Here is a 144,179-nt window from a genome sequence, read left to right on the forward strand (position 1 = left end):
GATAGACTTTTTGTTTCGGTTTCCATTGCATTGTTGATGGGTTGGCTCTTGATGTAGAGGCTTCGCAGGAAGTTTGACCGAGGCTCGTTGAAGGTAAAGTCGTATCGTGAGGTTGATATACTTCAGTGTTCACCTTTGCTTTACCTTTTGCCGCGATGGTTGGCGATTTCTTCTCCACATGGATTTGAAAAGCTTCATGGAGTCTTACCGTTGTCGTTGTTGAAGCTTTTGATTGTTGTCAAAATAAGATGCTCCTCCATCTTTCTGTCAGGACCAGACTCTCTTTGATGTGATGGGAGTCAATTATGTGGAAAATATCTTTATACTCCCCGGTACTCAATTTGAGTACGGCTTCTATCATGCCAAATCTAGGAATCGTCGTTTTAGAACTTGTGTACACTATCTCCTCTAGCTCGGTGATTGGCGGCTTCCCCATCATTATCCACGTATCATAAGACATTAGATTCTTTGTTGTTTATGGATCTATCACAGCTGAACATGTGATTTTGAGTCTTGTTTCTCCACATATGCTGAATTTGATCATCGTAGGAGACAGTCGATCTTCTTCCTTGTCCCTGTTCTTCTTTTGATCTTGCTTTTGCTGAACATTTGATGAACTTGGAAACTTTATCCTCTATGTACTCTCACAATCCCCCTATTGTCGGCATTGCAACGTTTTTCATGTCTTTGAGTGGAGTAGAGAACCCTGGTGGTGGATGATTTGTCATGGTCAAGGCTCACTAAAAACTCTCAAGACAGTCCTTGACAAGTCCACTTTGGCTTAGTGTAACTTATCCCTTTTTGCTCCCTGGTGAGGTCTCTAAAAAGTCAGGAATTTGTGACTTTTTGGTCTCTGGAAATTACTCTTGGGATACCCTAAAAGTTTGGATTTAGGAAACCTGTTTTGGATTGTAGTGTGTGCTATTGCCCGCAAGATTTCTCCTTGGCTATACCTTACTCAATTTGGAGTTGTCAATCAAAAGTTAGAGCACTTTTAGTGAATTGCACTTGAAACAACACTCAAAACAGTCTCATGACCAGAACACATGAACTTTGGCTTCTTGTATCTTGGTCTCCAGAAGGTATTTTTTGCTCAAACTTGAGATTTGGGATGTACTCAAGTATATCTACAAGATCACCAAGTCAGTAACCCCAACTATGCTAAAGTAGATCCATGTTCCTCTGTTAAGTTTTTTTCTCCAAATTTTGACTGTGTATAAACAAGGTCATGTGCATACTATACCAATTTCCATCAAATTCTGAGGTTGAGATACATGGATCGCGATCCATGTTCAACCACATCTGGACTTGTCATCTTAGGAGTTTGTTCCTGACTATGTCCACAAGCTAAATCTCAAATCTTTTTGGATTTGAACTTGGTTTGATAGGTCAAATGGCCAATACTAGGTCTGCATTGCGATTTTCAGTCTGACACCTGTTTTGTTCCCTTTTGACCCAGATTTGCTCAATTTTTTCCAAAACTAGACTTGGCGATATGTTTCCTTATGTGTGCACTAATGATCTGGAAAGTTTCAGGTCAAGTTATCACTATGGGTACATGGATCGTGATCCATGTTTGGAGCCCAAATTAACTTTTTTTGGTACCATCAGAATCAACATGATTAGTAGGTCCTATGGTATCATTTTTTTTGAAAATGGACCTCTGGATTGAAAGTTAGGCCAGTTCTATCACTTTGTTAGAGTACTTGGCCGTTCAAGGCTTCTGGTTTGGTTTTTGATATCCAAATTCAATTTTGAAAAGATCACTACAGTCCTTGTGATGTGCTCTAGCTATGGTGCAAGTTTGGTATCAGTCTGTGACAAAGAAACAAGGATTGCAATCCATGTATCTATGTGTCAGATTGCACTGAAACTTGGCACACAGCTTGCCCTTGGTCTCCTGATGCTAGCTATATGGTTTTTGTGTGATTTGGACACATTTAGGCCAAGCAAAAGTCAATTCACATGTCTGTTTTAGGGTTTTCACCTTGAAGTGTTTTTGACACTTTTGACCCAATTTTTGAACTTTTTTGACAAAATTTCTTTGGGGACTTTTGTTCACAATGGTCTCTGCTATAGGCTAGAAAAGTTTGTCCAAAAATTTATCAAGGGTACATGGATCTCAATCCATGTTTCACCACTTTTGGGTCTGAGCTTTTGGTGTGCTGATAGCTTATGATGTTTGTAGCTTGCTCCACAAATCTTTTTGAATTTGGATCAGTTTTGCCCTACCAAAACTGACTTCTACAATCTGCTGTGGCAGTTTTGACAATGTTTTGTTTTTGGCTTTTTTGACCACTTTTTGCAACTTTTTTGCATATAGTTCTTTTGGGAAAAGTGTTTGTCTATGTCTCAGCTACCTACTCCTCAAATCTTAGCCAAAAAATTTACAATTTTTTTTAATGAAGTACATGGATCGCGATCCATGTTTGACCTCATTTTGACATGAAACTTGGTCATCTTATAGTCCATGTTATGGTAATACTCTTCCCCAAATCTTTTTGAATTTGGACAACGTTTTCCTAATCAAAAGTGAGTTTTTCTGTCTGCCCTGCTGTTTTTGGCTAGTTTCTATATTGGCTATTTTGACCAACTTTTTTAATTTTTTGTCATTGTCCCTTTTGGGAAAGTTGTTTGAAATGATATCAGAGATGTACTTGTCAAATATCAGCCCCAAATGTCAAAAAGATACATGGATCGTGATCCATGTTTGGCATCATTTTTTCATGAATTTTGTTCTGCAGGTTCTAATTCCCTATAGAAGCCAAATCTCACCCCTTTTTGAATTTGGATACCTAACGGTCAATTTTGATGTGATTTTGAGTTTTTCTTTCAAGAAAACTTGATCAAAGCAATTCCCAAATGATGCTCAATGTCACTGATATTTTTTTTCCAAAAATGGTCTTTGGGGTACATGGATCGCGATCCATATTCCTCCACAGATTTTGGCCAAACTTTCCAGATTGCTTCTAAAGAGTCTATTGATGCCTTTGATCCACAAATTTTTGAATTTGGATCACTTTTGAGGTCTCTACCATCAAATTTTCAGAATTTCAGAGTTACGGTCATTTCGACCAAAATATGGTTTTCACCCTTTTTTCCCTCAATCTTTTAACCCAAATTTGATGGTGATAGTTTCTACAAATGTGGTGTCCGGCTATGTGTCCGGTCAGGTGGACGCCCGTTTGAGCTATCCTCAAACACTCTCAACCAAGGCAAAAGTTTCATCCATCATGTGGTGGTACTAGGCAATGGCAAAAGAGATGTGGGACGAGCTTTCCAAGCTTGATGGAGCCATCGGTAAGCATTCAAAGATCGCACTGAAAATCAAATTTTTTTTGACTTGAAATGAAGGATGGCGACTCATTGGGAAATTTATACTCTGATGTGAATTCCATAATGACTGAACTAGATTCTATAGATGCCAAGGTGGATACAGATAATGCCAAGTTTGACTCTCGTCCCCACACTCACTCATTTACCCAATGATGCTGTGAGTCCTCTTTGTTTAAGGAGGAGCAAAAGATCAAGTGGCAAAAGAGCACTACAACTTTGACATCGGCATCACCCTCTGAATAAGCCCTTGTCTCAATTGCTAAGGTAAAATGCATTTTTTGCAAGGTCATACTGAAGCAAATTGGTTAAAAAAGGACCCCTTCGAAAAAAAACATCGCGAGTATGGAAAAATTGGTCACTTTAACCATGAATGCAACATCAAAGCTGAAGCACACTTTGCAAATAAAATTACTAATGAGCAATTGTTCTAAACATCACGGTTTCCCTTTTTTTCTAGTAGCTCACATGCCAAAATAATGTAATTGCCTAATTAGAAAGGCAATACTCTTTTACATTCAATACCTCCATTTTTACCAAGGGGAGTGTTGGAGTATTAGAGCGGAGTAAGAGCAACGTCACATAGACCCGATAGAGAAATTTTAGAGGGCCTTTCAAATTGAAAAATGCAGTCTCATAGGCGTCCACCACATTAAACACGATGTACATCTTGGACGCACCTCTATCATAGAGGGTCCTTGAACCACCCTCTACATTTTGGAAGGCCTTCTAAATTGGAAATGACCTACTAGAGCAAATCAACTAGACCCTTTTACCTCCTATCAAAAGTTTTTTTTTGGTCCTCATTTGGAAGCTCCAACCGGATACCCACCTATCTACTTGCTAGGAGATCACCTATGGGAATGCACAACCTTCAAAAGGTGGACCTTCCAATTTGGAAGGCCTATGTGAAGGTGCTCTAAGGCTTGTTTGTATGAAACCACCCTTGTGAGTGAGTGGACTTGTGTGAGCCCACATCAACCTTGAAAAGGTTTTGCTAATTTTAAATAAGCTTGGTACCTCACTTTCCATGGGACTAAATGACAACTCCCAACCAGAGGGGATCGACGATGGGAGATGACAGATAATTGTGTACCGTCGGATTGTGGGTGAAGGAAGAAAACATTGCAGGGTCGGGTCTCAAACTCTCAACCTACCTGATCCAACATCGAAGCTTTACCATTGAACTAGCGCACGGGATTTGTGTTGGAAGTAAGATTTTGTTAAAAAATGTAAAAAATGAGGGCACCTTCCTATACATTTCACACTTAGATCACACACAGTTCATATGGTGCATCAGATTACACCATAAATGACAAAGCTCACATTGTGTGCCTTGGTTCACAGGTAGTTCAGCTCACTCCTAGTTCACAATTTAATCGGATGGCGAGGATTGTACTAGCCGCCACCTATCGATGTGGACCATTGATCCCTTTGGGAAGATCCGTGTCAATTAGTCCCGAGGACTCCCTTTGGCCATAAAAAGATGAGGACACGCTTACTGTAAAGTGTGAAAGTCTAATTCATTGAAGCCTTCGGCATGATTACGAGTTCAGCTATCTCTTTTTCACCCTTAACCTAATCACGGTTTCACGACATTCTCGATCGTCCAGAGTGGGAAAATGAAGCTGACAATGAGTCCACAGACAACTCAAGCGAGAACGAGGAAACCATAAAGGATGTCAGATTCTATGACTTCCCAAATCAGACTGAAAAACGTCAGAAACGCTACAGAGAAAAGAGAAAAACAAAAGGGTTTAGAAACAATCCGATGCCTAGGATAAGAGGGAAAAACCAATTCCAAATGCTAGTAAAGGCGGAAGATTGTGTCAAGGAAAATATTTCTGGAAGAATGAGAGAAAATGTAGAAACGAGCTCACGGAAAGACAAACGAAGCTCAAGAAATCGAGTTCAACCCAGTGAAACGAAAACCAAAACAGATGAAGCGGAAAAGAACATGAAAAACAAGGAAAACAAAGAGTCCAAATTAGAACGCCGAAACAAGTACAAAGAGTTAAAGAAAACTCTGAAAGAAGTTTGGATGACTGAAATTGAGAGTGGTGAGGACCAAAACGCCAATATCAAGGGAAACATGGATGTTCCCTCTCACTACGGGAAATTTACGATAGAGGATAGGAAGGTGATATTAACCCAGCCTATCAGAGAAAGAAAGGAGAACGAGTCCTATGATGGACTGGAGGACGCTAAAAAGGTTGATTTAGCAGCTCCAGGAGAAGAACCAAGACCGGTATACATAGCTACAGATTTGTCTCCGGAAGAAGAAGAGAGACTTTTGAGTCTTCTCAGAGGATACAGGGATGTGTTTGCATGGTCGTACAAGGACTTGAAAGGAGTCGATCCATCAATATGCCAACACACAATTCCTTTGAAACAAGACGCTAAGTCTAGCAGACAGAGACCATACACGTATAATGACACGTTTGCTAGCGAAACAAAGAAGAAATAGACAAGCTAATGGAAGCTGAATTCATATATGAGATTGAACACACGGACTGGGTATCTCCGATTGTGGTAGTACCTAAGAAAAACGGAAAACTCCAAGTGTGTGTCAATTTGAAGAAAGTAAATGCTGCTACAATCAGGGACAATTATCCCTTGCTGATAACTGATCATGTTTTAGAACGTGTATCGGGGAAAAGAGCATATTCCTTTATAGATGGATTTTCAAGATATAATCAGCTTCCCATTGCGCCAGAGGATTAACACAAAACATCTTTTGCAATGGAGTGGGGAATTTATGCGTATCGAGTTATGCTGTTTGGTTTAAATAATGCTCCCTCAACATTCCAAAGGCTGATGACGCATGCTTTCAAAGAGTACTTGAGGTTGTTTCTAGAAATATACATGGATGATTTGTGTGTCCACTCTCTTCTGAGAGATGAGCATCTAGAACACCTAAGAAAGGTGTTCAAGAAATGTAGGACATATCGCATCTAGAACACCTAAGAAAGGTATTCAAGAAATGTAGGACATATCGAATCTAGAACACCTAAGAAAGGTATTCAAGAAAGGTATTCAAGAAAGGTATCTCTTCTGAGAGATGAGCATCTAGAACACCTAAGAAAGGTATTCAAGAAATGTAGGACATATCGCATTTGTCTCAATCCTGAGAAGTGTGTGTTTATGGTTCGACAAGGCAAAATTGTGAGACATATTGTCTCACATAACGGGATATCCACGGATATGGAAAAAATAAAAGTAATAGTGGATATGCCTAGACCAACCAATGCGAAATAAGTGCAGAGCTTTATGGGACATTGTGGATATTATAGACGATTCATTTACATGTACGCTATAATAGGACAACCACTTTACAGGCTAATAGTGAATTTCGAATGGACAGAGAAGTGTGAGGAATCCTTCAAGAAACTGAAAGAGGCACTCATTACTGCTCCGGTCTTGAAATCACCAGATTGGGAGAAGATATTCCATGTGCATATAGATGCTTTGGTATATGCAATAGGATGCATCATGGCTCAGCTTCAAGAAGGAAACATGGATTTTCCAATCTGCTATGCTAGTCGACAGCTCAACAATCCTGGAAGGAATTACACAACAACAGAGCGAGAGGGATTAGGAATGATTTATGCTGTGAAGAAATTTCGGCATTATCTTCTAGCCAATAAGTTTGTGTTTTTCACATATCATCAAGCCTTGGTCTACCTAGTGAACAAACCATGCAATACGGGACGGATAGTGAGATGGTTCATCATCTTATTAGAAGTTGACTTCACGGTAGTAGTAAAGAAAGGAAAGACACATCTCAGAGTTGATCACCTTTCAAGGTTGACGAATGGAGAAGACCCTATAGGTGTAGATGACGACATGCCAGATGCGTACTTATTCAACATAGAAATGATACCAAAGTGGTCTCAGGATGTTGTTAGTCTATTAACCTATGGAGGAGAGTTTGATAGAAAAAAATACAACCAGAAACATGTTACTATTCAGCAATCCAAAAATCTTCAGTTGATTACAGGAAGGTTGTATCACTTAGGAACCGATAACATTTTAAGGTTATGTATCAATCCTGAAGAATATAACATATATCTGCGAGAAGCACATGTTCAAGAATGTGCATTTCATTGTTCAAGAAGGAACACGTACAGGAATCTCTTACAATTGGGAGTCTACTGGCCAGGAATGAAAGAGAGTGTCCATGAATATGTCACAGTATGTATTACATGTTCGTCAAAACCGTCAGCAGCTAAGTATTCAACATTATATCAGATAATGATCGCTCCTAAATGGATTCAATATATTGTTGAATATCTCACAAATAGAACTTTTACAGAGGGAACCTCAAAAGCGCGTCAGAGAGCTGTACAGACAGAAGCGTGAGATTACGCTTAAATAGGAAATCAACTCTATAAGAGAGGAAAGGACAACCAGCTTAGGATATGCGCATCAGAGTCAGAGTATGTGATAATCCTAGAGCAAGCTCATGGAGGAGTAGGTGGAGGCCATTTCTCAGGTGATAAGATAGCAAAAATTATCTTAGCTGCAGGAATATGGTGGCCGACATTACACATGGACGCTGAGGAATACGTAAAACGATGTGATGACTGTCAGTGGACAAAAGTACCACTGAAAAGAGATGATATGCCGCTTAGACCAATGATGGGAGCAAGAGCCTTTGCAAAATGGGGGATTGATTATGTTGGACCTATCTCACCTCCTGCATACAGGACTCATGCACAATACATCATTGTGACGACACACTATCTAACAAAGTGGGTTGAGGGAAAAGCAACTCAAAAAGCAGATGCCAAGACCACGGCACAATTTCTGTATGAATACGTCTTTGTACGATATGGATTACCAATAGAAATTGTGAGTGATCGAGGCACACACTTCATAAATGAAGTGATGGAGATCCTTCTAGACGAATTCATGGTAATATATCGCAAATCAGCTCCATATTATCCACAAGCCAATGGACAAGCTGAAGCGATGAACAAAACCATATGCACGGTCCTTACAAAGATTGTACCTGAGTCGAGAACTGATTGGGACCAGAAATTGCATTCGACATTATGGGCGTATAGGGTAGCATATAAAACATCCATTGGAACGACCCCATACAACATGGTTTTTGGTTTGAATGCTATTTTACCAATAGAATTTTTAATTCCAACACTGAGAGTAGCTAAGGAATTAGAGTGGACAGGACATGAGCTTTCAGATAGAATAGACGACCTTGAAAAGCTAGATGAGCTTTGCTTAAAAGCCGTGGCTTCAATCTACGCTCAGAAAAGGCGACAAAAAGAGTTCTTTGATATGCATGTGTGAACTAAAGAGTTTAAGATTGGGGACTTTGTCCTAGTATACACTCTAAAACAACATGCAAAAAAACTTAAAAAGCGAGGGATGGGACCTCTTGTGATTAAAGATCTATCACTAAGTGGGGCCGTCAAGCTTGCTACATTAGATGGAGAAGAAATGCCAAACTGGATTAGTGGATGCAGATTGAAGAAGTATCATTTGCCACTAACCCAAGAGATGCTTCTCAAAATACATCAAGATAAGCTGCGACTTCAGAAAAAGAAAAAGATTGTTGAGGAAGCGCAAGCGGAAGCAAAAAGAAGACTACTGCGTCAAAGACAGCGCAATGAAGGAGCCTTACGAATAAACGCAGTCAGTGTTTTTGAAATGGGTGAAGACAAAGTAGAACCCATCATCGAGGTCAAAGTGGGCACAAACCAGATTAAAGCCAGAGCACTATTGGATTCAAGAGCACAAGCTAACCTGCTTTCAGTTAGTTTGTATAAGCAATTGAAACATGACACTAAGTTGCAAACTACCAAACAGGAGTTGAAAAGTTATTCAAAACACTCAATTAAAGCAATCGGATGCACAGTACTGCATGTACAGATAAATCAATATGTGTATCCACATATGTTTTATGTGGTTGAAGAATAAGCTACGCAACATCCGTTGTTGCTAGGACAACCATGGCAAAAGCAGTACAATGCGATGATTAATTGGAGCTCTAATTCAGTTAACATCAAATATGAGAAGGAAAGTCAATTAATTCCGTTCTCCAAAGCAAACTTACAGGTGCAAGCCGAAGAATCCAATGACAAGGATAAACGACCTAAAGAGATTAAGAAGGAGCAATGGCAACCAAAAGCCACTTCTACAAAACAGGAATGCTCCTCAACGAAGAACTCTTAGAAATAGGTAAAGAAGACAGAAAATAAAAGCACAACTCAACCTTGGATAAAGACAGACTCAAAGTTGGTATGGGAAGGTTGTGCCAGAGAGAACAAAGGTGGAAAACAAAGTCTTCAACACCAGACAACAGAGTGATTTCATATAGTCAAATTCAGTGAAACGGATGTGGATTCCAAAGAAGTTGATGACAGCACAAAGCCATAGCAAGGAAATTTGGATTCCAAAGATTTGTAAGCAGAAACTCCCTTCAGTACAATCAACAGAGAATCCTAAGTACTCAAGGACAGAGACATCATAACCTAAAGTCAAGAAAATTTGGGTAGCAAAAAAATTGTGGTAAGCACAGGCAAATCGGAAGCAGATTTGGATTATCAAAAAGGATAACAATGTAAAGAAGAATCCAGATATTGATTCTACTACAAAAGTGCTACAGACAACCCAAATATTGCCCAAAAACCTGACAATCAAACAAAGAGCGACATTATTGGAAATATTGCTATTTCATCGCTCTACAATTGAATTGACCAAGCATGACCACAACAAATATAATGCTTCACCCTCAGACACTTCATAGTCGTCCGGGAGGACTCAAACTAGGAGGGGGGGAGGTATACAGGTATACAGGAACTACAAGCAATAAGGACAAAGAAAATGATATTACAAGGGCAATGTCTTACATAATTTCAAATTTTTTATGTTTGATTGCGGATATTGATAATATCTATGCCCTTATATACTTTGTTTTGCAATAATAAGAGATCAAATGATGAATTTGAGTCTCTAAGTTTGTAAATACGACTAAACATGCATGTTTTTGGAGCCAAAAAGTGGTGATCCAAGCCGAGAAACCACAAATAAGTGTATATACATATACACAAGGTTATCAGCTAATTATTGTGTAGTTTTGGAATTTTTTGGCTTTAATTTGCTATTTTCCTTTATTTTTAAGGATTTTCTTAATAAAAGTAAAAGAAAAATAAAAAAGCAGGTGAAACACATCAGAAAAAAGAAAAGAATAGATGGTGATGATCCTAATGACAAGGGCAACCCATGGTAAAAATTGGATACAATTCGAGAAAAGTTGCGAAAAGCCCGAAATGGCAGAATTTTGGCAAAGTGGACAGATTTCTCAGAAACAGGTCAAACGGAGTCCAAATTGAGAAATTTCAAATCCTAAAGTGCATTTCACAACGAGATAGGAGCACATATCAAATTTGGTAACAAGTGAGCCGGGAAGTCCAAAGTTAAGTATTTGTGACTTCACTTACAAGCTCATTTGCACTATTACCCACTTAGAGAGAGCAAAGAGCACACAGGAGCATCCGACCTTCTACAGCCTTCTACGACTGCTACGAGAGCTCAGAGGACTCTAGATATGAGAGGTAGACTCGTTGCCATATGATTTTGATGCTTACCACTAACTTTTGTCGCAAAAACTAACCAAAACAAAGAAACAAGAGAAGACGGGGAAATGGATAGAATGCTAGGTAGAGGCACAACCGCCTAACCAAACCATGCAAGAACCAATAGGTGGCTTACCCTAGTGTAGAAGATGAGTTCCTAACTCTCAAAGTACGAGAAAGACCAACTGAAAAAACCTTAAGTCAATAGAGCCTGCAAGCGGCAAACAGGAAAAAGTTATCAAAACGACACATAACTTCACAAGAAGCTTAACAACATCGAGGACAATGCAACCATGGAGTATATCCAGGTTTGGACCACCAAAAGTGGGTCGAAACAACCGATTCGGCGACAGACACACAAAGCGTCATTTTGGCATAACGGCCAAAATGGACGACCGATTGCCAGGAAACTTCACAAGCAGCTTCAAATAGCCTTCAATGACACATGTGTACAAGCAAAACCCAAGAGAAAGCCGTTTCACTTACCAATGGTGAAAAAGACGCTTTCGGGCAACCAAATGGCTAAAGGTGGAAAAGAAGGAACCAAAGTCGAGTCCAACCACATAGACGACTTCCCAACACCTCAAATGAGCTCGGAATGCAACTCTCGAGGAGAAAGATCGAGGAAAATCAACTCCAACACCAAAAGACGACTTCGGAGACTAAAATGCCTACAAAGGGGGGCTTTTAACTAAACTGATGATTTTTAAGGTTGAAAACTAGTTAGCAGGGCTTAGGGCACTAGCACAAACCATTCTTTGCACAAAAAACACTTTTTATCAAGAATAGACATCATACGCGTATGATGTCTCACAGCATGATTTTCACATAATCTTGAACACATGAATGCATAGCCTCTTTCTATATGCTAACAACATCAAATGTACAAAGTATTATGAGATTTGGAGTTGAAAAACCAATTGGAAATTAAAAAGACGCAAAGTAGGGCATAAAACCGACTTATGGCCCTAAATTTGCCAAAATAGCTCCAAACTCAATGAAACTTTGTAGGATTGTTGTTCAACACATGCACAAGCTATCTGGAACCAAAAAGTACCATTTTGGCCAAAAAGACAGCATACGCGTATGATGTCACTTTGCACATACAAAGCCAAAATTGATCATTTCTCATCATATATCCATTATATATATCAAATACATGCCACATATGAAGTTTGGTACCATTTGGTCAAGGGGATCACTCCATTAGCCCAATCAGCGGAAAATCCTCTATTTAAAGCCTAATCTTGCCAAAATTCATCATACTCAACTTCAAGTCAAGATTTGAGTACACACAGTCCTTTACTATCATATTAAGAGCCCACAGAATCAATCTCATGGAAAAATGACACAAAAGACATCATACGCGTATGATGTCTCCAGAGCCAATTTTGGTCCAAACTATATCCAAATTTCATAAAATCATTGTCTAAGCCTATATAAAGCCAAATCCAAGCTTACAATGCAAAATGGTTCAATTTTACCCAAAAAGATATCATACGTGTATGATGTCTCCCTACTTGATTTTTGCATTTTAGAGTTGCAACTACCACACAGAAGTGATCTACATGCCATTTGAGAGCAAACCATCAAGTTTCATCCAATTTGGATCACAAAATCCAATTCCCTCTCAATATCTTGCAAAGAGCCTGACCAGGACTAAAATGGCCATAACTTGACCAAATGGGACCCAAATTCAAATCCAAGCATATAGAATGGATGTATGCACTAATAGCTACAAGCACAACCAATATCAAGCCATTTTGACACAAAAGACATCATACACGTATGATGTCTCCAGCATGATTTTGCACCCAAATTGCACATTTTTCCACATGCATTGCATCCTTAGGCTAAGTCATTTGGATAGTTAAAAGCTTAATTTCGGCTTTCAGTACTGAAAAAGACGCTAACTTTTGAAATTGGAGTTACAGGATCCATGGATTCGGGGAAGTCGTCAGCAAAGAGAAAGAGACCGACACTCAAGGAAGCAATAGCAGAAGCCGAGCCATTTTCTATTCCCCCAGAGACTCTCAAGCCCACAAAGACTTGGGTAGAAGAAGCAGTGTTAGAATAATAGGGGATAAAGATATACCAAGGTACTTTCAGAGACCCACGGGGACAAACAGTGGATATCCCAATGATTCCCCAAGAACTGGTGGACTACAGCAGAACAGAGGAGATAAGCAGATACCTAGAAAGGGCAGATCTCCATAGTTTTTTCACTTCCAGACCATCAGGAGTAGACACTCAAAGAGTGTATGAGTTGGCAACCACATACAGAAAGACGGAAAGGCTACACTCACAGCCTTGGATGGGGAAAAGGTTGAAGTGGTTATCACTCCTCATCTCATTGCAGATGCTCTGAAGCTGCACAACGAAGGATGCTCAGTCAGAGAAAGACGAGAAGCCATAGAAGTGTATGGGCCAAAGAAGCAAAATGCCACCTATGAAGACATAGCAGATCCGAGAGCGGCAAAGCTTTGCCAGCTCTACAACGAGTTTTTACACATATGCAGCAAAAGGCCACAGAAGTATACCACACCACCACATGCTATTGCCACAACAATCACTTGGGCAATAAAGAGCAACATCCCGAAGGAAGTCAATTATGCTCAGTACATCCATGAGCAAGTAATTTCTTTGCAGAACGAGAAGCCAAAGTACATTGGAGGAGCCGAAGTGTTGACTAAGATAGCTTATGAAGCTATCGAAGCAAGGGACAGTGGCCAAAAGCTCCCTCGCAAAACCAATGGCTAAAAGAGATAGATGAAGATGAAGACCAGCCAGAGGTCACAAAGAGAGTGTCAACAAGGGCAAGGTGGAAACTAGAAATTGTTTCCGAGCCAGAAGAAGAGGAAGACGAGCCCCTCAAGAAGAAACCCGCTCCAAAGCAAACTAAGAGCCAAAAAACCGTCAGAATGGAGAGGCTGATTGAACAGTTTAGAGCTGAGCGAGCTTTAAAAGGAGATTTTGAGGAAAAGTGGGTACCAGACACAACAAAAGTCGGAGCCAGCTCAACAAGACCAAATATTGATCAGTACAATCAATATATCAAGGCTTATGAAGAATCAGAAGCTATCTTGGAGCAGCAACCAGTAGAGCCATACACTGAAGCAGAAGTTCAGCACCTTAAAGCTGAATTAAAAAGAGGTGACAAGGGCAAGGGCAAGGTAGAGGAGGCAAGTCCTAAAGGAAAGGAAAAGATAGTAGAGGAGATGACTACTGAAGTTGAGGTGGATGTGCTAGAAAAGCCCGAAATACAACAAGAGGAGAAGACAACGGATCCAGTTCAAGAGAAGAAAGAGAAATATGATGCTCTAATAGACACAGGATACACTCAAGAAGAGGCCCTCAAGGTTGTGTATGGCATTGCCATCGCACAAGAAGAACGGAGAGGAGGACCAAGAATAGATTAGACAGAGAGCAGAGGTTAGTACCTGAGAAGGCAAAGGATGAGTTGAAGCTAAAGGAGACTGTAGTAGAAAGAGCACTTGAGCTTGAAAATGAGGATGAAAGAGATATCCAGAAAGTGCATCAACTATTACAGCAGATCAAAGCCCGATCAAAGACAATGAGGGACAGCAAAGAAGAAGCAGAAAATGAAAGAGATGGACTAATCCTCCAACTTGCTGATGCTTCAAGAGAGGTGGCCAGTGCACAAGAAGCCGAAGAAAGAATTGAAGATGAATTGGAAGCTACAAAGGACGAGCTCATTGAGCTACGAGAAAGGATGGAGCTGCAGGAGAGAACAATCCTAAGGCTTAGATCCACACCAAGAGCTAGCAGAGTCGGAGTAGATCCAGAGCGAGAAATAGTCCCCGTTCTGGAAGATCAAGTCCGGAGCTTGCAAAGAGAATTGCGGCTAGAGCAAGTGCACAGATTGCGCATTGCGGAGGGCTACTTGACTGCAGAAGAACTACCTACATCAGAGAACCAAGCACTGAGAGCGGAGAATGAGGCCCTTCGAAAGCAGCTCCAAGATCTGCAAGACAAAATAATAAAAGATACAAAGGTTCAGTAAGAAGAAACAGGCGGGGCAGCCGTGGAGCTACCAGAGACTGGGGAAGCCACAACTATTGAAGATCCAGCCCCAGCACAAGAAGAGGCCACAACATCAAGACTTACCGACGAGGAGGAAAACAGATTGCACAAGCAGATAGAGCAGGCAACAGAGGAGAGTGCAAAGGCGGCCATGGAATGGGAAAGAAGACTCCTGTTCTCCATCGGACTTCACGAGTTGGATACTAAGGTGCTGCAAGAACAGTGGATGCAACCTATATTGCCCCTTCCTCTACTAAAGTTTGAAGTGCTGAAAACAAAGAAAAGGCTAGAAGAGGAGCAGGATGTCGCGCTATACGAAGGAGACATCACAAAAGAGGAGGAATCAAAGAAGATAGTAGACTCCCAGCCGAGTGGAGGAAAGGGTGGTTGACAAAGTACCCAACCTACCTAATCTATTTGGTGGAGGCACCCAAGGAAGTTAGAGAAGATGCAACATTCTGTCCAGTGCCATGAGTCAGGAGTTGGCAAGAGCATGGCAGAATCATAGCAAAGAAACCAAATTGGCTTAATTACCCCAAGATGCCAGGACCGAAGGTGGGAGAGAGAATAAGTAAGGCCTACATGGTGAAAACCCTAACGGGCACCATTAAGCTCTTTACTGGCTCTCCTGACCTTTCGTGTCAAATGCTCAAAAAGATTTCCAGAACATTATTGGCCTGCATTGAAGTGTTCGCGCCGGATAAAGCTACTAGCTCAACATTGTTGTCAACGGCCGACACAGTATGATCTAGCCTTGCAGCCATCTCCAAAAGTATTACACATCTTTTATCAAAGACTCATTTTTATGCCGAGCTTCCACATACAGGCCTTTGAGGAGGCATTCTACACTGGTTTCTTTACTCATGAAAGTACGATATTCGGCCCTACACTGACCATTGGAAACCTGAGATACGAGTCACATCTTCAGATGCTGAAATCGACGGGACTCCATTAAAGAAAAAACAAGGATGTCATGTCAGGGACGACATGAACGCGGAGGAGGGGAGTGTTGAGCGGAGGACTACACCTATACATTTTTGCTCACACTCGTGTTTCTGTAAACACTTATTGTAATAAATGTCTTTCCGACATTTCATTTTCATGGAGCCGATTCATTGTAATTGGAGGGACTCAATTGAGTTTCCAGCTTGTATTCCCCAAGTAGTTTCACTTGCTTATGTAATTAGATTAGAGATGTTTTCACACCTCCAAGGCTGAGGTATAAGAGCCAAATTTTTGTAAACCTAAGGACACAATTTTGAATCATTAATCAAGGTGAGTTTTTGAGCGCCGTGACTGTGTCTGAGAGAGAGTCTATCATCTTGCTATGCGAGCTACGGAGTCGCCATTGGAGAAGCGACACCGCCATTGTGTTAGCAACGGCGAGAGCTACGTACCGATACCAAGCGTGCGCGCATTCGGCTTCTACGCGAGGTGAGCTCCCACGAGCTTCTATGTGAGTTTTCTCCCTACCTGTGTGTCGGAATTGAGCATGCCATATATCTATAGAACCGCAGCGAGTAGAGCTACACATTAGTACCATCAGAGTCGAGAATCGGTCACCTGTATTTTTCGGCTTGTCTTCATACGCATTTACCACACGGAGTGGTTACAGGTTGAGATTGTATTGTAGATTCATAGGGTATTGTCCTTACCTAGTGTAGAGTCCCCCCTTTGAGTTTGAGGCTGATTTGATGACTCTAGATCATGTTTCGGATAGCATTTGTTCGTAGTACGGATTTTAGTCACTTGTGTATTTAAGAACTTAGATTTGATTTCCTTGGTAGTGATTGTCATTAGAAGGTCGAGTAGGTGATTTGACACCCACCTATTTGTTTCCATGCACCTGCGGGTCAAGCTCCATCCTCGTCTGACATTCTTGTTTGTCGGTTGAGTTCTCGCTATCATAGCCACCGCTAGCGGCATAACCGCCGAGCAGACGAACTAGGGGGACAGCTAGGCAAGAGATCACCGTGATGAGGGCTGGATGCATCAGAACTGATACTCATTTTTTTTTAGGATGGGAATGGTAAGAGCTTTTGGAGGGAGCTTGTGAGGGAGTTTTTTTAATCCTTTCACCGGAGTATTGTTTGCAAGGAAAAAGCTTTCCATGCCCTCATTGGAGAGAGCTTTTTGGAGGGAGTTTTCTTTGCTATTTCACAATCCAATTGAATTCTCAATCTAACGTAGGGGTAGGACAAGAATATACACTCCACCCTATTTGTTAGCAGCAAGCTAATATAGATACCAAAGATACCATTTTTCATAGTTCTCACTGTAAAAACACTTATTATTTTGATAAATCGGGAATATTATAACTCCTATTTTTTTAGATAAACCTTGTAATCAATGAGCCGGGGCTACAAGCTTCTAGATTGTATCAACCTGTCATTACCCATCTTTGGTAGAACTCCCAGATTATTAGTTTTGACCACCAAAAACCTTGGCTAAGGTATAAAAGCCAATTTTGGTAAGTTATTATTAAGTTTTGGATAATGAAATACACAGCATGAGCTAACGGCGCTCACTTCTCTCCTTCTCGTGCTTCCTACTCCCTCCCCCGTAGCTTTTGGCGTCGTCGACCCGCACCCTAATTTCATCATAAATAGGAATTTACACTTCAAAATCAAAAACTAAGCATAGGCAGGGTATTGGGGCATTATTGCTAAGCATTTAGATGCATTCTAGGTCAAAAATCGACTGCTGTTAATAATTGCAATTTTGGCACCTGACCTAAAGTGGGATTTGAAATTATAAGCATGTGTGCTTAGGTCTTATAAACTTGTCCTAGAAGTTTCGTTATGCTTGGATGTCATTTGATACTATAACGGATGTGATTTGTTTACCGATGAGCGATTGGCTTTTAGTGATTTCAGTCACTTGAGTGTAGCTTGAGTTAGATGCGAGTTGTTAGTTGTTTTCTGAGAGATTGACAGCCTCTTGTAGCCTCTATGGACTAGTCGAGTCAGCTTCGTCCCATGGATTGACAATTTAATCGTGGTTCTCGCTAATACTGCAATAAGCTAGGATGGTGAGGTTAGACATGCATCCCACATTTGGTGCCGCTTCCAGGGATCAAAGAGACCTGAACTAAAAAAAAACACGAGTGTCTTGTGAACTTATCCTTTAACTTCCTCTAGGATCGCCTAGAGGTCAAAACTTTCTTTTATTTACCACATAGCTTAAGATTGTCATATTTTGTTGTGTAGAGGTATCTTGGAGGTAATCGTACTTGCTGGATGCCTTTAGGACTGTAGGATTAGAGTAGGATTTTGAGGATGATTGATAGACGAGAAAAGTCTTAAGATCAATGCTCAAAAAACCATAAAAGACAAGAAAACGAGTGTTTGTGAACACTTTCCACAACCCCATTGCATGAGAAACTAGGAGTAGGGTAAGTAGGATCCGAGGTGGATTTCTATACAATGCTCTCTCTGAAAGAATCAAGTGCGAGTTGTTATTGGAAGTTGTAGAATTTCAGGTCTACGGCTAGAAATAGCACAAAAGACTCCAAACCACTCAAACCGACTGGAGAGTAAGCTTAAAAGTTGTCTGAACCAGTGGGTAAGCTCAAGGACACTTTGAGGTAAAAATTTCAAGAGTTAGCCAAAAATCGGATTATTTACTTGTCCTTGACATTTTAGGCCAAATTAAGTTTTAACTTGATTCATAGGCTTGAAATAACTCATAAAAGGACTGTGCTTGAAAAAAGTGCAAAAATTGATTCATTTCAAGCATGAAGTTAATAATCGTGATTATTTACTTTCAGCTCAAATTTGACCAAGGTTCATATCATTGACTCTTTGCATGTGTACAAACAACTTTTGTAAAGGCACAAAAGATTTGGATCACCAAACTGGCAAAAAAATGGGTAAAAACTAAAGTTTGTACTGATTTTCTGAATCTTGAGTGTAAATTGGAGAAAATTTGTCCAAACTTGTTGAAATTTGATTCATAGGCTTGTATTGATCTGATAAACATGTGTATATGCTCAGTTGACCAAAAAGATGCAAAAAGTTGCCAGTAGTAAATAATCGTGATTATTTACATCTACCCTATGTTTCAACTTTTTTGACCAAGTTGGTATACCACTAGCTTTACCATGTTGTAATAAGCCCACAAACCAAATTTGGTAAGATTTGGATCATTGGATTGAAAATTGTGACCAAATTTGCAAAGTTAGTCTGCGGACAGAAAATTGGTGACCATTTGACCAAAACTTGTCCAAACTTGATGAAACTTATCTAGAAACCTTAACTTGAGGTGCTTAACAGATGTGTGTCAAAGTTGGGACAAAAATTTACAAAAATATAGCTGGAGTAAATAATTACGATTATTTACATCTGCTTCAAAAATTGAGAAATTTGCAAATTTGAGTATACCACAAAGTCAAGCATATCAAGTAGATCCCACAAATCAATTTTGGTGAAATTTGGATCACAAAAGGGAGACTTAAGCCAGATTCTTGAAATCAGAGTCTGCAGACACAAAACAGTTGATAAACTTGAACAAATTTTATCCAAACTTGTTGAAACTTGTCCAGGGACTTTAACAGGTTGTATACTTGGCAAACCAAGCCAAAAAGTGCAAAAAACTAGCAAAAGTAAATAATCACGATTATTTACTACTGCTACAAAGAGCCATCATTTTTTACTTTCAAACTTGTACAGTGTTGAACCAACATAATACAAAGCCACCATGCAATTTTGGGTTCAATCGGATCCAAATTGGTACATGTTCACTCAGTTTCCAAGCTGCAGATTAATCCTTTGATTTTTGCCAAAGACGAATCTGAAAGTCATTTGCTGACTCCCATAGCTTGATTTGGAGTGATACACACAGACCAATCACAATAGTTAGCAAAAATTATACAGTCTTTGTGAAAGAATAACTAACTTTACCAAATTTATACAAGAATCAGGTTGTAGAAAAGGAATCGGTAGCTTGACAGGAAGTGCAATGAAGTCAAGTGGAAGAAATTGACAACAAGTCAATCCAAAGGTAAGTACTCTATCCAAAGCTTCATAAGTCTATATGAACCTTAGATCTGGTCGTGTACTAAGAAATCAAGGCATATTTGGAGAAACCTCCAGTAGAGTATCCACCGAAGAAAGCTTGAATCAAGGCAATTCATTGCACACTATTCTTTAAGAAGTCTCAGACACTTTTTCAGATTCAACATCTGAAATGTCTTCCTATTCGACTCACTCAAAAACCAAAACAACAATGTGCTATAAGCATATACTCTCTTTTTAGAAAACTAACCGCCATGGAGCTCAGGTTTACCTGGATCCTAACTAAGAGTATGCTATTCACATTGATGACCATTGTATTGAGTTTAAAGAAGAAATCAGGGCAAACAAACAAGAAAAAATGTACATGGAGAGGAACGAAACTCAGTATGTACAAGTCATAAACCCTGACGATTGGGGCATCATTGCTAAGCATTTAGATGCATTCTGGATCGAAAACGACTAGGTCAAAAATCCACTGCGGTTAATAATCGCGATTTTAAAACTTGATCTAAAGTGGGGTTTGAGACCATAAGCATGTGTGCTTAGCTCTTATAAACATATCCTAGAAGTTTCGTTATGTTTGGATGTCATTTGATGCTGTAACGGATGTGATTTGTTTGCCGATGAGCGATTGGCTTTTGGTGATTTCAGTCACTTGAGTGTAGCTTGAGTTAGATGCGAGTTGTTAGTTGTTTTCCGAGATATTGACAACCTCTTGTAGCCTCTATGCACTAGTCGAGTTAGCTTCGTCCCATGGATTGACAATTTAATCGTGGTTCTCGCTAATACTGCAATAAGCTAGGATGGTAAGGTTAGACATGCATCCCACATTTGGCGCCACTTCGGGGATCAAAGAGACCTAAACTAGGGAAAAACACGAGCGTCTTGTGAAGTTATCCTTTAACTTCCTCTAGGTTTACCTGAAGTTAAACTTTCTCTTTAAAACCGCATAGCCTGAGATTGTCGTCTTTTGCTGTGTAGAGGTAGCTTGGAAGTTATCATACTTGTTGAGTGCCTTTACGATTGTAGGATTGTAGATATAGATTAGGATTTTGAGGATAATTGGTAGACGAGACAAGTCTTAAGATCAATGCTCAAAAAAACATAAAAGACAAGAAAACGAGTGTTTGTGAACACTTTCCACAACCCCATTGCATGAGAATCTTAGAGTAGGGTAAGTAGGATCCGAGGTGGATTTCAGAACATTGCTCTCTCTGAAAGAATCATTGTGAGTTGGTATTGAAAGTTGCAGAATTTCAGGTTTACGGCTAGAAATAGCACGAAAAGACTCCAAACCACTCAATCCGACTGGAGAGTAAGATTAAAAGTTGTATGAACCAGTTGGTAAGCTCAAGGACACTTGGAGGTAAAAGTTTCAAGAGTTTGCCAAAAACTCAGATTATTTACTTTTTCTTGACATTTTAAGCCAAATTAAGTTTTGACTTGATTCATAGGCTTAAAGCAGCTCACAAAAGGACTGTCCATTGAAAATTTGCAAAAATTGGTTCATTTTAAGCCTGAAGTTAATAATCACGATTATTAACTTTTACCTCAGATTTGACCAAGGTTCATACCAATTGACTCATTATATGTGTACAAGCAACTTTTGTAAAGGCACAAAAGATTTGAATCACCAAACTAACAAAAAAATGGGTAAAAACTAAAGTTTGTACTGACTTTCTGAATCTTGAGTGTAAATTTGAAAAAAAATTGTCCAAACTTGTTGAAATTTGATTCATAGGCTTATATTGATGTGGTAAACACGTGTACATGCTCAGTTGACCAAAAAGATGCAAAAAGTTGTTAGTAGTAAATAATCGCGATTATTTACATCTATCCCATTTTTTAACTTTTTTGACCAAGTCAACATACCACTAGTTTTACCATGTTGTAATAAGCCCACAAGCCAAATTTGGTAAGATTTGGATCACTGGATTGAAAATTGTGACCAAATTTGCAAAGTTAGTCTGCGGACAGAAAATTGATGACCATTTGACCAGAAATTGTCCAAACTTGATGAAACTTGGCTAGGGACCTTAACTTGAGATGTTTAACAGATCTATGTCAAAGTTGGGACAAAAATTTATAAAAATTTAGCTGGAGTAAATAATCACGATTATTTACATCTGCTTCAAAATTTAAAAATTTTGTACACTTGAGTATACCACAAGGTCAAGCATATCAAGTAGACCCCACAAATCAATTTTGGTGAAATTTGGATCACAAAAGTGAGACTTAAGCCAGATCCTTGAAAACAGAGTCTACGGACACAAAACAATTGATAAACTTGATCAGATTTTGTTAAAACTTGTACAGGGACTTTAACAGGTTGTATACTTGCCAAATCAAGCCAAAAAGTGCAAAGAACTAGCAAAAGTAAATAATCGCAATTATTTACTATTGCTACCCAGGGACATCAGTTTTGACTTTTGAACTTGAAAAGTGTTAGACCATCATAATACAAAGCCACCAGGCAATTTTGGGTTCAATCGGATCCAAGTTGGTATATGTTCACTCAGTTTCCAGGTTGCAGATTAATCCTTTCATTTTTTGCTAAAGTCGAATCTGAAAGTCAATTGCTGACTCCCATAGCTCAACTTGAAGTGATACACATAGACCAATCACGACAGTTAGCAAAAACTCTATTGTCTTTATAGAAGAATAGCTAACTTGATCAAATTTGTACAGGAATCAGGTTGCAGACGACAAGTTGCAGACGAGGGATCGGCAATTCAGCAGAGGTTGCAATTAAGTCAAGTGGAAATTGATGACACATCAATCCAAAGGTAAGTACTCTAACCAGGGCTTCATAAGTCTATATAAACCTTAGATCTGGTCATGTACTAGGAAATCAGGGCATACTCGGAGAAACCTCCAGTAAAGTATCCACCGAAGAAAGCGTGAATCAAGGCAATTCCTTGCACACAATTCTTGAAGAAGTCTCAAACACTTTTTCAGATTCAACATCTGAAATGTCTTCTTACTCGACTCACTCGAAAACCGGAACGACAATGCGCTATAAGCATATACTCTCTTTTTATAAGACTAACCGTCATGGAGCTCTGGTTTACCTGGACCCTAACAAGGAGTATGCTATTCGCATTGATGACCATGGTATTGAGTTCGAAGAAGAGATTAGGGCAAACAAACAAGGAAAAATGTACATGGACAGAAACGGAACTCAATATGTACAAGTCGAAAACCCTTATGTGATAGACAAATGGGGGTTAGAAGTAAACACCATAATCCCATATATTTCAGCAAAAGAAGGACCACCAACTCTAGAATTTGAGGGATACGATCAAGTAGATTTGAAGCCTTTGAAACGGCTTAGTACGAAAAATCTTAGGATCTGAGTCTATTGTTGGGAGGATAGAAACGTACGTAAAAGATCTTTTGTGGACTTCACATGCCAAATCAGGATAACTAACGGCCATGAAGATCATCTATATCTTCAAGATTAAATATAAGGGATCAACAGACCTACCAACCTACCTGTTTAGGGATTGTTATAACAACAACTTTGTTATGATGACTCTTGAGGAGGTAAAACAAACCAAATACCAAGGGTATTCCATAAGGGATTGGATATTGGGACAAGGACCAGAAACAATTCCAAGAGATGAACACCGTGAGAGATCATCTGAGCGTAATGTTAAGAAACCAGAAACCACCTCATCACGAAGAAAACCGGGTGACACTAAGGCCAGTCCATGGCTACATAAGTCACTATTTCCAACAGACTAGTTTAAAGGACTCGGAACGGGACCAACTGCGAGGAGAACGGGAGTTGAACCAAACAGACGCGTCAGATCAGCTGATTTTCAAAAATGGGTCAAAAAATACAGTGGATCAGGGGATCCATACGACCACTTAGCAAGCTTTAAGCAACTGCTAAGAGAAGAACGTATATTCGATTTCCATACTCAATTCGAGGGGTTTGGAATGACATTAGAAGGAAAAGCATTGACATGGTTCCAAAACGTTCCACCAAGGTCAATCATGGATTTAAACACATTAGCTCAAGGATTTGTAGCTGCTTGTCCTAAAATGGAGATCAAACATAATACGGTAGCTCAAATCTATAGCTTTAAACAGAAACATGGTAAGTCTGTTAGGGATTGTGCAACTCAAATGAAACAATACATTGCCAGATGCCCAGGGCTAGAGATACCTGCAGAAGAAGGACTCGTATCTTTATTTCTAGAGGGGCTGCTAAACAAAGAACTTCATGCTATACTCTATAGTAAGAAGCATACAACCCTAGAAGAGTGTGTGTCAGATGTTATTGACTTAGGAGACAATTGTGATATTTTCAATGAAGAAGATGTCTCTAAGGATAACCAAAGTGAGAAAACAACAGCCAATTAACCAGCATAAGTGGGAACGGTTGTTGTAGCACCGCTTTCAGGCATAGAATATATGCTCAAAAGGATGAACGACATGATGAACAACATGCAAAAAGCACCTATGAGGGGACCAAGACAAGGGATACCTGAACAAGGACAACCAATTAGGCCACAAAAATGGTGTGCAATCAAGGGTAAATGGACCAACCACAAGACCAACGAGTGCTACTTCTTACCAAAGTATGATGGGAATGTTCAGTACGTTCCTATGAGGCCACAAGGACAACCCATGTAAAGATATCAGCTTAATATGGCCCAAGCTCAAAGACCACCGATGGGTATGGAAAGACCTCAACCCATGTTGGGTCAACAACCTCCGTATCCAGGACATAATGTAGTGCCTGTAAAGTACATACATCCATAGGGAGTCATAGAGGAACAAGCACTTGTGCCTATTACACCCTATGCTGAGCCTAGTCCATCTACAGTAATGGTAGAGGGAGATTGGTATAATTCACATCCACCACCAATGGAGGAACCTATAACTTATGCTCCACCAGAGCTCGCACTAATGTATTATGTAGCTAATCAAGGTGTCAGACCTCCCATGGTAAGACCCATGATTAAGCCAAGAATGAGAAACTGTCATAACTGTGGTGCAGATGATCATTGGAAAAATGAATGCCCAGAGCCTGACAAAAATCTCAAGCTAGTTGAAGCTTATTGCATACAATGTTGCAAAAAGGGAGGACACTTTCCGTAAGATGTCCTAAAAATCCTTTAAACAAGGGTTAAACAGTAGTAAACGTTGTCCAAGTGATACCTAATAGCTCATCTGAGAGTGAATCGATTGTTCCAATCAAGGTAATCACTAGAGCCCAGGCTAAGAAAAAGAAATATAACTCCTCTGATGATTCGAAACATACAAAAATTTCCTCTCAAAGGATCAAAGAAGCAGAAGCAAAAGATATGAGATGAGAAAACAAAAACAATGGGTTGAAACCGAGCAGAAAGCAAAAAAGCTATACTAGGAAAAGCTGAAAGAAACTGGAAGTGAAATCAAGGAAACAACCGTAAAATCTGGAGGATCCATTTTGGTTGATAAAATTTTTGAGCCTATTAACTTCAGCCTTGGAAGCCTACCAAGCAGGACTTAAAGCAGGCCAAAACATGAAAAACATATGGAAAAACTATCCTTCTCCAGATATGGAAGCAGCTAAGCTGGAAGCTTATCAAAATTTTGTAAGAATCACGCAAGAAATTCTGAAAAAACAAAAACCCAAGTTTGAAAGTATCACAAACCCTGAAGAGCTTGTGGTAAGAGACAGTAAAGAAAAACCCGATGTGGTGGTAGAACCCCACCTTGAAACAAAAGAACCAGAACTTATAGTGCTGGATAATGAAGATGCCTTAGACGGAATTCCATTCATAGAGGAAGACTGGCCATGACACTTATGGAAAAAAGTTAAAGAGATCAATAATGGGAGCTTAACTCTAAAGTCAGCTCCTATAGAGGAAGTTTGGTTGAATAACCTACCTTCTGATATGAATATGGATGTACAATCCTTGTATGGGGATTGCGGATCTGAAGCTTCAGAAATGTCAAAACCATTGACCTTGAAAACATTACCCTCTTACTTGGGAGATAACAAAGATAAATCCATAGTGTGTAAGACCACTCAAGTAAAAAGAGCTGAACAGACCCTAGAAGTAGACAACATTCATTCAATCATGTCTACACCCATCCAATGCACTCTTACCTTGGGAGAACTGTTAAAACTCATATCATATTTATGGAATGATCTACAGAAAACCCTAGAGAAGGTGGGGATAATGGGGCTAATCTCAAAAAAAATGAAAAATTTGAAAAACGAAATGGACAACAACGAGATTCAATCTGTTCCAATGAACAAAGTCGGAGAATATTACAAAGGAGAAGAAGGAAACACCACCCTTCTAGTGAAATATAATGACATTGAAACCATGGCAATACTGGATAGTGGAGCAGGCATAGCCGTCGCCACGAAAGTAGTATGGGAATCCTGGGGACAACCAGCCATTAGACAAACTCGAATGAAATTGCAATTGGCTGACGCACACATTGAGAGACCATTAGGGCTGCTTGAAAAAGTGATAGTCAATTTCTGTGGAATTGAATATCAACACACTTTTGCCATAGTAGACTTTGGGAAAAAAATCAATTATAAATCATATTGGGAAGACCTTTCATGCGACAGGTATAGCTTATCCAAGATTGGGGAAACAATTATTTGTACTTGAAGCAAGTGGGATCTATAACAAGGGTAAATCTAAAAGATCGCACTTATAGAGATGTCTTGAAAACACCTATACACGAGTTTGATTCAGTCTCTCGGCTGAAACTAAGCTTCCATCATGGTTAAACAAAGACACTCCTATTTGGATGTGTGGAACTTCAAAAAATGAGAGTTTAAAACGAGAAGAATGTATTCTAGAAAGGGATTGCACAGACGAAGCCTATGTACTTGAACCCTTTCCAGAGCATTTGTTTGAGCCATTCGAGTGGACTCAAATTTTAGCGACAATGGATGTATTTGTAAAAACGTCTATGCCTACTCAATTTTTCAATGAGGATGGCTACGACATAATTCCCATCCAAATGATTTCAACCCTCAACATTGATGATGAAGATTAGAAACCCAAGGACCTGATAAAAGCTCAACAAAACTTTTCAGACCTCTACTACGATGCAATAGATGAGTTAGATGAACATTCAACTACCTCAGAAGATTTGGGGTCAGAAAAAGAACATGTGAAAGCTAAGCTACTCTTGAAAGGAGGGGAGGAAAAAAAAAATTGACTTTCCCAACCAGAAATCAAGAAGACAAAAATGGTGTAGACGAAAAAGAGACACCAGAAATGCGAAAACACGACCTATGCCATCAGTCTTCAGTAGAGCACAATTCCTGATGCAGATAGATGTAAATGAGTGTGTCAAGGACAAAATCACTGGCAAATATCCTTCAAACAAAAATCCAAAAATGTCTAAAACATTAAGAAAAACAAGGAAGGATACTCAAGCAAACAAACAAGATAAGAAGCCAATCATGACACAAGTTGAGCGGAAAAAGAAATATCAAGAGTTGAAAAAAAAGCTCTAAAGGAGATATATACGACCGAAATGGAAACCACGGAAGAGGATGGTAATTACAAAAAGTATACTCTCCAAGATCGAAAAATCATAATAGAACAACCTATTAGGGAACTACGAAAACAGGGCGCCTATGTACCTGAACCCTTTCCAGAGCATTTGTCTGAGCCATTCGAGTAGACTCAAATTTCAGCGACAATGGATGTATTTGTAAAAACGCCTATGCCTACTCAATTTTGCAATGAGGATGGCTACGACATAATTCCCGTCCAAATGATTTTAACCCTCAACATTGATGATGAAGATGAGGAACCCAAGGACCTGATAAAAGCTCAACAAAACTTTTCAGACCTCTACTACGATACAATAGATGAGTTAGATGAACATTCAGCTACCTCAGAAGATTCGGGGTCAGAAAAAGAACATGTGAGAGCTAAGCTAATCTTGAAAGGAGGGGAGGAAATTTTTTTTGACTTTCCCAACCAGAAATCAAGAAGACAAAAATGGTATAGAGAAAAAGAGACACCAAAAATGCAAAAACACGACCTATGTCATCAGTCTTCAGTAGAGCACAATTCCTGATGCAGATAGATGCAAATGAGTGTGTCAAGGACAAAATCACTGGCAGATATCCTTCAAACAAAAATCCGAAAATGTCTAAAAAATTAAGAAAAACAAGGAAGGATACTCAAGCAAACAAACAGGATAAGAAGCCAATCATGACACGAGTTGAGCGGTAAAAGAAATATCAAGAGTTGAAAAAAAAGCTCTAGAAGAGATATATACAACCGAAATGGAAACCACGGAAGAGGATGGTAATTACAAAAGGTATACTCTCCAAGATCGAAAAATCATAATTGAACAACCTATTAGGGAACTACGAAAACAGGGCGAGTCTTATGAAGGGCCTGAAAATGCTAAAAAGATAGACCTGACTGAACCAGGAGAAGAGCCTAGACCTGCTTACATTGCAAACGACCTAACACAGAAAGAAGAAGAGCTCTTGCTGAGCTTGCTAAAAGAATACCGAGATATCTTCGCTTGTTCTTATAAGGATCTTAAGGGTGTTGATCCAAAAATCTGTCAACATACCATACCCATGAGAGATGATGCAAAACCAAGTAGACAAAGGCCATACACATATAATGAAATATTTGCCAGGAAGATAAAAGAAGAGATTGAAAAACCAAAGGAAGTCGAATTCATTTACGAAATTGAACACACAGATCGGGTGTTTCCAATTGTGGTAGTACCCAAGAAGAATGGAAAATTACGAGTGTGTGTCAATCTCAAAAAAGTGAATACAGCTACCATTAGAGACAACTTTCCTCTTCCAATCACTGAGCATGTTTTAGAACGAGTTGCAAGAAAAGAAGCTTACAGCTTCTTAGATGGCTTTTCGGGATACAATCAACTTTTGGTTGACCCAAAAGATCAGCATAAAACTGCTTTTGCAACAGAATGGGGTATTTTTGCTTATGGCTTATGCCGTTTGGGTTAACTAATACTCCAGCCACCTTTCAAATGTTGATGAGCCATGCTTTTAAAGAATATCTTAGGAAATTCTTGAAAGTATATATGGATGATCTATGCATACATTCATCAATCCAGGCTAATCATTTTGAACACCTCAAAAAGGTATTCAAAAAATGTAGACTTTATAGGATTTGCTTAAATCGTGAAAAGTGCACATTCATGGGTAGACAAGGAAAAATTCTTGGACATATAGTGTCTAAAAATGGCATAGCTATTGATATTGAAAAAATTCATGTCATTGTTGATTTGCCTAGACCAATAACAGTCAAGGGGTACAAGCCTTCATGGGGCATTGTGGATATTACAGACGGTTCATCTACATGTACGCTATAATTGCAAAATCCTTATATAGTGAAGGCTTTTCTTCACTTTGAAGCTACCTCCTTGAGGAAAAAAGAATTTTTGAAGGAAAACTTGGCTTCCTCCAAGAAATGAAAAGGAAGGGTAAAGCTACTTCCTTGAAGTTTAAAGCTTTCCTTTCCTTCTAGTTTTCCTTTTAACACAAGTAGGTCTTACACATTTTGAAAAGGAAATAACGAGGCGAATCTTGAGAGATCATGGATCTCGTTGCATAACAAAATCATTTTATAATGAATTTAAAGATTGCTAAACATCATTTGGTCGCAACAAAACTGTTTCTTGCTTGCGACAAAGGCCGTGCATTAGGAGGGTATGCCATGCAGAATTTCGTCACAGCAATCCTGAGAGAGAGAGAGAGAGAGAGAGAGAGAGAGAGAGAGAGAGAGAGAGAGAGAGAGAGAGGAAGGGGGGGGAGGGGGCGGGGGACGGGGGGGGACAAACCTGTGTGCATAGAAAGAAGGGGGGGGGGGGGATCACGACAAGATTGAACCTGACAAAGCTGCATGCAGAGGGTTAATGGAGAGACTGCCTCATGCATCGTATGCAACGGAGGAGGCGGTTGCCTTGTGTTGAGAGGGTGGAGAATCTTTGTGAAGGCGTCAACGGGGCGATAAGGGAATCTTTTACGAATGATTTTATTTAAAGTAGCGCCAGTAGTAGCCAGTAGTAGACTATCTTTCCTTGTTATACACAACAAGGGCCAATAGCTTTGTGGTAAAGTGTTGGCCTCTTACCCTCATGGGGTTGGGTTCAATCCCCTTCATGCAAGGGTTAAGCGGGCCTTCCTATGCGTGCAGCCAACGGCGCCAACGAAAGCCTTTGGAGCCTCGGTGCCGTCGAGTTGTTGGTCGAGTTTGCCTTGGTCGCCCGCCTTGGAGGGAGCAGGAAATTGTGCTTGCCTTCTTTTCGCTGCACGGCGGTAACATCGCTGTCTGCGGAACATTGGAGAGAAGCAGGGCGTTGCACGCACATGCAAGCCGCTTTCAGCCTCCTCCCAAAAATAGCTCGCATATCAGTGAAAGGGCGGTGGTAATGTGTGTGCTAGTCTCCACCCAACCGTGCTATCTTATAGCCTCCCCCTAGCGTACACATTGTACGGCCGTGCCGGTGGCCTTGCCTATAGGACCCATGTCCTTACACTGAACAACATCAGCTCGCTAGAGATAAGCAACAAAAAGAAATGGAAGAGATGGGTGAGCTGCTTACCAAACTGTCAGATGCGTACAAAGCCAAGGATGTTCAACTGACGGAAGTTACAAATGAACTTCTCACTACCACCCTATCAGCTCAAAAATCCAGGTACAGTTAGATGTAGCCAATGCTTCTCTACAATACTCAGAACAAAGAATCAATGATTAGGCAATATTCTTGCGGCAAATACGAGAAAATCCAGCCGTCGCCTCGATCAAAGGTACAAACGAGGTCTACAAGGAACTAGAAAAGAAAAATAAAGACCTTGAGCTAGAGTTGAAGTTAGAGAAATCTCAGCGTAGAGACCTGGCCTTGATGCGAGTCCAAAGAGAAGACGAGCTGCTAAAGGAGATAGCTGAACTAAAAAGAGTCAACCAGCTACTGAGAGAGGGAAGGCCAGAAACGCAAGAAGAGACAGGCACTTCGGAGCAGCCTCAGATAAAAATCCCCTCATTATCATTTGCTGAAATGGAGACACGGTCCACAGTAGAGCTGAGTAGCGAGGAAGAGTTTCAAGTACCCATTACAGAAAAAGACACAGTGCCCATGGTCTAGCTTTCAAAGGCTGAAGAAGATGCACTAAAAGAAAAAGTTACACAAGAGGTAGATGAGCAGTGGAATGCAGCAATGGATTGGGAGCTGAGAGTACTTCATTCTGTCAATGTCACACAACTCACTCCCAATCAAATAAATGCGCAATAGCACCAACAGTCCCTGCCCTACCCTCTGATAAAAGTTGAGTTACTACAGGTAAAAGAAAGACTTTACACAGACATGCAAGTCTAGGGCGCAGATAAAGACCACCCAAAGTGGAGGTTAAGCTGGCTAAACAAAAACCCAAGATACTTGATTCTGTTCACGAGAGCACCTGCGGCCCTGCAAAAAGATCTGACTTTTTGTCTTGTACCAAGAGTAAGGACCTGGATAGCACATGAGGCACTACTCAAGAAGTGGCCAACTTGGCTAAACTACCCCAGATTGCCTGCTCTAGAAAATGGACCAGCGATTGAAGAATACATGGTGAAAATCCTAAAGGGCGCCATGTCATTCTTTGAAAGTCTACCAAATTTGTCATGTGCTATGCTATATAAAATCTGCCGAATGCTGCTCACCTGCATCGACGTGTTCAATGAGCCAGACCAAGCAGGCGCCCCTTGGACGTCATTCCTCTAGGGTAACAAAGGTTTGTGCTACGATCTTATTAGCCAACCTTTCGAAGAAGTCCTCTATGGCTTCTACGTCAGAAGCATGTTTCTACCTTCTCACAATATGCTGGCGTTCAAGGAAGAGTTCTACACGGGATTCTTCACTTGGCGAACAAAGATATTTGCGCCAGTGTGATCAGCAATCTGACCTCAAGGTTTGTAGGCTACTCAGCAGTGGAGCTCAAGAACAGAGTCACTATGCAGTTCTTGCAAGACCCAATAAAGAAAGAAAAATCAGATCCCAAAAGGCACTGAATGCGCTCAAAGACCGCCTCGTCAGCTGCCAGGCCGAAGACTACTTCAACCCATAAAGCTATGTCAAGGGACGACACAAGCGAGGAGGGGGGGAATGTTAGCAGCAAGCTAACACAGATACCATTTTTTGAAGTTCTCATTGTAAAACACTTATTATTTTGATAAATCGAGAATATTGTAACTCCTATTTTCTCGAATAAACTCTGTAATTAATGAGCCGGGGCTACAAGCTTCCAGATTGTATCAACTTGTCATTACCCATCTTTGGTAGAACTCCCAGATTAATAGTTTTGACCACCAAAAACCTTGGCTAAGGTATAAAAGCCAATTTCTGTGAGTTATTATGAAGTTTTGGATAATGAAATACACAGCGTGAGCTAACGGCGCTCACTCCTCTCCTTCTCGCGCTTCCTACTCCCTCTCTGGTTGTCACATTGCAGTCGCGTTTGTTGCATTGCAACCGCAAGTAAGAGCTCTACGCATTGGCATAAACACATCACAGTATTTTGTAGCATTTGGCATCACCCACCCACGGCCTAATTTCATCATGACTAGGAATTTACACTTTCAAATCAAAAACTAAGCATAGGCGGGGTATTGGGGTATCATTGCTAACCATTTATATGCATTCTGGGTCAAAAACAACTAGGTCAAAAATCCATTGCTGTTAATAATTGCGATTTTGGAACTTGACCATAAGCATGTGTGCTTAGGTTTTATAAACATGTCCTAGAAGTTTCATTATGTTTGGATGTCATTTGATGTTGTAACGGATGTCATTTGTTTGTCGATGAGCGATTGGCTTTTGGTGATTTCAGTCACTTGAGTGTAGCTTGAGTTAGATGCAAGTTGTTAGTTGTTTTCCGAGAGATTGACAACCTCTTGCAACCTCTATGCACTAGTCGAGTTAGCTTCATCCCATGGATTGACAGTTTAATCGTGGTTCTCGCTAATACTGCAATAAGATAGGATGGTGAGGTTAGACATGCGTCCCACAATTACCCTCTTACTTGGGAGATAACGAAGATGAATCCATAGTGTGTAAGACCACTTAAGTAAAAAGATCTGAATAGACCCTAGAAGCAGACAACATTCATTCGATCATGTCTACACCCATCCAATGTACTCTTACTTTGGGAGAACTGTTAAAACTCGGACCATATTTATGGAATGATCTACAGAAAACCCTAGAGAAGGTGGGGATAATGGGGCTAATCTCAAAAAAATTTGAAAATTTGAAAAACGAAATGGACAACAAAGAGATTCTATCTGTTCCAATGAGCAAAGTCGGAGAATATTACGAAGGGGGAGAAGGAAACACAACCCTTCCAGTGAAATATAAGGACATTCAAACCATGGAAATACTGGATAATGGAGCAGGCATAGCCATAGCCACGAAAGAAGTATAGGAATTTTGGGGATAACCAGTCATTCGACAAACTCGAATGAAATTGTATTGGCTGACAGACACATTGAAAGACCATTAGGGTTGCTTGAAAAAGTGATAGTCAATTTCTCTGGGATTGAATATCAACACACTTTTGCCATAGTAGACTTTGGGAAAAACTCAATTACGAAATCATATTGGGAAGACCTTTCATGCGATAGGTACAACTTATCCAAGATTGGAAAAATAATTATCTGTACTTGAAGCAAGTGGGATCTATAACAAGGGTTAATTTAAAAGATCACACTTATAGAGATGTCTTGAAAACACCCATACAAGAGTTTAATTCAGTCTTTTCGGCTGAAACTAAGCTTCCATCCTAGTTAAACAAAGACACTCCTATTTGGATGTGTGGAACTTCAGAAAATGGGAGCTTAAAACGAGCAGAATGTATCTTAGAAAGGGATTGCACGGACGAAGCCTATGTGACTGAACCCTTTTTAGAGCATTTGTTTGAGCCATTTGAGTGGACTCAAATTTTAGCGACAATGGATGTATGCGTGAATATGTCTAGGCCTACTCAATTTTGCAATGAGGATGGCTACGACATAATTCCCATCCAAATGATTTCAACCCTCTACATTGAAGATGAAAATGAGGAAACCAAGGACTTGATGAAAGCTCAACAAGTCTTTTCAGACCTCTACTATGATGCAACAGATGAGTTAGATGAATACTCAGCTACCTCTGAAGATTCGCAGTCAGAAAAAGAACATGTGACAGCGAAGCTACTCTTGAAAGGAGGGGAGGAAAAGTTTTTACAAGAAGACAAAAATGGTATAGACGAAAAAGAAACACCAGAAATGTGAAAACAAGACCTATGCCATCAGTCTCCAGTAGAACACAATTCCTGATGCAGATAGATGCGCATGATTGTGTCAAGGACAAATATCACTGGCAGATATCCTTCAAATGAAAATCCAAAAATGTCAAAAACATTGAGAAAAACAAGGAAGGATACTCAAGCAAAGAAAAACATACACGACAAGGTACCAACCATGACACGAGTTGAGCGAAAAAAGAAATATCAAGAGTTGAAAAAAGCTCTAAAGAAGATATATACGACCGAAATGGAAACCACAGGAGAGGATGGTAAGGCTGTAATGAGTGTTCCATCTTATTACAAAAAATATACTCTCCAAGATCGAAAAATCATTGTCGAACAACCTGTTAGGGAATTACGAAAACAGGGCAAGTCCTACGAAGGGCCCGAGAACGCAAAAAAGATAGACTTGGCTAAACAAAGGAAAGAACCTAAGCCTACCTACATTGCGAATGACCTAACAGAAGATGAAGAAGAGCTTTTACTAAGCTTACTAAAAGAATACCCAGATATCTTTGCTTGGTCTTACAAGGATCTCAAGGGTGTTGATCCAGAAATCTATCAACATACCATACCCATGAGAGATGATGCGAAACCAAGTAGACAAAGGCCATACACATATAATGAAACATTTGCCAGGAAAATCAAAGAAGAGATTGAGAAACTAAAGGAAGCCGAATTCATTTACGAAATTGAACACACAGATTCGGTGTCTCCAATTGTGGTAGTACCCAAGAAGAATGGAAAATTACAAGTGTGTGTCAATCTCAAAAAGTGAATGTAGCTACCATTAGAGACAACTTTCCTCTTCCAATCACTGAGCATGTGTTAGAACGCAGGAAAAGAAGCTTACAGTTTCTTAGATGGCTTTTCGGGATACAATCAACTTTTGGTTGACCCAAAAGATCAACATAAAACTGCTTTTGCAACGGAATGGGGTATTTTTGCCTATCGGGTTATGCCCCTTGGGTTAACTAATGCTCCTGCCACCTTTCAAATATTGATGAGCCATGATTTTAAAGAATATCTAAGTAAATTCTTGGAAGTATATATGGATGATCTATGCGTACATTCATCAATCCGGGCTGATCATTTTGAACACCTCAAAAAGGTATTCGAAAAATGTAGACTTTATAGGATTTGCCTACATCCTGAAAAGTGCACATTCATGGGTAGACAAGGAAAAATTCTTGGACATATAGTGTCTAAAAATGGCATAGCTACTGATATTGAAAAAATTCATGTCATTGCTGATTTGCCTAGACCAACAATAGTCAAGGGGGTTCAAGCCTTCATGGGGCATTGTGGATATTACAGACGGCTCATTTACATGTACGCTATAATTGCAAAACCCACATCTATGAAACTTAATTATCTACCTCACTCTCAATGCTTTTGCTATGTGGGACCAAATGCTATTATGTACATAGTGTGATATATGCGAAAATAGATGCCACGGTTGCAGCTCTGTATATACCTTGCGGGGACAGCGAGGCCCTCGACGTGGCACTATAGCATGCTTTTTCACATAAATATATGCCTATTTTTCTTTAGAAGTGTACAAATGTCACATGTATCGAAGTGGCACGCTCGTTTTGCCTAGAAAGTCCAATGCGGGCGATCTCGGCCAAAAATAGCAGGTTTCATGCGCGGGCTGAAGAGATGCATCCAGAGTGCTTGGCAAGTGGTACAATGAGGTTCAAGATGAAATTTAAGCTCAATGGGATTTTTTCACAATTTTAGGGATTTTTCCCAGCTCGTTTGGGCTTTTTACGGGCAAAAAATGGCATTTTTGGGCTAAAAATGAGCAAAAACGATCATAAAATGGTAAAAAATGGCTCAAAATTCCACATCACTCATAGTGCCGTGACTATGAGAAGTGAGGGAGCATTTTAGAAGATGAATATTAACACTATAAGCTTCTCTATGAGGGGATACAAAGCATGCACCTAAGGTATGCTAGTGCAGTCCCTGCTGTTCCAACCCTATATTCGAGGCTGTGAGGCCACCAATTAGGGTTTCCCCTCTTCAAATAACTACTTGGGAATGAATTATGAGTTTCTAAAGCTTCCATGAAATGGCTACGATGGAGAATTGAAGCATTTGTGTAGGGTTTTTATCAGGGCGAAAGAGCACTGCAACTATGTAATTGGCAGTGAGGCTACACCAAATTATCACACACACAAGAGTTTTGAGTTGATCTTGGTTCTTTTTCAAAGAGAATCTTTCATGGCTGGAGTTTTGTTCTTTTTGAGTGTGTTTTTAACCTCATATCTTCTACGACTTGCTTGATTTTGCTGCGAACTCTCACAGTCAAAGGCTCGGCGCTTTCCTAGCTGCACTCCGCACTTCTTGATATCGTGGAACTAATACCTCGATGGTTAGAAATAATGGTACCATTGATGACCATAGCTCAAGTGGATTCATAAATACCACTTCCTATTACAATCGAATTAATTGAGCAATTGGCTATGTATCAACTACTAGCTAGTAGGCTATACAAAAGAAATCGAGATGGAATATTGCTTTTATGCATTAATCCTGAAGAGAAAAACCAATGCTTAAGTCAAGCACATATTACCATAGTAGGACTTCACTTTGCGGAAGACCAAAGTATGCGATGAATTTTGAGACTTGGAGTATTTTGCCGACTATGAGGATTGATGTTCACTCTTTTGTAAAGGATTGTCCTCAATGTCAAAAACAAACACCCATACCTCATGTAACATTGTTTCAAATGTCGCATGTTCCTAAGTGGAGTAACTATCTAGTTACTTACTTATGAAGCCGAACATTTCCTGAGGATATGAGTAAACACCATCAAAGAGCAATTGAAACTGAAGCAAGAGACTATGCTCTTATTGGAAACCAATTGTATCGGAGAGGTAAGGATCAACATTTGCGTCTTTGTGCAAATGAAGATGAATATATTCCAATTATGGAACAAGCACATGCTGGAGTACTGGAGGTCACTTTTCTAGTGAAACCACCGCAAGAGCAATCTTGATGGTAGGCATATGGTGGCCAACACTTTTTGCAGATGCCAAAGAATATATTCCAAGGTGTGATGCTTGTCAATGAGCAAAAATGCCAACACGTGTAGATAGCATGCCCTTAAGACCAATCATGGGTGCTAGAGCTTTCACAAAGTGGGGTATAGATTTTGTTGGGCCAATACAGCCACCTGTTTATAGAACCCAAGCTCAATATATCATTGTAGCTACGGACTATTTGACCAAGTGGGCCGAGGCTAAAGCAACTCAAAAGAATGATGCCAGAACCACTGTCACATTCTTATATCAGTATGTATTCACGAGATATGGACTACCAATAGAAATTGTCAGTGATCGGTAATCAAGTATTTGCTTAATGAGTTTATGGTCATCCATAATAAATCAGCTCTCTATCACCCACAAGCAAACAGACAAGCTGAGCATACGAACAAAATTCTTAGCTCGGTATTGACTAAAGTGGTTAGTTCAGGAAGGACATACTGGGAATTGAATCTCCATGCTGCTCTATGGGCGTATCAAGTTTCATTCAAAACAGCTCTAAATGCTACACCCTTTAACCTTGTTTATGGTCTTGATGCCATACTGCCAATAGAATTTCTATTGCCGACATTAAGGGTAGCTAAAATTTTTGAGTGGACTCAACATGAATTGTCAGAAAGACTAGAAGATTTAGAAAAGCTAGATGAGCAAAGGCTAACTGTCGTAGCTCACATCTATGCACAAAAGCGGAAACAAAAACCAGTTTTTGATTCCCATCCAATCACAAAAATCTTCAAGAAAGGGGACTTAGTTTTAATTTATTCCCTTAAGCAACACATTCCCAAGTTTAAGAAAAAGGGAAACGGACCGTTTATCATTGAAGATGTGTCTACAAGCGGAGCAGTTAAGCTATCCACCCTAGATGGTGACCAATGGCTAATTGGATTAGTGGACGTTGTTTAAAGAAATGCAATTTGCCGCTAACCAATGAATTTCTAGAAAGAATGCATGCAGCCAAGCAAAGGAGGATTAAACCACAGCAGGTTATTGATGAAGCCCAAGAGGAAACTCAGCTTCGGGTACTCAAACGAAAAGCTGCTCTCAAGAATCAACAGATACCGATTCCCATCAACATTCTGGAAATAGATGACCGACAATGGGAATTGCCGAAAGATGTCGTATCAACAGATGATGAATGGTTAGAGGGAATGGACATGCGCATCAAAGTACAGCTCAACAATCATAGCACAAATGCTTTGGTCGACATAGGAGCTAGAGTAAATGCAGTCAGTTATTCCACGTACAAGAAAGAAACAAGTCAAGCATTGACAATAGGAATAGCGACAATAAAAGGATACAACAAGAACCCAACACCAACATTGGGAGTAGTCAACTTGAACGTGATAGTACATGGATGTTCATGTCCTCATCAGTTTGTATGCTTACCAGATGAACACATGAATGAGACGACGATTCTTGAAATTCCCTGGATGCGGACATACAAGGCAATAGCAGTTTGGGATACAAGTCAGCTCAAGCTATCACCTAAAGGGGGCAACTCATTGTTCCAATTGCACCAAGCAAGGAGGAATGGAAAGGAAGCAATCAACATACCAAACCACGAAGTAATCAATCTTCTCCATTCTCTCGACAAGCAAATGCTACAAGTAGCATGCAAGGAGTCAGGAAAATTTGGGTACCAAAAGCACAGCTTAAGGACAAGCCGATTCAAATCTGGGTGCCCAAAACATCAACGATAAAACCAAAGAAGGTTCCAAGGGTCAAAACACAGAGACGAGCATCTCCGAGCAAGGAACCTAACACGAAATGGGTTTGGAAGGAAAAAGAGCACTTATCTACTCCGCAAACGGGAAAACCAATCGAGCAATGGAGAGTTAAGTCTCAGAAGACTCCACCACACCATTCCACACCAAGCACACCAACCTACCAATGGCGAGAAAAATCTCGACAACAGTCAAAACTACGACCAACAGATCAAGCAATTAGCATGTTGAAGCATCCTGATGGTACAATCAAACAGAGAGCACACAAGCTACAAGATTTTCTCTTTGAAAGACAGCATCAGAAAGCCTCGACATCAGAAACCCTTGAGTTAATTACTCAAGACCCAGCTCTTGCACAACATATTGGTTTGAACTGCATTGATCTTCAAAGCATGGTAGAACCAACCACGGCTATGCATAAGACATGATTGTTCAACCCATGCACACAGTCGTCCCGGAGTACACCATCTAGGAGGGGTGGAAGGGCACTAAGTAATTAAGGGCAATGTTTGAAGAGGGAGGAAAAAGTTCGATGTTAATGTGTGATTTCTTGCAAAATTACCTAATAATGCCCTTATAGTTCATCATCAAGGGGAAATTCACTGATAATATCTTCCCGAAGAGTGTAAATAGTGTATATACTATCTGAAAATCATAAAAAAATAGTCATTTTTTGTTATTTTTCATAAATTTTCTTGATAATGAGACTTAAAAATGGAGAAATCCAACAAAAAACAATAAAGTTGTGTTTTTCAATGGATTTTCTTAATTATTGGATTTTCACTTTGTTTTTTTAGCGCATTTTGTTATTCTCTTTGATTTTTTTAATAAATAGGTCAAAAATTAATAATAAATAGCAAAAGAGCTCAGATGGAAAAATGAAAGACACGATGGTGATCAGAAAGACAAGGCGAACAAGCACAAAAATTTTCAATGGAATCGGAAGATGAAAGTGGGAAACCTAAATTAGGCGGTCAAACCTACTTTTGCAGAATTCTTGCAGAATGAGCTATAGGAATCCGATCGGGGAAATGTTTGAGTCTAACATAGATTTCACGGCCTAGTAGGACTAATGGGGGAATCTGGGGAAAAATGGTTCGGGAAGTCCGGGTATAGATATCCCAAGTAGACTAAAACCACCTCATTTCCACTTGTTACCTTTGCAGAGAGAGCTTTTCGCCCTCTTTTGCGCGTACTTTCCGGAGTCTACAGTTGTCCGTTTTCAGCGCCGTGTCACATGAGACATGAGGGGTAAGTTCTTTACTCATCAATGATCCATTTTGTACGGCCAGTAGCTAGTGTAAACCCCTATAAAAAATCCTAGAATCCGAGCAGTGTACGAAGACCTACGACCAAAAACTGACCATAGCGGCTTGTCAGCTCCACCAAATCGGATGAGATTTGAATTGTAGCATGCCCTAACATAATAGAATTTTTCTATATCATCAGTTGACCATTCGGCAGGGGTCGAGGGGGTCCCTAGTAGAAAAGCTAGGTTTTTAGCAGATGCGATTCTGACTCCATAGACAGCTTGTTTATATACAATGTATATGATTGCTTTCGTGAAATCAATCAAGCAAAGCCCTTCAAAAGCTAAAAACGGCTCGAAGGCTACAAAGCGTCAAATTCGACATACGACGTCAAACTGACTCCAAATGAGCCAAAATTGGATGAGTTGCTTCACAACTATGTTGCGGACAAGTCCAAAGCTTCAAAAGCGACTGACCAACTCAACAGGCAGTGTAGTTATAGAAATCAGAGATTTCATAGTCGACAAAGCATAAAGTGGTGCCGGTAAGACCAAACTTTACCAAACTCAATTTAGGACTTGTTTTAGGTGTATAGAATGTGTTTAGGTCAAAATTTTTAAGTTTTGCAAGAAAAATTTGACTGCTATAAATAATCGCGATTATTTACTTTTGCACAATTTTTGCTTGGAAATTGTATCATCACCTCACCTATCATTTGTACACACCTATTACATGCCAAAAATCAAGTATGAGCCAAGATGATCACATATAACTTGGAAAATTGCCAAAAAATGCAAGGAAGTCTTTGCAAGCCAAATTCTGAGTTATGGACCACTTTTTTTTATCCAAATCACCTCATATCACATGCACAAGGTCTATACAATGCTTAGAACCAACTTGTACCAAAAAATGTTCATTTTGGTAAAAAAGTTAATAATCGCGATTATTTACTTTCATGCCAAAATGGGAGAATTTTGTTATTTTTGCCATCATACATCCAAAGTACATGATGTGTTAAGCCCACTAGCCAAGTTTGAACCAATTTGGAGCTTAAAATCGCACTCTAGGGAGATGGCATAGACACTCCACACAACCAATCATCCTCTTATAGGCCCTGCCCATCTTTAGGAGCCCCCATGCATGCCATCCATGTGGCATTTTGTCATTGGCCTTGCCCTATACCATAGACTTTAGCCTATCCTAGGACCCTTCTCCTTACACTCGCTGATCATCTACCCTATGACTGGTGGCCATTTTTGGGGTAAAGGCGGTGTGTCTGTAAGCATGGTTGGACGCATCAAAGATGTTTGGCCACCCATCACTTGTACATTATTCTTTACTATATAGAAAAATAAGAGGATCTCTCACACACTGTGGTCATGAGTTGCTCCACCCACATCATGTGTTCGCCTTCAAGTGGGAGATTATTGGGGTTAAGACGGTGTGCCCCTTACCCCGGTCGGACACGCCAGAGGCGTCCGACTGCCCATCACTTGTACACACCTTATTCTTTACTAGATAGAAGAATAAGGGGCTCTCTCTCACACATTGTGTTGAGCTCCTCCACCCACATCTTGTGTTCTCTCTCTCTCTCTCTCTCTCTCTCTCTCTCTCTCTCTCTCTCTCTCTCTCTCTCTCTCTCTCTCTCCACATACGCACCGCATTTGTGCACTAACAGTTGGTATCGAAGCGCATGGCCATCACGGGGAGCATGGCGGTGTCGAGAGCTTCGAGAAGATAGCTTGCTCGTTCTCAGCAGTGGAGCGATCAAGTAATCTTGAAATCTTTTTGAGAACGCAATGAAATCTCATGTCTTAGCTGAGAGTGATGTATGCTCTTGTGGAAGCCTAGAAGAGAATGTGTAAGAGAGTGTGTAGGTGAAGGTGCTGCCCTAAAAGTTGTGTGTGCCATCACACTATTTTCAAATGCATTTTTCTCCTTGTGGATTGCAGATCTGAAAAATTTGGTCGTAGACTATAGTGATTGAGGTTTACTCCCACTTTGCCATATCTTTCGTTGATAGATTTTGGTCAGTTTATAATGGTCAAGAGCTTCTCCCACTTCGGTATCTTTGATGTTGTTTATGGTTGAGATTTGATAGAGATATTGCTCATCTTGCAGGGGAGATTTTGTTTGATTTTCCCTAGATTTCTTACCATACTTTTTGCTTGATTGCCATACACTTTTTTGATGCATTTGTAATCATTAATTTGAGGCGGTGATTCTCTCTTGTTGTGGTTGACTTTGCTCCCACATTGACAAAAATATGGTTGTTTTTGGACACAGATTGGTGTTGTTTTATCCACTCTCATAAGAGAGATTTTTATATATGCTTGTAGTGGCTATAGATAGACTTTCTAATCGACGAATATTCTGATCATGAGTCTACTGCATACAATTTATAAATAATCATTGGTTACATGTGGCAGTTGCGACTTGCATCAATGTGAAGATTGCAGAGCATAGTGTGGTTACACTACTATGGAAGATTTTATGCATTGATGTGCTTGAGCACTACAAGTGCCGGTGAGCTTGTTTGAGAGTGTTTTCTCCCCGCAAGGAGCTCCTTTCATCCCAAATTTGTTGCACTCCTCTTTAGCATTGGTTTATGCACATTGCCCTTGTGCATGCTATAGAGCCATAACTTCATTTATGACAATTGATATGCGTGATAGTTTTGAGTCCACTATGACGACTCATGTGAGACAACGGTCTCGTTCATGTCAACACTTGAGATGCTGGCATTGTGGTGATACAAGTCACATTAGACAACATTGATTTAGATGCATGAGGCAATGGTGCAGATGTATGTGAGATGCAAATACACCTTTGACACACGTTAGAGAGGTAGTTGTAGTGGTGGTATATGCTAATGATGGTGGTGTCATGCTTGCCTCGAGTATACCTCTTGCAGACATGTGGATAGAACACTTTCTCCACAATGGTTACTAGATGAAAATACTGCTTTTCATGTCACACCATGTCATGAGTGGTTAAATAATTTTTCTAGTGGGAGATCTGGTTGTGTGCAACTTGTTGATGGCTCAACGTGTGACATAAAGGGTGATGTATGTTTGACATTACCCATCGGTGCATTATACACACCTTGTCATGTGCGATATGTTCCTAAGTTGAGACATAGTTTGATCTCAGTGAGACAGTTGAGAGATAATGGATGCTAGGTATTGCTTAGAGAGCACTTCTTCCAGATGTGTTGTGGTTTGCTAATCATTGCAAGAGGAGCCAAAATTGGCTTGGTCTATCCTACGCATGTATTTGAGGTTGAGACGACATAGTCTCACTGTACATTTCAATCATGTTAGCGAGATACTAGACACATATCTTTCATGGATGAGCTCCAAAGTGTTGTGCATGAAATGTCTATAGATGCAGAGTTAGAGCGGCTATGCTCTAGCGAGGCACAACAAATGGATCCTCTTAGGACAGAGATGCCTCCTACCACAGAGATAAGCGATGTGGAGTAATTTGACATGCTCATGTTGGAGGTTGATATGATGATACTAGGACATGTGGATATAGTCCCTATGGACAATGAGGGAGTGATGACTACCTTGGAGTCAAGATTGTTGCATCCATGTGTGACTGGTTGTGATGGTGATGCAATGAGCATTAAGATACCTATTGTGGATAGATTGGGAGAGGTCACTGCACATGGCATTGATGCAATTGGTATAGATATGGTGGTAGAGACTACACACTTATCATCAACCTTCAGGACTCTTATGTATGACCTCTTAGTGTCAAGACCCGAGATAGCAGCTACACTAGGAGCGTTTGCAGTTGGGATTGTCAATCAAGCAATGATTGAAACTAGCATGATGCATCATGGAGTAGTGCAAGTCATTACATTATACATGCAGGGTATGCAGGATTGTCAATCAAGCAATGATTGAAACTAGCATGATGCATCATGGAGTAGTGCAAGTCATTACATTATACATGCAGGGTATGCATGTTGATTCTAACAGGGATATACACTTTCACACATTGCTAGAGCCTATACGGCGGCATGCATCAACTTCGAGAGAGCCATTGGACATAGGTTGAGACGATTTTCCTCCCTATACCTCTTGTACATATTGCTAGGACCTATAGTAGTACCACTTATCGGCACATTTTCCTTTAAGTGGGAGATTGTTGGGGTAAAGGCGGTGTGCCTCTTACCCCGGTCGAATGTGTCAGAGATGTTCGGCCGCCCATCACTTGTACACACCTTATTCTGTACTAGATAGAAGAATAAGGAGCTCTGTCACACAGTGTGGTGAGTTTCTCCACCCACATCTTGTGTTCTCTCTCTCTCTCTCCTTCTCCCTCTCCACATGCGCACCGCATTTACACACTCACAACCATGGCATCTCATGGATGATCAAGTAGGAGATATAATGAGAGCTAACAAGATGGATGTAGTGTCAATAGAACATTAGCGATAAGAGTATGAGATGTTGAATCTATTCTAAAAGGACCAACAAACATTCACAGTATTTCTATGCCATGCAATGTTGCTTCTCAATGAAACCAACAAGAAAGTGAGCCAATTAGTTGGGGTTCATATCAATCACAATAATGAGAAAGTAACCAAGGAATATGGAGGAATATTTTAAACAAAGATATTCAATAAAATCAATCAAAAATAAAGTAGATATAAATACTAATTTTCAATCAAAAGTGAAACAAATTGAGCTACCTTTAAACTTCATTGATGTTTGAGTGAGAAATACAAAAGAATCATAAAAAAATATTGTCTAATTTATCATCCTCTATGAGATCTAGTACACAAAAACCATATATCTCAATATGAACTTCCTCATCCTCATCATTGAGCTCCATCTCGGCATCTCTGTCTTCATCTAGTTTTGCTTCAAGTCCCAATTGTGTCTACTCATGGTCTTTGACCTCACCAAGGGTAGTTACCTCAACCTAAATATCTTCACCAACATCATCCTAATGTTGTATGCCCTACTTCTTTGCAACAGGTTCTTCTGCTACACCCAAGTCTTCATGTACTTATCTACTTTGTGGAGCTACTTGGACAACAAATAGCTAGCACGGTTTTGTCAAGTCCTAATCCTTCTCTATTTATGTTGAATCTATAACAAAACCCACTTTTCCTCATGTTGTATTCCCTACTTCTTTGCAACAAATTCTTCCGCTACACCCAATTCTTCATCTACTTATCTACTTTGTGGAGCCACTTGGACAACAAATAGCTAGCACAATTTTGTCAAGTCCTAATCCTTCTCTATCCATGAAGAATCTAGGACAAACCCACTTTTCTTCATGTTGTATTCCCTACTTCTTTGCAACAGGTTCTTTTGCTACACCCAATTCTTCATCTACTTATCTACTTTGTGGAGCTACTTAGACAGCATAGCACAGTTTTGTCAAGTCCTAATCCTTTTCTATACATGTTGAATCTAGGAAACCCACTTGCTCATAGTGTTGTGGAAGCACCAATGTTTCATCATGGCACACCTTCTTGGGGCTCACTTGGATGGAAGCAATTCTTATTTCTTTTCAGGATTGCATTGGGGCTCATGGGATGCACTTTTTAGAAATCCTAGATATCATGTGCGATTAGAGGCTAATGAAAAAAAACCCTCTACACAGATTTTGACTTGGAATAAAATGATCCATATTTCTTCACAAAAATTTAGCTATTTTTCAAAATTGGATTAATTAAAATTACCCTCTTATAGATGTGGGCTTAGAACTCTCAAGACCTATTACTCACCCTCCTTTCAAGGGCACATGATACACCTACATGTTTACAGGTGGATCCCCCATGCATTCACGCCCCTAGTAACAATCTTAAAACACACCACATGCCTATATAGGTACAACCACATCACGTATGACTTGAATGGCAAAAAAATGGGCCTCACTCTCTGATCCTAGGAGATATTTGAGCCACCACTAGACACGAGGCAAAATTCCAACATACCCTTAACATAAAAGTTACTAAGTATAAATGGTTCCCAAAAGATTGAGTATGCATCGGACCATAAACTTCACTATGGACAAGCTTCAACATTTAAAATCCCATTCATTGTGTAAAGTCATCCCTTCCACAAAATTACCATCTAAGTGGTCCCAAGTCTCATGATTGGCACAATTTTTGTAAATTTTTCCTACCAAATGCAATAAAGGATTGTGTCATTGAGGAAATTAGGGCCAGAATCTACAAAGTTAGCTCTTTGATATATTGGATCTTTCCAAAAGAGATCAAGAAACATAGTATACAAGTAGCATGCCTGAATGCTATAGAGGTAGTTTGTATGAAAAAAAAGTACAAACATGTTACAATTGGCCAAATGTGCTTGCTCATATGTGGTAATTGAAACATGTTACAATTGGCCAAATGTGCTTGCTCATATGTCCTAGAAATTGTAATTTCAATTACAATTTCTAGGACCATCCACAATAGGAAAATGTTCTTCTTGGAGATGTTCATGAAGACTTTGAAGGGATTTGTTAGTTGATTTGCTTGTAAGGAAGTATAGAAAAGGTATTGCTCATGCAAGAGTTGCTTGTATTTAGCTATGAGCTCTTAGGTTCATGCAATCCAAAGGTGGCTTGCCTATGGCCTTGGTAGAATTCAATACATATGTATTCTCCCTATCAAGTGTGTTCAAGACAAGACCTCATTCAGAAACCTTTAACTTGTAGCTTTTTAATTAAAGCAACGAGAAATCATCACACCTTGTTTCTATGCATTTATGTATTGCCCCTTTGATGGGTACCATTTTGTATGTCAAAAAGGTGTTAAAAATGAGGCGTCAGAACCCCCTTTGTTGAGCTCATGTGCTATGTCCACAAATCTACAATTGGATCCCCCATTGTTGAGCTCATGTGCTATGTCCATAAATCTACAAGTGGATCCCCCCCCCCCCCCCCCCCCCCCCCCCCCCCCACACACACGACTATGGTCTCTTGATACCAACTTGAGAGTTTGGGGGAGGAGCTACAATGACATGGTGGCATGAATGGATGACATAATGCATTGAAAAGCCATGATTTTTTTTTTCCCAAGCCCAAAGGCCATGTAGAAGTGTATTGAGATAGGAAAAGCAACAAGAACTGGTAGATCTTATATATTACAAGTGAAATTGACATTTTTTCCCCCAAACCCAAAGGCCATGTAGAAGTGTATTGAGATATATGAATAGGAAAGCAACAATAACTGGTAGATCTTATATATTACAAGTGAAATTGACTCACTAGAAATCAACAATAACTGGTAGATCTTATATATTACAAGTGAAATTGACTCACTATGGATGGTCAATGTGTCAATCGAACAAAACTTGTGCAAAAGCCCTATTTTTGCCTTCTATCCTACGAATTGAAAGGGATTAGACACTACCCCAATAAAAAGAAAACGAATCCGGAGGTAAGGTCTTCCTTATAAAAAGCCTTATCTCTTTAGTATACCAGTACTCGTGAGGCTATTGGGTAAACCTGAGCCTAAGGTTTGAGAGTAAACCTAAGCTCCAATCATAGTAGCCCCATAGAAGCACCAAGTTATGGGAAATCCTAAACACTTTAGTTGTGAGAAAACCTAAAACTCACAGTTTATGAGTATAGTAAAAGCTCATGGTTAGGAGTAAACCTAAAACTCTAAATCATGAGAGTGGTGAGTTTATTTTGAGGGGGCATATGATGATTATTATGCCAGGTTTGGCTGAAGGGGGTGGTTGTTGGGGTCAGCCTAACTTGAGCAGTCACTAGTATGTGAACACCTTGTAATGCTTATTAAAGCCAAAAACAGTCTCTTCTTTTGTGTGCACTTGTGTGCTTCTTTGCTGCTCTCTTCTGTGTGACTATGTCAATTAAGGAAACATTGGCTTCTCCCTCACCTTTTGCTATTAACATATGACTCTCCATTTGCGCCTAATTTGACTTTATTTCAAAGTCAGGTTCGAAGAAGGTTATTACTGCAGGCATGATTCTATCGCAGTTTCCAAGGCCTCTCTCTCTATCTCTCTCTATCTCTCTCTCTCTCTGGGGAGGTTCCCACAACCTCAAAGGCATCAAAGCCATCTCTGCTTAGAGATCATCACACGATCACTTGAGAAATGTGGCCTTCCACCTTAAGGGGTTGCTCTATTATATAGAAACTTGAAGGCCAAAAGCTACAACCTTAAAGACACTTTTCTTCCACATCAAGGAGTTTTTTCAATCTAGCATCATCACTCAAGTCACATACATCAATTTTGAGGTTCCCAAAGAAGATAAAATAGCACTTCTCTTGAGCCCATTAGCTCCATCATTTGACCACATTGTTACATTTTTTGAAGAGAGGACCCTGCACCAATCTTACAAAATGTTGTAAGCTCATTGCATGAGGAAGAGAGAGAGCAACTAAAGAAGTCAGGTTCAAATGAAGGAGCTTTAGTTGCATCTTTGCCAACATCATTAGTTCCATCATTTGGTTTGATCAATAAAAAGAAGTGTTACAAGTGTGGCAAGCTTGGACACTTCTCCAAATGTTTGTACAAAAACAAAGTTTTTATGCATGACATCAAAATGGACATCCACCATCCAAGTGTCAAAGTAGAGGTAGCAATAAGTTTAAGAAGAAAGGACAAGTCAATCTTGCAGAGTTAGAAGAAGACAAAGACAAGGAGAAAGTGGGGAGCAATCTCTATGTTTATACAATGCAAAGTGATTATAGTGACAATAACGTACTGTATATTCCAAAGGTACAAGTCCTTAGGACCTTCCTCTTGAAGATATTTACAAACGCATCCATAAGGTTTTTGCACACACCTCGCTGCCAAAGCCCAGGAAAAAGGTTTTAGAAATGTACATGATAACGCTAAAGACAAAATATGGATTTCTTACTTGGATTGTTAAGTGTGGTTTCAAAAACTCAAGAGGGTATGCATATGGTTGAGCACACTTAGCTTGTTAACTTAGTCCTAGGTGATTCATTGTCCCAAGGGATATCTTTAGTTATGTGATTTTTAGCCTCCCATGTCACCGAAAAGTGTCAAAGATATAATCACTACTACCACAAATGTCATTTTCTTCCTCTTCCTCACGTCACTTTTCATTCACGACTCTTCAAATTTTCCTTCCTTCACCTCTCACTTTCTACATTAATCTAGTATATATTAGTGTTATGTGTGATTAGGACGATAACTAATCTAATAGAATTTGATATTAAAGATCAATTCACTAATTTGCAAATTTTTCTTACTTTGTTACAATGGGAGTACCATTGTAGAGAGAGTGCCACAATTCTTGTGTCAGTACCTTGTAACCGTCTTTGCTCACTTCTTATCTTTCTTTTGAATCGTGCAAATGTGATAAAAATGTTTTTTTTTAATGAAACTATTCTCTCTCTCACACACATACACATAGGGGTTAGCCAATGCTAAACTTTCCTCATATGGAAGACAATAATACACCCCCCCCCCCCCCCCCCCCCCCCACACACACACACACACACACACGTTGAAGATATGTGGTTGCATGCAAGAATTCAACTTGAAACTGTAAATTGACGATGAGATTGTGAGCAAAGAGTTAGTGGAAAACATGAAGTAATAGAATAATCGAAATCATAGCTACACTTCAAGGAGAAACAATTAAAAAATGTGTTTTCTTGCTTTATTTTTGTTCTCTCCTCAATCACTTTGATCACTAATACATTTTGATATCCCCACCCGTAGCACTTCAGTTTTTTCATGCATTGTGGCCACCTATTTGGTAGAATCACACAATCCCTACACACCCACATATGCAAGCACACATACCAACACTTACATGCTAGCACGCATGCACACACTCACACCCCCCCCCATCTACCCACCCAAGTGCTTAGTTGTTCCTCTGATTTAATATGCCATGTGAAAGGAAGCATAAAAGTTTGAAGAGCTTTTCCCCACCACCATGGCCGCTCTTATGAGCATCAGCGTCGGCATCGTCATCTTCTTGCACAAATGAGAAGAAGATGATTCTTTGCTTTGTGTGCAGGCCTCAGTCTTCTTGTTTCGATGTCTTGGTTTTCTAACAGATTCTCAGCCTCTTTGAAGGCCTCTGAAGGTGGCGATGGAGACCAGGAAGATGAACACGCTCCCCATGGCAAAGGTGTGAAAGAAGACCTCTCAGAGCTTACGAAAACTTTCACGCGGCAGCTATGGGGGGTTGCCTCTTTCCTGGCTCCCCCTCCTACGACGGATTCTGCTCTACAGGACGTAGATCCTTCCCTTCTGTCCCCTTCGGATCATCATATCCAATCTGGTCTGCAGATCAATTCAGTTTTGCAATCTGGTGAAATCTCTTTGTCAAATGAGCTTGTGGATGTTGATTTTCAAGCATCCAGAGATCCTGCAGAGCAGTTACAGGAAGAAGCTTTGGAGGGCCCTCAAATTTCAAGGGGACTGCAGATCACCCTTGGTGGTGACAATATATCCCATCTAACATCCGATCATGGTTTGACAGGTGTTGGTAAGGATCTTGCTGAGCTAAAGGGGAGTGTTGCTACTGGGTTTTCTAAAATACTGAAGGTGGTCAGGGAAGAAATCGATCGCAATGAACATACTAAACTGAAAAGTTCTCACAATGATGATGACGAGGATGAGGATAATGATGATGAGGCTGATGACGGGTCAAAGGGATTTGTGCAAGGTGGAAAAATTCCTGTGCTAAATTCTCTATTCAAACCTTTTTTAAGTGGAATTCTTCACAATGATGAAGACAAGATGCCCAAAGAAATCAGCACTGATGATGATCAGGGTGATGAGGATGAAGAAGATTTTGAAGACGATCCATTTGACGAGCGTGGACATCAAAAGTCCCGGCCTGCTGGGGCTCTCAATTTTCAAAGCGTTTTTGGTGAAAGGCTTGGTGGTGTCTCCAAACTTGCATCCAGTTTATTTCCTGTTAACTTGGATTCTGACGATGAACAAAGTGCGGCTGAGACAAATCCAAATTTTGAAGCAGTTGGTGTCACAGAGGAGGTGTTGGCATTTGCAAGAAACATCTCCATGCATCCAGAAACCTGGCTTGACTTTCCATTATTCACAGACGATGAAGAAGATGACGGTAAAAATTTTATCTTTTTGAGCCTACAGTTGTTTATTCTGTTTATCTTTCCGTCATCATGTAGTCATGTATATCTTCAAATGAAAGCTAGAGCCCCCCCCTCCCCCTCCAAACAAAACAAAAAAAAAACAAAGCCCCAATCTGCTCTGTACAGTTTCTGCTTAGTTTTTCAAGTTAGAGCACGAAAAAAGGTACTGAAACTGATAAACGAAGGGCTCCGATGGGCTAATGAAGCACTTGAATTGGTGTGATTGCATTTTCAGTGAACATTCACCCGTTTTCTCGGCAAGAGTTCTGCAATGGGGTGTTGAAACTTAGACTGGAGTGCTCTGTATGTTTTTAGAATTCCCTGTTCCTACTTCTTCCATGAGAATGAAGTAGCAGAGGCTGCCTTTGCACTGTATGATGGTCGATGCTATCCCTACAATATACCATCAGAAAGTAGAATCTTTTCTTGAGGTTTATTTGTAGAAGTCAAAGTGGGCAGTTGAAGATGCATAAAGTCATAAACTGGCTATGAGCCACCTGCACTAACATATGGGAAGCCATCAATTAAGAAACTATCTCCCAAAGAGGGAGAAAGAGGGCGACTTGGACCCCCTTAAAAATGCTGGGATGAGAGAGAGAGAGAGAGAGAGAGAGAGAGAGAGAGAGAGAGAGAGAGAGAGAGAGTGGGGCCACGTTACTTGGCCTCAGTTCAGCAGCATGGCACACTAGTCGTTGGTAGAGCAGTTTATGTTTCTATTCGGATTCGGGAATCTATCATTGGTTTTATGTCAGTCTACGCACCCACTACCCCTCGGGAGAGGGCTACTTTTTGGTCCTCCTTGGCTGCTGCTCTACCTGCTGTAGACTCTTGGGTTGTTGGAGGTGACTTCAACAACATTGAGAGCGACTCTGATTGGCGAGCCACCACACCTCCCGTTCTATCATCCATTTCTCCCGATGAGCAGCCAGCTTGGGATCGATTTCTTCTAGCTATTCAAGGTGTTGACACCTGGCACATGTCCTCTTTTGGTCATCACCCTGCTACTCTTCATTACTCTTGGGGGTTTCAGCGACAGCAAGGGAGATTATTAGAGCGACTTGACCGTTTTTACATTGGCCCTTGGGCAGCAGCTCTAGGCAGATTTACTACTATATGGAGAGGAACCAGCCTCTTAGATCATTTTCCCACATCATTATTTATCTCCTTCACTAGATCCTCTGCTCAGAGACGAGGCTGCCGCATCCCTGACAGTGTTCTCACCACTCAAGTATTGCAGCAGCAGATTCATGACTTGTGGTCCACGGATGCTTCTTATTGTGGACCCCCTGGAGAGTTTCTTGCTCATTGCATTTCTCAATCTAGTATTTACTGCCGTGATCAGACTGCTATCATTCATCGTCAGTTGAGAGTACGCGAGTCTGATCTTCACATCCCTCTTGGTTCCACTCAGCGCTTGCTTGAGGAGTGGCCTCAGGATGCTTATCTCGTTGCTAGACAGACAGAGCTCACAGAAGAGATTCGTCGCGTACAGGAGGCTAGGTCTGAGTTCACGCATCATGCTTCAGTGTCTCATTGGATAGCTAAAGCTGATCGAATGAATAAAGACTTCTTCGCGGCGCATAAAGAACGCCCTCCTGGCACCACTCTGCGGACTTTGTGCGATGCTCAAGGGACACTACATATGCATCCTGATGTTATTCTTGATATGTCTGTAGATTATTTTGAGACAATGTTCACTGCTGATGTATGCCCTCCTGAGGTTTTACTTGCCCGTGAGCAAATCTGGCAGCACACTCGACATCGTTGTACAGACACTATGGCAGAGATCTTGTTGGCGCCGTTCACACTTACAGAGCTCCATGCTGCTATAGAGAGTCTTGATCCATCCTCCTGTCCAGGCGAGGATGGCCTCACTAGAGCCTTCTTTTTGACATATTGGGATGTATTGCATATACCATTGCTTCGCGGTTGTCAGGACATCTTTGCATCAGGATATATGCATCCGGCTCTTTGTTTAGGTCTCATACCTCTTATTCCGAAGGGGGGTGACACCACTCAGCTCCGACAATGGAGACCTATTACCCTACTCCCTTCGGTCTATAAGATATTAGCGTTACTGATCAGCCATCGCTTATGGCTGTTCTTACGAGATATTATTCATACTTCTCAGACAGGCTTCGTTATGGATCGATGCATCCTGGATAATATCTTCACTTTTTATGAGGCAGTAGAGTGGGCAAGATCATCTTCTGAACCTCTCGCTTTTTTCATCCTAGACTTCGAGAAAGCATACGATCGTGTTGACTGGGACTTTCTCGAAGGATCTTTAGCCAGGATGGGTTTCCCTTTGAGATGGATTTCAGGTATTTCCGCTCTCTTTAGAATTGCCAACAGCGCTATTACTATTGGTGGCCGTGTCAGTCGCAGTTTTGAGCTTTCTCGATCTGTCCGTTAGGGATGTCCTTTAGCATCATATCTGTATCTGTTTGTGGGAGAGACTATGTCTGACTTTCTTTGTGCTCAGAGTCATGCATTTTGGGGATTGACCATGCCAGTACCTACAGCTCCAGACCTTATCGATCAAGAGTTTGGTGATGACACTATGCTCATGTTGCGCTATTTGCTACCTGCTCTTGATGCAATGCGGGAGGCCCTATAGGTTTTTTGCATTGCCAGTGGTGCACGCATTAACTGGCATAAATCCTTTGGGTTATTGGTTGGCAGTGATGACATACCTACTTGGGGGGTAGCTGATGGTTTCACATGGCTACAGCAGGGTCAGACTTGCAGATACCTGGGCTTCCAGGTTGGATTTGATGTTTCCTCGCAGCAGCAGTTTGCACCCGTACTACAGTCTATTCGTAGGAAGCTATGCCATTGGTCTTCACGTCATCTGTCGTTGGCTGGCCGTGCATTGGTCGCCAACCAAGTCATTCTGGCTACAGTATGGTATACGTCTTCTTGTTGGATGTTACATTCTGGTGTGATAGCTCAGCTCCGTCGACTAGTAAGGAACTTTTTATGAGTGGCACAGATGGGACTATTGATACTCGTGCTAGAGTTCCTTGGTCCACGATCATTCGTCCTAGGTCAGAGGGAGGCCTTGGCATCATTGATCTAGAGTTACAGAGCCGCGCACTTCTTACCAAGCTTATTGTTCGGGGTCTTTTTCCCGGCCAAGAACCTTGGAAGATGCTTCTTCAGGCTGCTCTTTGCACACTGACTCCACGACTCGGCACTAGAGACGGTCATACTTGGCATTCAGGGTATCGTTTTCTCTTTACGGAGGCTCCCTTGTCCACTTCCACCCTCTCACCCTTTCTCCGATCGCTCCTTCAGATTTGGGTTTCCATGAGACGGACTATCGTACGCTCACCTCCCTCATGTCGTGAGGAGATTGAGCGCCAACCTCTCATTTGGAATGCTACAGTTCTTGATTCTTCGGTTAATCCACCTCGTCAGCTTGGAGAGAGGACTCACATTGATTGGGCTGCTTGGGACTCTGGCCTTGCTGCCTCTATGCAGTTGTTTTATGAGACACGTATGCTGGATGCAGATTTTGTGGCAGAACATTATGACATTGGTCGCGGGGTGCCAGACAGACTTCTTGAGATCGATTCTGCCGTTCCTTCACAGTGGGATGCAGTCATGCGCGGCACGGTTCAGATGCCCCCTCATTGTGGCTGGGAAGGCCTCTTTGACCAGAGCACTCTCTTATTAGTTCGTTTGGACACCATGCTATTCACAATTGATACTGACAACTCTCAGGGGATTCATGCTAGATTGACATATGCTGCCACTTCTCCACTACTTATCTCCTCCAGCGCTTGATGGGAGGCCATACAAGTAGTTGGCTCACGCGGGAAGCGTCGTCGTGTTGACCCCCGTTTTGCTTCCGCTGATGCTGCACTTTGGAGGCTTTGGGTGTGGGAGGGCCGTGCCCTATCGTAGCTTTATTGGGACCCAGGAGAGTGGCATTGGCCTCACTCAGATCCCACAGTTGCACCTGTATCCTTCTTTGAGTACACTGTCAAGATTGGAAGATTAGCTTTGATGAGACAGCAACCACAGCAGCCCACTTGTATGCGTTTCTGGTTACATTCAGTCCTCTCTCATGCCTATCTGCAGCAGTTTTGGTTCGCGATCTGGGATTTACATGTTGCTCGTCGTATTTCCTTTTTCATGTGGATGATTGCTCATGCGGGACTACCAGTTGGGACTTGGCTAGCTACTATGGGTCATGATCCGTTATGTACTCGCTGTCCTTTGCGCCAACTTGAGTCACCTGCCCACTGTCTTTGGTCATGCTCAGCTTCCCATGTAGTGTGGCTTGCAGTTTGCTCTCTTCTCAGCAGATCAGGTGTTCAACATGGATTTCTTACTTGGGGATCTGTCTCATGGTTGATGTCGATGCCCGGCCCGCATCTTTTCTACGAGGGCTCAGCCACAGATCCAGCCTTCATGCTTACCTCGACTGGTTATCGACGAGGGACTTTGGCTATGCTACCACAGATTGCTTGGCAGGGAGATACGCAGACACGTGATGCAGTTTTCTCTGTCATCACTAGTATTACATTGGAATATTTGGAGAGCTCGTTGTCTTCACATTCTTAGTGCGGCTCCACAGCTCCTTCAGGATATCCTCACTGCCATTTGGCTGGACACCATTCACACCCTGATTTGGCAGTGGGATTCATCCTTCGGTACATCTAGAGCAGCCGAGGCTCGTCGATTTGCCTTCCTTTGGCGTTGGGCATGATCCCCACTCTTCTTCACACTGACAGGTGGTCAGATTACTTGGCATTATGCCCCTCCTCAGTGGTTTCTCCTCCACTCCTCACACCGACCACCATGAGATTGTTCTAGTCCAGTAGTCACTATAGTGGCTCTCCTCCTTTCATTCAGCTTGTACACCCCACGTGATAGGCTATTTTGACATCCGTTGGGATTATTTTGTACTCAATAATATACCGCCCTCACTTTTTCCAAAAAAAGAGAGAGAGAGAGAGAGAGAGAGAGAGAGAGAGAGAGAGAATGAAATGAGAGAAGGCCAAAATGACCTATGAGGCCAATCCGTTACAAAAAAAAAGAGATACTAAAATGAATCTAGTAGTGCTACTTGTCACAAAGTGATGACGTGGCGGACAGCAGAAACCCTAATTTCTGCCAGAAACCCTAAAATTCTTGCAAACCCTAATTTTTGCCAAAAACCCTAAATTCCGGAAATCGCGGAGGCGGATTATTAATTAATTAATTTTTTTTTTTTTTTTGGAAAATGATGAGCGACGCGAATTTTGCTTTTGCTTTTTTTTTTATAAAAAAAAAAGAGAAAAGACTCTCTAAGAGAGAGAGAGAACTGATGCTTTTGATTTTGAAAGCTTTTGGGGCTCTGCTTTTGGGCATCCCTTGTAACCTTTAAATTAGTGGTGAGGGCCTCACTTCTCAGAGCATCTGGACGCAGAGTCTGAGAGTGAAACCCTAACCGCTCTCTTGTACTTTGATGATTGATTAATACAAAAAGAAATACCGAAAGGGGCGCCAGTCTTTGGGGCCAATATCTCTAGGCACGGAACTCCGCCGGGCCAGTGCAAAACTATTGTGATCTGTGAATTGTTTTGAAGTGGTTATTTGGTGCTGTCGCGGTTGATTCTTGACTTGGAGTGTCCAAGTTTGTTACAGTGGTATCAGAGCACGGCCGATTTCTCTTCTACGGGAAATCCGATCCCCGATTTTTTTTTTTCCGCGGCACCTATGGCTTCAGGCAATGATCAGTCGACTCCCTCTGCATCTGGAGATGCGGGCTGGGATCACAACGAAGATTCAGACAGAGAGTATGGCCCGCCTCGGCCTACTCAGGCGGAGCAAACAGAGATGGAGCGTCGTCAATTGATTGGCGATGCAACAAAGATGATGCTCAATTTTGCCAAGGACCCGAAGATGGTAAAATATATGAACCAGACCTCTTTGAAAGAGGTACAGATGGAGTGGCAGAGAACCACAACACCACTCCCGAAACCCGCTCTCAAGAAACCTTCTACCTCCAAGAAATATACGGAGAAGGAACTGGAGAACGTGGTTGATGCACGGATTGCTCAGCTTTTCGACGTGCAAAAGAAAGTCAAAAAGCACGGCAAAAAGCACGGCAAAAAGCAGAACAAAGGTACTGACTTCCCGGGATATTTGGGTCGTCAGTCGACATTCGACAAAGCAAAGAAACGGAAGAAGCGTGTTCGATTTGAAGGAGTACCCAGTTCTTCTTCTTCTTCTTCTGACAGTTCTTCTAGCTCCTCGGATTAGAGCGAAGAAGACAGAAAAAAAGCAAAAAGCGAAGCAAGACACAAAGCTTCGGAACGGGCAAGAAAAAGGCAAAGAAGGCTACATCTCGCCCAGAGACTGACAGTTCTACTGAGGACTCGTCTACAGACAGCTCAGATTCCGATGACGGAAAGTTTTATGCGAACAAGAAGAATTTTTACAAAGCCAACCAGTATGACTTTCTCGAAGATAACAGCAAGAAAGTCCGAGAGTTTAAGGAAGGTGGCCACTCGATCAAGTTTGATACTTTTCAGGATACTCAGATGCTTCGAAGGCTTTGTCTCTTATACAGCAGTTTGACATCGCTTTCGCGGGAGGACGCTATTCAGAGCACTCCAAGATTCGGAGAGCTGCCTCTTACTCTGAGGGGAATGCTCGTACTTGGTGGTCCACGCTTCTATTAAGCAAGACTGTGCCAGTTACATGGCTGAAATTCAAGAGGCTTTTTATTTCTTCTTGGTTGACTCAAGAGTTTGAGCGAGATATACGAGCTACTTGGAACCATCTCCGGATGACCAAGAGCGATACAGTGAATTCTTATTGTGAAAGATTCTGGAGCTCTTTTCTACCCGCCTCTTCATTCAAGAAGATCTCATTCAGAGAACAGATTGAGCGGTTTACCTTGGGTCTACCTACAGAGATCCGAGATCACTGCTTGGAACAGAAGTCAGCTTCTATTCAGGAGTTGTTGAGTCATGCGAAGCGGGACTTTGCCATTCACTCTGGCAGTTTGACCTACCCCACAGACGAGGTCACGACACAACGAACCGGACAGACTTCTGGGAATGAAAGTAGAAAAAGAAAGAGCAACCCAGAGAAAAAGGATGCACGACCTAGACTTACTCCTCAGGAGCGGACTCGCTACATCAGGGAGGGGAAGTGCTTTGGATGCGGGGAAACTGGACATATCTCCGCGAAGTGCCCTAAAAAGGCACAGAAAGAACAGAATGATAAAGACGACGACAGGCCTAAGAGTTTGAGAGCAGCTGAGGAATGTGGCAGAAAAGGCAGATAGAAAAGCAGATTTGGTACCACATGGCATGGGACCTGCACCGAATCTAATGAATGAAAGTACAAACTTTGCCGCTTTCGAGGCAAAGTGAAGGATCAGGAAGCTCTTTTGAAGGAGCCAAGGCCAACTTCTTTTCACTTGGAATTGGCGGCTCTCTTTGGAACTGCGCCCGACAGACTGACGCCACAGGCGGAGGTAGTTCGACTGGCACCCGGATGGGATGTTGCCATTACACCGAGCATTGGCAAACTTCGTTTGCAATGACAGGGGTGTTCAGGGCACGTGAGTGACGTTCTACTCGGGATCCCTTGGTACCACAAGAACTACGCCGTGGTTGACTACCGGGCCGAGAAAGCGACTTTGATAAATGAAGGGCTTAGAGATTGTACTTGATGAACTTCAGTTTTCTTACTCATTCTTTTGGGAGAACTGAACCATGGATAAAAGTTGAATATGTTTTGACCTGAAGAAAAGAACGCCAAGATTTTTTTTCTCCACGCTCATGTCGATTGCTTTTGAGAGGGCCTGAAGATCATACCATTGATCTGATATCTGGAAGCACGCCACCGAATCGGCCACCTTATCGTGTGAGCCGAGTACAGAATGAAAAGATTATGAACTCAGTGAAAGACCTCTTGGAAAAGGGTCTTGTCCAGCTTAGTACTTCACCGTATTGCTCTCCAGTGTTGTTGGTTTTGAAGAAAGACAGATCTTGGAGAATGTGCATCGATTATAGCACTCTCAACGAAATCACCATCAAGAACAGATTTCCGATTCCTAGGATCGATGATATACTCGACAGGTTACAGGGATCCTCGTGCTTTAGCAGGATTGACTTGAAGAGTGGATATCATCAGATCAGGATAGCGCCAGGAGATGTCTACAAGACAGCTTTTCGGACGACTTTTGGGTTATTTGAGTTTTTGGTGATGCCTTTTGGCTTAACCAATGCTCCTGCGACATTTAACCGGATGATGGCCAGGATTTTTCGAGAGTACAGGCTATTTGTTGGCACTTTCTTTGACGACATCATTGTTTTCTCGAAGAATGAGGCAGAACACAGAGATCATCTGCTTCAAGTCTTTTAGGCATTACGAGATCACACGCTAGTGATTAATGCAAAGAAAAGTGAATTTTTTCCTACCATGGATACACTTTTTGGGACACATTGTGTCAGCAACACAACAGGAGTGCAAATGGACCCGGCCAAGATAGAGACTATCCGTGATTGGCCCGATTTGAGGAATGTCCATGAAGTTAGAAGCTTCTTGGGACTATGTTCATACTACAGGCGGTTCATACGAAAGTTTGCAGAGGTTGCTTCCCCTTTGCATATCTTGACACAGAAAGGAGTACCTTTTTCGTGGGGACCCACAGAGGTGACTGCCTTTCAGACATTGAAAGAGAAATTGACTACGGGACCTATTTTGACTTTGCCGGACTTGCAGAAGTCATTCGAAGTATATTGTGATGCTTGTGGTCGTAGTCTGGGTGCGGTCTTGATGCAAGAAGGCCATGTCATAGCTTACGAGAGCCGTTTGTTCTCTAGGCCGGAGATGACAGCACAGATTTATGAGAAAGAGCTTTTGGCGGTTATCCATGCTCTTACTCAATGGCGGCATTACCTACTCGGAGCGGATTTTATTGTCTTTACAGACCATCAGAGTTTGCGCTACTTCTTGTCACAGAAGCAGCTTTCGGAAAAGCAGATGCGGTGGGCGAACATCTTGTCACAGTTTCACTTCCAGATTGTCCATGTGCAGGGACAGAAGAATGTGGTGGCAGATGCTTTGTCTCGGAAACCGTTGGTTCTGGCTATTTCCGCGATACATCATAGGAACTTCGAGGATATGGTCGATCAGTGTGCCACAGATACAGATTTTGCAGATATTTTCACACGGATACGGGATGGGGAGACATTAGCTGGATACTCCCTTCGAGAAGGCTACTTGATGAAAAAGACTATGTTGTGCGTTACACAGCCGTTGAGGGAAAAGGTTATGACTGATTGCCACTGTCCACCTTTTACGGGTCACCGCAGCATTGCTACCACCATGAAAGGGGTAGAGAGAGATTTCTTTTGGCGGAGACTGAAGAAGGATGTGGAAGAGTTTGTGCGCAGTTGCTTGGTATGCTAGAAGGTCAAGTTTGACAGGCATAAGGCACAGGGATTCTTACAGCCTTTACCCATACCCACCCACCCGCCCCTGGGAAAATATTGAAATGGATTTCATTTTTTTTGATCTCCCGAGAATACAGAATGATCACGATGATTTTCCGATTACATGGCACGTCTGAGACGATTCTCTCCGACATAGTCCCGAGATTTATGAGTTGGTTTTGGAAGGCAATTTGGGAGAACATTGGCACGTAGTTGCAGTTCTCGTCATCGTTCCACTTGCAGACTGACGGGCAATTTGAGATTGCCAATTCAGTGATTTTAGATTTATTGAAGTCTTGTATCTCGGAATAGAAGACTCAATGGGAAAAGAACCTATCTTTGGTGGAATTTGCCTACAATTGCACGATACACTCTTCGACGGGGAAGACGCCATGTGAGATTGTTGAAACTGCTGCGAAGGTTCCATCCTTCCTGAGCACGAAAGATTAGAAATTTGAAGCGGATGAATATTCGCGAGATTTGGATACGGCTTTTGCCAAGGTTCGCGAGACTTTACAGAAGTCTCAAGAACGACAGAAAAAGGAAGCGGATCGCCATCGTCGCGACTTGAAATTGAAGGAGGATGATTGGGTGCTCTTACGTTTTGAGAAGGCACGCCTACGAAAGAACAAGGGAAAGGAGAGGCTTTTTCCAAAGCTTAGTATGCGATACTACGGCCCTTTCCAGATTACTGAAAAGATAAATGAAGTCTCCTTCCGACTGAAACTGCCAGATACTTGGAGGATTCACAATGCATTGCATGTGAGTCTCTTGAACCCTGTTAAGGGTGATGTGCCTGATGATGGGGAGCCTGATGAGCAACCCGAAGTGGAAGAAAACGAGGAGATCCTTGTTCCTGAACAGATTTTGGCACATAATGATACGAAGAAAGGTAAAGTCCGAAGGCGGTTCTTGGTTAAGTTCAAGAACTTTCCTGCATTTGATGCGAAGTGGATGGAGGAGGAGGACCTAGCAGATACTCCTCGGATTGTGAAACTTTACCTCGATGTTTTGGTTTAGCATAGTCTACTCCAAACGGAACCCAGAAACTCAGCTTGGCCGAAGATCTGGTGCAGTGGGATGCACAAGAGGGGAGTCGCTCCACTCCTTTGTCAACAGATGCCTCGATTTTGATACTAAAGTCACTGATGTCTCTTTGAGCTTCAGGGATACTGAGAGCTGACAGTATTCTGCTGGATGACTTTATGAAATGGAATTCCTGATTATGATACTGATTTGTTCTTGACTTCTTGTGAGTGCAGGAACTGATAGCCGAAATGACTGCAGCATTTTGGTCTGATTGATCTCGAATAGACATGGTTGCAATAGGGGTTAGTCAATCGGACATCGATGAGGTCCCGATTGGACCTAGATGTGATTGCTAGCTACATTGCCGATAAATCATGGTCTAAGATCCGAATGAATGTTGAATGTCATGTGATGTCCTGTGATGTCTGGTGATGTCCTGTGATGTCGTGTGATGTGACTGTCGATTTTGTACATGTGCTAGATGTGTGTTCCTAGTACGTAGGTACTAACAGTCAGTGTCTGCTAAGACGGTTTATGGCTTTTGTCGGTTTTGCAGGCGTAATCGCGGTCGATTACAATGCTTTCAAGAGGGGGGTATGTCACAAAGTGATGACGTGGCGGACAGCAGAAACCCTAATTTCTGCCAGAAACCCTAAAATTCCTGCAAACCCTAATTTTTGCCAAAAACCCTAAATTCCGGAAATCGCGGAGGCGGATTATTAATTTTTTTTTTTTTTTTTTTTTTTTTTTTGGAAAATGATGAGCGACGCGAATTTTGCTTTTGCTTTTTTAAAAAAAAAAAAAAAGAGAAAAGACTCTCTAAGAGAGAGAGAGAACTGATGCTTTTGATTTTAAAAGCTTTTGGGGCTCTGCTTTTGGGCATCCCTTGTAACCTTTAAATTAGTGGTGAGGGCCTCACTTCTCAGAGCATCTGGACGCAGAGTCTGAGAGTGAAACCCTAACCGCTCTCTTGTACTTTGATGATTGATTAATACAAAAAGAAATACCGAAAGGGGCGCCAGTCTTTGGGGCCAATATCTCTAGGCACGGAACTCCGCCGGGCCAGTGCAAAACTATTGTGATATGTGAATTGTTTTGAAGTGGTTATTTGGTGCTGTCGCGGTTGATTCTTGACTTGGAGTGTCCAAGTTTGTTACACTACTAGCTGGTAGCTTGTGGGGTATGTAACCATTGACTGATACACTGGGTGCCCAATACAAGAGGGTGATATAATGGGTGATGAATCCATCCTCATTTGTACTTTGGATGTTAAGATAGTATGGCTCAAATCCTCTGCTGTAGTCTCCGTCAACGCTGTGAAGCTCCTCTCTTCAGTCTTGGGTGTCTCGATCTTCCTAGCCTCAACGCTCAGTGAATGGGGGTACCGGGTGTGAGTATGAACTGAACTTTGCAGTGGTGGCTGCTCTTATGTGTTTAGTGTCCGGTGTGACCAATGGCACACTGTAACCTATGAGATAAATGTGTATCCATATAGCTGGGTCGAGTCGCAAACCCATCGCATGTGAGTTGGAGGAGATGCTCTCTATAGAAGCCATCTTTGTGCCCAACTTCTGTGTCAACTATATCCAAGTCCAATAATCAATTGGGTCAGGTCCTTGCGAATGTGTAGTAATTTTTGCCCGTGTAAGATGATGCATCAAGGGAGTACTCGAAGGGGAGGCAAGCTATCCATGCTGAAGCCATGCATCTGAACCATGCTGACATCTGTCCATGCCAGCACGGTGTCCCCCTGTAAAGCTAACTGCCTGGAGGACTCAAGGGCTAATTTGGCATATCAGTCTCTGGTTGAAACCGGCCCGTTCAATCCAAAAAGGGCTGTAGACCTTTGACATAAACCTTATTTGCTTTCACCCATTTAATTTGTCGCCCACTTTACCTATACTTTCAAGACACAACAAAGGGGAGAGGGATACAGGCTGCTAGATTGCACCTGTATGAGTAGACCGACACCAGATTGGCCCCTAACTTAGGCGCCCTTTTCGGTATTTCTTTATTGTTTAAAAGAGGGAATAAACGCTGTGGTTCCCTACAAGCTGCCCCGCACAAACTTGGCTGAATTTCAACTGTTCCGGCCCGATTTCGGCAGCATAACTGTACTAGGACCCTTCATAGTTAGTATTCCCACGCATTGAATGACTTTCCCGAGGCATATGGGCACTTTGCAAAACCTGGCGAGAATCTGCAGCACGCTGAATTCTCTGTTTTCAGCCCCGAAAATGCGCCAGATCACTTGTATAGCGGTCCCCTCGCGTCCCCGAACCTCCTGGGGGTATTAGGGACCGTTTAGGGTCAAAACCCTAAACCTGCAAAAATACACAGCAGGCTGTAATTTACTGTTTCGGGCTCCGTTTCGCGTGCCGGTCGCATCTGTAGCAAGTCCTCGAGCTCCCGCACCTGTAGGGCTACTTGCCCTTTGAATCGGATGAGATTTCTGGCGTGAAATCTCTCCGAATTCACCTGTACCTGCGGGGGATTAGCCGCTAGCTAATCCAGTACCTGTGCAAGAGGCTCTTGCCTCGGCAATCGCGCATGAACCCACACAACTGTACATTGGTCAACTGAAAAGCCCACTAGAGGGGCATAACATACTGCCATAGAGGAGAGAGAGGGCAGTGCGTAGCGTGCAGGGCATCACTCCTGGCACCGCATTGTACATAGGAGGGAAAGGAAGCACTCCATAGCTCTTAACCTGTGACAGAATCTGAAAATGAGCCCTCCTCCTCCTAAATTCAGCGCCACTTCTTGTTGCATGAGGAAAGTGCACCAGAAGGTGCCACTTGGCACATTTACAAGCATTTTCCTGTTTCGGGGTTGTCGCCTAAAAATCTCCCAACCAGTTGCCCAGTTGACTTCACGGCAGAGTAAGAAAATGTTCCCCTTGTCATTCCGGAGGTAATGACGCAAACACATTTTCAGGTTCCAAAATAGCAGTTCCCTAAATTTTAGGAGATGCTGCCATTGTATCTTTCTAGGTCATCTGACCCCCTTTGTACACTGTAGCCACACCCAAAACTGAAATGTAGCCTCTGTAGCAAAGGATTCCACTTTGGCTAGTCAATGACCTCACTTTGGCTAACCATAGTCTTTGTCTAACCTTAGTGCTCTCTTGGCCTCAGGCCTGGACTCCCTCTGGACAGTTCCACACTAGCTATGCAATGCAGGGCAGTTAGATTTCTCGAGGGGTGTTTCCAAGAAGTGAAAGTAAATCAATAATAAGAAAGAAATCAGCAAAAAGGATAGATAGTAGTCACACGCTGGTGACATACCCCCCTCTTGAAATCTCAAACGTCCTCGTTTGCATCTATGTCGTACATACTCCTAGTCAACACTGATGTATTCAACACCTGTCGACACATGTACGACACATACATGCTCATTGTCAACCCTGGTGTATTCAACACCTCGTCGACACATGTATTGCCTGCGTGTGAACCCTGTCCCAATGACATAGTGGTAGCTTCGCACTCTGCCATTGCTTTGAGTCATTAACTTTCCAATGACAAAATGGTAGCTTCACATTTTGCCACTGTCTTTTTAGTACACGTTGGATCCAGTAACACTTTCGAGCATACCCAAACCGGCAGTTTAAGAATGCAGTTACACATGTACCCTTTAATAGAAGCAATTACTGTATCCTTGACAAACTGACAAGAAATACTCACTTCTATAGCACTAACCACACTTTTGGACATTCCGTAAGAGCAATTGCTAAACTGACAATCTGTATAGCTCTAACATTCATGTAACAGGTATTTTATTTGAGCTCACTTTAAATACCATGTACATCATTTGTTTCAGAAGCCATTGTCACACTAACAATCCATGTAGCTTTGAAACTCAAGGGGTCAAGGTAGGTTGCAAATCGAAGGCTTCCAGGTAAAGTGATAACACAGTTGGTGACTCTGCAAGTTCACCTTCTTCCATCCACTTAGCATCCATTGGTGGATAGTTTCTGAACTTTACCAAGTAACGCCTAACAACCTTGCCTTTCACTTTCCTTTCTTTATGTGCCAAAATCTGTTCGGGGACCAAGATCTCGTCAAGTTCCTGGACTTCCGGCTGATCTTCAGCTGGCATATCTTCTGACACATCACCCACATAGGGTCTGAGAAGACTCACATGAAACGCATTGTGAATCTTCCAACTGTCAGGCAATTTCAGCCTATATGCAACATCATTGATTATGTCGCACACTTGAAAAGGCCCATAGTAACGCATGCTGAGCTTTGGAAACAGTCTTTCCTTGCCCTTCATCTAATTTAACCTTGCCTTTTCAAAGCGTAAAAGCACCCAATCACCAAGTGAATATACCACTTCACGACGGTGACGATCAGCTGCTTTCTTTTGCTTTGCCTGAGTCTTTTCTAAGGCCACTTTGACCTTCTTGTACATTTCATCCATGTCTTGAACATACTTATCTGCTTCAAATATCTTGTCCTTTGTATGGAGTATGGGAGGAACTTTCTTGCTACCTTCAACTATCTCAAAATGTGCCTTGCCAGTTGATGAATGCACTGTATTATTGTATGCATACTCCACCAATGGCAAATACTGCTCCCACTTTCCTTTATGCTCTGACACATAGCACTTCAGCAGATCTAGGACAGTAGAATTTGCCTCTTCTGACTGCCCATCTGTTTGAGGATGAAATGACGAAGAGAATTTGAGCGTTGTGCCCATATTCTCAAACAAGCCTCTCCAGAATAAACTTGTCATGCGTGGATCACGGTCGCTAACAATCGACTGTGGCATGCCATGATACTTGAAAATATTGCTCATAAACAAGCGTGCCATCTGATCTGGCTTTATCTTCTTCCTGACAGGAATAAAATGAGCCTGTTTGCTGAATCTGCAAATGATGGTCCAAATACCATCGTTTCTTGTCTGCATTCTCGGAAGATCAAAGATAAAATCCATAGCAATACTTTCCCATGGTTTATCTGGAATAGGTAGTGGTTGCAATAACCCTGGTGCCTTTTGCCTGTCAAACTTGACCTTCTGGCAAATTAGGCATTCTCGCACAAAGGCATCCACATCTCTTTTCAATGTAGGCCAATAGAAGAGTGTCTCAACCGCTTTAAATGTAGCATCGATACCACGATGCCCTGCATACGGTGGGACATGACTCTCTTCCATAACTTTGCGTCGCAATGGCTTTGTGACACACAATCTGCCATGCATCATCATGAACCCATCTTTGAGAAGATAGTGTTCATGACGTTGTCCATCCATTAGCTGCTCGAAGACTTTTGCAAAATCTTCATCATTTGCATACTGTTCTCTCATATCATCAAGTTCATGATGATAAGGAATTGACACAGCTGAAATTTGTGGCTTCCTTGAAAAGGCATCAACCACAACGTTCTTCTTGCCTTCCACATGCACAATCTGAAAATGGAACATGGACAAGATATTTGTCCATCGCATATGCTTCTCAGATAACTTTGTCTCTGTCAAGAAGTATCGCAAGGTCTGATGGTCCGTTTGGACAACGAAATCTGCACCTAGCAGGTAGTGTTTCCAACTTAAGAGCGCATGAATCACAGTCAGTAACTCTTTCTCATAGACCTGCATGGTCATCTCTGGCCCTTGCAAAATTCTGCTCTCATAGGCTACTACCTTGCCATGTTGCATTAGCACTGCACCAATGCTACTACCACAGGCATCACACTGGACCACAAATGACTTCCTAAGATCTGGCAACACAATGATTGGATCTGAAGTCATCTTTTCCTTTAAGAGATTAAAAGCTGAAATCTCTTTCTGTGTCCATCTAAAGGTGACTGCCTTCTTTTGAAGAGCATGTAAAGGTGAAGCAATCTCAGCGAAATTTCGGATAAACCTTCTGTAATAGGAGCATAGTCCCAAGAAACTTCGGACATCGTGCATCGTCTTCAAATCTGGCCATGACTTGATCGCTTCAACTCTAGCAGGATCCATTCTTACACCATCCTTTGAGACAATGTGTCCCAGAAAGTGAATCTCTTCCAGAAAAAATTCACTTTTCTTTGCATTGATGAGCAACCTATGACTGCGTAGCTCTTTGAACACAATGGCCAAGTGATGCCTATGCTCCTCTTCATTCTTTGAGTAGACTATCATGTCATCAAAGAATGTACCAACAAACTGCTGGTGTGGATGGAAAATTCTGTCCATCATTCTATTGAACGTAGCAGAAGCATTTGTGAGACCAAAGGGCATTACTAAAAATTCGTAAAGGCCAAACGTTGTTCTAAAAGCAGTCTTGTGCACATCCTCTGATTTAATGCGGATCTGATGGTACCCACTCTTTAGATCTATCCTGCTAAACATAGCTGCTCCTTCTAATTTGTCCAGAATATCATCAATTCTAGGTATAGGGAACCTATTCTTGATGGTATTCTTGTTCAGTGCACGGTAGTCGATGCACATACGCCATGAGCCATCCTTTTTCTACACCAACAACACTGGAGAACAGAATGGAGGTGAACAGGGCTGAATCAGCCCCTTTTCTAACAGCTCCTGTACTTGGCCCATTATCTCTTTCTGCTGAGTTGCACTAACCCTGTACGGAGGCTTATTTGGTGGGCTACTGCCTGGCACCAAATCTATCGCATGGTCCTCGCGTCTCTCTGGCGGTAATTGAGACGGTAATGAATTGGAAAAACAGTCACTATACTGTTGTAAAAACATTGACCTTTCTTTATCTAGCACAGATAAATTTGATTCATCACAATCCGACACTTCACGTGCAAAAACCAAGTATGCAGAAAGATGCTTTTTCATTACAGAAGTAATAGCAGAAGCTGATACAATGGGAATAGACTCCCCTTTAAGCTTTACATCCAGAATGTGAGTCTTTCCCCTGCTCTGTACAATGATCTTTTTGTTGTAGGCATCCATGATTCCCTGTACACGAAATAACCAAGGAATACCTAACAACACATCACATCCGTCCAGTGGCATGATGTAAAATTCTTCAGCATCTACATAGGACTGAATATGTAGGCGCAACTTTCCAATGATGGGTGTCACAGCCTCTGTATGGCCAGGACATGCCAAACCTGCCTCTGCTGTATACCCTATCTCTTCAGGTCTGATTCCCAACTTTGAAGCCAATTCTGGGGAAATGAAATTGGCTTTGGCACCTGGATCAAAGAAGATAAGCACTGTTTGATCCCTGACCTTTCCCCATGCTCTGCAAAGCTCCCTTGCATCTGGGTTTGGCTCGTCGCCCACCATATCTGGCACTAGACCAGCCATGGGCTTCTTTCCTTTCCTGTCCTCCTTGTCTTCAGAATCAGCTGGCCTTTTCTTTGTAGGACAATTGTAAGCAATGTGGCCAGGCTGCTCACAGATGAAGCATTTGTTCTCTGACCTCAGGACCTTCTTTTGCTCTTCCGACTTGCGAGGAAAACGTCTTTTCCATTTCTTCGCTGGTCCCTTTTTTGATTCAGCCGTAGCTTTGTCTTTCCCTGCGTTGGCTGGCTCCTGAGTCACTTTCGGAGCCTCCTTGGGAACATACTTCTTCACTGAATTTTTCTTGGCTGATCCTTCCTTGACGCCAGTATTGAATTCACAATCTTCTCCCTTGAGCAAACCATTGCCAGTGTTTGCTACCTCGATGAGCTGCGTCAAAGTAGTGACTTTGGTCTTCGTGCAGTATTTTCTCAATCGTTTGGGTAGGCCACAACAGTATTTTTCAATCTGTTCTGTCAATGGCACAAACCTATAGGAAGTTACTGGAAGTAGAGCTTTCCAAAACTTCCGATTGTAATCATCCAGATTCTTGCAAGTGGCAGCATTAAGCTGGTGCCATTCTGTCATGACATCTGCTTCGAAATCATCAGATAACCATGCTGCTGCAAAAATCTGCTTGAAATAAATTCATGTGGACGGAGCTTGCCCTTGCAGCAATAAAGTTGTCCACCATTGTCCCGCATTCCTTGTCAAGAAAGTGGCTGCCTTGCGGACCTTTGAAGCCTCTGTAAAGTTTCCCCCTGCATAGGCCTTGTCAAACTGCTGGAGGAATGAGAGAGCCTTCTTCCTGTCATCAAACCCTGTAAAGGTCGTGAAAGTCACACCTTTGCCACCTTCTTTGTATGGAGTTGGCCTCTCCAGCGGCGTGAAATTGTCATATGGAAGTGACTGAAACATGGGAACACTGTTAGGGTTCATTTGTGTTCCCTGACCGCAATTAAGTTGACCTGGAAATGCCATATTTGGCTGTTGATTTGTAATTCCAGCCATACCAAAATTTGTTTGTGGCATCCCAAATTGGCTCTGAGTGCTTTGAAACCCTGGTAGCATGCCCGTGACACCATACATGGGGTTAGGCATCATCGTTTGAGCACCCCCGAACACTGTTCCTGGCGTATAAAACTGATTTCCAGGTGCATGACCAGCCATGCTTTGGAATACCGATCCACCTCCAAAATAGCCAGGGTGTACTGAAGGTGGTGGGAAGACTTGTTGCATAGCCTGTAGGTTGCTTCCCTGCCCATTAGAACCAGCTATAGGCTGCTGAAAAGTGGCTGGCTGAACTGGTACAGCTTGAAAGACTTGCATCTCAGCCACCTGTTCTTGCACCTTAGGCACAGGTTGTGGAGACTGCATGTTCTCCGTCAAGTGTACAGGTGTTTCCATTGACTCTGCAGTATGAATCACCTGTGCTCGAGCCTTAACAGGCTTTTGAATATGATCCGGTGACCCAACTTACTGAGACAGAACAGGAGGTTGCAGAAAGGCTAAAAACCTCGGATTCTGCATTACTTGTGTGAACATATTCACAACAGTAGCCAACTGGGTCCTGAATATATCATCATCCGTCTGTGGTGGTCTTGAGGACTCACCCACTTCATGTGTCTCTTGACCCTGTGAAGAGGAAACCTCTTTAGTCACATCATCTGGTCTGTCAGCCATAATTGCAATTCCCTGTGTCTGGTCTATGATCCCGTGTGTCTTCAAGTCCAAACTGACCAAGGCTCACCTCTATGGGAAAAAGTGATTTAATCCCGTCGATGGGACCATGAAACCGGCTTGTTCAATCCAAAAAGGGCGGTAGACCTTTGACTTAAACCTTATTTGCTTTCACCCATTTAATTTGTCGCCCACTTTACGTGTACTTTCAAGACACAACAAAGGGGAGAGGGATACAGGCTGCTAGATTGCACCTGTATGAGTAGACCGACACCAGATTGGCCCCTAACTTAGGCGCCCCTTTCGGTATTTCTTTATTGTTTAAAAGAGGGAATAAAGACTGTGGTTCCCTACAAGCTGCCCCGCACAAACTTGGCTGAATTTCAACTGTTCCGGCCCGATTTCGGCAGCATAACTGTACTAGGATCCTTCATAGTCAGTATTCCCACGCATTGAATGACTTTCCCGACGCATATGGGCACTTTGCAAAACCTGGCGAGAATCTGCAGCACGCTGAATTCTCTGTTTTCAGCCCCGAAAATGCGCGAGATCACCTGTACAGCGGTCCACTCGCGTTCCCGAACCTCCTGGGGGTATTAGGGACCGTTTAGGGCCAAAACCCTAAACCTGCAAAAATACACAGCAGGTGTAATTTATTGTTTCGGGCTCCGTTTCGCGTGCCGGTCGCATCCGTAGTAAGTCCTCGAGCTCTCGCACCTGTAGGGCTACTTGCCCTTTGAATCGGATGAGATTTCTGGCGTGAAACCTCTCCGAATTCACATGTACCTGCGGGGGATTAGCCGCTAGCTAATCCAGTACCTGTGCAAGAGGCTCTTGCCTCGGCAATTGCGCATGAGCCCACACAACTGTACATTGGTCAAATGAAAAGCCCACTAGAGGGGCATAACATACTACCATAGAGGAGAGAGGGCAGTGCGTAGCGTGCAGGGCATCACTCCTGGCACCGCACTGTACATAGGAGGGAAAGGAAGCACTCCATAGCTCTTAACCTATGACAGAATCTGAAAATGAGCCCTCCTCCTCCTAAATTCAGCGCCACTTCTTGTTGCATGAGGAAAGTGCACCAGAAGGTGCCACTTGGCGCATTTACAAGCATTGTCCCGTTTCGGGGTTGCCGCCTAAAAATCTCCCAACCAGTTGCCCGGTTGACTTCACGGCAGAGTAAGAAAATGTTCCCCTTGTCATTCCGGAGGTAATGACGCAAACACATTTTCAGGTTCCAAAATAGCAGTTCCCTAAATTTTAGGAGATGCTGCCATTGTATCTTTCTAGGTCATCTAACCCCCTTTGTACACTGCAGCCACACCCAAAACTGAAATGTAGCCTTTGTAGCAAAGGATTCCACTTTGGCTAGTCAATGACCCCACTTTGGCTAACCATAGTCTTTGTCCAACCTTAGTACTCTCTTGCCCTCAGGCCTGGACTCCCTCTGGACAGTTCCACACTAGCTATGCAATGCAGGGCAGTTAGATTTCCCGAGGGGTGTTTCCAAGAAGTGAAAGTAAATCAATAATAAGAAAGAAATCAGCAAAAAGGATAGATAGTAGTCACACGTTGGTGACACTGGTAGTATCCCATGTAAGATTGGTGGTAGAGCCAAAAGTGGCATGCCGCACTCAGATGCAACCTACATGCAATGTAGTGGGTGGCCAGCCTGTAAGACATACTAGCCATACAAGTATGCCCTAGACCAAGGGAAAGATAAGTCTGTATGGTTGTATTGGGGTCCCTGAGGATGTTCGGGTTAGCCTGACCTCATGGAACATTACAAATGAAAACATGTGTACATGGACTCGAAGCTCAAGGTCGTTTGTAGGAGTCAGAGGATGAGTGAGGTCGATGGGAGAATATTGCCAGGTATTCCGGCCTTTGGACTATATAAAGAACGTAGTGGTGCATATCTACCTGTTAAAGTTTAGGCATCTCAACTCTCAAGTGAACTACCCAATGTGATCCCATTATTTAGTTTGGCCTTTAGGTATTTATTTTACTTATTTGTCAATGTAACAGACTTGGACACTCCAAGTCAAGAATCAATCACCACAACACCAAATAACCACTTCAAAGCAATTCACAGATCACAGTAGATTTGCACTGGCCCGGCGGAGTTCCATGCCTAGAGATATTGACCCCAAAGACTGGCGCCCCTTTCGGTATTTCTTTATGTTTTAAAATCAATGTCAGAGTACAAAGAGTGGTTAGGGTTTCAGTCTCAGACTATGCGGCCAGATGCTCTGAGAAGTGAGCCCTAATCTGTGTATTAAAAGGTTACAAGGGATGCCCAAAAGCAGAGCCCCAAAAGCTTTCAGTTCAAAAGCAGTTTCTCTCTCTCTCTCTCTCTCTCTCTCTCTCTCTCTCTCTCTCTCTCTCTCTCTCTCTCTCTCTCTCGCTCTCTCTCTCTCAAGAGAGCAAGGAAAATAAAGCAAATTCTCTCTCTCCCTCTCTCCACTTTCTCTTGCGTAGCAAAAAGCTGCCAATTTGCGTCGCTAGAAAGGGGAAAAAGCATCTCCGTGATTTCCGGAAATCCGTACACTGCTACCATGTGGCATTGCCACCTGCTTTTAGGGTTTCCAGCCACTTTAGGGTTTCAGCCAGCAGTTAATGTTAGGGTTTCTGCAAAATTAGGGTTTCTGGCAGAATTTAGGGTTTGCAAGAAATTAGGGTTTCTGGCAGAAATTAGGGTTTCTGCTGTCGGTAGCCACGTCATCACTTTGTGACATACCCCCCTCTTGAAAGCATTGTAATCGACCGCGATTACGCCTGCAAAACCGATAGAAGCCATAAACCATCTTAGCAGACATTGACTGTTAGTACCTACGTACTAGGAACACACATCTAGCACATGTACCAAATCAACAGTCACATCTCACGACATTCGATAAATCATGGTCTAAGATCCGAATGAATGTTGGATGTCCTGTGATATACATCCAAAGCACTTCCCCTCCTTGATGAATCGAGCTCGCTCCTGAAGAGTAAGCTTGGGTCGTGCATCCTTTTTCTCTGGGTTGCTCTTTTTCTTTCTACTTTCATTCCCAGAAGTCTGTTCGGCTCGTTGTGTCATGGCCTCATCTGTGGGGTAGGTCAGACTGCCAGAGTGAATGGCAAAGCCCTGCTTCGCATGACTCATCAACTCCTGAATAGAAGCTGACTTCTGTTCCAAGTAGTGATCTCGGATCTCTGTAGGTAGACCCAAGGTAAACCGCTCAATCTGTTCTCTGAACGAGATCTTCTTGAATGAAGAGGCGGGTAGAAAAGAGCTCCAGAATCTCTCACAGTAAGCATCGATTGTATCTTTCTTGGTCATCCGAAGATGGTTCCAAGCAGCTCGTATATCTCGTTCATACTCTTGTGTCAACCAAGAAGAAATAAGAAGTTTCGTAAATTTCAGCCATTTAACTGGCGCAGTCTTGTTTAGAAGAAGCGTTGACCACCAAGTGCGAGCATTCCCCTTAAAGTAAGAGGCCGCTCTCCGAATCTTGGAGTGCTCTGAGTAGCGTCCTCCCACGAAAGCAATGTCAAACTGTTGTATAAAAGACAAAGCCTTCGAAGCATCTGAGTATCCTGAAAAGGTATCAAACTTGATCGAGTGGCCACCTTCCTTAAACTCTCGGAGTTTCTTGCTTTTATCTTCGAGAAAGTTATACTGGTTGGCTTTATAAAAATTCTTCTTGTTCGCATAAAAGTTTCCGTCATCGGAATCTGAGCTGTCTATAGACGAGTCCTCAGTAGAACTGTCAGTCTCTGGGCGAGATTTAGCCTTCTTTGCCTTTTTCTTGCCCTTTCCGAAGCTTTGTTTCTTGCTTCGCCTTTTACCTTTTATGTCTTCTTCGCTCGAATCCGAAGAGCTAGAAGAAGTGTCAGAAGAAGAAGAAGAAGAAGAAGAAGAACTGTGTACTCCTTCAAAGTGAACACTCTTCTTCAGTTTCTTTGCTTTGTCAAAAGTCGACTGACGACCCAAATAACCCGGGAAGTCAATGCCTTTCTTCTGCTTTTTGCTGTGCTTTTTGGCTTTCATTTGCGCGTCAAAAAGCTGAGCAATCCATGCATCAACCACCTCTTCTAGTTCCTTCTCTGTATACTGTTTGTGATCAGAAGTTTTCTTGAGAGCGGGTTTCAGGGGTGGGGTAGTGGTTTTCTGCCACTGCGCATGCACTTCCTGAAAAGAAGTCTCGCTCATATATTTTTTGCCAATTTTGGATCCTTCGCAAAACTGAGCATCATCTTTGTTCCATTGCCGATCAATTGACAACGCTTCATCTCTCTTTGCTCCGCCTGAGTAGGCCGAGGCGGGCCATACTCTCTGTCGGAATCTTCGTTGTGATCCCTGCCCACATCTCCAGATGCAGAGGGAGTCGACTGATCCTTGCGTGAAGCCATAGGTGCCGTGGAAAAAAAATTGGGGATCGGATTTCCCGTAAAAGAGAAATCGGGCGTGCTCTGATACCACTGTAACAGACTTGGACACTCCAAGTCAAGAATCAATCACCACAACACCAAATAACCACTTCAAAACAATTCACAGATCACAGTAGATTTGCACTGGCCTGGCGGAGTTCCGTGCCTAGAGATATTGGCCCCAAAGACTGGCGCCCCTTTCGGTATTTCTAATGTCAGAGTACAAAGAGTGGTTAGGGTTTCACTCTCAGACTCTGCGTCCAGATGCTCTGAGAAGTGAGCCCTAATCTGTGTATTTAAAGGTTACAAGGGATGCCCAAAAGCAGAGCCCCAAAAGCTTTCAGTTCAAAAGCAGTTTCTCTCTCTCTGTCTCTCTCTCTCTCTGTCTCTCTCTCTCTCTCTCAAGAGAGCAAGGAAAATAAAGCAAATTCTCTCTCTCCCTCTCTTGCGTAGCAAAAAGCTGCCAATTTGCGTCGCTAGAAAGGGGGAAAAGCATCTCCGTGATTTTCGAAAATCCGTACAGTGTTGCCATGTGGCATTGCCGCCTGCGTTTAGGATTTCCAGCCACTTTAGGGTTTCAACCAATAGTTAGGGTTAGGGTTTTCAAAAATTAGGTTTTTTGCAAAATTAGGGGTTTTGGCAGAATTTAGGGTTTGCAAGAAATTAGGGTTTCTGCTGTCGGTAGCCACGTCATCACTTTGTGACAGTCAAAGTCTTGGGTAGGGCAATTTACTTGGATTGCCATATAAGCAACCCCTTGCCTCCATTGTATACATATTTTTTTAGTTATTCATTGCCAAGGCTGATTGGTTCAGGAGACTCTCTCTCTCTCTCTCTCTCTTTGTTTTTTCGCTTCCGCATTGTCGACTTTGACATGGTATCAGAGCTTATGGCTTGAAGCCCTTGGCGTGGAGGAGCAACCCGGAGAAGAGGAGCGGAAGAAGAAGCGACAACGTTTTAAAACGCTGCCCCCCCCCCCCCAAGCCCGCCTCCCTCGCTTGCCGGCAATCCACAGGCTCCTATTCCCCACCTGCGTTTTGAGACGCTGCGCCCTGCCCCCCTTCCTGCGTGTTTTGAAAGGCCATCACTGGAGCAGCCATCCCCCCCCCTCCCCCTGACGCCATTGCTGCACCCCAACCCGTCGGTGTTTTGAAACGCTATGGCAGCATTTGGTGACGCAGCTTGCCTCTGCGCGTTTGAAACGTCGGCAACAACGTCCAAATCCCCTCTTGACAGCGCTTGCGACTCCTCTCAGGACCACCCGCGTTTCAAAATGTAGCTGCCGACAGGTGTTTTCCTCTCCTTGGCCTCTTTCCTTGCAACGTTTTAAACGCCTGACCCTTTGGAGCTCTTTGGCAACGACACTTTTCTCCCACCATTACACATGTACCAGATTGTGCAATCATAAGTAGACCACTCTCGCCGACGAGAGTGGGGCCTTTGGAGGAGGGTTTTACGTCGTCTCTGGTGTCGTATCTCTCTTCTCTCTCTATCTCTCAGTCTCATACACTTGCACGCACAGTGTCCATTCACCTTGTTTGTGATCATAGCATTCTCTCATTAAGAACGGAAGGCTCTCCCTTCCATAAGAACAAAAGGAACCTTGAGCACGGTTCGGAGCACTCATCTTGAGCAAAGCGCAAACATTTATTCCGCTGCACCTGACAGACTAGTTTGGAGTTTTGGACTCCAAAGAGGGAAAGCGGATTTTGCAGAGCAGCTTGGGAATTGCAGAGGAGTGGAAAAGCGGATTGCACCGAGTGCGGAGCGGCTTGGGGAAATTTTTATCGGCCTTGATGGAATTTTTAGCCATTACTATGCACAGTTTATTGTGGAGCTTTGGATTTGTTCGAGGCCTACCACAGGGCAAACGTGCGAAGCGGCTATTGGTGACATAATTTCGGATTTCAGTGAGGGATAGCAGATTGTGCGGAGCCCATTGCGTGTGGAGTTCCCTTTGAGGTGGAGTTGAAGCAGCTTGGATCTTTTTCGGTTTGGTTTGTACAGCCATTTTTTGGAGTGCGAGAAGGTACCCGATTACCAGATCTTGCAACTTTAATATGTCCCTACCTTGCTCGAGGCGCGGCGACATCGACCAAAGACAACCAAAAGCTATGGATAACCGATCGTCCACCATCCATTTAGCGGCCTATGCACTGGCATAGTCCTCAAGGAACCCTTTAATTTGTTTGGCTCGAGTTGTGAAGTCAAAAGCAAATGGAGGAGTTCGCTAGAGGACAACGGCAAAGGTGAGTTGGACAAGGATGGCAGTACCAGTACTCAGTTAGCTGCCTCGGTATCCGAGAGGTACGACCACAGTCATGAATGTGATTCAACGCTTTGTCTGGCTCGAGAGTTTGAAGCCAAAGGCAAAAGCAAGAACTCACAGATAGACAAGGACAAAGGCAAGCTGGACAGAGATTACGGTAATAAAGATTTGACAGAGGAGATCAGCATGGCACTTGTGGCGGTGGCCACAGTGGCCTTGACGTCAGATTTCTAGTCAAATGACAGGTGTCACCACTAGCTTCAGCCAAAGAGAGGCTTGTGAGTGGCAGAGAGGGGCAACCACATGCTCCCTGTAAATGATTTGGACCCTTGTGTTGGAGTTCAAGTTCTTGGTGTTTGGACCCGTAGGTCGGAGTTCAATGCACATGCATCTGGCAGGGAACCAATCAGACGTCTAAAACACTATGGATGGGCTAGCCAATTCATTGTTTTTGGTCAGATTATGGACAAGATGTGTTCCAGCAGTTCATTATCTTGGAGTGTTATATTTTGGAAGTGATGTGTTCAGAGTTCACGAATGGGGATTATTGGTGTAGTATAGTCTACAATTCAAAGTTTCTACAAAGGCAACCGATGCTGAAGATGACATTACTTTCAGGTACAAAGTTGAGGAGAGCAACACCGAGGTGTATCCAGTAGTCCAAGGCCTTCTATTGGGGTGTCCATGTGTAACAAACTTGGACACTCCAAGTCAAGAATCTACCGTGATAACCACTTCAAAACAGTTCACAGTTCACAATTTATCCGACATTGGCCTGGCGGAGTTCCGTGCCTAGAGATATTGGCCCCAAAGACTGGCGCCCCTTTTGGTATTTCTTTTTTGTATTAATCTGAGTTCAGAGTACAAGAGTGCGGGCAGGCGCTCACACTTAGACTCTGTGTCTAGATGCTCTGAGTTGTGAGACATTCTGCCAGCTTATTTAAAGAGTACAAGGGATGCCAAAAGTAGAGCCCCAAAAGCTTCTTTTAAAAGCTGAAAAATCAAAATAAAGCAAAAGCTCTTTTTCTCTCTTTCTCCTATGCTTTATTAAAATAAAGCAAGAACTTCTCTCTCTCTCTGGCTGCATTGCATAGAAAAAGCAATGACCAAAAGCTGGCGCAAAAAGCAAGAAAATCTGCCGCAGCCTGTTGCTTTCGCAAATTCCGCCGCAAATCATGGGGTGCGGTCTTAACGCAAGAAGGCCATGTCATTGCTTACGAGAGCCGATTGTTCTCAAGGCCCGAATTGACAGCACAGATTTATGAGAAAGAGCTTTTGGCGGTTATCCATGCTTTTACTTAGAGGCGGCACTACCTACTCGGAGCGGATTTTACTGTCTTTACAGACCATCAGAGTTTATGCTACTTCTTGTCACAAAAGCAGCTATCGGAAAAGCAGATGCGGTGGGCGAACATCTTGTCACAGTTTCACTTCCAGATTGTCCATGTTCAGGGACAAAAGAATTTTGTGGCAGATGCTTTGTCTCGGAAGCTGTTGGTTCTGGCTATTTCCGCGATACACCATAGGAGCTTTGAGGATATGGTCGATCAGTATGCCACGAATACAGATTTTGCAGACGTTTTCACACGGATACAGGATGGGGAGACAATAGTGGGATATTCCATTCAAGATGGCTACTTGATGAGGAAAACCATGTGGTGCGTTACACAGCCGTTGAGGGAAAAAGTTATGACCGAATGCCACTGTCCGCCTTTTACGGGTCACCATTGTATTGCTACCACCATGAAAGGGGTAGAGAGATACTTCTTTTGGTCGAGACTCAAGAAGGATGTGGAAGAGTTTGTGCGCAGGTGCTTGGTATGCCAGAAGGTCAAGTTTGATAGGCATAAAGCACAGGGATTGTTACAGCCTTTGCCCATACCCACTTGTCCTTGGGAAAGTATTGCAATGGATTTCATTTTTGATCTCCCGAGAACAGAGAGTGGTCACGATGGTATCTAAACTGTTATTGACAGATTTAGCAAACAGGCTCATTTCATTCGAGTGAAGAAAACAGTCAAGCCGGATCACTTAGCGAGGCTGTTTGTGGCCCAGATTTTCAAATTACATGGCATGCCTGAGACGATTGTCTCAGACAGGGACCCTAGATTCACAAGTTTGTTTTGGAAGACAATTTGGGAGAACATTGGCACGCGGTTGCAATTCTCGTCATCTTTCCACCTGCAGACTAACGGACAATCTGAGATTGCCAATTCAATGGTTTTAGATTTATTGAAGTCTTATATCTCGGATCAGAAGACAATGGAAAAAGTACCTACCTTTGGTGGAATTTGCCTACAATAACACGATACACTCTTCGACGGGGAAGGCGCCTTTTGAGATTGTTGAAGGTGCTGTGAAGGTTCCACCCTTCCTAAGCACGAAAGATAAGATTTTTGAAGCGGATGAATACACGTGCGACTTAGATACGGCTTTTGCCAAAGTCCGCGAGGCTTTGCAAAAATCTCAAGAACGGCAGCGGATCCCCATCGTCGCGATTTGAAATTGAAGGAGGATGATAGGGTGCTCTTATGTTTTGAGAAGGCACGCCTAAGAAAGATGAAGGGAAAGGAGAGGCTTTTTTCAAAGCTTAGTATGCGATACTACGGACCTTTCCAGTCTCCGAAAAGATCAATGATGTCTCCTTCTGATTGAAACTGCTTGACACTTGGAGGATTCACAATGCATTTTATGTGAGTCTCTTGAAACCTTTCAAAGGTGTTGTGCTTGATGATGGGGAGCCCGATGAGCAACTCGAAGTGGAGGAAAACGAGGAGAATCCTTGTTCCTAAACAGATTTTGGCACATAAGGACACAAAGAATAAGGGTAAAGTAAGAAGGCGGTTCTTGGTTAAATTCAAGAACTATCCTGCATTGGATACGAAGTGGATGGAGGAGGAGGACCTAGTAGATACTCCTCAGATTGTGAACCTTCACCTTGAAGCTTTTGGTTTAGCATAGTCTATTCCAAATGGAACCCAGAATTTAGCTTGGCCACAGATCTGGTGCAGTGGGATGCACAAGAGGAGAGTTACTCCGCTCCTTTGTCAACAGATGCCTCGAATTTTTGAATACTAGAGTCACTGATGTCTCTTTGAGCTTCAGGGATACTGAGAGCTGACAGTATTCTGCTATATGACTTTATGAAATGGAATTCCGGAATATGAAACCGATTTGTTCTTGACTTGTTTTTAAGTGCAAAAACTGAACGATCTCGAATAGATATGGTTGCAATAGGGGTTAGTCAATCGGACATCTATGAGGTCCCGACTGGATATAGATGCGATTGCTAGCTACATTGCCGATAAGTCATGGTCTAAGATCCGAATGAATGTTGAATGTCATGTTTCCTGTGATGTCTAGTGATGTCCTGTGATGTCATGTGATGTGACTATCGATTGGTACATGTGCTAGATGTGTGTTCCTAGTGCGTAGGTACTAACAATCAATGTCTGCTAAGGCAGTTTATGGCTTCTGTCTGTTTTGCAGGCGTAATCGAGGGCGATTACAATGCTTTCAAGAGGGGGGTATGCCACAAACTAGTGATGTGGCGTGCCACAACACACACATACACTCTCTGCTGGAATGACGTGGCTGCCCTGTACATTTTTCCCTCTTGGCAAATGGATCCCCAGAGAAGCCTGGCAAATGGCAACGTGGCTGGCTACCGGAATTTGCGGCGGTTTTCACACATGCTGACATGTGGTAGAGTCCCACGATTTACAACGCAGCTTTTGGGGTTGGACTCAGCGGCAGTTTCTGCTTTTTATGCTACGCAAAGTTTGTTGTTTTTTCTATGCAAATTGAAGGAGAGAGAGTGAGAACTCTTTTGCTTTATTTTAAAAAAGCATAAGAGAGAGAAAGAAAGAGCCTCTGCTTTGTTTTATGAGGGCTTTATTTTTCAAAAGCTTTTGGATTTTCAACTTTTGACTCTAATAGCTGTTGAGCTCTGCTTTTGGCATCCCTTGTACTCTTTAAATAAGCAGGCAAGGCCTCACACAACTTAGAGCATCTGGACGCAGAGTCTGAGTGTGAGCGCCTGTCCGCACTCTTGTACTTTGAACTCAGATTAATACAAAAAGAAATACCGAAAGGGGCGCTAGTCTTTGGGGCCATTATCTCTAGGCACTGAACTCCGCCGGGCCAGTGTCGAATAAATTGTGAACTGCGAACTGTTTTGAAGTGGTTATTTGGTGTTGTCGCGGTAGATTCTTGACTTAGAGTGTCCAAGTCTGTTACACAGCACCTTCATTCACAGTGTTTTTCACTTTGTTTGTGATGATTTGCACTCTCTCACTAAAGGAACGGAAGGCTCTCCCTCTCGTAAGTAACAGGAACCCTTGAGCACAGTTTGGAGCACTCATCTTGAGCAAAGTTCAACATTCACTTCCGCTGCACCTTTCATTGGTATCAGAGCTCTGGCAGTGTTATGTATCACTCAAGAAAAGAACCGCAAGAATTTTTTTTGCTTGTTGCGGTTGCATGTAACCCAAGTCACTTGGGCGTGTCGATTCCTAATCGTGTTTTTGAAGAGTGATAGGAAACCCAAGAAAGAAGGGCTCGTCCGGCCTCCCCTCGTTCCTCTTTTCACTCATTGAGAGCGAACCGTGCACTTAGCGGCCGGCCAATCGACGTGAGGTGGGAAAAAGCAACCTTGGTGTGAGCGCAAGGCCGCCAAGGGGTGCGCCCGCAGGGAAGAGTCGAGCTCGGGTAAGAGAAAAGCCTTCTCTAACACAGATTGCAAGCTAAAGAACATCAAGAACCCAAGAAGCACAAGACCCCAAGTTCCTCGTGAACTTAAGTACCCAAGATCTCAATGTATGGTTATCACCCGAAGCGGAGCATGGAGGTGGTGAAGAAGAATTTTCCCCACCAGAGGTTGTTCCGATCCTCCTCCTTCCCCATCTATGCCACGGTTTGTACCAAATCCTATTGAGGCTTTGGTCAAGTCGATGATGGACATGATGCTACAACAAGAGGTGCAACGCGCCACCTTTGATTGCTAGCGTTAGTTAGCGCGCTTGGCGGCCGAAGAAAGAAGGGTCGCCTTGGAGCGTGAGTGTGAGCAAGTGCGCATGGCAGCCGAAGAAAGACGAGCGGACTTGGAATTACAACATGGGCACAAAGAGACCAACGCATGCAAGAATTGGTCCTACAGGTTCTCACCTCGAAGTCCGAGCCACTCAAGGACGTGGACGAATCATCAAGTAGCACAAGTCGAGAAGCTGTCATAATAATCAATATCTAATTCTCCTAAATGATTTTCTCATGTTAAACTGATCATTTAATATGGGGAAGTGCCAGGGGAGAAAAAGCTAGAATATTGGTTAAGCTAGCAGACCCGCCACAGTAGGGATCCAAAGGAGGGAAAATAGGGATCCAAAGGGGGGGCCATCTGCAAAAGAGCCATGTGCAAGAATGGACTAAAAAGACCCTAAGGTTCAGCCCATTAAGACTTCCAAAATGCTAAGGTTCCAAAATTCAAAGGTTGTGTCCAAAGGTCAACCTTAAAGGAATTGGATGCTTTGTGTGTGACCAAAAAAGTCTTTGCATATCCCTACATGGGAGGGTGCGAGCCTTTCTTCTAGGGGATGAGAGAGAGAGCCACACACACACACACAATCTCCCTTTACACAAAGGGAATGAGGGACACATATCAGCTCCCTAGGCCAGATGCCCACAAGGTGTACCCAATTCCTATTGGATGGCCTTGGAGGTGGACCAATGAGAATTAGGCTAGAGTAAATCTAGTTTAATTAATTTAAAAACACTTAATAAAAGAACCAATGAGAATTAAGTCTTCTAGAAGACTATTGGACAGTCTCCCAAGGGGTCCAATGAGCATTCAGGAGCCCAATGGCTTGCCTGATTCCTATTGGCCAGGAGGCAAAGGGGTCCAATGAGAGTTTAGTTTAATTATTAAATTACCTAAAGCTCTCACAAAAGGGGAAAGGGGGACACATGTCAATAGGCTATCACTTATGCTGCTTAATAATCATTGGCTTGACTTGGGGAGGGCCAATGGGGAGATAGCAAGAGGGCTCGCCCAAGAGAGAGAGGGGGCTGATTTTTGCAAGGCATTATCACACACACTCACACAATCTCATGTGTGAAGAAAGAGAAGACTATCTCTTCCCAAGCTTTAATGGAGAGCTCATCACCTACTCCAAGCTTGTGAAATAGAAGCCTACATCAACACACTCTTGGCATGTGGATGCAAATCCAACCAAGAGCCAAGCTTCAATGCATGCTCATCTCCTCTACCAAGCTAATTACTAAGCTAAGCTATGCTAATATGAGTGATTATGTGAGGAGATGTACATCTTTCTCGTAAGATACTCCTTCCTCTCAATCTACTCTCATACCCTGCTAGCTCTCACCATCTTCGAAGGTGTGAGGTCTTCGGTCTGAGAACGGGGATAACTAAAGTTGTGTTTGCTAAGTGTTTTGCTTAGTGCATGAAGCTTTCATCTTCATTGCACTAGCTAGTCTTGAAGGAACACAAAGAATTGTATTGTACAATGTCTCTCTTGATGGGAGAAACCATAATACAAAGCCTTTTGGAGGGGGGACCGGCTCCATGCAAATCCGGTCCTCAAATGTTGTCAATAGCTTAATTTCTCTCTCTTTTGAAAGTATTGTTGATGCTATCTAACTAGGTGTTATGCTTTTTGTTGCTCTCTACACCCAAGCACTCTTGTAATTCTCATTAAGAATCTATTCTAATGAAATGCCCACTATGTTCATGCTAATTTCCGCTACACATAAGTTTTTAGACCATTAAATGTTACATTGGTATCAGAGCACAATGTTTCTCTTTTCTTGCTCAAGAAGGGAGGTCCTCAAGCTAGCTATAAATGGTTGGTATTATTAATTGCCTGTGAGTAAGTAGAATAGGGATTTTTCAGCCTTGCAGTGCGCCTGCCTTTGTGCAGTTAACGGGGCATCACCGTCGAGAGCTATGGTCTTAATAGTGGAGTCCTACGGGGCTTGCCTACGGCTTAACCACTATTGAGCTATTAGAAGCTTGACAGGAGCCGGTGCTATTTTGGTGTTGAAAGACTCTCTCTTCTATTTCTTGCAATTAATGGTATTCGAGCGGCGGGTACTGTAGCTTGAGTGCTTTTTCTAAAAGGGTAAAGAGAAGTAGGAACTAGGGCTTGAAGTGTCAAAGTACACCTAAAAAGTTTACACCTAAAAGTTGTTAGAATGGCTGACAATAGTAAAGAGAGTGAAATTAATGTTGATAACTTTGATGTTGCTAATGAGCAAGCTACTAATGATGCTCTGATGCTTGTTAACTATCTTGTTTCTAGGCTTCAACAAGCCATGGGCAATCCATCTCTCCAAAGCGAAGTGCAACGGCAGCTCCGTGCTCACGGGATTCTCCAAGCTCATCACCATGACGAGAGAACACCTAGGAAGCCTCCTTGTGAGACTCCCAAAAGAGGTCTCTCTCCGATTCTGGAAGAAGAAGAGAATCCGTACGAAGGGCTCAAGAATTTACTTCTTGATGATGCATCTCCTTCCGAAAGGAGAACTCAAGAGCCTCCACCGAAGGAACGAGAAAGAAGTGAGTCTCCTGCCACCTCGGCGGAGATGGCTCCACGAAGACGGCGGGCTAAACGCTCTCCATCACCACCAAAGCGGAGAAGACCATCACACTCTTCCCCACACCATAATTCAAAGCGGGATGATAAAAAGCAAGAGAAGAAAAAGGCAAGAAAGAGGACATCCTCTTCTCCATCTTCTTCATTCTCTTCCTCTTATGAAAGTGATGGTAAAGACGACGAAGATCAAGACAAGAAAAAGGCGAGAAAGTGGTCACCCTTTTCTCCACCTTCTTCAAATTCTTCACCTTCTGAAGAAAGTGATGGTGCAACTTTTGAACCATCAAAAAGAAGAGGCCATAGGAAATCCTATGCTGCATGGAAGAGGTCATCCAAGCTGAAGAAGTTCAAAGAGGGAGGGAAGGGCATCTCTTTCCTTACCTATGATGGCACCTTTGGTGCTACGGACAAAGTCTTGGCCTTTATCCAGCAATTCGATGCGGCGTTTGGAGATGAGGGCTTCACGGAGTCCTCTAAGCTACGCCATGTAGCTATGCACTTTCAAAAGTCCGCCAGGCAATGGTGGTTTAGCCTATGAGCCAACGGTGAAGCTCCACGAACATGGAAAGCTTTAAGAGCTTCCATTATGAAGTAGTTTTTGGCCACCGATGCCAAAGACAAAGTACTCACCGAATGGCGAAGCTTAAAGCTCTCTCCCTATGAATCCATCCACAAATATGTAGACAAGTTTTGGGACCTACAACTCAAAGCCACTGTCTTCAAAAAGTTGGATTTTGGAGAGCAAAAGCAACAATTTTGTGCGGGCTTAACCGAAGAAATGGCGGAGTATGTCAACTCCCAAAGGCCATGTACCATATCGGCGGTAATACACCATACTATGGTGGCTTCTCCCACGGAAAACAAGGGTTCCAATGAGCCTAAGTGGAAGGACAATGTCCAAAAGTCTCCTAAGGGCAACTCCAACAAAGCTAAAGAGAAGGGAGTTTACAAAGGTAAGAACAAACTCTCTCCTGAAGAGCTTGAGCGTTATCGCAAGTATAACCGGTGTTTCAAGTGCGGCGAACAAGGGCATGCGTACCGCGCTTGTCCCCAAAAGAACAACCGCCAAGATCCTCCTAGAGCTTCCTTGGTTGAAATCTAAGAGGAGGAGACTCACCAAACTCATCACAAAGGATCTCCTCTATGCCATGCTTGGGGAAAGGTAAGAGAACATGATGCTTTTATTCTCTTTGACCCTGGTTCTACTCACAGTTTTATATCTATAGAGTTGGCCACCAAGCTAGGCATACAATCCTACGAGATGGGAGATGTCCTACCCGCAGACAGTGCCTTTAAGGGGCAAGAAGCTTCAGTCACTCCCTTAATCGGGAAATTGAGGCTTCATGTCCAAGGCTATGTGGACAAAGAGGACTTCTTTATCTCTCCTCTCAAGCATGAGGATGTAATCCTAGGGGCACCATCGTTTGACCGCCTGGCTGCCAATGTTAAATTTCTTGAAAGGAGAATCTCCTTTGAGTTCAGGGAAAAAGACATGTATATAGATGCTAAGGAAATGGGTAACACTATCTCCATTGTACATACACCAGCTTTCAACAAGTCAATAAAGAGCTCTATTTCCGTGTACATGATTTTTGTTAAAGATTCTCAAAATGAACCTAATGCTTTAGCAAAAGAAAATAAAAGCAACCAAAAGGAATTTGAGTTATCCAATTTTCTCAAGGGGTTTCAAGATGTTTTTATTGACGACATCCCTTGTGAGCTACCTCCTAAACGAGGTAATGATGACCATGCAATTGAACTTCTTCTAGGAAGTTCACCGCCTAACAAACCTCCTTATAGAGTTTCTCAAGCTCAACAAGAGGAGATTATGCGTCAAGTGCATGAGTTAGTTGAGAAGGGCATGGTTAGGCCTAGCTCATCTCCATTTTGCTCACCTGTGCTATTAGTGCAAAAGAAAGACGGCACATATCGTATGTGTGTCAACTATAGAGCACTAAATAGGATCACTATCAAGAATAGGTTTCCCGTTCCACGGGTAGAAGACCTATTTGATAAGCTACAAGGATCGACCTAAAAAGTGGCTATCATCAAATAAGGATAGTTGATCAAGACATTGTAAAGACCGCATTTCGCACCACATTTGGTCTTTACGAATACATTGTCATGCCTTTTGGCTTGACCAATGCACCAGCCACATTCAACCGCTTGATGGAGAAGCTGTTCAGGCCTCATCGAACCTTCACTGGAGTGTTTGATGATATTATCATCTACTCTAATTCATTAGACGAACACAAGCAACACCTCCAGGTAATATTTCAAGTTTTAAAAGAGAATAAACTTTATGTTAATCGAAAGAAAAGTGAATTTTTCTTGCAAGAGATTTAGTATTTAGGTCACATTATCTCTCAAGATGGCATCCAAATGGATCCATCAAAGTTAGAGGTAATAAAAGGATGGCCTAAACCAAGGAATCTTCATGAACTAAGAAGCTTTATAGGTATGCGTGCATACTATAGACGCTTCATAGAAAAGTTCTCACAAATAGCGGGACCATTACATGACCTAACAAAGAAAAGCGTTAGGTATACATGGTCTGCTAAGGAGAACAATGCTTTCGAAAAGCTTCTCTCTCAACCTGTGCTTACACTACCGGATCTCTCAAAACCATTTGAGGTCCAAAACCAATGTAACATTTAATGGTCTAAAAACTTATGTGTAGCGGAAATTAGCATGAACATAGTGGGCATTTCATTAGAATAGATTTCTAATGAGAATTACAAGAGTGCTTGGGTGTAGAGAGCAACAAAAAGCATAACACCTAGTTAGATAGCATCAACAATACTTTCAAAAGAGAGAGAAATTAAGCTATTGACAACAGTTGAGGACCGGATTTGCATGGAGCCGGTCCCCCCTCCAATAGGCTTTGTATTATGGTTTCTCCCATCAAGAGAGACATTGTACAATACAATTCTTTGTGTTCCTTCAAGACTAGCTAGTGCAATGAAGATGAAAGCTTCATGCACTGAGCAAAACACTTAGCAAACACAACTTTAATTATCCGCGTTCTCATACCCAAGACCTCACACACCTTCGAAGATGGTGAGAGCTAGCAGGGTATGAGAGTAGATTGAGAGGAAGAAGGAGTATCTTACGAGAAAGATGTACATCTCCTCACATAATCACTCATATTAGCATAGCTTAGCTTAGTAATTAGCATGGTAGAGGAGATGAGCATGCATTGAAGCTTGGCTCTTGGTTGGATTTGCATCCACATGCCAAGAGTGTCGATGTAGGCTTCTATCTCACAAGCTTGGAGGAGGTGATGAGCTCTCCATTAAAGCTTGGGAAGAGATAGTCTTCTCTTTCTTCACACATGAGATTGCGTGAGTGTGTGTGTGATAATGCCTTGCAAAAATCAGCCCCCTCTCTCTCTTGGGCGAGCCCTCTTGCTATTTGCTCTTGCTTTTTCCCCATTGGACCTCCCCAAGTCAAGCCAATGGCTATTAAGCAACATAAGTGATAGCCTTTTGACATGTGTCCCCCTTTCCTCTTTTGTGAGAGCTTAATCAATTAAACTTAATTGATTTAAATGAATTAAATCCCCATTGGATCTTTCCCCATTCTGACCAATAGGAATTAAGTAGCCCATTGGGCTGCTCAATTCCTATTGAACCCCTTCATGGGCTGTCCAATAATCATCCAGGAGACTTAATTTTCATTAGTTCTTTTTATTAAGTGTTTTAAAATTAATTAGGCTAAATTTACTCTAGCTTAATTCTCATTGGTCCACTTCAAGGGTCATCCAATAAGAATTGAGCACAGTTTGGGAGCAATTAGCTTAGGCATCTGACATGTTTCCTTCATTTCCTTTGTGTAAAGGGGGCTTGTGTGTGTGTGTGTGTGGCTTTCTCTCTCATCCCCTACTTGCTAGGCTCGCCCCCTCCTATGTAGGGATATGCAAGACTTTTTTGGTCACACACAAAGCATCCAAATCCTTAAGGTTGACCTTGGGACATAACCTTTGAATTTTGGAACCTTAGCATTTTGGAAGTCTTAATGGGCTGAACCTTAGGGTCTTTTTAGCCCATTGTTTCACATGGCTCTTTTGCAGATGGCCCCCTCTTTGGATCCCTATTTTCCCTCCTTTGGATCCCTACTGTGGCCGGTCTGCTAGCTTAACCAATATTCTAGCTTTGTCTCCCCTGGCACTTCAAAATATTAAATGATCAGTTTAACATGAGAAAATCATTTAGGAGAATTAGATATTGATTATTATAACATTACCTCTCTCTTGAAATCATAGTCGTCCTCGACTATGGTGTAGAGAAGATAAAGCATATTCATGAGTCCTTTTCTTAGCGGGTAGAGGATCCCTATGTTACCCTACGACATCATTCCACAATGGATGACTAGTCCATTTGGCACTTGAGAGCCTGAGGCTGCCGCAAGCATGTTTGCACATTAGTCCTATCAATCTTCCATAGTAGAGTGACAAGCTCTACTTGGTGTTTGGGAGACGTCGTTTCCGCAAACTTGATCTAAGCATGCATACTACTTCATTTTTGTGCACAATAAAGAAAAAGAGAGTCTTATAAGACAAAAACTTTGTTCATTTTTGACATTTTGTACATTTGCTTACTCTTGGGAATCATTGTAAGCATTGACAAGATTTAGGTTATCCTTTAATTGTATGCCTTGCATCCATCTAGCATCTTCAAAAGGATAATTCTTAAACTTAATAAGATATCGTTGGATAGTCTTACCGCCTCTTAGTACCTTGTCTTCATGTCGGAGAATGGACTCGGGCTGCAGCAGCTCCTCTTGGTCCTCGATCTCCGGTGGGTCTTCAATAGTTGGTTCTTGAGGTGGCTCTCCTTTGTAAGGCTTTAATAGGCTCACATGGAAAGCATTGTGTATGAGCCAATGATTAGGCAACTTGAGTTGATAGGCCATCTCATTGATTGGCCTAACAATCTGGAAGGGACCATAGTACCTTTTTGCTAGTTTAGCATAGTACTTTTGGTGGCCCGTAGGATTCTTGCCCGTCGTGTGCCTTAATCGAGCCTTGGGAAACTTTAACAAGACCCAATCGTTTTCTTTAAAGGCTTGGGCTCTTCTGTGCTTGTCAACAGCAGCCTTTTGCCTTTGCTATGAGATAGAGATAGCATCCTTAATATTTTGAAAAGATTCTTGTAGGTCTCGGCTATACTCATCTGCAACGAAGATCTTCCCATGTACTTCAAGTAGGAATTGATCTTCCCTCAATTACCTCGAAAGGTGCTTTTCCCGTGGAAGTATGTACAGTGTTATTGTAAGCATACTTCACTAAGGGTAAGTACTTCTCCCATTGGGATCTTTGATCTACTTCCGTTACATAGGCTTTTAGTAGATCGAGAATGGTTAGGTTAGCTATTTCACTTTGGCCATCCGTTTGTGGATGATAGGTCGAAGAGAAGTTTAGCCTTGTCCCTAAATTCTCAAAGAGACCCTTCCAGAAATTACTGGTCATTCTAGGATCTCTATCCGACACTATCATTAAGATACTCCTTCCTCTCAATCTACTCTCATACCCTGCTAGCTCTCACCATCTTCGAAGGTGTGTGAGGTCTTGGGTATGAGAACGCGGATAATTAAAGTTGTGTTTGCTAAGTGTTTTGCTTAGTGCATGAAGCTTTCATCTTCATTGCACTAGCTAGTCTTGAAGGAACACAAAGAATTGTATTGTACAATGTCTCTCTTGATGGGAGAAACCATAATACTGAGATGGGGATGTCTGCCTCCTCTACGAGCACATCCAAAGTTGGGTCAAAACCATGTCTCCACCGGAGAAAGTGGGCGCGTGATGATCGGATGGCCAGTGGACTCATAGCTATGACCTTGGAGGCCATCTCGGAAGTCTCAAACTCGATCTGGTAGTACCCCCGTCCGAGAATCTGGACATCCAAGATCTTTCCCACCTCTGCGAGAAGGCAGGCCTGGAGAAGGTCTCGCAGCTCTCCTCTACTAGGATGGGTGTCGAGAACCTTGCAGATGACAGAAGTCGCCCGCAAGCGCTCTACCTCTGCGGCAAGGCTCGCTTGCTCTGTCGGTGAAAGAGCAAGTCAAATGGTGGGCTCAGCGGAGACGGGCGACCAGATTTGTGTGCAATCTCAGATGGTCCCCATGTGAAAGAAGCCTCTTTCTGCGTCAAAAAATGTAGAGGAGAAGCAATTTCTGTAAATCTTCAAATGAGCAGCCGATAATAAGAACACAAACCTAAAAAGCTTTGAGTCTCAAGAACATCCTTTAAATCTGGCCAATCTCAAATGGTCTCAACCTTGGCCAGGTCCATTTTGACACCCTCCGCAGAGACAATGTGTCCCAAAAAGTGGATGTCTGGTAACAAAAACTTGCTCTTCTTCCCATTAACCACCAACTGATGTTGAAAAACGTGTAATAGATGGTGTCGATGCTCTGCCTCATTCTTGGAGATACAATGATGTCATCGAAGAAAGTGCCCATAAATGACCTACACTCTCAAAAAATCATGTCCATCATTCCGTTGAACGTTGCAGGAGCATTTGTGAGACCAAAAGGCATCACCAAATACTGGTACAATCCAAAGGACGTCTTGATGATGGCCACTTTTCAGGTCCATTCTACTAAAATATGTTGTAGCCTGTCAAGTATATCATCGATCCTAGGTATTGGAAACCTGATCTTGATGGTGATTTTGTTGAGAGCACTGTAGTCAATGCACATTCTCCAAGATCCATCTTTCTTTAAAACCAGCAGCACTGTCGAACAATAAGGCGATGTATTGGGTTGAATGAGACCCTTCTCTAAGAGTTCTCTCATTGTCTCATAATTTCCTCTTTTTGGGCTCTGCTTACTTTGTAAGGTGGCCGGTTTGGTGTCTTACTGTCGGGAATCAAATCAATGGTGTGATCTTCGGGACGCTGAGGAGGCAACTCTCTTGGTAAGCCTTTAGAGAAACAATTAGCTTGAGCTTGCAAAAAGTCTTGTCGTTCCTTCTCGAGGTCAGACAAATTTGACATTTTCTTGTCATCTATCTCATGTAAGAAGATCGAGTAAACAAATAGATTGGATTTCATCAATGTGGAAATGGCCGAAGCTGATACAAGTGGGATAGTCTCGCCCTTTAACTTTACATCAATAACTGTATCTCTACCCTTTTCATTCTTCAAGGTTGCTTCTCTCGCCCAGTAGTCGACCACCACATCGTTCTTATGTCACAGGCTTGGGCACCCCAAGTCAAGAATCCGGCACGACACACAGGGGAATCACTTAAAATACTTTACAACTTTAAAATTTGAGCTGACACGGCCCGACGTAGTTCTGTGCCCAGAGGTGTTGGCCTCAAAACTTGACGCCCCTTTTGGTATTTCTTTATTATATTAATGCTTGAGCAAAGTACAATACACGAGGGGTCCTCAGTTCTTAGACTCTGTGTCCAGATGCTCTGAAGAGTGAGGGCCCTTGGGCCTATTTATTCTTACAAGGGATGGCCCAAAAGCAGAGCCCCAAAAGCTTCTAACTCAAAAGCAAGAAGTCCCAAAAGAAAATGGGTCCAAAATTGGCCAGAAAAAGCAGTTAGCGCAATTTGCAGAAATCTGTACAGGCTGCCACGTCAGCACGTGTCAGTGCAAATCGCGGAAGTCCAAACTGTCTGCCACATCAACATGTCCGTACAGTCTGCTTGGTGGTCATGCCACGTCATCTGTTTGCGACATACCCCCTCTTGAAAGAATTGTAATCGCCCTCGATTATGCCTGCAAAATCAGACATAAACCATAAACGAGTTCAGTAGATACTGACTCTAAGTTCCGACACACTAGACAACACAAATCTAGCACTTGTACAAAGACGACAGTCACATCACATCACATCGCATTTAAATCATATCACATAGAGTCTAGGATCATGATTCCTGGCAACGTATTTAGCAATCGCATCTAGATCCGCACCAGACCTCACCGATGTCGGATTAGCTAATCCCATGTTGTGATCATGTCCAGGGAGTTTGTTCTGATCTAGGATAAGGATTCCTGGCAACGTATTTAGTAATCACACCTAGATCCATCTCGGATCTCACTGATGTTGGATTAACTAATCCCATGTTGCGATCAAATCCATAGATTTCTCGAGACCGAAATGCTGCAGTCATTTGGTCAATCATTCCATCTGCACTCAAGCACTTTCATGTGCGAGTAATCATTTCCGGGGATCCCAATCCACCAATCACACACGGAGTTCATACTGAACAGAGTGGTTCAATCATTCAGTTCTAGCTGTGTGGCCATCTCATCCTGCAGGAACTCTTGATGCGCTTACAACAGTCCCATAGAATCATTCATGATTCTTATCGTTATTGTGTTCATTCTGGAGCTGTGTCACAAACTGGTGACGTGGCTACCCAGTCCACACACACACCCGCCCTGCATTGATGACGTGGCATGCGTCGTACGGACACCTTTGCAGATTGCGCCGGAAAACGTAGAAGCTGTACGAACATGCTGACGTTGCAGATTGCGTACGGGAAAAAAAAGCAGCTATACAGCAGCCGTGTCGTCTCTCTCTCTCTCTCTCTCTCTCTCTCTCTCTCTCTCTCTCCCCCTTCGTTGTGTTAAGTTCTGTTTCTCTTTTCAAGTGAAGCAAAGTGTGTTTGTGCGGAGTACTAGATCTGAGCTAAGTCATTAAACACTTCCGTTGCACTTGACAAGAACTCTAGCCTCGGAGTTGGCACTGGTGGTGTAGCCGTCTTCTTCAGAACTGACTTCAGAGGTGAGCGGATGGCGGTACGCCATCGAGAATGTATCTCGTCAAGTGGATGCTTGACCAAAAATTTCGCATAGTGAGGATCCTTGGAATATTGAAGCATCTGCTTGGCACAAGCATCAACTTGCTGTTGACGTTGCATGTTTATTTGTTCCCACTCAGTAGGTGGGGAGACACCCCCGTACTCTTCAGAATCTTTCGGAGATGGTCGATGTCCGTTAGAATCTTCGTTACTCTCTCCCGAGCCCGGTGCCACAATTTCCTCCCGACGGGATTCGTCGATTGAATCCATGTTTGCTGCGAGTAAAGGGATCGGATCCTTTGTAGAAGAAGAATCGGTTGAGCTCTGATACCACAATAATAGACTTGGACACTCCAAGTCGGAAATCTACAACAACACATGAGAAAATTGAAAGAATTGAACAAAACTGAGAGAGAGAGAGAGAGAGAGAGAGAGAGAGAGAGAGAGAGAGAGAGAGAGAGAGAGAGAGAGAGAGAGAGAGAGATGACATGTCATGGCGAAGTTCCGCGCCTGGAGACCCCAAAGACTAGCACCCCTTTCGGGATTTCTTTATTATTAGTCCTTCCAAAGTACAATGTCCGAGGGTCCTCGTCTCGATAGTGCTCCCAAGCTAATCTGCCTGAGACTGAGGCCTTGGTAGTTAATTTATAGGCCCTAGGCCTTTTAAAAGCAGTCTACATGAAAAGCTTCAAGTCTAAAAGCATCTGGGCCCAAAGGCTAGGGCTAGGGGCTGGCAACGCAATTTGCAGAAATCCGTACGGCCTGCCACATCAGCAGCGTAAAACACAAAAATTCGTATAGTTGCCACATCACCAACTCGATTCACGGGTGTCCGTACAGCCCTCCACACAAATCTTTTATCCCCTTCGTGTTCCCTGGGCCCCGTCGGACAGGGTCCCATAAGTTGGTAGAAATTGAACTTTTTAAAAATTGGGCCACTCGGCAAGACTTGAAAGCTGGTAAATCTTCTTTTGCATCTTTCACTAGGGATTTGACCCCTCTCTGTCCGAAGTCCGCCGTCCTTTAGGTCATGCCACTTATCACTTTATGATAGTATCAGCATTTGTGCAAGTAATCAAAGCAAGTACTTGCTCTGGCAACAGAGCAAGGGGGCCCTTGAGGATGGTTGGGACCCGACATGCAGTGTCATCTCCTCTGTGTGTGTGTGTGTGTTCCTTCAGTTTCTCTCTTCAAGTGAAGTAAAGTAATCTTGTGCATGTGAAGTATTAGATCTAAGTTCACATCCTCAAACCCTTCCGCTGCACCTGGCATTGGTATTAGAGCTTTGAATGTGGTTTGGCTTGGTGAACTCAAGGGAAGAATCAAGAACCCAAGAAGAACTAAGAACCCAAAAAACCTCTCTCAGATTTTTTTTAATCGCTATATCAAAGAAGTTTTGTGTCTCTGCACTGGACTAATACTTACTACCTACAGATATTAGCCTCTCCCACGCTTAGTCCATCGCGCATCGGGCGTGCTCCCATCTTCATCGCTATGCCTTGGATACCTTTAAGGCATAACCTCCTCATCATGAACGGAGATTGGCATCAGATTAGATACACGAAGATGGAGATCTTGAGTACCAAGATCTACTTGCCTTGTATGTGGATATTCGGATTCACATGTTGCGTGCATCCACTTCTGCCCACATGGAACCATTGGAAATACGTGCGAGGATCCTACCTTTCATCTTCACCCGCAATGTTTTCTCGAAGGACTATTCAGGTGGTAGCACTTGCTCGCAAGGCAGCGTCAGCATTAAGGCTGATATTTTGCGACAACTTGGTTGGTCGGTGTTTACATCGCAACAGTACAACATCCGTAGTATCCGCAGGTTTGGAGGAGTTTTCATTGGTTTATGCATCCACAAGCATCAAAAGCTATCATCAAAAGTACAAAAAGAATCCACAAAAAGAAGTTTAGTAGTAGTATCTCACCTTTAACGAGGGGGGTCTCTTGTGTGCATTGTACTTGAGCTACATGGACAAGCTCCTGCTATAGGTCAGCATTAGTCTTATTAAGTATAGCTAAGGATCTAGCTTGGCACTTTGTTAGCCTCTAGAAGGACGTGTATGATCAGTCAGGTTATAGTGGCATACTCTTACTTGCACAATACATTCACTTAAGCATAAGGCATATCAATAGTCACTCAAGTCATTTATTAATAAGTGACTTTGACATGACATTTATAAAAAGTAGGTAGGGCAAATGGCTAAAAAGCTATAAAAGAGTAACTTTGCCTTCAATTTTAGACATCAACTTGTAGAAGATGGCCGAGGGGCCTAAAAACCTAACCTAAAGACTGAAGGGGTTAGGATTAGAAATCCTAAGCCTACCAACTTGCAGATTCCGGTCGAGGAGTGTAAACCATAAAAGCCAAAGCAGAACCCCCAAATTTGCATGGAGTTCATGATGTGACAAACTGTACGGACCTGTCCGCGTTTTGCGGAATCAGCTGATGACATGGCAGCGCTGTACGGACAACCCTATGGGCAGCAACTTTTAGACCAGATGCTTTTGGTTGGGTTGCTTTTGGGGGCCAAAGGCCTTTAAATACTTCAGCCAGGGGCTCTCTGTAGCATTCCATTGTGCAAGAAGCAGAGGAGCAACCCGCAGTTGTAACTTGTTGAAGAAATATAAGGAAATACTGAAAAGGGTGCTAGGGTTTGGGGCCAGTGATGTCTAGGAGTGGAACTCTGCTACTCTGTTTCTCTCGCGTGGATTCTCTCTCTCTCTCTCTCTCTCTCTCTCTCTCTCAGTTCAGCTGTTTTGAGGGGCTAAAAGTCTGTTCCAGTCTGTTCTTTCAGTTGGCACGTGGTGCCTTTCCGTTACACTAAACGAGTTTCTTGCCAAGTGGGGGGTAGAGAGCCCTTGCTTGCAAGCTTCAGTCAGGGAGAGGATTCTCCCAAGTTCCATCAAGATCAAGGTTGAGGACGGAGTGTGGGTATCAATCCCCACCTTTTGGTTCATGTGCCTGTACTCCTCTCTCTCTCTCTCTCTCTCTCTCTCTCTCTCACACACACACACACACACACACACACACACACACACACACACATCCAACCCATAGGGGTCAAAGAACACAACACTTTAAATAAGAAAAAAGCAAGTAACTCAGCAACCATGCAAGATCTTGGATTCATGTTAGTTTGATAACTGATTCTTGTCTCACATTTATCATCCGGTGTGTGTGACCTCATATTATTGTAGAACGCTTGATGTAGGTAGATTGCTTAATTGTGTGATATGTTAGCTCCTCAACGAGGGTGGGTCCATATAGCACTACACTTCATCATTTGTGGTATACTAGTTCTGTATGATTTATGATTCCTTTGACATAATGACTTGTGACACTATGCAGAAGACATGAAGAAGGGTTAAGGAAAGACCAAGGTTTTGTTGCTTTAAGATGCATTGGGTTATGGACATATGTTAAGAATTCTGAGTAATCATTCTAGGTATGTGAAAAGCCAATCATAAAGCGGGAAACTTTGAACTAAAGCTGGAATTTATGGGAAGGCAATGAAGTGGAACAGAAGGGTCAAGCACTGTCCTTATCTTAATATACACATAATGCGTATTATCTTTGCAGATGGCACACTCTTATGCAGCAGTTCTTTTTATTTGATGATTCCAAACTTGAGTTGCCTTTATTATCGTCAAGCTCTAATGTTCTATCTGTTGCAGATTTTGAGATGTCTGATGCTCAAAAAGAGCATGTTCTTGGGGTAGAGCATGCTTCTCCAAGGCTTGCTGCTTTAAGAATTGAGCTGTGCCCAGATTACATGAGCGAAGGCCGTTTTTGGAAAATATATTTTGTTTTACTTCATTCTCGTCTGAGCAAGAAAGATGCCGTGCTTTTGTCAACTCCTCAGGTGCCTCTCCTCTCCATCATTTTCCTTTGTCAAACTATTTTCTTGTGGTGTAACATGTGGACAGTTTATGGCAGATTATGGAGGCACGGGCGCTTCTACTTAATAATCTGCAGAAGAAAGAGTTTCAGGGAAATACACCCGACGATGGTGAGCATCGTAAGCTCGACAAGAGGGATTCCTCAGGATCTGCACAATCTTTCAAAATTGTGTCCCTGCAATCAGCCACGGAGGTTCCGGCCAATGATTTTGACCAGCCAGAAAACCTTGGTGCTAGTCAGGGTCGACCTCAGACAGCTGGTGATATCATGGGTGATACGTCAGAAGAGGTTCAGAATAAGAATGTTTTGGCAAGCACCGTAAAGCTGGCTGCATTGAATTATGAGGAAGAGGAAGCAGATGCGGACAGGTGGCTTCACGAGGAGTCCTCGCCCCATTTAGGTTCTTCGGCCACTGTGGGGCTGACAAATGAAGATGATGTTTCGTTCAGTGACTTGGAAGAAGATGATGACGCCCTGATATCAAAGGGCGTCGGGACCTCCAACTTGAAAGGAACGCGAGGTTGGGTTGAGCTCGACAAAGACCATGAAGAACAAGAGTTCAAGCCAAGCAAAGATAAGCTTGATGGTGAGAAGTATGGGCCGGCAGGCAAAATGCAGGACCGGCGTGAATCAAATGATTGGTTGACAGTTGAGGAAGATGATTCAGATTTTGCGTAGACTGCAAGACTTGTTTATCATGGCTTTCTTTCAAGTGTTTCCATATGAAACTATTTGATGACACACATTTACAACATGATACTGTGAATACCAGTTTGTACATGTACGTATAGTACTTCCAAGTTTTTCCCTTGCATTAATTCAAGGTTGCCTTTGTCTTTACCAATTGTGTCCTTCACTTAATAATGGGCCGTAGCTGGGAAAAGTGTGTCTAAGCTCACAATCGTGCCGCTTGGAAATCTGATATTACCGATTAGGAGCAAGAAGAAAAGGAAATATTTGCCAAGAGAAAGCAAAATAGTGTGAAAATGAGCAAAAAGCTAAAATATTCACTTTGAAAAAGCGAATAAAGGAATTGTGTAGGGCTAGCATGCTGATTTTTCTCACCGGTTCCCATGAAAAAATTACCCTTGTTTTGACATGTAATTGTATTTTTCCAGCTTGAAGATGAGTCAACATGGACTTAAATGTGAGGCACAAATGAACATGAAATAATAAGGCCAATAAATCCATCATTTGAGGAGCTATCCTTGCACGTGAGCCAGAATTTCTCATTTTGGGTGTTTTGAACTGGTTAAATAGCTTGCTTACCCAGATATTGTCTTAATGCTAGATTTCTTAATGCAGTATGTTGACTCCACTTTGAAAGTGCCATGATGAAAAGAGCTCGGAGTGCTTGTGTATAGGAAATTCATGTATATCACGCGCGTTCAAAGGCTATTAATCACCCTGCCTCAAGGATAGGATGCCTTACTATCATGTGTTCTTTTTTCAAAGAGCAAATCTTTAACTAAATTAGAAAGAATCTCTGTGTGTGTGTGTGTGTGTGTGCGCAAGCAACTTGCAGCTCTTCGTACATTTAGGAGGTGACAAATCATATTGATCTTGGATCATTCCTTCGATGCCCGGGCACTGACTTCAAAAAACATACCATTGAGACACAAGAAGATTTAGAAATTTTCTCATGTAGGAAAACGTAATCTTTTCCAGTGTTTTTCATACAATGAATAACATCATGAGCTTCTGTGAGGGAGGCACCGCATACCTAGCTAGGTACGATCGGGCGGGCGGTCCCCTGTCCCCAATCGTACCTAGCTAGGTATGCGGTGCCTCCCTCACAGAAGTTCATGATGTTGAGGTAAGTCACATGGGAATTATTGTGAGAATTTGTCCAACACTTCTTGTGCGAGGACCTAAGTGAATGCGAAATTTGTTTAGACAGCTTGCATCTTGAGTTGTGACCGAAAGTACAAGAACCCATGAGATGTAGGAGAGAGAGAGAGAGAGAGAGAGAGAGAGAGAGAGAGAGTAGGAGCATGAGGAGAAATATGAACCTTGCATGGGCCTTGTAAGGAATCTTAATTTTTAGGGATTAAGGCTAATGGTGTGTAGGGTTAAGGAGACAAGGGCATTCAAGAAGATAGTTTTGAGTAGGCTTTTCTAGCCTTTTTTTTAGACACATGTAGGATGTGGACCTAAGAGGTCACCTTCTCTCTCTAGCTTTTTGAAAGTGAAGGGAGTAAAGAGGTGGCCACATCATCAAAAACGTGGATCACTAAGAGCCAAAATTGGACTTAAAAAAAAAGAAGTTATTTTTACTTATTTTTGACTTAAAACTCCTCTCCAACATATATCCATATCAAAAAAGTATTTTTGGACATTTTTTTAAACTTACAAGCACTAAAAGTCCAATTTTTTAAAAAAAAACTCCCAAAAAAAAAAAAACCTTTCTTCTCTCTTCCTCCTCTCTCCTTTCTCCCTCTCCTCTCCCTCCCTGCCCCCTTCTCTCCTCTTCCTCCCCTCTCTCTCCCTCTCCCCCACTGTCCCCTTCTCTCCCATGTTCCTCCCTCTCCCTCCCTGCCCCCTTCTCTCCTCCTTCTCCACTCTCTCTCTCTCTCTCTCCCACTACCCCCTTGTCTCCTCCCATGTTCCTCTCTCTCCCCCCCCCCTTTCTCTTTTCATCCTTTGCTTCCTTATGCAACAACTACCATGGTGTTCAAGGACATCACAAAACGTATGTATACATATTTGCTTGTTCGCAACGTTTGCACCGAGGGTCACATGTGAGGGTGAGCAAAGGTCATCCCAAGAACGTCGTACCATCGGTGAGATGAATGTTGATGGTTCTTCAATATTTTGCCAATACCATCACATATTTGAATAAAACACCCCTTTATGCAAGGTAACAATATACTTCTTACTTTTGATTGTGTTTTTCTTATCATAAACTTTGAAATCTAAGGTGTTGCCTCTACTTGTTTTGTAGTGCTTGGCACAAAGGTTGCTTTTATGCACAAATAGTGAAAGGTTGCAGGTTAGAGAGGCCAAGTGTCACCACTTTTTCTCTAAAACAGTCTTCTTTGTTACATCTTGCAGGTAGGTGCTTCAAATCCATGCTTATTAGGGGTGGTTATCTCATCCTAATGTATATTTTAGGATTGTTTATTCCTAGTTAGATAGAAATACTTGCAAATTTGTACAACATATACTTAACAAGTGTCTTCATTATATAGCTTGCAAATGTTGAATTCATACATGTTTTTGTTACAAGGTGACCTCTTACTATGCTAGTTGAGTGGCGTTGTTTGCAAGAATGGCTCAAGGAACTGGCATAACATGAAGCTTTTACGGTGGCACAAAGCTCTCCTCAGCGGTAATGTGGCTCCCACTACACCAAAAATCATTATGCTACCATGGAGAGATCCCTAGTAGGACAATGCAAAAACTTTTCATTAGCAGCAACACACCCTTTCCTAACATGAGGACACTCCTACCAAAGATATTTTTATGTGATAGGTCACCCCAGGAGCATACCATGTCATGGAATGGATGTAAGAACTATGACCGCACTACTCCTTGGAAGTTGTTCACATATGTATGTTTATCAAAGTTAATGAGAAGAAATTTGGACTTTTTTGTTTGTTGATGTGTAAGAGTACTCTAGGTCTACCATATTTTAGATTGTTTGATAAGTTAAATAAAATTTGTAGTCATTTAAAGTGTAAGTTTGTTTTTGTTTGGTAAGATTGTATATGAGAAAACATAATAAAGTATAAGAGATCTTGACGGAATAAACCTCGATTAGATTTCTACCTTGCACTTGTGACACCAGACCTCTCCTTGAACCCTTTGATTTCTATCATTGTGGGAAGTCCAAGGGTGATCTATTTTCAAATTTTTAGCAATAACTTTTTTAAAAAAGAAATTTTGGTTATTTTAAAGTTTGTACACAGTTTAGGAGTTCATTCTGATTGTTTTCCTTCAGTTTCAATTTTTGATCGAGGGCACTCCTTGGAAGCCACTTTTGAAGGTGTTAGGGTGAGATTTTGAGAAAGTTTTGTATGTAGGAAATGCAGTCTGTAACACAATAAAAAACATTGGTTCTCTGAGTATTTTCAGATTCCATGGTTTTAATGCTCGTTCGAGCCCGTAGATTAAGGAAAAAGTAAGAAATGTCTGTTTTATATCATTTTTTAAGAAATTGCCAACTTGCACGTTGATTTTTGGAGAATCCAAGTAGGATATGATTTTTTTGCATCACACGATGGTCGAAGAGCGCGACAAGATGAACAAATTTATGTGAGACAAGCCTAGACAGATTCGGAGCCAATTGAACACTAGAAGCTCTTGAAAACAACCTAAAAGTTCAACACTTCAAAAAAAAAAAAAAAAACTGACCACTTGAATTATGGCCATGCATAAAAAAAAATCTTATACTTATCATTTTAGGGCCCCAGGGACCCTCAACATGAGGGGCTACAAGAGCGCGCAAATTGGCCATCCAAAAATTTTAGATGGCCAATTTGCGCGCCCTTGTGGCCCCTCATGTTGAGGGTCCCTGTGGCCCTAAAATGACAAGTACATGCTTTTTTTAATACATAGCCATGAGATAGAATTGGGCAATTTAATGTATTCATAGCAAACTCCCCCCCCCAATGTCTATGTATTAAAAAAAGCTTGTACTTGTCATTTTAGGGCCCCAGGGACCCTCAACAAGAGGGGCCACAAGGGCGCACAAACTGGCCATCCAAAATTTGACCCTAAAATGACAAGTATATGCTTTTTTTAATGCATGGCCATGAGATAGAACTGGGCAGTTTAATGTGTTCATAGCAAACTCCCCCCCCCAATGGAAAATAGGTAAACATTGTATCATGCCATGCATTAACAAAAAGCTTGTACTTGTCATTTTAGGGCCCCAGGGACCCTCAACAAGAGGGGCCACAAGGGCGCACAAACTGGCCATCCAAAATTTGACCCTAAAATGACAAGTATATGCTTTTTCTAATGCATGGCCATGAGATAGAACTGGGCAGTTTAATGTGTTCATAGCAAACTCCCCCCCCCCAATGGAAAATAGCTAAACATTGTATCATGCCATGCATTAACAAAAAGCTTGTACTTGTCATTTTAGGGCCCCAGGGACCCTCAACAAGAGGGGTCACAAGGGCGCGCAAACTGGCCATCCAAAAAATACAAGAGGGGCCACAAGGGCGCGCAAACTGGCCATCCAAAATTTTTTGGATGGCGAGTTTGCGCGCCCTTGTGGCCCCTCTTGTTGAGGGTCCCTGGGGCACTAAAATGACAAGTACATGCTTTTTTTAATGCATGGCCATGAGATAGAACTGGGCAGTTTAATGTGTTCATAGCAAGCCCCCCCCCCCAAATGGCAGATACCTAAACCTTGTATCATGCTTATCAACCATTTTTTACTTCCTTGTGTCCATCCCTTGTTCTTGGAAATATCTTGGCCCCTATTTGTCCCTGGATGGCCATTCTGCGCGCTGTTGTGGTCCCTCTTGTTGAGGGTCCCTGGGGCTTCAAAATGACAAATAGGGGCTTTGTTTTAATCTATGGCCATGAGATAGAGGTGTAGTGTTTGATGTCCGGAGTATTCACTATGTAAAATTTTCCTATATCATGTGCGTTCACCACAATGGATTGAAAGTAGCCCTTATAGGCCTTACCTATATGTTTTTGTAACTTTAGAAGAATATAAACTCCCTTCTGTTGAACACATGTGCTATGTTACATATACTTTAGTGAACTCCCAAAGTCAAAGGCCTCACAAATTTTGTGCACTCAGAACATTTAGCACTAGAAATCAACCAACCAAGGAGCCAATTTTTACTTCCTTGTGTTCACCTCGTGTTCTTGGGAATGTTTTGGTTAAGCCATTTCTTTGGTATTTGAAACCACATGTGACCCCTATTGTTATAGTATCCAACCAAAGGTTTCTTGATTAGCAGTTATATAAGTTCGAGTAATACATATCTTCTATGTTAACAATGCATGTATCTATAATTTATGTTTACACTTTCTCTATCCAAATGAGCTACATAGTAAAAATCAAATCCGCAATTCAACAATTAAGTTCACAAGGTGATAGCTATTGGTATGATCTTTAGCAATACCAAATAAATAGCTACCAATAGCGAATGAATAGGGATATTTAAGAAGGTTTGATACCAAAAACTTGTCAACACTACTCAAAAAGGTGGAAACTCAAAGGCTTTATAATATATATATGATGAAACAAGAATCAATAATAAGTCTCCCCTATATATCTACACCTCCATCTCAAGTTGTCATTTCTCTAAGTCAAGCTTGGCATAGGCATAGTATGGAAACAATAACATTTTGGAAAGCAAAATTTAGCTTTATCAACTTTTGAAATGTTGCTATTGATATATATTCAACATCCCCAAATGAGGACATCTTGACAAAGGTTATGATCCACTTAATAAGAATAACCAATAGTGATTAAACTGAAATCAAAATATTGCATGAATTTCTTCATGGTGGAATGATTCAGACTTGAAACTTCAAACATCTTACAGGCAAATCAGAATATCCATAAAAATCAACAATATTTCTCAAATCTGTATGATACTCTCACTCAGTGCGACACCATTTAACAAAAAGAAATATTTATATTGCATTTATAGAGGAATCCAGCCTCATAAAAATAATTACAAATGGAGACAATGTTGTTGCTGTTAGGCTTCTCTTGCAAGTATTTGTCTTTCTCATCTAGAGATTCATATACACGAGTATTTGTGTGTCCATGACGCTAGGGAAGATAGTAGTACTATAGGGATGGCTTTTCTAAGAGCTCCTAGAGAGTACCTATTGGTTCAAGATTCTACAAAAATCCTACTATTCTTATTAAAATCTTTTAACACGGTAGTGAAAGGTTCCTCACGGAACAAAAATAGGGTGATTTCCATCTTTGCACATGGTTGCTTGCTCATGTCCTCTCAAAACAAGTTGACTCTGTAAGTAAACAACAGATTATGTGAGCACAAAGTTATAAAGTACAAAATGATATCATTCTAATAATCTAATGACAACTATACAAAGAATAAATGATAAGAAAAATCTTTGATGACTCTCCATAGATAACACAACTTACTTACATTGTGAGACTCAATCACATGCTACAAAACTACAGATGGCGCACCAAAGCCATCAACAAAATAGCACCACTCAATGTTATGAGGTGTGAAGCCTAAACATTGAAAGCCATAAAGAGGTTAATTCCCTCCAGCATGATAAACTTAAAGATGGAGATGATCTTAAGCTCTGAATGTAAGCTACAAGGGTAGTTTTCTCACCATTCTATCTTTATGTTGGAGATGAATCCTTGCAATGCCCATGCACTATTCGCACCTCCTGTTCTTGTGGTATGCAAGTCATGTGAGTTGATGCTTTTTCCACCTTCGGGAGTAGAGGTTTCCATGTAGTACGAGTGAATGAAAGTGAAGGAGGAGAATCTTTTTTTCATGCTGTAATGGAGGTGAGAGAAGGGAGAGGAGCTAGCTTGGTGTGGAACTATGTGGTGGGCAAGGGGAGAGATGGGGGAGAATCTTGCTTGGTGCTACAATGGAGATGGGAGAAAGCTAGTAGAGAGGTAATGCTGGACTATAGGGGTGCATGTGGTTGTTGCAGCCATGGAGAGCTTGGAAAAGGGTTTGTAGAGAGAGAAAATCACTTTTTAGCTATAAAATAGGTTTGGAAGGACTTTGGAGGGTGGAAAATGATGTTTTGAATTTTTTTTGAAAAAATTTAATTTTTTGGAATTTTTTAGTGCACGTTTTTGACTTTTGGAGGTCAAAAATACTTTTTTGACCATGAAATAGGTTAGGGGACCTTTTAAGGAGGGAAAACTTGAAATTTGAAATTTTTTGAAAATTTGAAATTTTTAGTGTATTTTTAAATCCGGGCCAAAAAGTGGGGGGAAAAAGGTCAAAGTGGTCCCCCCCCCCCCCTCCCTCCCTTTCCCCTAGCCACCTCCCTTACCTTCTCACTAGGTAAGAGGCCATTAAGAGGTGTAAGGCTACCTTGTCCCCCTACTTTTTTGAGGGTATAGAGTGTGTCCACCACCCTCTTCCTATTGGTTGGCCTCTAATTAACCGTAATCCCAAAGGGCCCCTAGAGGGTTCATATTTTTCCTAATGCATCTCCTCTTCATCTTCCTCGTTTGGTGTATCATTCTGTTCAGTCTCTTTTTCGAGTACAACTCTCATCATGAAGTACGAAACCACATCATATCCATCTTTGTCACAAAACTTCATTGTGGCACCATCTTCGATCGCACAAACATCTAGGGTTGCTAGAATGTGTGTCCATTCTAATGTTTCAAGTGCATCCTCTGGAAAGGGTTCACCTATATAAGTTTCTTCTTCAATTGCCCTTTCTAAAACACATTCTTCGCGCTTCAGACTTCCACAATTCGAAGCTCCACACATCCATAACTCTTTGGGTTTGCCTAACCAAGCTGGAAACTCTGATCCTGCCAAAGTAGCTGAATCAAACTCTTCAACTGGTATTCTGTTCACATCCTTGTAGCTATGGTCTTTTAGGTTCACACGAGTAGTGTTTCCATATGTCTCAAGTATATGTAGTCGTAACCCCAATCCTGGACCATTTTCAACTGTCTCATGAATGGTCTTCCAAGTATGATATCATAGTTATTCTCTTTGCCAAAGTCAACAATAGCAAAAGTATGCTCGTACTCAATTTCGCAAGAAGTCACTACGACTTTCTCTAATAGTCCCAAAGGTCTCTCCATATGTCCGTCCACTAGTTGGAGTTTCAACCTCGTTTTTCTTATCGCCGATTTTTCCCATTTTTTCCAGATTTCTTTCGTAGCAATGGCTACCCCAGCCCCGCTGTCAAGTATTGCCATCGTGTTAACTCCCTGGAATTCAACTGGTAAGGTTGTATTCCCCTCTTCGCCTTCGCAATACTCTCCGACCTTGTTCAAAGGTACATGCTTAGCGTTTTTTGTGGCTTACTTAGTTCTCGTATGCCCTCTTACAGTTTTGTAGTTGGGTCTTTTATCCCAAATTTCTCCAAGCATTTTCCTATAGTTGTCCACATGTTTGGTTTGAAGGGGATCGGGGAGCACCACAGACGGAGAGTGAGAGAGAGAGAAGGAGACACACACACAGATATGGGTGGGGAGACTCAAAGAGTGAGCAGCCCCCTATACACTTATCCTATGTATAAGGTATACAAGTCAGTGGGCGCCCAGACTCTGGGCGGCCGGGCAAGGCACATACGCCTATACCCCAACAACCTCCCACTTAAAGGCGACTGTGCCTTTAAGCAAGGGAACCTAGTCTAAAGACTACAAAAGGCGAGAGAAAATCGCTCTCAACCGATGCCCACTGGCTGGCTGTGATCGTGTGCATCCGGCTGTCCTGCTCCCGTGTAAGTCCATACACCACCAGACGTACCGCACACGTACTGCAAGTATGTACGCAATACCTGCATATCTCCCTCGTGCACTATGCCATCATCAGTCAACAAACGACTGACAACCCCAACTGCAAATGCTCCCATTGCAGCTGCGATATCTGGTCTCAAGATCAACATCTCATACATGAGACCACCGAATGCCGATGCAATGCTAGCGGGCCCTGTTAGCTCTACAGAGCATGCATCAACATATATATCCCTGGCAATAGGCATCTCTGACTGACAAGGCGTGTCAGCCACATGCATCTCCTGACTGTCCACAAAAGACGCATCAACCTGTCGTGCAACCTCAGAGCAAACCAGCTGCTCTAGGTGTCTGCTGGAAGACATATCCTGCACAACTATATCCCCATGCTCACTTTCGAGCATAGAAAGGAATGATTGCATAATCGCTGACGTCTCAGCCTCCTCTACAATCATCCACTGCAAACATGACCACTCAATCTGCTGTGACTCACTAGAGCTCTCATGTTCTAACTCCATATGCATAGACTCTTACACAACGTCCTCCTGTCGTGACTCACTAGAGCAAGACCGCTCTACCTGTCTATCATGCATAGAAGTATCTCGCACAACTGACTCTCTGCTTTGCTCAGCCACTAGCAAAGCATGCATGTCTGACTCTGTCACCTCTCTGTGTGACTGCTCAAGTCGTGCCCCAACTGTGTGCACAACGAGCTCACTACTCTGCACTCCATGCAAAGCATCCTGCAACCCACAAGCAAAAGAGACTCGCCTGCTCTCTCGCTCTCTACCTGGCTGCGTGATCACAGAGACAACACCGTCTCTCGCGTGATCCACATGCAATGGGTAACCTGTACCACTGCTGGCACCTCTCGCAATCACTAGTGAACCCAAATGCATCACAAAATCTCGCTCTCGTAGCGAAATCTGACATCCACAATCTCTAAGCTGACCAATCGAGATCAAACTCACTGTCAAATCTGGTACATAGCGCACATGTCGTAACAAGTAAGATGCACCACTCGGTAATGACAGTCTCACATCTCCTGCACCTGCTATCACATGCACCGATCCATCGGTCAAACGTACACTGCCAAGCATCCCGCTAGAATAGCTACAAAACCATGCACGATGCGGCGTGACATGAAACATAGCATCTGCGTCTAGCAACCACTGCGAAGGGAGTGCACTATCCACATGTATAGCATCTCGTGCATAGCTCGAGGTAAAAGTGACATCCCCGTCACTAGTATACTCCGACACTGCATGTGCCTCAACTGTCAAAGCAACCGAGTCCATGGCATCACTACATACATCTCTGAGACTGCCATGTCTCCTACGATGTCGCATACGACGAAAACAACGCCGTCTAATGTGTCCAGAATGACCACAATACCAACATGTCACCTGTCGGCGTGCTCGTGAATGTACATGTCTCACACGAGTCCGTGATGACTCAGATCTATCATACATATCATGTAATCTGCGCCAAAGTGCTCTCGAAGTAGTCTCATACATAACAAGGGCATATACAGATTCTGCAAGGTGCAAAGAGAGTGTAGATAGTGCCATCTCCTCTAGCTCTTGCCACTGATCGTTAGACATGTTTGAAGGTCTACCTGCATCACCACTCAATGGTCGATGCAACCCTCGCTGTGTCAATGCATCAAGCATACACTCTCTCCATGCCGCAAAGTCTGACCCATCAAACATGCGCATCTATGAGAGGTCACAATCTGATCGATCACCTGTCTCTGCCATGAGCACAATGTAGCAAACTAGAAAGCAAAACCACCTCACCAACAACACCTGGAAACTGTCTACAAATATGGCCAGAAACACAATGTAAAACCTGTGAGACACACTCCAAAATAGAGCTCCCGCAATGTCAATACAAGCCTCACATGCTCTAGTATCACACTGCAATCTGTGAGCTAATCACCAAGCCCACACTGTGCGGTATCGATGCATACACACGCACAAATCTCCCACCTGCAGAGAACACCGCACGTAAATGCTGAGTGCAACCCGCAATCTCTACCTAGATCGCATAAATGATACGCATAAAACTCCTGGGAAAATTTCGCCAGAGTTTCGTCAGTAAAACGGCCACAAAACCAGTAACAAAACTGACTGCACGCTCAAAACCATGAGCAACCAAAGCGCATCAAACCTTACTCCAAATGCATGCACCAATCTACACACTTTGCATACATCATTGCAAACACCTGCAAATCTAGTACACAAATATCTGCTCTACTTGTGACTGCCAAAAAACATGCTCGAGGCATACATTGTCGAACTCAAAATGCAATCACATTAGTCTCCCTGAGCATCAAACCACATAAGGCATACATCGTATCCTCCCACCTGTGAGGAAACTTGCAGCAAATATCACTCTCACATCTGAGAGCAAACCATGTGTGGAATCCTCGACACACAATAAACAACTGCTGCTGCAGAAAATTCAGCGTTCAGAATTTTAAAATTCTGATATGACGAGTGCGTCCGGAGCGTGCCAAAACCCCAAGGTAGACTCCTGGATCACATGTATCCGAGTCCGGGTGTGAAAGCTATGCCAAAAACCTCCATTTCGACCCAAAAACACGGCATAAATTGCCAAAAGAGGGCTGAAAAATGCAGCTCCTCAACCGTAGCTCGAATGAGGTTTCTGATGGCTCGAATGGCTTCGAAAGGGGGGTAAAATGGCAGGATACCTGCTGGAAACGCTCTTGGAAAGCTGAATTTGCCGATACCGAAGTCGAAACCCTGTTTGCACTCTTGAAAGTGCGCGCGCGCGGACACGATTTCGGGAATGAAACTGGCTCTCCGCTGTCGTCGTGACTGTGCACACACGCGCTCCCTCCGCACCTACGCTCTGATACCAATTGAAGGGGATCGGGGAGCACCACAGACGGAGAGTGAGAGAGAGAGAAGGAGACACACACACAGATATGGGTGGGGAGACTCAAAGAGTGAGCAGCCCCCTATACACTTATGCTATGTATAAGGTATACAAGTCAGTGGGCGCCCAGACTCTCGGCGGCCGGGCAAGGCACAGACGCCTATACCCCAACATGGTCGTAGTCTCAAAAGCTCAGCTAGGGTGATAGTGCATGTCACTGGTGTTGACAAAATCTCTATCAATCCTTGTGAGTCCATAACTTTTTCTGAAGAGATTCCTCGTGAGGGAAGAGCTCTAATTTTAGATTTTGCTTCGTATTCTCCTAAGTATGAAGGTAAGGTATTCAGCGAATGAGGTTTACTCTCTACTGTTCTAACAGAGCCTCCATCTTCCCAGTAAGAATGTAGATCTAAGTCCACTTGAGATCCTGCCTCAAATTCCTCTATGGGAGGATTCCTGATGTCCTTTTCCCCATTAGTCTGATTAGCTTGACAACTCAGTTCGTTTGCAAAGTTTACCTCTCTCACTTGTTTCCAAAACTCATTGTAATCCTCATCTCTTCCGTAATACCTCTGTATCACAGGATGAAAACTCTCTATTTCTTGATCTGTTGTATTCATCACTATACGTTCATCCCCGTACATTTTTTTAGGCTTTTGTGCACTGTTAGGCTTTTCAACTACCCATGAGAGGATAGTCTCTTGATGAATTGGGTTTTCTGCTCCATAATTCATTGGTTCTCTAGGTGGTTCTAACAAGGCTTGTGCAGTCTCGATCATTCTCTGACACATTTCGAGTCTCTGCTTTTTCAATTCCGCGTTTGGATGTCAACCACCGTTGTCCTTGTGTTTGGTTGCTCTTTAATCTCGGTTCGTAAGCTCTCATCAGTGCATCCAATGGTTCGTGTACTTTGTCGACTAACACTGATCCCTCTGAGCTCACACTCGTTGTCTCTTTGATGCTCTTTAGTTTTGACTTTTCAGAGTCTATTTCCCGTATTCCGTTTTGACTCTCAAGTTTCTCTAATCTGTCTTTTGTTTGTTTTAATTCCTCAGCTAGAATCGCGTCTTGCTGTTCTTTTTTCAGTTTCATGCGTGCTTTCCTAGCTTTCCATGTGTTTCTATGGCTTCGTCGTCCTTGACTAGCCAATTCAGTCTCTGACATTCCATTCTCTGGTTCTCTAGTGGTTTTCTTCGCTTGAGCTCTAGTAGCAACTCGTGTTGGTATCAGAGTTTCATTTTCAGACCCACTGCTAGTAGGAATCAACTCTAGCATGTTCAATGTCGTCTTTTGCACTTTGTTGGGATTCTTTGAACAATCCTCAATGAAGTGAGTGACATCACACTCTGTGCAATATGCATTTATTCTAATGATCTCTATGTGTGGACAAACATTCATCAAACTGTCACCTCCACACTTATAACAGGGTCCCAATGCAGGTCTTTGTGCCCCTTGATTTGCCCTTTGTGGATAAGCTGGTCTTTGGCCTGACAACCCTCCATAAGCTATGAACATAAGTGTTCTTGCATCCAAGCTATACCTCTCTTCATCTGAGGTGAGTGCGGCTGTTGGTGGTCCAACATTTCCCATCATGCTCCAAGGTTCTGGTTGTTTTGGTTCTTGAGGTGGGTAATACACAGTAGGAGCCATGAGTGCACCGGAATCTTTGTAATAAGTTTGAACAGGCACTAAAGCTTGTTCTTCCTGATTCTCTAGGGTGGGTGCATATCTAATGCCTAATGGTCTCGCTCCTGGTAAAGGTGGTTGTTGCCCCAATACCGGCTGTGGTCTTTCTATCCCCATAGGTCCTGGTACGTTTCCCGTTGGGTATCGAGGTACTGGATGTACCTGAGGTGGTGCTATTTGAGCTGGAGGCGCATACTGACGCTCCTTCACATAACCCTTGTTGTAATAGCACTCCTCTGTTGAGTGATTCGTCCATTTTTGTTCAATTGCACACCATTTCGTTAGTTTTGGCATTGGTTTAGGGTATGGTGCTAATCTACTTATAGCATCCTCTATCATTTGTTCCAGGTTCGGCACTATGGTTGTTTGGACATTCTTCTTAGTGGTGGTCTCGCTAGCTATGGATGATGAGCTACTGGATGCGACATCAGTATCCATTGTCACCTCTCTATAAACCGCACAGTTATCCACTAAGTACAATGCTTCTCTGGTCACTTGCTCAAAACTTGTACAAGATTTCAGGTGCAAGTCTTTCTTGAGAGTGTCATTTCTTAGCCCTTCTATAAAGAGGACATATAGTCTATCATCTTGTGGTCGTTCCCGTACTGGACATCTCTCTCTGTATTGTTTGAAGTGAAGCGAAGCTTCCTTCACCTTTTCTTGCTCCTTCTGTTTGAAAGCATATATTTGGGATACCGTGTTGTGTTTGATCCCTCTTTTCAAAAATTCCTCGGCAAACTCTCGCAGCAAATGGTCAATGTCATGGAAACCTCCCCCATTCAGTGGTTGAAACCATGTCAATGCCGTCCCTTCTAAAGTAAGACCAAATCCTTCGTATTGTGTGTGGAAATCTATTATCTGCTTAGCTCTTAAGACTTGCTTAAAGAGTGAGACATGTGCATATGGATCCCGTGATCCGCTATACTTCTTTGGCATACACTTGGCCACTTGAGATGTTCCATGCGTCTATTGTCTGCCACCAATCTCATTGCTCCTGTATCCCGACCAAAAATTTCTCTTGCGTCATGGACTTCATGGGCTGCTCTAGTTGGCTCCCTTGCCACGAATCTACTACTAGGAGGCAAATGTGATGGTGCTGCTGCAAACATCGGACCTACCGTAGTATATGTAGGGAATGGAATTGCACTACCTCGATTCGTAGCCATTGACTCTCTAGAATGTAATGTTCCCATTAGGTTTGGCATAGAATACTAAGGTTGACTGAAAGAATGAGCCACATGAGTTCTTCCTATTCCACTTGTTGCTATAAGGTCTGGCACTACATTTGTAGGTGCTGGTCTTTGTGAGCTAGGAGTGACATAATACTGATGGAGTGGTCCCCCAAAGTATGTGTATCCTTCCAACTCATTTTTATCCATTGTCGAGTATTGCCTTCTATACTTGTCGTATGCGACAATTTTCGTTTCTGATCCCTTTGTATAGGTGAAGACATAAAGTCTTTTCCGCTCTGTCAACTCATCGACGTAGGGTTCCTCGCATCTATAATAGAGATCTTTCTCTCCATTATTATACTTGTATAACCCCACGTAGACGTTGTTTGTGTTGATTCTCAAAGTTTCATTTTCTCGCATTAATCTCACATTAGGGAAGCTCATTGCTGGTGCTTTCTCCGCAGGTTCCTCATCTACTTTGGCTTTCGTGCCTATCAATCCCCACTTGTCCACAATGTTAGGATTCAGGACTACCAAGTACATGATACCTTCATCATCTAGGTACCTATCTCCGCTATAGCTCACAGGCACTAAATCCTTGAACTCACTTGGTCTATCTTCTATTTTCACACAGTAGCGGTCCATACCATCTTTGTAGATCTTGGCACCTTGCTTGTTGTCATGCTGATACTTGATGAACAATAGCTTCATTGTGGCCGAAGGGTTTGATGGTCTTGCTGCCATGTTTTCTCTTTCGTTTAGGTTTAAATGTCCCAAGTGTTCCGTGAAATACTCGTAAGATCTCTCTGAAGAAGTATCGAAAATACTTTCTTCAGGGATCGGCTCTAACGATCGTACTACACCTTGGTTTACACTCTCCTCGATTGATATAACACTCGCTTGTTCTCTTTGTCTCGGTTGGTTATTCTGAAGATATCTACCGGATCTCAAATTCGTCAATCCCCCTAGAGGAATCTAACTTTTCAGTCTCGACAGTTTGTTTATCCCAATTCTCTGTGATCAAAAGTGATCCAAATTGAATGATACTTGGTCAAATGTTTTGTTTTGTCAGTTGGAAGACTTCTGTTATCTCAAGTGAAAATTTTGTAGTAGATTTGCTCAAAAAGACATTATACGCGTATGATGTCTTTTTTCACAGATTTTGGATATTTTTGCTTTGCTCACTCCCAGTAGCACCCTTATACTCTGTCCACTCACAAAATTCAATTTGAACTCTGTTTGTGCAAGTTATGGCTAGATTAGGCTTTTCTTGGCAATTTCCCGATTTTTGACTTACTTGAGGTTAAATGTGATTCAAATGGCATGAAACTTGAAATACAAGCTCTAGACAACTAGTACAAAGGATATGTGTTAGCAAAATATCAAAATATGTCCAGAATTAGGTTAGAGACATTATACGCGTATGATGTCTTTTTGCTCAATTTTGATCAAGATTGAATATTTAAGCTTTTCACAGTGTTTGTAACAATGTTGTCAAGTCAAATTTGAAAAATCACTTCAGCAAGTGCCAAAAGACATTATACGCGTATGATGTCTTTTGTCCCAGATTTTGCCGGTCTTCAATTTTAAGCCTTCTCAAGTGTTTATCTTTGAGTTTCAAGTGTTTTATCAAGTCTGAATGCAAAAATAAGCTCTGAATCAAATTTTCCTATTCTTTGCATTTTTTACACTCTTGACTTGGTATTTTGAGTTTCTAGAAGTGTTAAAGCCCTTGTTTTATGTTGATCTTAGAGTAAAACCCCCCTTTTGAACACTCTGGTAATGTTAAATTTTTTGTTTTGGTCTCTGTTTAGCCCCTAAGACATCATACGCGTATGATGTCTAAAGTTGCAGAATTCCAGTTTTTCGACACAGAACTCTTCCAAGAGCTCTCCTAAGTGCTCAGCAACACTCAGTCTCACAGAAAATTTCTCTGAACTTTGTTTATGCAAGTTTCACTACCAAATCAACAGTTTAGTGATCTAACATGCAAACAAACACATCAAGCAAATAAATCACTGATTAATAGCTCTAGATCAGGATCAAATCAAGTCCTACCTAAGCTACTTCTAATCATAAAATGGGTTTTTGCAATTGTGAGTATAAGGAGATTCACTGCCACACACGGACTAGTAAATACCTCAATCTCAACAACCACTCAACACCAACAAAAATCAATCTAATCTAGACTAAAAAACTGTCAAACACGAAAGACTCAGGAATACCACAAGTTTCCTAGTACCTCTCAAAGATCCTCGGAGTCCACCACTCCTAGACCTTTCTAACTAAAATATATAAAGTAACAAAACAAATCACCTCGTAGGATTAGTCTAAGGTCACCTACTTAGGGCTCTCGTCCTCGGCAACGGCGCCAAATGTTGTGGCGGTTACGTCACTAGCGGTGACTATGATAGCGAGAACTCAACCGACAAACAAGAATGTCAGACGAAGACGGAGCTTGACCCGCAGGTGCATGGAAACAAATAGGTGGGTGTCAAATCACCTACTCGACCTTCTAATGACAATCACTACCAAGGAAATCAAATCTAAGTTCTCAAATACACAAGTGACTGAAATGCGTACTACAAACAAATGCTATCCAAAACATGATCTAGAGTCATTGAATCAGCCTCAAACTCAAAGGGGAGTCTCTACACTAGGTAAGGACAATACCCTATGAATCTACAATACAATCTCAACCTGTAACCACTCCGTGCGGTAAATGCATATGAAAACATGCCGAAAAATAAAGGTAACTTAATCTAGACTCCGATGGTACTAATGTGTAGCTCTAATCGCTACAGTTCTATAGATATATGGCACACTCAATTCCGACACACAGGTAGGGAGAAAACTCACATAGAAGCTCGTGGAAGCTCACCTCCCGTAGAAGCCGAATGCGCGCACGCTTGGCATCGGTGCGTAGCTCTTGCCGTTGCTAACACAATGGCAGTGTCGCTTCTCTAATGGCGACTCCGTAGCTCGCGTAGCAAGAGGATAGACTCTCTCTCTCTCTCTCTCTCTCTCTCTCTCTCTCTCTCTCTCTCTCTCTCTCTCTCACACTCTCTCAGACACAATCATGGCGCTCAAAAACTCACCTTGATTAATGATTCAAAATTGTGTCCTTAGGTTTACAAAAATTGGCTCTTATACCTTAGCCTTGGTGGTGTGAAAACATCTCTAATCTAATTACATAAGCAGGTGCAACTACTTGGGGAATACAAGCTGGAAACTCAATTGAGTCTCGCTAATTACAATGAATCGGCTCCATGAAAAAAATGAAATGTCGGAAATACATTTATTACAATAAGTGTTTACAAAAACATGAGTGTGAGCAAAAATGTATAGGTGTGGTCCTCCGCTCAACACTTACCTTCTCTTGCACCCCTCGGTTCCGACAATTGATCAGATTCAGGCCTAGCTGGGGCAAGACAATGCCATAAAGATTGACAAAATTTTTCCTACCTTTTTCCTTTGAAAAACAAGGTGAGGGATTCTTCATCCCTCACTTAGTTTGGTTACAATTTTTGGCTTTTATCTTTCTTGAAAAAGGGAGAGAGAGAGAATGTGGTAAAGTAGCAACTATTGAGACTCTGATGACATCAATCCCCCTGCTTATATGGAACTTGCTGAGATTGCTTCCTCATTTCAAGTTTCTTTTTTCTCATTGGATATACTTATTAACTGAATATTTAGCTTGAAGTTAAAAGGGCTCTGCCATGTTGCCTAAACACATAGGTCCTTCTCATATGTGCTTTTGGTTTTTGTCGTGGGTGATATACTGGTCATGTATTCATACATTAGTGGGGTGCTAGTTTTCTTTGACTTGCAAAATGTCTTACCTTCAGCCTGTTGTGCTGATTACAAGATTATTGATTGGCTTTTGTTTATTAGATATCTGGCGTAGATCTGGTCTTTTTTAATGTTGGTAACCATATTCATACATACATATTCTACCATAACTATTCTTGGTTGTGGTGCTGCCATAAATTGTTGGTAACCTTATACATACATACATATTCTGGTAGGATTGAAAGCTATTAAGTGCTCCAATCCTATTTCATGAGGAAAAGTCTGGCATCGGCAATGTTTCTGGCTTACTAGTTGTTATGTCTTGGTTTGTCACAAAGAGGATTGAGTTACACTTTTTGGTCTTTTGGTGATTGTTGATCATCCATACAAGGGTATAAATGGGAAGACAGTATACCGAGATAAGGGAAGTTAAGTTGGTTTTTGACTTTTAAATACTGGGTTTATTCATTTGTTTATTGGAAGGTATGGCAAGATCTACTATATGGCAATGCTTATTCTGGTATTTCTGAGTTGAACTTGGGTTTTCACTAGTGATAATCCTAGATGATCGTGGCTTTGTTAACTATCATGCTGACTTGGCAAAATCTTTCACTACTATTGAGGCAAGCTTTTCCATGCATGGGAACCCCCCATATATTTTTTGCCTTTTTACCAAAATATTTCCTATTATATAAGTTACTTTTGATTTTTTCTTCCTTTTTCACAAACGTTTTAGCCTTTATTAAATAAATAAGACTTATGCTAATCAATCAAGATGTAGCATAAATAAGTAAGCTTTCTTTGTTGATCTCTCTTTTGACCTTAAATATTAAATATATATATTCTAAATTACATTATATATTTTAGTATTTTCTTATATATTTGTCATGTATATATATTATTCCACCCTACCAAATATTTTATTCACTAGTTTTCATTTTCAAACCTCAACCCCACTTTCAAATTTCAATAATACCTCCATCTAGATGATTGCCAATCTTTTCAAAACTCTAGGTCATGTTTTCATACACGTGAAGGAGCTTACACTTGAAGGCAAGAGAGAAGTCCACTCAAAGGGGACCACCAAAAGACCTTTGCAGCCACAAATAATACATTATTTGGCTGAATTTTTTAAGTAGAGAAGAACCCCGAATCTGAAGAAGCGTTCAACCTGAAAGATGTAGCTCGTGATCTCAACTTTTAGCTCAATTTTTTTCAGAATTTTTGGAGTTATGAACACGGAGATATGATTTTTGTAGTGGACCTCAGTTTTCTCGTGTAATGGTGACACAGGCCATCCCCAATTTTCTTCCCTCTAGAATGGCTATGGTTCTACAAGTCTTCAAGCATGATTACAAGAGACAAGGCTCTTTTAATGAGGTCTTGGCAAGTCTAGAGTGATTCTATCACCATTTTTGGAGGATCCATTCTCATCAACAACTATCCACCTTTGACAATCTCTCTTGTAAATTTCTTACCTCTCTCTTCTCTCCCTAATAAGCTTATGTCTAGCCAAAGCTAGACTATTGTAAATATCTCCTATCCTCTACATCCTACCCACATTCTCTCATCTTCTCTCTCTATTGACTCTGATATTTTAAATAATGAGGAGACAAGATGGGAGCCACAGTCACATGCACCCCATTTTACTAGTCACCAAAGTGGGACACTCACCTCAAATAGAAATATTGCTAAATCCTCCCCTCCTTCCCTATATAAAGAGGCCATGAGAGCTCACTTAAAGACACACACACACACACACATACACACACAGCTATCCATACACACTCTTGTGCTACATGCTTGTAGCATGAACCCTAATCACATAATCACAACACCATCATCATCACCATCACCATGCACAAAAGATGAGCACCACACCTCCACACCACTTGTAATTAAGGGTTGAAGGCACAATTTCAAGAAGAAGAAGGATGGACACACTCATGATATTCCTCGCCATCAACTCCCATCTCTCCATTATGCCTCCTACGATCTTGTCCCCTTCTCATTTTCCTGCCATACGCTACCTATTGTATTCATCTTTTGCAAGCAATCAACACACTCCATCTTGGTGCCATACTTTGTGTCGCTTTGGATACATCTCATTGTGAGTATGGTATATGCTTGTTCCTTGACTTTTTTTTCTGCTTATGTAAAGGTGTGCGGATTCGCCACCATACACACACACACACACACTCTCTCTCTCTCCCTCTCATATTCCTATCATCTTGCTACTTCCATCTTGAGGTGTGCGGATTCGCCACCTCTTGTATGATAAGTGAGCATACTCACAAGTTTCCCCCTACCTCATTATCTTCCTTACTAACATGCACAAGTAGCAAGCCCATTCTCACTCATTCACCACTCCTCTCACTTTATTCTCCGACCACCCCATTCCACATTTGGGCGTGGATCTTGAAATTGTTTTCCATGGCATGCTTCATTGTGTATATGTATGCGTCCTAACCGCATATCTTGCTAGGTGGTGCCCCTATTGTGTATCCCCCATGATGAGGCCATTGTGCATAGTCTTGGTGTAGAGGCCACCGGGTCTATTTTTCACTTCCGCCTCTCATTTGGTGCCCCCACGGAGGAGGGCTCTTGACCTTCAGTTTACAAGGCTGACATGTTTACTTTTCTTCATGGACGAGTGGCTTCTTGAATTCTCTAATTGGACCACTGAAGAGGAGGAGCTTCAAGCAGGTTTGACGCAAGTCATCAAGACACTCTTGCCAGGGTGTTGTATTGTTAGCATAGAAGAAGTGGTAAGACCCTCTTTCCCTACTCAGATTGTTTACATTTCTCATCATCCCCGCAAGCGTAAAAGCAAGGCACAAGCTGCATCATGCTCACATTGTAGCCAAAAACCGCACCTTCGACATGAGTGCAACCCAAAGTGAAGAAAAGGCCATCATTTTCTCCCTCAACATCCGCACAGGCGTTCTCACAACGGTAGGCTTTCAAGTAGCACCAGGCTTCTCTACATCTACGTCCCCATCTTTTCCACCTATTCCACCTACATCCAAAACAAGCCTTCACAACTTGAGGAAGCTACTACGAACGCGTGGTCCCTCCCTCTCCCTTGCACCAAAAGATTCAAGGGTTTTCCAGCGCCGACAATCACACCGTCTCCAAAACAAAAGGGTAAATCCTCCAAAGTCTTTCTATACCTCACTCTCATCTCATGAGCCAGGAACTAGAAACAGCAGCATGGATTCTACGTCGTCTATCGAGTGAAGTGGCGGAGCTTGTCATTGACAAGGCCTTTGACACAGGTTTTGCTTGGCGGAAAGACAAGACCCTCCACCTTCAAGGGGTGTTGCTTGTGAATCAAGGCTATGATGACGACTTTACAGCTTGCTATGTATCCATCCAACTTGGATTAATACAAGTGGTAAGACTCACCACCTACCTCATCACACCTGTGTATACGCTAGATGGCACTCTATCTTGTAGGAAAGTGAAGTTGCTCAAAGAGAGAGAGTTCAAGCTTTTCCAAGAGCTTGCTAGAGGGGCAGTCCTAGAGCTAGAAGACGAAGACAACCTTGTCCTGTGGTACTATAAATTTGACCTCGACTACCAAGAGCTCTACACCTCCGACTATAACTTTCCACCACAAAGGAGAGAGCCTTTTCGAATTATCATGTGATGGACCCAGTGTATCAGCCTTTTGCAAGGAACCAAACTTATGCACCACAACGAATTTAATCAATCAAAGTAATCTTGGACCGCAAGATTTTTTATCAGCAGATCATTACAACCATGTTTGGTAGAGAACGACTGCAAGAGATAAACACCTCTTCTCTACCCTTTATCCTTCCTATGATTAATCATGAAGTGTCTTTTGATGTAGTTATTTTCATCCTTGTATAGTATGTTTTCCATCTACCGAGCACCCATGTATTGAATCTTTATTTATAAAAAAGAAAGAAAGATTTCTAAGTCGAGTTAATTTTCTCACTCTCACAATGGCAAGTGTAGCATTTCCAACCTTTACTGGTAAGGTGGGTGAGGATGCTGCAGACTTTCTAGACAACTTGGAAATAGCATGTGTCATCTCTGCGAGAGATGATGATGCTTCGCGCTTGTGCATCTTACCACTTCTAATGAAGGTGGAGGCAAGATCATGGTACAATGCCTTGGCACAAGCAACCAAGGAACGGTGGGACTTATTAAGAGCAGCCTTTGTCAAGCGTTTTGGAGAGGGCACAACATCAGAGAAGCTATGGCAATTGTTGACAGAGTTGAAGCAGGGCAGTATGCTGGAATACACATCATATGAGTCAAAGTTTGTAGATTTATGGGGGCGATGGGTTGCATCGCTAAGAGAGGATGAGGGGGCACCTGATTTCCTAAAGAAGGATCGGTTTGTGGCTGGGTTATGGCCAACTCTTAAAGAGAAGGTGAAGGGAAGGTTTCCTGCTACGTATGAGCTAGCTGTTGAAGTGGCGCCTACAAGCCAGGAATATCGATGAAGAGGAAGCCGTTAGGACCCGACCACCACTAGAACCACCTACAACAGCCACCCAGAGGATTCAACCACAAGAACCAATTGAAGATCAGCAAGACCTGCTCAATCGAATCACCAATCAACTTGAGAATCTCTCAGTCCATTTGATACAACAAGGGCATGCACACAATCGCAACCAAGAGCAAGGAAGAGGACAACGAAGGCAAAACCAAGAATACCACTGCTACAATTGTGGGGAGGATGGTCATGGCATGTACTACTGTCCACACCCAAGGAGGCAGAATTTCAACAGAGGAGCCAGGCAAAACCAGGTTTCACCACTGAGAGCAAGACCACCACCACCGAGGACACCACAACAAGCACCACCCGTGCAAATCCTACAACCACCACCACCACCACAACCTCTCATTCCACCCTTACCCCCACCACTAGTTGGCAATCAAACAGTAAGCGTCATCAGTTTTGAAGGTAAAAGAAAGGAGAAAGTGGAGGAGGATATCAAGGGAGTAGCAAAAGGTAAGACCAAGTTTAAAGGAGTAGATGCCATAGGGGTAAAACGCGCTAGGCATGGTGAATCTTCCCAAAAGGAAGAAAAGATGAAGACTAAAAGAGAATCTAGCAAAAAGCCATCCAAGTCACGACGTAAAATTGACATTGTAGATTTCTCTTTGGGTGAATGTTCTAAACCATATGATTTGGTTCAAGATGTTTCTGTGCAGGGCCCAAAAATCACCTGGCCCCAATTACTCCACCTAGCACCTAGGGTGAGGAGACAATGGACAAAGATGGTTAGCACGAGACGACCAAAGCCAAAGATAGCTGGGGCTATCTCTAGGAGGAATCTAGATGACATACTACCAGTGATGAATGCTTACATCAAAGGGCAACACATCTCCAATATCTACATCGATGGTGGCGCACAAATATGCGTCATGAGTGAAAAAATGATGCACCGTTTGGGTTTAGAGGTGAGTCGGCCGGCACCATGCCGAACCAAAATGGCGAATAATGTAAAAGTTCAATGTGTTGGTGTCATAAATGCAGTTAGGATAAAGGCATTCAACACCGAGGTAGATGTGGACATCTTTGTCATGCCACACAAAGGGGAGGGCTATCCTATCATTCTAGGGAGGCCTTGGCTTATGGCTAAGAGAGCTAAGCAGGACTGGGACACCGTTATAATCTAGATGAAGGATGCAAAAGGGAGGCCAATACTTTCCGACATGAAGAAAGGTCGGCAATGCGACATGGATCTAGAAACCTCTATGGATAAGTTTTCTAGTGGTGACTCTTCAACCACTTTAGAGGAGGAGTCAACAGGGAGTGAAGGAAGTGATAGCTCCATTGAGGTAATGGGCCTCACATTCAACCACAACAAGGTGGACCCTTCAAATTTGCAACCACAGGTGAAAGTGGTGAAGACACTTCAACTACCCCTATGGCACGAGATTGGTGGAAGACGACCAAAAGTTATATTGGCAAGTCCTTTCTAGAGAAAGACTCATGCAGAGAAATGCAATTGAGGTCTACTGGAACTTTAGGTTTTCCTTTCTAATTGTGAACATTGTGTGTAACATTAATTTGGGAAGCTCTTTAAGTTGGGTTGCGACAAGAGTGGAAGGATTGACATCAACAACCAGTGGAATCAATGTAGGACACACCCATCGAGGAAGAATGGTTTTGCATACTAGTGGTAACATGGAGTCATTTTTCAAAATGTGGTTTGCAGTTTATCTTTTGTACATGGTGGGCTCTCTTGTGCAACAGGCATCAACCATGCAATCTATCCATGTGGGCAACAGGTGTTTATCAATTTGGCATCAAGAAGGACAACAAGCAAGATATGAGGATTATGGCTTCTTACTCCCTTTAGGCTATGTGTCTGGACGAGGAAGCCATGCATGGTGCCGCTTTGGAATACTTTCAAGGACTGATCAAGTTCTTTCCATACCTTCTATCATTTATGCAAGAGTTAATTCTTGTGTAGCTTGTGGACTCAAGAATCATTATAAGTGTGATCTTATGAAGAAGGCATTATTGCATACAATGGATTTACGCTTAGTGTGGGACCCAGGTGGACATCGAAAAGAACTTTGGGGAGCCTCATGCTTCCAAGGGATCCATTATTCCCTACAAGGATCTACCAGCGACCAAGGAGAAATCCTACTCTATTTCAACATGCTCCAGAAGAAGAGCTAGAGGCATGAATACCTCTAGCCTTAGGGGGAGGGCTAATGAGGCAAGCTTTTCCATGCATGGGAACCCCCCATATATTTTTGCCTTTTTACCAAAATATTTCCTATTATATAAGTTACTTTTGATTTTTTCTTCCTTTTTCACAAACGTTTTAGCCTTTATTAAATAAATAAGACTTATGCTAATCAATCAAGATGTAGCATAAATAAGTAAGCTTTCTTTGTTGATCTCTCTTTTGACCTTAAATATTAAATATATATATTCTAAATTACATTATATATTTTAGTATTTTCTAATATATTTTTCATGTATATATATTATTCCACCCTACCAAATATTTTATTCACTAGTTTTCATTTTAAAACCTCAACCCCACTTTCAAATTTCAATAATACCTCCATCTAGATGATTGCCAATCTTTTCAAAACTCTAGGTCATGTTTTCATACACATGAAGGAGCTTACACTTGAAGGCAAGAGAGAAGTCCACTCAAAGGGGACCACCAAAAGACCTTTGCAGCCACAAATAATACATTATTTGGCTGAATTTTTTAAGTAGAGAAGAACCCCTAATCTGAAGAAGCGTTCAACATGAAAGATGTAGCTCGTGATCTTAACTTTTAGCTCAATTTTTTTCAGAATATTTGGAGTTATGAACACGGAGATATGATTTTTGTAGTGGACCTCAGTTTTCTCGTGTAATGGTGACACAGGCCATCCCCAATTTTCTTCCCTCTAGAATGGCTATGGTTCTACAAGTCTTCAAGCATGATTACAAGAGACAAGGCTCTTTTAATGAGGTCTTGGCAAGTCTAGAGTGATTCTATCACCATTTTTGGAGGATCCATTCTCATCAACAACTATCCACCTTTGACAATCTCTCTTGTAAATTTCTTACCTCTCTCTTCTCTCCCTAATAAGCTCATGTCTAGCCAAAGCTAGACTATTGTAAATATCTCCTATCCTCTACATCCTACCCACATTCTCTCATCTTCTCTCTCTATTGACTCTGATATTTTAAATAATGAGGAGACAAGATGGGAGCCACAGTCACATGAACCCCATTTTCCTAGTCACCAAAGTGGGACACGCACCTCAAATAGAAATATTGCTAAATCCTCCCCTCCTTCCCTATATAAGGAGGCCATGAGAGCTCACTTAAACACACACACACACACACACACACACACACACACACACACACACACACCTATCCATACACACTCTTGTGCTACATGCTTGTAGCATGAACCCTAATCACAACACCATCATCATCACCATCACCATGCACAAAAGATGAGCACCACACCTCCACTCCACTTGTAATTAAGGGTTGAAGGCACAATTTCAAGAAGAAGAAGGGTGGACACACTCATGATATTCCTCGCCATCAACTCCCATCTCTCCATTATGCCTCCTATGATCTTGTCCCCTCTTCTCTTCTCATTTTCCTGCCATACGCTACCTATTGTATTCATGTTTTGCAAGCAATCAACACACTCCATCTTAGTGCCATACTTTGTGTCTCTTTGGATACATCTCATTGTGAGTATGGTATATGCTTGTTCCTTGCCTTTTTTTTTCTGCTTATGTAAAGGTGTGTGGATTCGCCACCATACACACACACACACACACACACACACACTCTCTCTCTCCCTCTCATATTCCTATCATCTTGCTACTTCCATCTTGAGGTGTGCGGATTTTCCACCTCTTGTATGATAAGTGAGCATACTCGCAAGTTTCCCCCTACCTCATCATCTTCCTTACTAACATGCACAAGTAGCAAGCCCATTCTCACTCATTCACCACTCCTCTCACCTTATTCTCCGACCACCCCATTCCACATTTGGGCGTGGATCTTGAAATTGTTTTCCATGGCATGATTCATTGTGTATATGTATGCGTCCTAACCGCATATCTTGCTAGGTGGTGCCCCTATTGTGTATCCCCCATGATGAGGCCATTGTGCATAGTCTTGGTGTAGAGGCCACCGGGTCTATTTTTCACTTCCGCCTCTCATTAGTGTGCTGAATTTTGCTTGCTTCATGTGTAAGGTTCTTGACTCAAGTGATGCTGGCTCTTGACACACACTATAATGTTTTTCTTTACTGGCTTTCAATCATCTTCTGGCATGATAGTTTTGATCAAGCATGTTGAACCTTGGAGGAATTCCATTATGGATTTTTGTAAATATGGTTTTTGATGGTTCTTGACAATCGAGCTTGCTGGATTAAGCTGACCCTAATTTGTTTTGGTCTCTATTTCTTGCTCCTAGGATTCAATAATCCTGGTTTATTAAATTTGGAATACTCTCTCTTATGGAGTAGGTTTTGGTTCCACTATTTGAAGGGATTGACTTTGATCCATACAAACATGATTGTAGTTACAATACTAACCTTATGTAATCACTTTGAAGTTGTACCTATAGGTTTTGGTTTAGCTTAGGGATGTTTCGATAAGCTGGAACTCTTTTGATACAATAAATAGTTACTTTAAAAGCTAGATCATATGGGTGCTACTGTGAGATTGTGGTTTTGACAGGGATACTTTAACTCGAAAAAATTGGAAATTGCCTGGGATTTTTTCAAAAAGAATGTGTGAACTACTTAGAGTTTGCAAGTGTTTCCTTGGACACTTTAATCTGGAAAGAAATGGAATTACTTAAGTTTTACTTTTATACTTTTAAGTACTATTTAGGAAGATAGCTAATTTAATAATATTTAAGCTGGACATATGTAAAAATTGATAGGCTCTTTGAAGCCTGTTATACATAGCCAAGTCTAACAAATCTGTTGTCTTAACTATATGGATGCAAGTGAGAATTCTATCTTGACTTAAAAAGGTTTAGCATGATGCAATTCGACTCTGAAGACCCTTGATGACTCAATCGGGATGACCTCAATAGTTTTGCTACTTTTGTATAAAATCATTAGAATGATACCTCATTCTTATTATGTTGTACATTAATGAATCAAAAACTAAGTCATTTTTGTACAAATCCTTGCCTAGTCATCTAAAGCCAGTCGTCTTTTGAACGTCATATGATTTTTTGTATATGTATTTAATTTAATACGACAACACACACAAGGTTGACATGTGACTTTCACCACATCAACTTGGTTAAGCTCATTGTGAGTATCAGATGGCCATTCAGCAGGGGCCGAGGGGGTCCCCAATAGAAAAGTTAGGTTTTTGGCAAATGCCAGAATTCCGACCTGACTCCACAGATGGCTTGCTTATGAGGTCCATATAGAATGTATATGATTGGTTTGGTGAAATCCATCTAGCAAAGCCCTCGAAAAGTAGAAAACGGCTCGAAGGTTCAAAGCGTCAAATTCGACATAGGAGGCCAAACTGACTACAAATGAGCCAGAATTGGACAGGTTGCTTCACGACTATGTTGCGGACAAGTCCAAAGCCTCAAAGTTGACCGACCAACCCAACAGGTCACAAAAAGCGGTGATTTTAGAGTCGACAGAGCACAAAGTGATGCCGGTATGACCAAACTTGACCAAATTCAATTTAGGACTTGTATTAGGTGTATTGAACATGTCTAGGTCAATATTGTAGGTTTTGCAAAGTTTTTGTCACTGTTGTAAATAATCGTGATTATTTACTTTTGCATCAGTTTTGCTTGGAAATTGTCAAATCATATCACCTATCATGTGTAGACACCTATTACATGCCAAAAATCAAGTATGAGCCAAAATGACCACCCATTACATGTAAAATTGTCAAAAAACGCAAAGAAGTCTTTGCAAGCCAAAATTTGGGCTATGGACAACATTTCTTGATCCAAATCACTTCATATCTCATACCCAAGGTCTATACAATGCCTATAACCAATTGGTACCAAAAAATGTCAATTTTGGAAGAAAAGTTAATAATCGTAATTATTTACTTTTTGGTCAAAATTGAGGAATTTTGATATTTTGCCATCATATATCCAAAGTACATGATGTGTTAAGCCCATTAGCCAATTTTGAATCAATTTGGAGCTCAAAATCTCAAATTTTTTATATCTACTGTTTGAGAGACCTAAAGCCAAAATCTGGTACCATTTTCAACCTATGCATCCAAATGAGCCCATAATTGACTCAGAGCATGTATTTGGTATATACTTCAAGCCTATAAAGCCAAGTTTGCAAAAAGTTGAAAATTTTCCTCAGCTGTAAATAATCGCGATTATTTACTTTGATTGCAAATTTTTGTTTTGACCACACAGTTTTGTTCCTCGCATGTTTTTATGCATCTTTGCTTGTTCAAAAATTGATCTGAAGCAAAGTGCACCAAAAAGTCAGGATTTCTGTCTAAAAGGAAATTTTTCAGAGAAAATTCTGACAAATCTGCTAACTTTGCACCCTATTCACTGAACAGGAGCCATGCAAGCAGCGGAGAACGCTAAAAAGAAGCTCAACCAAAAAGAGAAACTACAGGAACTGCCCGCGTATCAACTAGACCCCGAGTCAGTCAAAGCAGCAAAGGCATCCTACCTCTCTAGAGAACGGCTGGAAGAGCACCATACTATAATTTTCACTGGCAGGTTCAAAAGTGAAGAGGGGCATCAGGTGGAGTTGCAACTCCTGCCCAAAGAAGTCTATGATGTAGCTGCCAAACCAGAAACCAAAGAAGCTAACCGCGGGCTGGGGCTCAGGGATTTCTATGAACAAGAGCCTTGCGGGGTGGATTTTCAGAAGGCTTAAGAGCTTCTATACACAATCAAAGAAGACGAAACCACGCAGATATCCCCGACACCCAAGGGAACAAGGTCAAAGAAATGATCACTAAAGAGATAGTGGCAGAGGCACTCAGACTGCCCATAGAAGGAATGACCATGCGAGCAAGAGACAGAAAAACCGTAGGCACATTTACAAAAGAGACAGCTGCAACTACATTCGCAGACCTCATTCGCAAACAAGTGGAAGAGCCAGCCCGTTTGTACCATCAACACTTCCATTTCTTGGCAAAAAGGCCACCAAGGTACACTACACCAAATCACGCCGTGGCCACCACATTCACTCAGGTTCTCAAGTCAACAACAAGGAAACCCGTGGACCATGCGCAGTATGTCTTGACAACCTTGAAGGGCACCAAGAAGGAGGGAAAAATCACGTACTTGGGTGCACCAGAGGTCTTGACTAGAATAGCAATCATGCCATCGGCATGGCCGACAACCTAATGCCTGCTCCAGATCAGAATACATGGATATTGGAAACACAACCCTCTCCAAGAGCTACAAGGTCAGGTAAAAGATCATATAAATCTGATGAAGAGTCATTTGATAGCTCGCCGGAATGGCACAACAATGAAAGTTCTGACAACGAAGAAAAGAGAGCTTGGAGAGAAGAGATGAAGAGAAAAGCTGTGGCTGCACACCAAGAAGAGCCAGCTCAAAAACAAGCGTGCTTTGAAAGAGATAAACAGGCGTACGAGCGAACAAGGGAAGGACCCAGAAAAATGGGTACCTGCAGGACTTAAAGGCCCTCGAACAAAGCATCAAACAAGAAAAGAGGTGGATGATCCAACAGAGCATTTAGAAAGAATGTACCAAGAGGCTGAAGCTCTAAAGCTGAAGGAGGCAGAAGAAGCTACTAAGAAAGCCAAGGACGCGGAAGACCAAAGGCAAGCCAAGGAAACGGCTAGACAAGAACAAAGTTATGGATCTCCTTGACCAACCTCACCGCATACAGAACAACAAGACCATCCCATGCCTAGCCTACCACCATCATCGGCTGGCAAAGACACCAATGAAGAAGCAGAGCCTGAGAAAGACAAAGATTTTGAGTCCACCAAACAAACAAAATCCGCAAAAGAAGCTGACCAGCACGACATACAAAAAGAAAAAGAGGCCGAGCTGGAATAGGAGAAGGCCGAAGAAGATACTCACAAACCAGAAGAGAAAAAGGCAAGTGGATCTGAACAAGAGTCTGATAAAGAAGCAGATGCGGAAAAAGAGTCTACCACTGCACATGAGACAAAACCTGAGCCAGAGAAGGAAGAAAGGCCAGCACCTAAAGAGACAACAAGGTCTGATCCAACACCATCTACTTCCACTCAACCAGAAACTGCCGAGGCATCAAAGCCTCAGGATACCCAAGAAGAAGACCGACCATCTACCTCTAGACAAGAACCACCAGCAGTTACGATGCAGCAAGAAGCCACACATGAGGCTGCATGCACATCCCAACTGGCAAGACAGGAGGAGTGGCAATCAAACGACGAGGTAATCATCCAAGTTAATGAATATGCACGGCAAATGCAGGAAAAGACGGAGAGACTCCATTCAACAGCATTAAACCGCAACACAAAGGCCAAGGAACTTGAGATGGTGATCGACGCTCTCCAAGGACAGTTAGAAGACAGAATGACTGTCATCACTGATCTTCAAAGGCACGTACAAGAGCTGAAGGCAGAAGCGGAAGAGCATCATTAGCCATAGATAGGCAACAAAAAGAAATGGAGGAGTTAGGTGATCCACTCACCAAATTGTCTGACGCCTGCAAAGCAAAAGACGAGCAGCTAACAGAAGTTACGAATGAACTTCTTACAACATCTCTGTCAGCTCAAAAAATTCAGGTGCAATTAGATGTTGCCAATGCTTCTCTATAGTATTCTGAACAGCATCTCTGTCAGCTCAAAAAATTCAGGTGCAATTAGATGTTGCGAATGCTTCTCTGCAGTATTCTGAATAGAGGATCAATGATCAGGCCATTTTCTTACAGCAAATTAGAGAAAATCCAGTCGTGGCCTCGATCAAAGGAACTGACAAAGTGTACAAGGCACTCGAGAAGAAAAATAAAGACCTTGAATTGGAATTAAAGCTAGAATAATCATATCGTAGGGACCTGGCACTGATGCGGGTTCAAAGAGAGGAGGAGCTTCTAAAGGAGATAACAGAACTAAAGCGAATTAATCAACTCCTCAGAGATGGGAAACCAGACACGTAGGAAGAGGCAGGCACTTCAGAGCCGCCACAGATAGACATACCCTCGGTCTTGTTTGCTGAGTTTGAGACACAGTCCACAGCAGAGCCGAGTGGTGATGAAGATTTCAGATTAACATCACGGATGAAGACACAGTGCCAATGGTCTAGTTGTCAAAAGTTGAAGAAGACGTACTGAAGGAGAAGATCACCCTAGAGGTGGATGAGCAGTGTAAAGACGCAATGGATTGGGAGTTGAGAGTTTTACACTCTGTCAACATCACTCGCCTCACTCCCAATCAGATCAACGCTCAATGGCACCAACAATCCCTGCCGTACCCTCTCATCAAAGTGGAACTATTACAGGTGAAAGAAAGGCTATACAAAGATATGCAAGAAGATGGTGCAGATAAAGACCACCCAAAGTGGAGGTTAAGCTGGTTGAACAAGAATCCAAGATACCTGATTCTGTTCACAAGAGCACCTGCAGCCCTTCAAAGAGATCCAACCTTCTGTCTTGTACCCAGAGTAAGGACATGGCAAGCTCATGAAGCACTGCAAAAGAAGAGGCCAACTTGGCTTAACTTCCCCAGGCTGCCAGCTCCAGAGAGAGGACAAGCAATAGAGGAATACATGGTGAAAACCCTAATGGGCGCCATGTATTTCTTCAAGAGTCTGCCAGATCTCTCCTGTGCCATGTTATGTAAGATCTGCAGAATGTTGCTAACATGTATACAAGTTTTTAATGAGCCAGAGCAAACAGGAGCCCCATGGCTATCATTTTTGAAAGGAAACAAAGGCTTATGCTACGATCTGAGTGGGAAACCTTTAGAAGAAGTCCTTTACGGATTCTATGCCAGATGTATGTTCTTGCCATCGAATAATATGATGGCCTTTAAAGAAGCATTCTACACTGGATTCTTCAGTGGATTCTTCACCTGGCAAACGAAGATACTTGCATCGGTGATCAGCAACCTAACATCCAGGTTTGTAGGCTACTCAGTGGTGGAGCTAAATAATAAAGTAACAATGCAATTTTGCAAGTGCCCGACAAAGAAAGAAGAATCAGATACCAGAAAGCACTGGACGTGCTTAAAGACTGCCTCGCCAGCCGTCAACCCGAAGACTATTTTAGCCCATAAAGCTGTGTCAAGGGACGACACAGGCAAGGAGGGGGGGAATGTTAGCAGCAAGCTAACACGGACGCCATTTTTTGGAGTTCTCTCTGTAAAAAATTTAATATTTTCATAAATCGGGAATATTGTAACTCCTATTTTCTTGGATAGACTCTGTCATTAATGAGCTGGGGCTACAAGCTTCTATATTGTATCAGCCAGTCATTACCTAACTTTGGTAGAACTCCAGATTATTAGTTTTGACCACCCAAAACCTTGGCTAAGGTATAAAATCCAATTTTTGTAAGTTTTATATAAGTTTTTGGATAAGAAATACACAGCGTGAGCTAACGGTGCTCACTTCTCTCCTTCTCGCGCTTCCTACTCCCTCTCTAGTTGTCACATTGCGATTGCGTTTGTTGCATTGCAATCGTAGGTAAGAGCTCTAGGCATTGATGTAAGCCATTCACAATATTTCGTAGCTTTTGGCATCGCCGCGACCCGCGGCCTAATTTCATCATAACTAGGAATTTATACTTTTAAATCAAAAACTAAGCATAGGTGGGATATTGGGGCATCATTGCTAAGAATTTAGATGCATTCTGGGTCGAAAATGACTAGGTCAAAAATCCACTATTGTTAATAGTCGCGATTTTGGAACTTGACCTAAAGTGGGGTTTGAGACCATAAGCATGTGTGCTTAGGTCTTATAAACTTGTCCCAGAAGTTTGTTATGTTTGGATGTCATTTGATGCTGTAACGGATGTGATTTGTTTGCCGATGAGCGATTGGATTTTGGTGATTTCAGTCACTTGAGTGTAGCCTGAGTTAGATGCGAGTTGTTAGTTGTTTTTCAAGAGATTGACAACCTCTTGTAGCCTCTATGCACTAGTCGAGTCAGCTTCGTCCCATGGTTTGACAAATTAATCGTGGTTCTTTCTAATACTGCAATAAGATAGAATGGTTAGGTTAGACATGCGTCCCACAGAGGCCTTTGTTGTAGTTTAGAGCAAAGTTGTGAGTTTGGGCAGTTGCTCTTGTATGAGAACCTCCCAAGGGGTTGGTACTTTTAATGAGGCTGATTTGTTGCTATCTTTAGACCCAAAAGAAGTGGAAGAATTGATCAAGTGCATGAAGGCCCCATCTTTTTATGGTGAGGACAAAGGCCACAACAAGGATACAATTGATTTATTTCTTAATAAATGGGGACACATCTATTGTTTACGTTGCACTTGTGCCGTATTCAAGGCACTACAAATTTATATTTCCAAGGCGTGCAAGTGGTGGATGATGTAAAAACCATAGAATGTCTTAAGAGATCCCATAAGACATGGACCACATTTGTGAAAGCATTCCCTAATGGGTTTGTTCCTACCAATGGGAAGGACTAGAGATTGTTGCAAGGGGAAATTAAGGAAGGGAAAGTAAAAAATAGTGCACATGGTGCATCTTCTTTCTCTTGACGCTTCTCTAAAGTATACCAATGAGGAAGTATTAATACATAATAGTTTTCCAAATGTGTTCTATTTGTTTCTATGTGGTAGGTGGCTTTTGGACTACATGACCTCATGAGAACACATGACAATATCAAAGGGCACACGGTGATTATCTTGGTAGGAACAATGCCTCTCACAACTTCCTTAGCTATAAGCTAGTTAAGAAGTTAAGGCCGCCAAGGTAGAGCTAATTAGTAGAAATGAAGTTGAAGTTTGAAATACCCAAGTTAAAAATTTCCCCCTTGAGGTGCAAGGGCAAAACATGAGTTTAGATTTCCAAGCTAAGAACATGAATAGCACAGATGTGGTCCTCAGTCGGGAATGGTTAAATGGGTTTAGTCCAACATTACGTAGTCCAACATTACACCATAGCTACAAGCATAATACTTTAGTGTTTCAAGACAATGATTTGCATGTGTTGCTAATGGATAAAATAACATCCCTCCCTCTTCACTTATTTATACGAATGAAGTTTCCTAGCTTTATTATGATATTGAAATAGACCCCATTTTCCAAAATTGAAATAAACCAAGTTTGAGTATGATATCAAAATGGTCAAATTTGATGATGCAAAAGCATAGAGTTAGAGAGCGAATGCACAAAAGAGAGCAAGATAGAGAGATAAAGAGAGTTTTCCAAACCAACCAACTTGGCAATGAATTAGATGATTATACAATGGGGCCTTAGGTGTACATATATACTAACCATCAAGAATTTCCCTACCCAAAATCATGTTAAATAAGTAAATTAAATACCTAAAAGACAAAATAATAACTAGGATTGCATTGGGCATTCACTTGAGATGCATAAACTTTAACACCCTTTGTAAAAGTCATATTGGACATATGTAAGAAGACCAAGTCAATGAAGGAGCTACCATGAGCACCCTAACAATAACTAACATCTAGATGTGCATCCACCTACTTCTCACTCGAAAAAAATGTCATCTTGGGCAGCAATTGCCTCATAGAAAGTTGAACTATAGAACACAAAACATCCAAGAATCCCCATTTGTGAATTGTGAACACATCACGTCCAGTATTTTGAAGGAATTTGGAACATATCCTATCCTTAATCTGGCCAACAAAAAATGAATTGTTTGCAACACATACATAGTGTTTTATGAATTTCATGTTCGCTCCTTGCTAGATGTAATGTGCCTTGAACTCTGACACCTGGGTCCAAACCAAGTATTCGGAGCTTCAATTGCCTCTCTCTAGCTAAAGCATGTTGTAGCAACCTCCACCGAACTAGAAACAAAGATCCAAGGCCAATGTGGCCGCTACCGCATGAGCCATGTTGATGTTGGGGGTGTGCGGTCTATCCATAGTAGAGAAATGCTTGTGCATCATTGTTGCTTCTATCAAAAATTTCTAGATCATACATAATCTGCAATGTTGATTTCCAATGGGCAAATTGATATGCATTATGGTGGTTAGGGGAAAGAGGTGAGAAGTTGGTGCAAAGGCCTTGTGGGATTGTCCATCTTTTATCGCTAGATTCCACAATCTTGATGGAGTAGCTGAAGGCCTCAATAGCCTTGGACTCCACCCAAGTGGGGCTCTGCACCTTCACTATGCATACCTCACATGACATGCACTATTGCCTACTAACAACAACTTCAACTCCACGCCGCTCAGCCACAAGATATTGGTTGGTTGTTTGGAGGATTTCAAAACGACAACTGTCTGAAGCAAAAAATGTATTTGTCTAACTGACATACTTGTTGAGTGTTTCAAAATGCCATGGATAGAATCAGTGTAGGGTTAGGGTTGTGACTGAAGAGGTCGTTGGAGGTAGGGTAGCGAGAGCACCATTCGGTGGTGCTCCACAATAGGTTGGAAAACCACAATCTTCAAGGCTTGACCAATGTAGCATCTCAAAATGCAAATGTCAGTGGTAGTTGACTTCAAAACAATGCTTCAAGATGTTGACATGAGGGAACTAGAGAATTATGAAACGATGAGACAAGATTGATTGTTGCCATTGCTCCACCTTGAGGCCTTCCTCTTGACGCTTCCCACTGGTTGCTCCTTGCCATCATTAAAAACCACCACTTCTCTGCTTTGTGCTCTCTCTTTAGATCATGGGGCCAATGGCTTTGTTACCATGTCAAATCTATGATGCAAACCCCAAGAGTTATGGAGAGAATGTACAAGAGAGTGAGTTTGCTAAGCCAACCAACTTGGTAATGAATTAGATGATTAAGCAATGGGGGCTAAGGTGCACTTATATACTAATCTTCAAGAATTTTGATACCCAAAATCATGTCAATTAAGTAACATAAACATGTAAAAGTTAAAATAATAACTAAGATCACTATAAGACCTAGTAGCTGTGTAATGAAGATTCTCTGCCCAACCCCCCATTATATAGCCCTTGGCTACTAAATAGAATCTCCCTGTCCGCCTTTAGCAACCGGCCCTTGGCCCGCCGAGTCCTACTCGCCTGGGTTTGCCCTTGGCATGACATTACTCCCCCCCTTAAAGAAGCATTTTTGTCCTTGAAAACACAAGTGGTAATATCTTTATAAGAACACTGATGTTTACTTTATTGGTGTTACATGGGCCAGTTGTCCTGATCACCGATAATTGGTGCAATAAGGAGGTTCAATGAAACCAAGAGCAACATCTTGATTTTCTTGTCCTTTTGCAACCACTTGTATCGAAATGGTAACTCAATTTATAACTCACTTCAGTACTTTAAAGGAGTAACCACAACTAAAAGGTGTCTAAGGACATAACCAGTTTTTAAAAGTTTTGAAGAGACTGGAAAAATGCAAGAAAACCTTGGTGCAACTGTCCATGAAGTTGTGAGCCGGATTTCCAACTCGCGTGAGTATCTTGAAAAGCTCATAGCTACTGAGGGACAGAATAGGGAGTGTCCTCATGTCATACTTTGGAACATTTTGGAACACACAGAGCTACATGTTCACCCCTAATAAAGGTTACATGCCAACATGCTTTGTCAGCACACCTACTAAGTCCTTGACTTATGAAACTATGGAATCGATATCCAACCCCACCACAACAGGTGTTCAAAGTTGAAAACCTAAGCAAATTCTAGAATAGGGAGAGAATCACCCATTCAGAATGCTTTCTACTAACGTATGCCCTTGGTAGATCCTTTAGCACTAGAAAAATACTTGTAAGCTACCCATTCAATGCGGGATGAATAGCAATAGTAAGAGTGAGGTACTTTCCCCCAACCACTTACAAACATTCTTCCACGATTGACGATAAACTATGACTCAACCATTGAGTATCCAGCCATATACTTGATATGGAAGGAAGACAACCAACTAGGTTGAAAGCGGGTTGGAGTGGAGTAAGCTCATAGAGTATAGACTATCCAACCACAGACACCCATCCTGAGCCATTACCTTGTATGGTAGGGTGTAAATAAATCTGCTTGAAAAGTTGCACTTGAAGTGCAAAAACTTGCAGAAATAAGAAAGTCCATGAATTGGCATGCCGCTCCGAACAAATTTGTGTTAAACACTAGGGCCCATAACACCTAGTGTGCATGCATTTAACAAAAACAAATCTGGACCGCAATTCCATGACGAGATTTTCCACGGCGCGTACGTGAAAGCCTTCCAACAAGAGTTGGACCATAACAGAATGTGAAAGCTACACCGATGTGCGTGGAGTAGATGTTGTTCAACACAAGATTGAGTTGAAGCCAGAGGCCATACCTAAGGCTCAAAAGCTACGAAGGCTAGGAGTCATTAAGGAGCAGGATCTACTCAAGGAGGTAAGAAAGATTCTAGCAGTAGGTTTCATTTATCCAGTGGAGAATTCAGAGTGGGTCTCTCCCGTTGTTGTCACTCCTAAGAAAAACGGCAAGTGGAGGGTGTGTGTGGATTATCGTCCACTTAATGAGGCAACAAAAAGAGATCACTTTCCCCTCCCATTTCAGGATGAGATACTAAATGAAGTAGCTAGTCATGAGAAGTACACTGTGTGTGATGGCTACTCGGGTTACTTTCAAATAGGTATCGCATTGGAGGATCAATTGAAAACAACCTTTATCACTCCTTGGGGTTGTTATGCTTTTAGAGTCATGCCATTTGGCCTGACAAATGCTCCTGCAACTTTCCAACGCTTCATGAACATGGTGTTTCAAGCATTCTTTGGAAAGTCCATTAGGGTTTTTATTGATGATTTTTGCATTTATAGCTCAAAATCATTGCATCTACAAAGGGTAGAAGAAGGTTTAAAGAAGCTCTATGACATGGGAGGTCAACTCAACCCCGACAAGTGTCACATAGCTGAGGATGAGGTGATCTTGCTTGGTCACAAGGTTTCCTATAAAGGCATTGAGGTGGATCCTTCAAAGGCAAAGGCTCTTATTGAGCTCCCCTCACCCAAGAATCTCAAAGAGGTCATATCATTCATTCAAAAAGTGAAGTATATGTCACACTTTATTCACTTAGCTTCGGAGTTGCTTCATCCTTTGCAAAAGTTGACACAACAAGTAGAATTTGCATGGTCTGATGAGCTTGAAGAGTATTTTTGTAACATTAGAGTCATTTTGTCAGAGCTACCAACACTCATGCCTCCTTGTTGGGAGTACACATTCTTTGTTAGCTCTAGTGTTGGAAGGGAAACAATTGGTGCTGTGTTGCTACAACAAGATCCCCACAGTACAAGGATGCGACCCATCTACTTTGCTAGTAGGGTCATGAATGCTTTGGAGAGAGACTACACAGAAGCAGAACTCATGATGCTTTCTCTCATGTTTGCGGTGAGAAAGTTTAGATCCTACCTGCTACCAAAACCTTTTGTAATTCTCACTGCAGAGAATTTGTTCCCTTGGGTGTCATCTCAAATGAATCTTAGTACTAGGATCTCAAAGTGGATTATGGAGTTGCAAGAGTTTCAATACTCTTTCAAGGTAGAAGATAGTGTGCGTGCACAATTGGCAGGGATTCTCACTTATAGGGTGCATGAAAAGGAGATTAAGGTGCCTGAAGTAAAGACCCTACCATTACCACCACCAAAAAGTATTCCTAATGCTTTTACCTTGTTCTTTGATGGAGCTTTTCGTCGAGCCACAGGAAAAGCAGGGGGAGGGCTAGTGTTGCTCAACCCAAGTAGAGAGGTGGTCATGAAAGAGAAGTTCAATCTACCAAGTTCAGCTAGCAACAATGAAGCAGAATACGACACACTAGTTCATGGTTTGAAGATGTGCATTGGCCAAGGGATACAACGCCTCATGGTAAACGGAGATGCACTTCTCATTGTTAAACAGATTTTAGGCATTTGGGCATGCAAGAATGAAAGCTTAAGGACAAAAGTTCATGCCACTCGTAGGATGTTTAATCAGTTTGAAGAAGTGCAACTATATCATATTCCGAGGAAACAAAATGAAGATGCCGATTTACTTGCACAGCAAGTAGTTACATGTGTTGAGAAAGAAGTGCAGGTCATCATGGTGGTGGTTGCTGTGAAGCAACCGAGGTACCAGGGATTGGAGTCATTGGCTCCCATCATTGGCTACATTTTGGAGGGTGAGTTTCCACCAGACTTCACAAAAGCTCAGAAGAGGAGACTCATGAAGAAGGCAAGCGCATATCTCTTCCTAGAAGGCTCCCTCTATCGAAGAGGGAGGGATCAAGTATGCAGAAGAGTACCAACTATTGAGGAAATTCCAGCCATTCTAAAAGGTTTTCATGAAGAAGCATGTGGTGGTCATTTTGCCCAAGAATTAACTGTGAAGAAGATTTTGCTTGCGGGGTATGTTTGGCCAAGTCTGCATGTGGATGTCCAACATTGGTGTAAAAGTTGTCACAATTGTCAAGTAAATGGGAATAGAAGATTGGTTTATGGTCCAAGGCAAATCGTGCTTGCAAATGGACCGTTTGAAAAGTGGGGCATTGATGCTATGGGTCCTCTGCCTAGGACAAAAAATGGTAAACTCTACATTCTAGTGGCTGTAGACTATATGACTAGGTGGGTGGAAGCACAAAGTGTGGCAAAGGTAAATGAGAAGACAGTGAGCAAATTCGTCTACACTCACATTTGTTGTAGATTTGACACACCTTTGGAGATTGTTTCTGATAATGGTCCAGGGTTTAGAAAGGGATTGCTCACAGAAGTCTGTGAAGAACTTCACATTCTACATCGTCACAGTACACCCTACTATCCCCAATCAAATGGTTTGGTAGAAAAAGCTAATGGTGTCATTGCAGGCATCATTAGAAAGATGGTGAAAAACAAGACAAAGTTGTGGGATGACTTCTTGGATGGTGCCTTGTGGGCGTATCGAACCACATATAGGGAAGCCACGGAGTTCACACCATTTCACTTGGTCTATGGTCAAGAGGCTTTACAGCCAATTGAGCTAAACATTCCAACAATGCGACTTCATGGCAAATCAGCACAAGATGATCAAGAAGCATGGATGGATCGACTTCTTACCTTAGCTGAGCTTGAGTGGAAAAGAGAAGCAGCATACAAGTGCTATAAGAGGAAAGCCACACAGACAAAGGAGAAGCTTGACAAGAAATTGAAGGACAAAGGCATCAATGAAGGAGATCTTGTGCTAAGGTATGACAATCGACTCGATAATCGTTTTGATGCCAAATTTGAAACAAGATGGCAAGGGCCATACATAGTCAAGAAGGCTTTCAATTCTAGTTACTATCAGCTTATGGACTTGAATGGTAAAGAGCACTCCAGGAAGGTAAACGGGTATCGCTTGAAGCCCTATTTGAGTCGCCTTCTACCAAAGGATCTACCAAAGATCTGTCCAAAGGACGCTGTCTCATGTAAGTATTGTTACATGAAGTAGCCAAAATTCTGAGGGGCCAAACAATAAAAATCTCGTCAAGGACTCTGAAGCACTCTCTTTGGAAAAGATGCTCTATGATGGTACATGAATATACCATCATCCAGGGGGAGGGCTAATGATAGCCGTTTTTTCGGCTCTTTGTAATTGCCACAGTGAGTTACCTCACCCTACCAAAATCACCCAAACACTGTGGCTATCCCTACCATTTCACTGTACATAGGCGTGCGTGAGTCACGGGACTTTTCCCATATCTTCTTAAAAAACCCTCAATTAGCTAGTCATTGGGCTAGTTGAGCCAAAAAAAAAATAAAATTAAAAAATATAAGTATATTATGGCCCATGCGTATGTAAATATTTCTTTGTATATAGGGCCTAAATAAAATATTTTTTCATAATTATTTTGGTATTTATTTAAATATTTTTACCTAGGTGTGTGTTATTTATGCTCTGTACATTGCCTCACCATTACCACAATTTTTCTTACCATTTTTCATACTCTTTATTCCATATAGAAATATTTTCATGTAAGCTTCTCTTATATTTGGTGTAACTCCACCCCAACAAAAATCCAAAAAAACTAGTTTTATTTATGTGTATATTTTTTCACTATTGTGATTTTTCCCTTCCTACATCTATTTTGTTTTTTTCTAAAAAATTAGAACACCAAAAATATTTATCTTTTTATGGTAGCCTCATAATGAGAGAGATTTCTTTTGACCCCTTTATATTTTTTTCCACTTATATTATTTATATTTGACATGTACATATTTTTTAGACCCCTCAATATTTGATTTTCTTAGTTGTACTATTCACTTATATCATAATCTCAACAATATCTTCAATTATAGACCTACCAAATAAGGTCAAGGGTAGGTGGCATGCATACCTGCACTATGGAGGGCTCACTCTTGGAGGTATTCAAAAGAATCATCCAAAGAAGGACCCCACAAGGACCTTGTGCAGTGGAAAAAAACGGTCGGTTTTGCTGAATTTTTAAAGTTTACTTGCTCTTCGAATTTGAAAAGGTGATACAAACAAAAGTTGTAGCTCGTGGGCTGAAATTTTGCCTCAAATTTTTTCATATTTTTTTGAGCTACGAGCTGTGAGCTATGATTTTATTAGTGGACCCCACTTTTCCCATTCTATGCAGCCACACTCTCTCTTCCACTTTATCATTTTCCTTTTTCACACACACTTCTCCACTCATCATCCCCACCTCTCTCACCACTCCTCTCTGCACCCTACTCACCTTCTCCTCAACCTTGAAGAATAAGAGAAACCATGGTGAACTCATACCTCCCACACACAATTCCATTCCAAAATTGACCACCTAGTCTCATTTTTCCTTCTCCAATTTACCCATATCTATCAAAAAAACCACAAAATTCAGCCTCTTCTCTTAAAAGACAGCATCATGGTGGTTGATTACTCAGCTTCAATTACCTTGTCTCTCAAGGAAGGTCAAGAGTGGAGAAAAAATGTACCGTCAAAGCTAGTGGACCGTCAACAAGCGTCAAAATTGGCCCTACTCAAGACACTTGGAGCATCAACCTTGTAAAAAATCCACCTTTTCTTACCTCTCAAGAGTTTTTCTTCCTTATTTGTATCCTACATGGATACTCCCATTGTAAATATCCAATTCCATTTGTAAATTAATACGAACTCTACTAACACTAACCCACTATGAAAAGTCCTATCACCTCCATTTCTCTCCTCTCTCTTTCCCCACCAACTTCTTGATAATTCCAAGCAAGAGAAATTAGATAAATGGCTGAAAATCTAACCCAACCATGGTTAGAGGAGTAACCCTAGCCTTCAAAATTGCTATAAAAGGAGGGTGTGGCTAGCACAAAAGGGGGAGCCATAAGCAAGAGCACTATGCTATAGCTTGAGAAGCCAAGCTCAACCTCTCTAGAAGGAGCTCTTGAGTGGAAGCTCATTGTCTTATGCATGTGCATGTGTTGTAATAGGGGATTAGCAAGGGAACTCTATGCCATTTGTAAGAGGGAGAGTGTTCATTCAATTGAGAGTAGGAAATCTATCATTTCTCCTACTAGTGTAAGCCCAACATTTGCTAAATCAAGGAGGGTGGATTTGGACTAAGCTTGGATACTTTGTCTCCCTTCCAACGTGAAGTAATGGACAACAATGATGCGTAAGTGTCTTGGTGTTTTTTGTTAAGTTCTTGATAGCTGGTCTCTGGTGTTGTCATCAATCTAGCCATAAATCCCACATACTGTAAGAGGGCGACAGGGTGGAGAGGACTCCCCTGGCCTTAAGACAGTGATTGGGGTGGTTTTTCTTGTGAAGCGTTGTGGTGAAATTTACGCAAGCTATGTTGAACAAATACTAATCTCACTTTGATTTGTCATGACAGATTTGTAAGAAGGTATTAATGCAACAAGCACCCCCTCCCCCTTTCTCTCTCTTTCTTAAATATATAGTTGTGTTTGCTTGATCATTACCGATACGTTTCAAAGCAGCCCGAGCACTATCTCTCTCTCTCTCTCTCTCTCTCTCTCTCTCTCTCTCTCGTGTTTTAGTGTGTGAGAGTGTTCCATTGGTGTTAGGGTTAGTATAAATTCCTTGCTTGTTTGTGGGTTGCTCTAACGATTCTCCTCTTTTGCGTCCTAGTTCGCTCTTAAACTAGGTGGTGCCCCTTGTGTAGTTGGGATTTGGCTGTGGGTTTGTTGTTTTGGTTTGTGTTGTGTTGTGCCCCAGCCCCATTGAGCAACACGGGAGCCTTGAAGGGTGTCTAGAGGTTGCTCTTCTTGTTGCCCGCCCCGGACCGCTTCAGTAGCATACTTGGCTATATGTAGAAACGACCCTCCGTTAAGGTGATTTCATAGCACTTGTAATCGCAACAAGTCTGTACTTAGTACCCGACAATTTCTGGCCACTGAAATTGTTCCTGATATGGTGTGCTCCAAATGGTCTAATAAACGGATGCAACCAACACGTAGGGACATTGTCACGACACATCATTAGGTATTTAGGCGCCAGCGTCTATCCCAGAGACTCATATTCTCCACATGTGGAATATGTCTCAAATAAGGATGGCAAGAAAGTGACATCCATCAGGTACGAGATGTGCTTGTGTGTGGAGGTAACTGCAGACACTTTGCAGCATGAGTGAGAGGGACCCTCATTATCATTGCTCCACACTAGCTAAACCAAACTCCTTGAGTTCCTACACCATGTTGTATCCCATGTGACAACATGTGCCAAACAGAATGATACCATGTAGGTGCATAATTGCGTCAACAAGAGTCAAACCCATCACAGTATCTTGATGAACAAGAAAGAAAGAAAATAACACTATTTTCTCAAAATGTTATGCTCTTCCATGACCTTGTCACTTGGCTAAAGACCAAGCTAGATGAAAGCCTTCTAGCTCAAACATCCCGTTTGCGAAACTTAAGGAAACTTAATTGAAAAGGAAAATAAATCCAAAAAACATGTACGTACCATGAGGTGGAAATTACCTGATACTTACCCGGAAGTCAAGTATATCCCTCAACCTGGAAGCGTGCCATATCAAAATTTCTTTGACCTACTAATCATTAAAACTAGAGATTAGTGAAGATAAAAAAACATCTCGTTTGCAGAACTTAAGGAAAATTAATTGAAAAGGAAAATAAATCCAAAAAACATGTACGTACCATGAGGTGGAAATTACCTGATACTTACCCGGAAGTCAAGTATATCCCTCAACCTGGAAGCGTGCCATATCAAAATTTCTTTGACCTAATAATCACTAAAACTAGAGATTAGTGAAGATAAAAAAAGTAAACTTGTGACCCTGGGTGTTGTGCAGGCAATCCAAACCCTGGGTATATCTTGCCAAACCAACCCCCTTGGTGAAAGTTTGGAAAGAACGTTTTGACTATCCCTTGGTAGATAGTTTTCTTGAAAAACAAAGTGTCAAGGTGTCCAAAAATGACCATCAACACGTATTGTGTGATTTAGTAATCACATATGTGGTCAAACCACAAAACTGTGCTCTATATGCACGCCCAGTGCTATAGAGAAAATGGGAGATCCACACTGAGTGGGACTCCAAGCTCGTATGGAAAGCCGTGCTGTTTGAAATGCTTGCTACATCTGAACGCCGTGTTATAGATTAGCTTATGTGAATGTAATTTCATAAAAAACTTAACTCAATCTTCACACTAAAACATGTAGTGCTTACAAAATACCCAAAAACATGTAATGGCAAGACTCTTGCTGGGCCATTAACATCGATGGGGATTCCATCGGGTAGATTTGTTCAAGCTGGAGAACAATCACCCAAGGAATGCCAACAGTTGGGTCTTACCCTAGATCTGACAATGGCTCTTAGCCAGCCTCTGTGGCTCATAGCCCTTAAGTCAATTAGTGTTCAATTGACAAACCATAAAACTAATTTGAATGGCGTCTTGGCCAAG

General features: G+C 42.1%; 1 protein-coding gene across 1 annotated transcript; it reads left to right on the top strand.

The window, feature by feature from the left end:
- The first annotated feature begins 50,143 nt into the window (after positions 1–50,143).
- On the top strand, positions 50,144–98,626 carry LOC147461686 (uncharacterized). The gene is made up of 3 exons (XM_086509163.1): positions 50,144–51,389; positions 97,561–97,748; positions 97,823–98,626. The coding sequence occupies exons 1-3, from the start codon at positions 50,339–50,341 to the stop codon at positions 98,462–98,464; spliced, it is 1,881 nt and encodes a 626-aa protein (XP_086365289.1). The 5' UTR covers positions 50,144–50,338; the 3' UTR covers positions 98,465–98,626.
- Positions 98,627–144,179: the final 45,553 nt, after the last annotated feature.

This window comes from Adiantum capillus-veneris, chromosome 3 (assembly GCF_014529385.1).
Source record: "Adiantum capillus-veneris isolate H3 chromosome 3, ASM1452938v2, whole genome shotgun sequence".
NCBI classification, from domain to species: Eukaryota; Viridiplantae; Streptophyta; class Polypodiopsida; order Polypodiales; family Pteridaceae; genus Adiantum; species Adiantum capillus-veneris.

Excerpts from the sequence above, each read along its gene's own strand:
- LOC147461686 (XM_086509163.1), top strand. The coding sequence starts at position 50,339 with ATGTCTTGGTTTTCTAACAGATTCTCAGCCTCTTTGAAGGCCTCTGAA. Across the intron at positions 51,390-97,560 it reads AGACGATGAAGAAGATGACG|ATTTTGAGATGTCTGATGCT; the intron begins GTAAAAATTTTA and ends TATCTGTTGCAG. Across the intron at positions 97,749-97,822 it reads TGCTTTTGTCAACTCCTCAG|ATTATGGAGGCACGGGCGCT; the intron begins GTGCCTCTCCTC and ends AGTTTATGGCAG.